This window comes from Rhinopithecus roxellana, chromosome 11 (assembly GCF_007565055.1).
Source record: "Rhinopithecus roxellana isolate Shanxi Qingling chromosome 11, ASM756505v1, whole genome shotgun sequence".
In the NCBI taxonomy this organism is placed as follows: Eukaryota; Metazoa; Chordata; class Mammalia; order Primates; family Cercopithecidae; genus Rhinopithecus; species Rhinopithecus roxellana.
The window spans coordinates 140,310,664-140,452,979 of NC_044559.1; the positions used below are offsets into that span (position 1 = coordinate 140,310,664).

At 47.3% G+C, this 142,316-nt stretch overlaps 5 protein-coding genes and 1 long non-coding RNA gene across 8 annotated transcripts; 3 read left to right on the plus strand and 3 right to left on the minus strand.

Moving 5' to 3' along the window:
- Positions 1–24,541: 24,541 nt before the first annotated feature.
- On the plus strand, positions 24,542–50,093 carry TMEM72 (transmembrane protein 72). Of its 2 annotated transcripts, XM_010365794.2 has the most exons (5): positions 24,542–24,810; positions 41,009–41,075; positions 45,085–45,156; positions 46,726–46,865; positions 47,738–50,093. In XM_010365794.2, the coding sequence occupies exons 1-5, from the start codon at positions 24,741–24,743 to the stop codon at positions 48,217–48,219; spliced, it is 831 nt and encodes a 276-aa protein (XP_010364096.1). In that variant the 5' UTR covers positions 24,542–24,740; the 3' UTR covers positions 48,220–50,093. The 2 variants fall into 2 exon arrangements, with proteins under 2 accessions (XP_010364096.1, XP_030795901.1); XM_030940041.1 differs by lacking the exons at positions 24,542–24,810; positions 41,009–41,075; positions 45,085–45,156; positions 46,726–46,865 and adding an exon at positions 47,110–47,167 and having other exon boundaries at positions 47,738–49,379.
- Positions 50,094–58,236: 8,143 nt separating this feature from the next.
- LOC115900277 lies at positions 58,237–67,929 on the minus strand. The gene is made up of 3 exons (XR_004059928.1): positions 67,673–67,929; positions 62,660–62,711; positions 58,237–58,601 (listed from the first exon to the last, which is right to left on the minus strand). It is a non-coding gene; the product is annotated as an uncharacterized LOC115900277 (long non-coding RNA).
- Positions 67,930–70,716: 2,787 nt separating this feature from the next.
- On the plus strand, positions 70,717–106,064 carry RASSF4 (Ras association domain family member 4). Of its 2 annotated transcripts, none has more exons than XM_010365796.2 (11): positions 70,717–70,827; positions 81,452–81,547; positions 83,056–83,131; positions 93,847–93,989; positions 95,353–95,444; positions 96,136–96,293; positions 100,623–100,724; positions 101,012–101,063; positions 102,281–102,402; positions 103,242–103,339; positions 104,609–106,064. In XM_010365796.2, the coding sequence occupies exons 2-11, from the start codon at positions 81,486–81,488 to the stop codon at positions 104,667–104,669; spliced, it is 966 nt and encodes a 321-aa protein (XP_010364098.1). In that variant the 5' UTR covers positions 70,717–70,827; positions 81,452–81,485; the 3' UTR covers positions 104,670–106,064. The 2 variants fall into 2 exon arrangements, with proteins under 2 accessions (XP_010364098.1, XP_010364099.1); XM_010365797.2 differs by lacking the exon at positions 70,717–70,827 and adding an exon at positions 70,882–71,064.
- LOC115900283 lies at positions 85,581–88,189 on the minus strand. The gene is made up of 2 exons (XM_030940053.1): positions 87,932–88,189; positions 85,581–86,115 (listed from the first exon to the last, which is right to left on the minus strand). Exons 1-2 carry the CDS (start codon positions 88,175–88,177, stop codon positions 85,834–85,836), a joined length of 528 nt encoding a protein of 175 aa, XP_030795913.1. The 5' UTR covers positions 88,178–88,189; the 3' UTR covers positions 85,581–85,833.
- DEPP1 (DEPP1 autophagy regulator) lies at positions 88,750–90,291 on the minus strand. The gene is made up of 2 exons (XM_010365795.2): positions 90,002–90,291; positions 88,750–89,445 (listed from the first exon to the last, which is right to left on the minus strand). Exon 2 carries the CDS (start codon positions 89,418–89,420, stop codon positions 88,782–88,784), a length of 639 nt encoding a protein of 212 aa, XP_010364097.1. The 5' UTR covers positions 89,421–89,445; positions 90,002–90,291; the 3' UTR covers positions 88,750–88,781.
- Positions 106,065–111,889: 5,825 nt separating the features above from the next.
- ZNF22 (zinc finger protein 22) lies at positions 111,890–116,709 on the plus strand. The gene is made up of 2 exons (XM_010365798.2): positions 111,890–112,400; positions 114,680–116,709. Exon 2 carries the CDS (start codon positions 114,769–114,771, stop codon positions 115,441–115,443), a length of 675 nt encoding a protein of 224 aa, XP_010364100.1. The 5' UTR covers positions 111,890–112,400; positions 114,680–114,768; the 3' UTR covers positions 115,444–116,709.
- The last annotated feature ends 25,607 nt before the right edge of the window (positions 116,710–142,316 follow it).

Here is a 142,316-nt window from a genome sequence, read left to right on the forward strand (position 1 = left end):
ACCAGACCCTCACCTGCCACTGCCTTGAGCTTTGCCTTCCCAGTCTCGAAGAGCTGTGAGAAATAAGTTTCTGTTCTTTATAAATTACGCAGTATAAGGTATTTTGTTATAACAGTAGGAACAAAGACATCCCCCTATCATGGGGTACATATATTGAACTTTGATTTTCCGAGTGTACCACCCTAGGCATGTGAGTGAGACCCCAGCTGGGCAGCAGAAGCACCCACACCCCATGGCACGCCCCGTGGCAGCAGGAGCAAGATCAGCACTGGGGCCGCTCCACTAGGAAACAGCTTCTGGCCCCAGCCATGGAGTCCTCCAGTCTCAGCCCATCAGAAAGGGAGAAGAAACTGCGCTGAGCTTGCAGGCCTAAGTAAGCGTCCTGTGAGTACACTACATTTATTAACACGGCCCTTGAGAGGAGAGACGGGCCTTCTTGCAAGACAAAGGACTAAAGCCGTCATTCAAGTAGTAAATAGAAATGAGATTGATTTTATAAAACACATGGTTACAAATCAATTGATGCAAGTTCCTTTAACAAATATATATAGGGGCACCTACTGTAACTCAAGCATTGTGGTAGCCACCAGATAAAGGGGACTGAGTTGTATTAAACATGGCCTCCCAGGAATTCACAGAAGCAGGGGCGGAGGGAGTCAGGCAAACAAACAGCTGAAACTGCTCAGCCCTGTGCTTAGCATCTTGTGAGTATTCAGAAATATTAGCGGCACATGTAATCCCAGCACTTTGGGAGGCTGAGGCAGGCAGATCACCCGAGGTCAGGAGTTTGAGACCATCCTGGCCAACATAGTGAAACCCCATCTCTACAAAAATACAAAAAAAAAAAAAAAATAGCCAGGCGTGGTGGTGGGCACTTGTAGTCCCAGCTACTCGGGAGGCTGAGGCAGGAGAATTGCGTGAACCCGGGAGGCAGAGCTTGCAGTGAGCCAAGACCACACCACTGCACTCCAGCCTGGGCAACAGAGCAAGACTCCATCTCAAAAGGAAAATACAAAAATTAGCCGGATTTGGTGGTGAGTGCCTGTAATCTCAGCTACTCAGAAGGCTGAGGCAGGAGAATTGCTTGAACCCAGGAGGCAGAGGTTGCAGTGAGCCGAGATCGTGCCACTGCACTGCACTCCAGCCTGGGGGACTGTCTCAAAAAAAAGAAAAGAAAAGAAAAAGAAATATTAGTGGTTACAATGAGATAATGATGATGATTCCAATGAGATAAGGGCAACCATAGCAAATGGATGAGATTTTCTGGCAACATAGAAGATAAATGGCCACATCTATTGGGGTGGTCAGGGAAGGGCTCATAGGTGCTGGGATGCTCACGCTGGTAGGCAGACAAAGAGATAAGATACAGAGGGCCAGGAGAATGTCTGGGCAGATTGCAAAGGGCCTACCAGTTCTCCTGGGTAGTCAGAAGCCCTTCTGGAGGACTGAGGAATACAACAAAGACCCAGAATCCTGGCCCAAGGACCAAGTCAGTTCACATTAAAGCTTGTGCTGGCACCATTGCTATAAACAATCTTCAAGAAAAGCTATGTTGTTGCTTTTGCCCAAGCAAGGGTCCCTTCCCATTTTATCATCACATATTTGAAGTGAATATCAGAGATGAAGATTAATTAATTGCAAAGAAAAATTATTATGTAATGATCTGTACAGTGTCCACCATAAGTCTTACCAATTCCTTGAACTTCTCCTAATGGAAAACCATATAACAATTTCAAATGGCATTTTACCCGAGTCCAGGGGCTTTTCCAATTCATCTGCACTGTGGTTCCTCAAAAGAAAAGGGTGCACGAATTAGAGATGAAGTGTTGGGTGCGTGATGCTTTGTATTTCGATTCCACAGATAGCTGACTCCATGCTGGTGTCCAGGATGGCCTGTCCTCCAGGTTCTCAGGCTCTGGAGTGTGACTCTAGTACTCACTTCAGTGTGGATCCAAATCTGAGGATGGCTTTCCCAAGCGTGCACAAGCCCCTCCTTGGGAGAAAAAGAAGTGATCTCGATTCAGAGGGTGGATCCTTCTTGAGCTCCTTAGGCAGGTGTGAAGGTCGCTGGGGCCTATTCTGACTCCATAAACAAAAGCAGCAGTTCTCTGACAGCCTGACCTCATAAAAGGATGGGCATGGTGGGAGACAGGCCTCTCCTTCCCTCTTCCTTCTCTTCCACTCATTAATCTTCCTGGCCTTTCCCAACTTCCTGCATTTCCAGAAGACAATACACCTGATGTGCAAGCTCAGAGCTTCTTTTGTTTGATTGGGCTTTGGTTTTGTTTCTAATACACTTTCCTCTGCAGGCAGAAGTCTAACTCCACTAATTTCTTCTAGGGAGCCATCAAGTGACATCCAACAGTGTTCATTCAGCATAGCAAGAGGGCTGCAGACACAGAGCCCAGGCCACAGGTGGTCTAGCCCGCCCCACCACACTGGTTACAGGACAGAGCTTCTGCCTTCCAGCTCTGTGAGAATGATGGTGCCAAGGAGATGGGTGGTCAGGCAAAGCACAGCCACATGGAGGGCATGGCCTGTGTACCCTGCAGAGGTCATGGCAGGGCCTAGCTCCAGCTGCTGCAACTATATCACAAACACACACAGGAGTAGACAGACTCTTGAATTTGAAAGAACCTGAGAACTGCAAGACAGGACCACCTTATGGAGGACCTGAGATTCCGCTCAAGAAACTAGAGTAGGACAAGACCTACCATGCTGCACTTGATCACTGGAAACCAGAGAAGAGTCCAGGTGCAAGTTAACTCGACTGGACTCCCAAACCCATGGCCCTTCGCTATACCCTCAGTCAAAACGGAGACAAGCTTGGTCACAGGCAGTTATGCACTGTAGCTGACTTGTGCTAGCTTGTGAGAGCTAATGGTTAAATTTTCAGCTATTTTTAGAGCTGGATGTTAAACAAAGCCATCAAGTTATTTTCAATTAAATACATTAGATAAAGTGTAATAAGTACCCCAAACTCATTACATCCTAATTATTTGACTACATTTTCTTTCCTCTTATCTCTGCTCTTGGTCATTTAGCGTCCATTGTACTGCACAGGGGAGATGATGCCTAACATTGTGATTCTAGGCATCTCTTCCCAGCCCTTCACTCAGTGACACCATGTGGATGACTTGAAATCAGCCACAGTGGGGGTATTTATACCACAGAAATTGGCAAATGCTACATATATGTAAGGGCTTTTTCCCCAGACAGTTTTTGTTAAATGTATACCAGCCAACACACTATTGTCCCAGAGCCTGGTGAGGGCTGCCTACATGACCCGCAGGAACTAGAAAGCTGTTGAAATCTTACACTGGGGAATAATATGGTGGTTCTGTGATTTTTGAGCCACCCCCTGGCTGTCGTGTGGCAGAGAGTCAGTCAGCGGTCGATGGCACCGCATCAGAGGATAAATAGGCAGACCCTGGGGCCCCAGCAGCCACTAGGGTGGTAGCAAGGGAGGTGGAAAGGGCAGGGCTTCGGTTGAACTGGGAAGCACTAAAGGAGAACTAGCAGCAAATGCTGGCCCTGAGATTTTAAGCCTGAGGTATTGGCAGATGCCAATGTTATCAGCCAAGTTAGAAGCCTCAGAAGGCTTAAACCAAGGACCAGGACTGAGAAGAGATGAGCTACTTTAGGCTCTTTTGAAGCAGAAGAAACTGATGGTGCCATGACCTTGAACACAGGGTGCAGGCTAAGAAGAGACTGGAGGACAGATGCTCACATGCTTAGCTAGCAAATCATGTCTGTGCCCAGTAGTTTTTACAATTTTACAAGCCTGTCACTCCCTGTCACTCTCAGAGCCTGACTTCATAAAAGGATGGGCGTGGTGGGAGACAGGCCTTTCCTTCCCTCTTCCTTCTCTTCCACTCTTTACCCTTCCTGGACTTTTCCACACCACACCCAAAAAGCAGGGGTGTAACTGGGTTCACTAGGGCAGCAATTGCAGGCTCAGCCAGGAGCCTCTGGATCTGTGGCCAGTACAGACCAGACAGGCAAACTGTGCCAGGGTGGGGAGAAGTGGAGTTGCAATGATAACTCCAGGCACAGGCCCCCCTGGGAGGAGGATGTGGGAGGAGAAGTTTGCACAGGTGAGGGGTGAGCCTGGGGTCAGGCTCCACCTCCTCATAAAGTGTGCCTGGCCAGCCACTGGCTCTTGGCCACCCTGGGAGGGATGAGGTCAGCTTCCCACTCTGGCCCAAGACTGCGGAAGCACAATATGCCTGGGTCCAGAGGTCGGGAGACAGGAGAAGAGGCCACACCTTTGTGGGCACACCTGCCAGCACTGGGACAGGGTCTAAGTAGGATAGAGTGGGAGGCTGGGAGGAGTTCCAGCCGAGAAAATGGGGTGACCCCAAAGCAGAGGCCTGTTGTCCAAGCGCAGCTATTCAGAGATCATTTGCCCTGGTTTGGGGTAGGAAGGTGCTTCATGTGTATGGTGTTCCCGCTCACCCTCTAGGCAGCCTGAGGCATTGGAGAATACAGGGCCAGAGCAGGAGGACAGGGCAGTGTTCTGGGCCTGCTCCTTACTAGCTCCAGGGCCAGCCTCACATGAAGTGTGCCATTCACTTCTTCATTCAGTGCAAATATCTTCTATGTGCCAGGCCCTGAGAACACTGGGGTGAGCGGCCCCACAAGGTCCCTGCCCTGAGAGAATGCATACCCCCATGTAGGGAGGCAGACAATGAACAGGAGTGTGAATGAGAACACACAGGTATGTCCCTGTGACTTGTTTAGTCATCTATAAAATGGGACCAGCGATGCCACCAGCCCTACCCACGCAACAGGACTGTGGGACATCACAGATGGGACCTGCTGGAACTCAAGAGAAACACCATGAACTCACCCACAGCTGCCTTTGCTCTCCTTTTTTTCTTATAATAAAATATACATAACATAAAATTTATAATTCTAACCATTTTTAAGTGGCACTGGGGACATCTACAATGTTGTGCAATCACACCGTCGTCTACCCCGGGAACTGTCTTATCTTCCCCAGCAGAAACTCTGTCCCCATTAAACGATAACTCCACATCCTCCCCTGCCACAGGTCCCAGCAGCCTTTATCTGACTTTCTGTCCCTAAGAATCTGCTTATTCCAGGTAGCTTCATATCAGTGTAAACACATCATACTACATTTGTCCTTTTGTGTATGACTTATTTCAGTGAGCTTCACCTAGAAGTGGGATTGCTGGATCCCATGGTGATTCCGTTTATTGTTTAACTTATTATTTTTAACTTTTATGGATACATCAGGGTCGTACATATTTATGTGGTACATGTACTATTTTGATATATGCATACAATGTGTAATGTTCAAATCTGGGTAACTGGGATATCCATTACCCTAAACATTTGTGTTGGGAATGTTACACATCTTCTCTGCTCGCTATTTTGAAATACAAAATAAATTATGGTTCACTAAAGTCACCCTACTGTGCTATGAAACTCTAGAACTTATTCCTTCCACCTATCTGTACTTTTTTAACCATTGACCGATCCCTCTTCATCTCTCCTCCCCGCTACCTTCCACAGTCTCTGGTGTCTATCATTCTTTACCTCCACGAGATCAATGTTTTTAGCTCCCACATATGAGCAAGAATGTGCAATATTTGTGTTTCTGTGTCAGGATTATTTCGCTTATGTGTTTGCCTTCTGAATAACTGCTGCACTGTTTTCCACAATGGATACGCCATTTTCCATTTCCACCAGCAAAGTTCAGGGCTCCAGTTTCTCCCTGTCCTCACCCACTCTTGCCTTTCCCATTCTTCTGATAGCAGCCATCCTAATGCATGTGGACTGGCCTTTTTCTGTCTTCTATGTGTATTGTCAGATGGCATCCCACATGCATCCATCTCACACCTACATTGCTCTACAGTGTTCATTTATGGTATGCTATTTCTGGACTATGCACTGCTTCTGTACTGTACACCAGCCTGTGTACCGTATACTTTAAGGGCAATGTAAGGCATTGTCAAAGGTAATCTCAATGAATTTGTAACTGTCTCTATGTTTCTTTCCTTAGAAATAGAGGTGACAGGGGCTACCAACCTGTCTGGAAAGCTTGACAATATGTCACTCTCAGACTAGGGATTCTGAGGGTCAGTCCCAGCGCTGTCATACTGCCAATCTCCCCAGGCCCCAATCTGCCTCTCCTGTGCACCCCAGAAGAGGGGGCACAAACCAGTACCAGGGAGGACAGCAAGGCTCAGGGCAATGCACCCAGGCTTTGCTCTCATATTTATGGACCATTGTTCATTTTCAAAATAATTGGCACCAACGTGGATGGGTAAAGAACAAGAGAAAATAACCCAGGGCCCTGTAATCTGTCCCCGGCCAGACTCACCTGGTCCACATCCAATCCTCCACATGTATTAACCTCAAATAAAAAGTAACCTAAGCCCTAGAGCAGGACACAATCACAAATATAATTCATATCTCAAAATCCAAGCAAGTGCCAAACAGCGGCCAACATTATGAATATAAATTCCAGCTTGTTCATATGCTGACATTCTAAAGTCTGACAAGAGTGAGCAAGAAGGTGTTTTTCCTGGCTAACAAGTTGCAGGCCTTCAGATCTAGAACTTTTATAGAGGTACACTCTTGGGAGCCTCGACAAGAGCTAAGAGTCTGGGAGAGGATGTCCATGTCCTTGCTGATGGATCATTTCCCTTGCCCAGCAAGTTTCACCTCATTTTACAATCTCAGGGTGTCCGAGCTGGAAGAATGTTTGTGATGCTCATTGTACAGATGTGATCACCAAGGCCCAGAGGGTTGATCCGAGGTGAGCAGGCCCCACACCTGTCACTCCCAGGCCTGCAAGATGTATTAAGGGCAGCACCTGCCATTTCTCAAATGGGAGAGTTTAATTTGAGGTCATTGACAAATCTGTTCAAAGAAACTGACGTTTGAGTCCAAGCTTACTTGGCAAAAAAAAAAAAAAAAATATATATATATATATATATGTGTGCGTGTGTGCTAGTGTGGGGGCTGAGACATGACACCCCTTCCATAGAAATATGAAATATATCATTGTGCTGTGGAGGACCCAGAAGGAGGGGAGTCAGGAGGGACTGGAAACTGGGAGGCATGAGAAACGGCCCTAGAAGATGGCACCACGGCCAGCTCCCAGGAGCACACAGCCTCACGCCTCAAGCACAGGCACCCCAAGCTCCTAGGACAAGAGAGAGGGAATGACCCCCAGGGAGGGCACACAGTCACCCTGAGTGGCTGTTCCACCTCCGCTCCATGAGTCATGTGTTCCTGTCACTCCAGGTCCCGCTCAGTGTCCTGGGCACCTAGACCAAAAGAGGCCCTGAGAGGACGAAGAGCTGAGTCCCATGGGCTCAGGTAGCACCAGGGCTGCCACTTTATGCAAGCTGTGCCTCATGAGGAGCAGGGTCAGAGGGGCAAAAGTCCCCCACATCTGATGGGCTTGGACTGGGATGTAGCAAGACTCCCCCAGGCCCCCACTCTCCCTTTGACAGGACAAGTGGGAGAGCAGCTGGCATGGGGGCAATAAATATTTTGAGCCAGGTGCCAGTTGCTTAGGCAAGGACAGAACTTAGGACACCCTCCTGAAGGAGGTGGGGTAGGACACAGCCCCTCAAGCTGGTGGTGAGGAGTCCCTGGCCTGAGTGCATTCCTTGCCCTGGAGAGAGATTATCCTGCCTGTTCTGCAACAGCAAGAGAGGGCAGGCCCCAGGCAACAGGAAGGCCAGAGCAAACCTAGTGTGGACAGGACAGCAGTGAGGTAGAAACAGCCCCACCCCACCACTTCACAGTGACAGCAGGCCTAGCACCCGCATGTTCCATCTTCATTTAGCAGTGACCACAGGCCCAGCACTGTGCCCAGCACCCACATATTCCATCTTCATTTAGTAGTGACCATGGGCCCAGCACCATGCCCAGCACCCACATTCCATCTTCATTTAATAGTGACTATGGGCTCCACGCTGTGCCCAGCACCCGCACATTCCATCTTCATTTAACAGTGACCACAGGTCCAGCACCGTGCCCAGCACCGGCATATTCCATCTTCATTTAGTAGTGACAACGGGCCTAGCGCCGTGCCTAGCACACACATTCCATCTTCATTTAGCAGTGACCACAGGCCTACCGCTGTGCCCGGCACCCACATAGTCCGTCTTCATTTAGCAGTGACTGCAGACCCAGCACCCGCACATTCCAACTTCCTTTAGAAGATACTGGCAGGCGCTCCTCCTGCTTTGCCTGCAGAGATGATCCTTTGCTTTCCGGGCTCTAGGGACTACAGAGAGAACAAGAATGAATGGTATGATGCTGTCTCATCTAGAGAGAGGACCCACTGTGTGTTCTGACATCAGAGTCCCCTCCCAAGGGAGCTGCAACTGGCATTCGTGTTTCAGGAACAACACCTCAAGTCAAGAGGTGCCCAGGAGAAGGATGCACCTGCTGCACAGGCTTTAGTTTGCTGAAAGCAGCCAAGGCTGAGAGGGAATTAGCAACACTAGGAAGGAGAGAGGCTGGGGATGGTTGGGGTTCCTTTCTATAAGTAGCAGCAGCTTGGTCTCCCTCCTTGCAGAGAACCCAGAGAGGATAAAGACTGCTCTGTCGGAGTAATAAATCTTCTAAAGCTAATGACTTAAAATGCAGCTACTTATTATCTCCCAATACTGCAGATTGGCAATTTGAGGCAGACTCAGCTACATGGTTCTTTTTGTGCCTCTGCTGCTGGGTGGGCAGGGGCTGACTGGTCTCGGGTGTGCCTTGCAGTTGGGCCACCTCCCACAGTCTCCTCCCCGCTCCTCCAGCCAGCTAGCCAGACTTGCTCCAGAGGCAACTGGGTGGGGTTCAGGGAGAGAGAGAATGCAGGGCATGGAGGCCTTGCAGCCAGATGCAGGTCCAGAGCCAGCCCCTCATCACTCCCACAGCATGCTATTGGCCAGAGCCAGACACAGTCCAGCCCAGATTCAGAGGGGAGAGAAGCTGCTGCAAAGTCACGTTATAAAGGGTGTGGACGTGGGAAGGAGAGGACTGTGGCCACTTGTGCACTCTGCTGCCATAGGCCTATGAAGTGACCCAGTCACCTGTCTTCAAGAAACCTCTGTATTTGCAAAGAGGATTTCAGAATTTCAGTGAGGAATGAATGCCAGAGAGCCTCTTCTGAATGTTTGGGCCTTTTTTTCTTCCTTTCTTTCTTTTTTTTTCGTTTTTTTTTTTTGTTTGTTTGTTTTTGTTTTTCTGAGACGTCTTTCTCTGTTGCCCAGGCTGGAGTGCAGTGGTGCGATCACAGCTTTCTGCAGTCTCAAGCTCCTGGGCTCAAGTGATCCTCCTGCCTCAGCCTCCAAAGTAGCTGAGACCACAGGCACATGCCTCCATGCCCAGCTAATGTTTTAAAGCTTTTTGTAGAGATGGCATCTATGTTGCCCAGGCTAGTCTTGAACTCCTGAACTCAAGCAATCCTCCTGCCTCAGCCTCCCAAAGTACCGGGATTATACAGGTGTGAGCTACTATGCCCAGCCATGCTTGAACCATTTAAAACTCTTGATACTTGCTCAGCTGGACAGAGTACATTGTCTTCCACCAACTCAGTGATTGGAAACTAGAGCAGTTATCTGATTTGGAGAATGGGACAATTTTTATACTCCAGTGTTTACAAACTAAAATGCATACCTACTAAAAACAGATAACCTGACCTAGGCTAAGAGAAGCTGAGTGACTTGACCAAGGTCATGCAGCTGGTAAATAGCTGAAACTGACCAGCCCACCCACCCTGCCTTTTTTTTTTTTTTTTTTGAGACGGAGTCTTGCTCTGTTGCCTAGGCTGGAGTGCAGTGGCACGGTCTTGGCTCACTGCAACCTCTGCCTCCTGGGTTCACTCCATTCTCCTGCCTCAGCCTCCTGAGTAGCTGGGACTACAGGAGCCTGCCACCACACTTGGCTAATTTTTTGTATTTTTAGTAGAGATGGGGTTTCACCATGTTAGCCAGGATGGTCTCAATCTCCTGACCTTGTGATCCGCCCACCTCGGCCTCCCAAAGTGCTGGGATTACAGGCAAGAGCCACAGCGCCCGACCCCACCCTGCTTTTAACAATCACATGACATGATACTACGGGTGCCTGGATCTCAGGAAGAGTGGCCCACTGACATTGGAAGCCACAAAGAGAACCTCAGGGGCTGAGACCTGCAGAGGAGGTATCTTGTGAGAAGTACTGGCTGCCCATCAGGAAGAGCGGCGTTCAGGAGCAGAGCCTTCAGTTTCTGCACTGGGGAGCTGCTGCTGCTACCTCACCTTCCTTCCCAACTAGGGACCTGGAAGGCACATGTGGCCACTGTGTTGTCATACCTGTGTTAAAAACAAAAATTAATCGGGAGGCCATTGGGCTGAGGCCACTGCAGTGCCCCCCGATTCCTACGTTAGGAATCCACAAGCCGACTCAACATAAACAGTCATATTCTAGGCCTATCAGAAACTGCTGACTAACCCCTAACTGGTGACTTTCTACTAGTTAAGCTTAACCAATCAGAAACCACCAACTACTCTAACTAGGGACTTTCCATTGGAATGATCTGAATGAAATTACTGCTTCACTGTAAACAATCATGTATTTCCTTTGCTTACTCCCACCTCTGCCTTGTAAAAGCCTTCCTCTTGCATGCCTTCCTTGGGGTCCCTAACTGCTTTCAATCTGGAACTGCCCAATTCATGAGTTGCTCATGAAAATCTCTTTGATATTTTAATATGTGCCTCAGTTTATCTTTGAGCAACAGCAAGTGCTGAGGCGTGGTCCCTTCTTTTTTCCTTTGTCTGGTTTTTCTCTGTGGGTTATACAGAACTGTAAGAGCAAAAAGACAAACTAGGAAAATCACTCTGTAAGCTATCAAAATATGTGTCCTAGATCTTTGTTTTTAAAAATAATCTCTAACGCTAACCCAGACCTACACAGGCCACCTCTAGGGTGACTCTCAGGTCTCATGTGTGGGGCTCAAGCCTTCCTTCTGCCACAGGTTTCCTTGAGGCTCACAAATAAGAGCCAGTTTGCAAACAACAAAGGATGCAAAGGAAGGCTTACTGAGCACTGTCATGCCTTGGAGTTTAAAAATGGCAATCCTACCCTAGAGATGGTGGGGCTGAGCCCAGGGACCATACACAGCCAGCAAGAGATAGCACCACAGCCCATGGTGCCATGGTTTCAACCCTGCTGTGCTTTAGTACAATCATCTGGGGACTTTTACCACCTGCAATGCTCAGGCCCCCTCCCCAGAGACTCTGGTTTATGGCATGGGGGCAGCCTGCTTTATTATTTTTTTAATGTTTCCCAGTTGATTTTAATGTGCAGCCAGGACTAAGAGCCACTTTTAGACAAGTAGCTTTCAACTCAACATGCCTGCATATTGTGTACACATTGAAATTACCTGGGGAGCCTTAAAAAAGGTACTAAGCCTGGGTCCCACCTCACTCATTCTGATGGAATTGGTTTGAGGTGTGACCTGGGCATCAGGACTTTTGAAAGCTCCCAGGTGATTCCTATGGGCAGTCAAGTGTGAGGCCCAATGTCTTAGGTGACACTTAGGTGAAGAATGAATCTGGGATTCTCAGAAAAGTTTTTGTTTGGTTTTTTTTTGTTTGTTTTGAGACAGAGTCTCGCTCTGTTGCCCAGGCTGAAGTAGAGTGGCATAATCTCAGCTCACTATAACTTCCACCTCCTGGGTTCAAGCTCCTGCCTCAGCCTCCCCAGTAGCTGGGACTACAGGCACACATCACCACGCCCAGCTAATTTTTGTATTTTTAGTAGAGGCAGGGTTTCACCATGTTGGCCAGGCTGGTCTTGAACTCCTTACCTCAAGTGATCTGCCTGCCTTGGCCTTGCAAAGTGCTGGGACTACAGCGGTGAGCCACTGCACAAGTTGAAAGCCTCCTGCTCCGCCGTTCCCCTCGCCCGCCTGGGTGCTTGCTAACCCCAAGGAGTTCCATGCACATCATCCTCCAAGGTTAAGATCTCTGGCCATGGAGACAGCCCCACATGCAGAGAAGCCCTGCAGCTGGCACCACAAAGCTCAGGTCACCCAGGTCCTTCTTGCAGCTGTCTTGAGGCTCCTCCCCTGCAGTCCTGCCTTCCTGCATCCCTGTCTGAGCCAGGAGCCAGGCAGGCTTCCCTGGAGACCCTGCCAAAGACTTTTCAGTTCCTGCTGGTCGATTTTCTGGGTCATGTTACCTTTTCAGGGCATTAGTAGCCTGGCTTCTGAGGAAATTGAGCTCCCAGTCCTCTGGGGGTGGCACAAAGTGGCTGGGAGGCACCAGCGGTCTAAAAAGAACTACTTGGGCCAAGCACGATGCAGAGGGCCCTACCTGCAGTTTCCCTGATGGGCCCACCAGAACCAAAGCAAGAGAAGCAGGGTGGTTGTTCCGGAGCAAAGGATCTCATCAGAATCTCCTAGAGGGCTTGTGAAACCAAGACTGCTGGGCCCCACCCTAGAGTTTGTGATTCAGTGGGTCTGGGTGGGGCCATAATTTGTCTTTCTAACAGGTTCCTGGGAGTCTCCTCGGAGAACCGCAGGCCTGGGCTGCTGCTTTCTGCTTTCCCACAGTGTAGCTTTTTCTCTGGCATGAGCATTCTCTGCAAGGCTAACTAAAGCACTCTGACTTCTTGTGCTGAAGTTCCCCACCCCAGTCTTCAGCAGAGGCAGAGTGTGTGGAGGAAGGATGGAGAGTGGATGGGGCAGAATAGGGTCAAGGTCCTAATCCCTGGCACCTGTGAGTGTTGTGTTGCTGGAGAAAGGGAATTCAGGCTGCGGACAGAATTAAGGCTGCTAACCAGCTGACCTGAAGATATGGCAACTGACTAGCCTGGGTCATCCAGGTGGGCCCATTGTAATTACAATGGCGCTCCCTTCCCAGCTGGAAGAAAGAGGCGCAAAGAGGCAGAGACTCACAGGTGAGAGGGACTGGGTCACATTTGCTGGTTTGAAGACAGAGAAAGGAGGCCACTAACAAAGGAATGTGGGTCCCTCTAGAAGCTGGGAACAGCCCTACCCTGACAGACAGCAAGGAAACAGGGACCTCGGTCCTACAGGTACAAGGAACTGACTCTACCCACAGCCTGAATCAGCAAGGAAACATGAAAAGCAAAAAGGCAGAGGAAAAGTGAGAGCCTGGCTTTTAAAGTTGGGAACATACAGACAGGAGCTGACTCGGTAGGGTCAGAGCTGGGGGCATCAGCCCACATGGAAGGTCATGGGGGCATGCCCTCCACCCCAAACTCAGAATCACTCGCCAGCAGCTCAGAGAGGCAGCCTGGCCTCTCCCAAAACCTCCAGCAGCAGGGACCTCACCATGCTCCAGGTCGTTCAGGTCATCAGTTCCTGGCTCACACTGATGGAACTGCTGGAAACTTCTCAGCAGAGAAAGCTTTGAGTCTGCTACTGCAAGGCACATAATCACTAACATGGGCCCATGTTTCCAGCAAGACTCAGACAAGTGCTTCAGTGACTGTGGACAGCAAGGGCTGGAATGATCCTGCGCTGATTTCATCCTCTTGGGTGCTGAGGCCTCCCATTTGTGACTTGGGGTGATTCCCAAAAACACCTCCTCTGAGAAGCCTCCCTGGGTCAGCTCAGCCTGCTTATTTCTCCCTCGTAGCACTCAATTCACGTAGCCTTTATTGCTGTGAACTGTACAGGGCCTCATTCTTTTCTACAGTATCTGTAGTGAGACTTCCATGTATAAGCACTCTGAATATTTCTATTGGCACACAGATGATTTCAGTATTTACGTTAAATAAATCACTTAGCAACATGCATGTTAACTTTTTATGGTAAGAAAATGTTTTTCTGTATATGCATAAAAATATATCTAGAAGGATGTATTTTAGTATATTAAAATCTGGATGTGGAGGCAGTATTTTCTTAATGTTTATGCCTGTTCCTTTTCTTAAATACTTTTTTTATTTTTTTAAAGTAATACTGAGTTTAAAAAGTCAAGAAATAGTAAGTCTTAAAAAGACAAACAACAGTAATACAGAGCAGTCCCATTTCACCCTTTCCACCCCCAGTTCTCCCCAAAGACAAACATTGTCATTAACACTTCTAGGAAATTCTTCTCACCTTCACCTTCATATTTTTGGTACTATATTCGTGTTGCAATTTTTAATTGATTAGCTGTAGGCATTAACTTTTGAATTTCCCTTCACTAACCCTCTTCCCATCTTCCTAAGACATAATCACGTTGAAGACCCCTTTTCTTCAGTTTTGGGAAATTTTCTTGCATTACATCTTTGAAGCTTTCCTCCCCCCATTCTGTTTCTGGAACTCTTATAGGTCAGCAGACTGGCCTTGAGAATAAATCCTATCATTTGTTTTATGGTTTCTCTTCTATTTCCCTTTGCCTTTTTGTTCTACTTGATTTAGCTTCTAACCATTCTGTTGTTTTCTGGTTTTATTTTATTTGGTTTTTTTTGTTTGTTTGTTTTTTGCCTGCCTTTAATTTTGAGATTCTTGTGGTCTGGTTACTTTCCATGGTATTCTGTCCTTGTTTTATAGATGTAACATCTTCTCATATATCACTCAGTATAGTAACTGTAGGGTATATTATTTTTTAAAGTTTTCTGTATGTGTCCTACATTGGCTGCACTGCCCTCTCTGGGTCCCCTTTTTCTGTTTGTCCTGGTTTCTGTGCTTCATGTTGAATCCTTTCCTCAAATGCCAGCTGACTTTGGGCTGTCCTCATACCTAAGACAATGCTCTGAAAAACTGATTGAAAGTATTACATGTGAGTGTTGAAGATTTCAAAGACTTGTTGGCTTCACAAGGGGGCCATAGAATTTTTGGTCCCCCAAATGTTAGTATCCCTGTATTCGTCCATTTTCTGCTGCTGATAAAGACATACCCAAGACTGGGCAATTTACAAAAGAAAGAAGTTTACTGGACTTACAGTTCCACATGGCTGAGGAGGCCTCACAATCATGGCAGAAGGCAAGAGGGGCAAGTCACATCTTATGTGGATGGCAGCACAAGCAAAGAGAGAGCTTGTGCAGGGAAACTCCCATTTTGAAAACCACCAGATCTCATGAGACTCATTCACTATCATAAGAACAGCACAGGAAAGACCCACCCCCATAATTCCATCACCTCCCACCGGGTTCCTCTCACAATGTGTGGGAATTGTGGGAGTTACAATTCAAGATGCGATTTGGGTGGGGACACAGCCAAACCATATCCCTGTCTTTTCTGGGGTTACTGACACTCTCCAAGAAGAGTTCTCTAACTGCCTGGGATAGAGGTGCCCTGCTGCTGTTCTGGGGATGTGGACTGAAGAGCCACTGATTGGCACAAGTCTGGCTTCAATCCCTGTCTCCATTCTCTGTGTCACCCAGCCTGCCAAGGCCTGGCCCATCACCACTCAGTTCATCTGGAGAATAAACCTCTGGTCTGCATTGGATGAGGAAGCAGAAGGGCAAGGAGGAGGCAGGGAGGAAAGGAGGGATGGGGGTCCCCAGATTGGGTGGAGTGGGAGAAGGAGATTGGGGTCCGACTGCTCTAGAGGTAGACGTTCAGCTATCCCCTCATTTTCAGCCCCAAGCCCAATCTCTCCTTAATTCCTGGTGTCTCTGGGTGCAAAGCCCTTCAAGTGGGATCAGGTGAAGCACTCATTGCTCACAGGAACAGCCTACTGCAGGCAGAACCCTCCCGTGTTCTGCAAAATCAGTTATCCCCCCATCCTTAACCAGAATTCCTATCTGCTCTTATCTGTGTCCTCAGAATGAATGTTTTTAAAATTCTCACATTCTTTTTCAGTGGGGAAGAGCCAAATGCCGATCACTGAGCAACTATATGTGTCTGGAAGTCCCTCAGTTTTCAAAAATAAGCCTGTTTTTGGTTTTGTTTTTCAGTTATGCCAGGAAGTATATATTTTTACTATGTGGATTGGCAATTGGTTGATGGCAGGTGAATGAACAGAGCCAAATAAATAAAACACAATTTTAACACTTAGGGAAGTTACAAATGACTTTTACTGACTAAATTCTCATTTTTCCTGATAGAACTTTAGCCATCTTTTGAGAATTATTTTAAACTGAAAAAATCAAATGTTCAGAGACATTATCATAAAAAGCACTGACACAGATGGGAGGTTGTAACTTCCCTCCAGAGTCTACTCAGTCCTACACCCCTTGAAGAGCACAGCCCAGCCCTCACAGAGCCCTCACAGAGCCCTCACAGAGGATCCTTTGTGCTTTCTCCTGGGCCAGGCCCTTGCCCCTAGAGGCTGTGATTAATGAGGAAACCCCTTCCTCACAGCAACAGCAGAGGGGGACCCTGTCCACAGACCCTCGGTGCCTTCGCCTGAAATATTGCTTCCTCTGCATGTTAGAATCTGTTCCTGGAGGCACTGGGGACTTAACCTCTTGAATGCTGTGTACTTAATCTCCTGGGTCTCTGGGGAGGACTGACGTCAGACACCAATTTACAGAAATCTGCCTTCATCTAGAAGGCCAGGCCCGGGAAAGTTCAGACTCTTCCGTGGCCAGACATTGTAAATCTGCCTCGCAACATCTCATTCCAGGAGACAGAGCTACCCGGCAGGGCCAGGAGACATTGAAGGATGTCCAACGAGCTTGCGCAGCAAAGAGGCAATCCCTGGCCTGACCCCGGCTGGCACAGCAATCCCTCACTCTGTCAGTGCCCTCTTTCAAGGAGGCTTAGTTGAAATGGAGCTCATGGTGATAAAGACCTCAGCTTCAGTGACTCACGAGGATCTGAAGGGTTCAACTACCTCTTTGTGAACAGAAAAACCAGTGCTCAAATAGTGTGGCTGCACAAGCTCACACTGACCTTTAGCTCCAATCAGGATACACCTCCAGGTAATCTGGCTGGAAAACCACTGCACCATCCCCCTACCAGAAACCAGGTGGCAAATGACAGCTGCTAAGTCCCCCATATGAGCTGCAGGGGGAGCAGAGCCAGCTGTTACACAGCCCCATTGTGGAGCAGGTATCTCACCCCACCCCACACAGACCAATGCCCAGTGGACTAGGCAGTTCTAATGCCCTGGAAGCTAAAGATTGACTTGCTGAGCAATGGTCAGGAGAATCATGCACAATCACAGGGCCTTTCTGCTTTGCTGGGGACACAGGCTCTGCACGTACTCTAGATACTGCCCACAGTGTGAGGCAGAAAACGGGGACTGCATCTAATTCAGAGAAAGAGGGAGAGGTGAGGGACAAAGGTGACCCTGAAAATGTATCCACTGCACCTTGTTCCACGGTTGGCTGTGTGGCTTTACCTGCTTCATGGATGTTGGCCAACTGATTCTACAGAAATGAATCTAAATAAAAGGGCCCCCTTGGATAAGTCTCCTTCATTCATTCCATCATCTACCAGCTCTGATTTTACGAATCTTCCCATCTGGTGGGAGATCCCAGCATTAATTTAGGAAATTCAGATACAAAGGGGCTAGTCACGGTGGCTCATGCCTGTAATCCCAGCACTTTGTGAGGTCAAGGAGGGAGGATCGTTTGAGCCCAGGAGTTCAAGACCAGTCTGGGCAACATGGCAAAACCCCGTCTCCACTAAAAATTTAAAAAATGTCAGGTGTGGCAGCACACACCTGTAGTCCCAGCTACTTGGGAGGCTGAGGTGGGAGAATCGCTTGAACCCAGGAGGCAGGGGCTGAAGTTAGCCACTGCACTCCAGCCTGGGTGACAGAGAGAGACTCCATCTCAAAAACAGAAACAAAACAAAACAAACAAAGGGATGAGTGCTGGGGACTAGAGGGCAGGTAACTTACTCTGCCTGTGGGGATCAACAACTCTGGGGGGTAACTTACTCTGACTGTGGGGATCAGTCGGGGGGCAACTGATCTGGACTTCGAATAATGTGTGTGATGATGATAAGAAGAAGAGAATGTTGAGGGGGAAAAAGGAGAAAGAAGTAACAAAAGAATAAGGAGAACATGACAAAAGTAACAGGAAAGCATTTGTCTGTGTGGCCTGGGAGTCAGTCTGGAAGGGAAGGAGAAGGAGAAGGATGGATGCTGGAAGATAGAGAGGTGGTATGGGGGAAGCTTGCAGAAAGCCTGGGATATGAATGAAGGAATTCAGACTTTAGGCAATGGAAAATGTCTGGGAGTCTTAAGCAGGGATGTAATGTGTGAAGATCTGCTTTTCCAAAGTGAATTCCCGCAGTTGGAGGACAGATTGGAGAGGGATGATGCTGGAGGCTAGGAGGCTCATTAGGAGATTGGGGCAGCATCTGTACAAGAAATGAGAGGGATGGGAGCCGCAGATGAAAGATGGCAGATGTGGAGCAATGAGGATGAGGATTGGCAGAACGGAAGAGGAAGAGATATTGTCAGAACTTATTTTGTTTCCAGATTTGGTGTCAAGGGTAATAATGAAACCAGTAGCCAAGATGTAAAGTCCAGGAAGTGGAAAGGAATTGAGGTGGAAAGACGGTTTGATTTGGAATACACTGAATGTGACACAGAGGTGACCAATAGGTAGGTGAAAATGGAGCTCATGGCCGAGGAGAAATGCTGGTATTAAATCCCTACTAGGAACAGTCCTTGTGTTTATGGTGCTCAGGCCACAGAGCTTCTTAGCAATAACCAGGAAGAGAGCAGAGAATGGATGGGAGAGAGAGGGTTGCAAATGATGCCTTGGTGTATTGCTGAGTAACAGATTACCCTGACACCTGGCAACTTGAAATAACAAGCATCTATTATCTCACAGTTTCTGAGGGTACCTGGGAGCAGCTTAGCTGGGTGACTCTGGCTCAAGGCCTCTCATGAGGTTGTAGCCACATGGTCAGCTGGGGCTGCTAACATCTGAAGGCTCAACTGGGGCTGAGTCATCAGCCTTTAAGCTCCCTAACATAGCAGCTGCTGGCAAGAGCCCTCAGTTCCTCATTGCATGGGCCTCTCTGCAGGGCTCCTCATTGAGGCAACTGGCTTCCCCCTAAGAGAGCAACCTATGAGTGAGAGAGTGACCAAGGTCATATCTTTTATAACTCAATATTGGGACTATGGCTACCACTTCTGCTGTGCTCAGTCCTATAGGCAAACCCAGGTATAATGTGGGAGGGGACCACATAAGGATGTGAATAACAGGAGGGTGGTTCATTGGAGGCTGCCAACCATAGATCACCAACCCAGGAAACAGCACAGAAAGAGGACTCTGTAAAGGATGCACAGAAAAAAGAAAGAATGCAAGCCCCAGTGCATGTAGGATGACTACCAGAGAATAATATATAAGGGAGATTGTCCAGAAGGACAGGGTGGTTTCAAATGCTAAAAAGTCCAGGCAGTGGGAACTGAATGAGCATGGAAATTAGGCCACTGGACCTGGTGACCAGCTTCCAGGCTGGCATGGCCAGCCACAATGCTACAAAAGCAGGTAAAAGTCGCCTCTTAGCAGATGGAGAAGTGGGTGGAAAATGAAGACATAATGGCAGGTCGTGGTAAAAGTAAACCACTTTCCAGAGTATTGGTGGTGATGTGAGGAGAGGCTGAGAGTGGTTTGCAGGGGAAAGCTGTTCTGTACACAAAAGCTTTGGCTGGTGGGAAGAGGAGGAGGGGAAAATTGGAAGACATGGGACAGAGACTTAATTGATGATCTAGAGTCCCAGAGGACATATGAGGACAGTGACTGGAAGCACAAGCTGAGAGAATTAACTCCCCTTCCTCTAGTGGAAGGAAAGGACAGGTGAGGGATGGTTGCAAGGGATGCGAGAGGTATGCAGGGTGCTCATCTGAGGGTCTCTATTTTCTTCTGCTGACATTGAGTTGAGGGATGAGGTGGTGGAGGGGGTTCAGAAGAGATCAAAGGCTTAGGTTAGCTCTGGTGACTTGTCTCTAGGGACAGGCACTGGCGTTGAGTAATGCCCATGACCTTCCTGCTGTGTTGTGGAAAATTCCTCACCCCACAGCTGAAGAGTAGCACACACCCCTGTTTCATCCTCCCCCGACTTCTCATGCTCCCCAGAGCCACCCAGGCATCTAGAATTTGTGTGCTGCTATCAATGGTGCATAATTTATGTCCATCCCCTATGGCTTGGAATGTCTACAAAGCATGTATTTATAGTAACAGAAGCTCCAGGCAAGGCTGGGGGACCTGTGGTCTTGACTGCTGGGGGAGTTTATTCACCTGGACCACCTGGAAGGAAGATGATGCGAGCCTTCCCCAAATCTACCATCAGCTCTGCAGATCTAGGAGCAGTGAGATCAGCACCTCTGCCTCTAGTCCTCCCAAATCTTCTGCCCTGAGGCTGTGGAGACTCTCTCTTCTCACTAGGCAGCTCTATGCCTGAGGCACCTATGAAACTGAGTGTCAGCAGAGGGTCAAGCCTTGGACAAGTCCACTTAACCTCCCATGACTCTGCTCCCTCATCTGTAAAACGGGAAGAATAGGGTTATTCATATATCATTTAGCACAGTACCTGGAGTGCATTTAATGTTAAGCAAACATGAGCTATTTTTCACAAGCCCTGGAGGCCAGACATTGACTGCCAAGGGACTCGATTATAGTTTTATTGAGTCAGTCTGTCCTTCTATTGCTCCCGCACACAGACACTCTGTTTAGTGTACAGTGAAATGAAACAATATGGTGAATATGGGCTTTGGATGAGCCCATCCTTCCAAAGAAAAGCTACTCCCTTTAGCCCAATTTTCCATGGCTAGGGGTCCAGGCTGTGTCCCCAGTTTAGAGTGTTGGTTCAGTAGGTGGAATCCTATAACAAAACCTATGCAGGATTGGTCAGGGTGGCCAGTTTTCTTTGTTCTCTTATATTAGCTCCCATTTCCTGGCACCCTCTCTAGACACAGTACATCTGACCCAGTAAGACAACTTCTAGACCCATTTTATAGATGAGGAAATTAGGACTGAGAGAGTAAGGAATGACTCAGGCCACACAGCTGCTAACTGCGAAGCTGGGCTTTGCTCCCCTCCCCTCCTCCCTCTTCCGGCCTCTTTCCCTTCATACATAGTTGCTCTGCCTGACCAAATACCCAAGGACCATGGACAAGAAAGAACTGGCAGCGAGGAAGCCCCAGCTGTGGTCTTTTGCATGCTGGGGTCCAGCAGAGATTGCCTTCCAGAAGTCTTTTTCAACTTCTCAGAGCTCTTCTCAGAGTTCTCAGGGTTTTTCAGGAATTGCAGATGCCCAGAATCACAGACTCCTGGGTCTGAATGGTTGAGTCAGTGTGTAAGAACTGTCCAGGGCATCCTGCCCCACCCAGCACCAAAACAGGTTACAGGGCGTCACTACCTGCCACAGCAGCTCAGCCTAACACCAAGTGGCGGGTTGCGGAGCGTCTTCCCCTACGTTAAGCTAAAACTCCCCTACCCCAGCCTCCCCTCACTAGCCCAGATTTGGACTCCTTAGGATGCAATGGCAATTGTGCTTTCTTTGTATAATATCCACATTGCACCATTTTCCCCTGGCAGCCGGGCCCCTGTCCACTCTGCTTCATGAATGCTGTAACTTGAGACTCCCTTCTCATAGTACTTTTCCGCACTTGGCAGGTTTCCACCTCCCTCACTGCCTTGGGGCTCTCTGTTCTTCCCTCTGTCCTTCCCCCTCCTCTGCCTCTCACAAGCCTGTTAGAAGCAGAGCTTCCCGGGCGTGTGCTGATTTCTCCAGGAAATGCCCCTTCTCTTTTTCCTCTGGGTCCATTAGCAACTGCTAGGTCAGACATGGATGTCTGGGGCTTCACCACCATCTCTTCCAAGTTCTATTTTAGGCTGTGGCCTTTTGTTCCCGGCAACCTCTTCTCTAACTCCGGAGAGGTCTAAGGAGCACACCCGTCCATCCAGACCTCCCCCTTCTCCGGGGGCTCCACAGATGGGCTTAGATGGTAGTAAAGGAGTCAGAAGTTCCACAAGAGCCCTCTTTGTGGGTTCTTCAAGAGGGGCCTTCTCTGAGGTTCCTCCATATTTTGCTTTTTGCCACAGGCCCTACTTTCTTTCCACCATCACCCAACACCCGCCTCTTCCCTCCCTCTTATGGGGGCAGTCCCAGGATAACCCTCAACCTTGTTAGTTTCCAGTTCCCCTAACCTGAGCCCAGTGCACAGGAAAAAAGCCTCCTGTGAGAAAGGCTGTGGGGAGAGCACAGCTCAGACACAGTCCACCGTCAGCAAAATGCTCTTAGCTCTAACTGGAAGCCTACATCACCCATTTGACAATTAGGAACAGGTAAGCTTAGCAGCTCCAAAACATCCTCCGCTGCCCAGTGCTGCTGCTGTCTCATGGGCCAGGCCCTGAGCTGGTGATGGCCTTGGCTGAGCCCCGCCACAATAGGAGACAGCTGGCCACCCTGAGCAGGTGCATCCAAAGGGAGGGCGTGCAGCTAGTCCTCTCCCTCTTGTTAAAAGTGAGGGAGGCTTTCCCAGAAGCTCCTCAGCACACACCCTGTCTGGGCTATTTGACCAGAGCTGGGTCACACCCTCTCATTCCTAAAGCAGTCTCTGGGAAGGGGAGACAGTGGACTAACCTGTGGACTGAACCAGGACTGAATTCGGAAGGAATTCATATCTTCTGAGTAGGTGGCCGTCAGATACAAAACAAAAATAAATGACTGTTAGCCAGCAAGAAGCAAGTGAGCACTGTGGGCTGGCCAGAGCTTCCCGACCCATGCAGATCAAGGGTTCCTAAAGGACAGGGAGCTGCCAGCACTGCTGAAGCCTGGCCCCCGCAGCTCCATCTGTGCAATTCAGTGCGTGCCACAGAGACCGGAACACCTGCATTTGGGGGAGTGGGTGTGCGTGGGTGTTTAAAAAGACTGAAGTTGATAGAGTCTGCTAATAGACAACAACAAACCCAGGAAATAAATATGTAAATCATACACTTATAAACTTGATCTTGAAGATCACATGAGCACAGAGATTCCTAAACTCATTCAATGCGGAAAAATTTTTTAAAAAGGTAATCTTTATGGAATGCCAAGATTCTTGATCAAATTAATCAATCAAATTAAAATAATTTTAATAGCAAAAATATCTGTTCATTATATATGTTGAGGATGTATCATCCTCAACAAAGAAAAATGCAAGCCAGGTATGGTGTGCACCTGTAATCCCAGCTACTTGGGAGGCTGAGGTGGAAGGATTGCCTGAGCCTGGGAGGTTGAGGCCACAGTGATTGCGCGACTGCACTCCATCCTGGGCGACAGACAAGACCTTATCTCAAAAAAAAAAAAAGAAAGAAAGAAAGAAAAGAGGAAAGGAAGGGGCAGGGACAGGGGCAGGGGGAGGGGCAGGGCAGGGTAGGGAAGGGAAAGGAAGGACCCAAACTAACTGTCCTTGAGTTTTCCATTATTATTGGCAGTCCCCAGCTTTCCATGGTTCGACTTAGGATGGTGTGAAAATGATGTACATTCAGTAGAAATTGTACTTTAAATTTTGAATTTTGATGTTTTCCTGGGCTAGCGACATGTAGTACAATATATTCTTACATGAGATATTCCACACTTTATTACAACATAAACCTTGTGTTAGATGATTTTGCCCAACCACAAACTGAGTGTTCTGAGCACGCTGAAGTAGGCCAGGCTAAGCTCTGATGTTCAGTAGGTGGGGTGGATTAAGTGCATTTTTAACTTAAAACATTTTCAATGTCTGATGGGTTTTTTGGGACATAACCCCATCGTAAGTTGAGGAGTATGTGTATTGGGTTTGCTTGGAGTTGTTTTTCCTTATTTGGTTGTTTTGTTTTCTATCTTATATGAGCAAAGGGGTAAAAGATTTCAGAAAAACACCTGAGAGGTAAATCTTAATACCATTCAATCCAGCATATCCATTAGTAAATTAAGAATGAGCGAAAGCCCCCCACTGGCCAAGTGTAAAGGCTGGGCTCCCTGAAACAGCTACAGGGACACTCCGAGTACTTTGAAAAACACCAATTCAGCCAAAACCTCACATTTATTTTCTCCAAAAGTTACCAAGGCTCACAGATGCCTTTGGGTTTCCCCAAGGTCACCCAGTTAATTATTGACATAGCAACTCCCCTCGCAAAGCAAAGAACCAAAATGATTTCCCACATCCCATGTTGCGATGCATGTTAATGAGGAAGGGAGGCCTCTGCATGGGGGGGGCCTGAGCTAAGTATGTCTAGTCAGAGTCCAAATCTGGGACAAACTTGAAAAGCTTCCTAATCCACCTATATGCAGAAGAATGAAGCTTGGAACTCATTTCAAAAGTTGTTTCTACTGGTGATTTAAAGACACACTCCTCTCTCCCTCATGCACACAAGCACAGACCTGCAAGAGCACTGTCCCCTCCAGAGCCTGACACTCCAGACCCCCAGCAAGTGTGAAATCCAGGTGTGACTTTCTAGGCATGGCCTGGTAAGAAAGGGCCTGGCACTCCTTGGCTCCCTCCTCCCAGGCAGAAATGGTTAATTGCCAGCTCCAGGCTGCCTCCAGCCCAGCCCTAATCACCGATCTCAGACGGCTGGGCTGCGCTGGGGCTGAGCGGCTCCAGCCCAGGCTGGGGTTGTGTGAGCAGCAGGAGCATTCTTCCAAGGTAATGATTAAGCTGAGTCCCCGGCAAGGGCACGAGCTGAGCCGGGAAGGTGAGCCCTATTCACACCTCGGCCAGGCTGCGGTGGCCAGGACTGGTTTGGGAAGGCAGGGCCTCGGTGTGCAGGGGCCCCAAGCCAGCAGCCACAGCCTCCTACCTGCACAAGGGTGTTCGGGAGCATCTCAGGCCCAGAGACTTTGCTGCCCGCCCTGCCGGGACTTTGTCCTCACCCCCGGCACCATGAAGCTCCAGGTGTTCTGGACTGGGCTGGAATACACCTGCCGGCTCCTGGGCATTACCACTGCTGCAGGTAAGACCCCACCTCCTGGCTGCTGCTCCTTGCACACTGGCACGGCAGATAGGGCTGCCTGAGGGGTGGGAGGTGCCGGGAGACAGCAGGCACATCTGGCCACTTCTGTGCTTCAATTTTTTTCCCAAGACCCCCAGAAACACTGCTCTGTAGAGCAGTAGCAGGTGCAGTGGGGTGAGCCTCAGGCCGGGGGCCAGAGGGCTGGGTGCTGGATCTTTGCTTAGCAACTCACCCTCCCTGTGACCTTGGGAAGCCTCAAGATCCTCATCTGCAAAATGATTCCAGGGGTCTACCCCACCTACTCAGAGAGTTGTCATGAGATGGAGGTGGAGACAGAAGGTGAAGGTAGAAAGGGCTGGGCCTCGCTGTGCAGCTACAAAAGGTCACCTGAGCTCATCCTGCTTTACTCAAACCATAGCCCTACCTCATGGAGAGAGATTTCCCAGTCATGAGCAGTTCTGCCCAGTGGGGACAGCCTGAGCTAGGCTGGACATGGAGATCACAGGCTTCCCTCGGGCCCATGCTGGACCCTGTTAACAGAATATCCTGTAGGAACCCAGACCCCCGTCTGAGGTCTGGCTGCAGGAGTGAACTGTGGTCTTAGCAGCAGAGATGCTTCCCAGAGATGCTGGGCTCCCCTCCCTCACCCAGCAGAAGCACAGGGCTGCTCAACTGGCCAGGAGGGCAGACTGTTAGAGCAGAGCCCACAGCCACCATCCTGAGCCCTGCCTGCTCACTTCCCCAGGGCAGGCCCTACCCTTAGCCCCATGCCCCCTACAGGGCCAGGATCTGTATTGGGGAAGTGAACGGGCAGCACTCTGAGCCCTTAACTCTGAGCCACATTGTCCCTTGGGGACAGAGAGGAGACACATCCCCTATCAAAGCCCTTCCCCACCACTGAGCAAAAGCTTACCCACGGATCTTGCCAAATGGGGAAGTTCTCTCAGGTCAAAATCACGCAGTGCTGGTTCCTGCCCCAGCCCAGTCACTTGCCTGACCTTGGGAGCCCCTGCCCCCTCTGCAGCTGCACTTTCTGATCTGTATGACGGAGATGCTGGACCTGCTGGCCAGGTGTTCAGACAGATTAAGGATGCAGGAACTGAGCATGGCTAAGTGGAACTGAAGATGAAAACCTCTCAGCAGAAGCCCCCATGACACACTCCAGAGCTCAACGGGAAGCTGGGTCATTTCAGGAGCACTGGGCTGGGTTCAGCCATGAGCTGGCCAGTAGACTCTTCCAGCATCTAGGCCGTGAGTTAGATCACGAAGGGCTGCTGGATGGTTTAACCCCACCCCTCCTGCTACAGGATGGAGCACCAGAGCTCAAATGCGAGTGGTGACCTTGCCCAAGGTCATGCTGCATGTCAGAGAGACAGCCAGCCCGGAACCCTGGTCCTTCAACTTTCACAAAGGCCAGAGCTCTGGCCAAAACCTTCCCTGCCTTGCGGAGTAGGAAGCCCTGCCCAGCAGGCAGCAGGAGGAGGCTCAGAATTGCTCTGCTGAGGCTCTGAGTGGAGGCGCTGATGGAGGAGCCAGATCCAGCCACTTTCAGAATCACGTTGTCATCTACACAGAAGGGAATGAAGGCCAAGATCCCCAACAAGCAAACAAGCCATCCTGGGGAAAGGAAGGCCACCCTAAATAGGTTTCAATGTCTGTTGATCTGAGTCCATCCTGGTCCCTCTAGACTTTGGTTTCGAAATCTGTAAAATGCCAAGAATCCCACGGTTTTCCTAGCCACACTTCACCCAGAGCAGAGGCCCACCTCCTGTCGAGAGGCTGTTCTAAGATGTATGTACCTATCCTTCTAATGGATTAGCTAGAGACAGTTTAACAGTCTGATTTATCTCAGTCAATGGAAGAGTCTGCGGCCCTTGACACTCCCATGTGCACGCGCGTGCGCACACACACACCCACACAGACACACACATACACACACACACGTGCACGCGCACATAGTGCTCGTCTTAACCACAGCCTTTATCTCCGTACAAGGGACTGCCGTTATGCTGAGAATGGGCCTCCCTCTTGGTTTTGATAGGAGATTCAGACTAAAAATAGGCCATGAGTTCCCTTCTAATGCCCAGGCTTTCAAATGATCTTGCTTGGGCTTTCTAGAGTGCTGGGAGTGAATGGGAAACTAGAGAGAGGGGTTTGGTGTTCTTGGGCAAATCTCGAGTTTCTTCCAGCATCACTGAACTCCTGGTCTATTTCCAGTACACAAGATTTGCAAATTCCTTATTCTCCTAAGCCTCTTTTTTGTTGAAATCCTCTGTTGAGAAATCCAGGCTTCATTTACAAGGCCACTGCTGCTGGAGAGGAAATAAGACTGAAAATAGAGGGCCTCACTTTGCAGAAACCCTAGGGAGGTAGGGAGTGTGGATTTCTTAAAAGCTAGGAAGACATGTGACTCAAGGGTACTCAGAGTGTCACCTGCAGGGACCAGGCAGCTGCTAAGAGGCTACAACCTCTCATTAGCAGCCTCCTCCCTGGACCCCCTCCAGACAGGATCAGGGCTGTCAAAAGCACTGAGGGTACCTGGTGGGTGCTTCTGCCAACATGTCAAGGCCCTATGACTGTGGATGAAGCCACAGCCTTCGGATGATGCCTCCTTAGGATTCCTTGAAGTCCCGCAGGCCATTCTTGCCCCACCTCAGTGTCCAGCCCCACATCATGAGGGGTCCTAGAGCACAGACGGATCATTGCCGCCACCAAATGGGGATAAACAGGCCTCAGGTAGTAGCACCTGGGTGGAAGTGTTTCTAAAATTAGAAAATTCCTTCCCTCTGAAAATTCCTTCCATGTGGTTTCCAGGACATCACAGACCACTCTCACATTGTTTACACCAGGCTCATTTGCATCACCTCCCTGGCTCGGGATGCGGGGGTCGGGGGCAGGCACACGTGGGTCCTTGTGCACGCATGCACCAGTGTGATGTCTAAGTGCCTCAGTTGCTGAGACGCAGCATCCACTGCTGCCCATGGAAGCAGACCCAGCTGGGAAATGGCACACAGGCTGTGAGCACTCCACATCCCCCGTGCGGATGCCAGGGCCCCTGCCTGTCCATCCCTCAAAGCAAATTCTCCCTGTGTCCACTGCAGACAGGGTAAAGGTGTCCTGAGTGCGAGACTCAGGCCCCAAAGTAGGCTTAGCCCTGTGACAGGTTCTCAGCACAGACCAAATGGCAGGAAAGGGGACCTGGGAAATGGGTTTAACTGAGCCTGGAGCACAGTGGTCCAGGGCGCTCCTCCTCTGTGAGATGAGAAAGGACCAGTCCCACAGCATCGGTCCCGATTGCAGGCTAGGAAGGCAGGGTTGGCTCCCCTTAGAACTTCCGCCATCCTCTTACCCTTTAACCTCAGGGGAATCGCGAATAACTCCCTCACCACTCCCCAGCCCCTGCCAAGGTGGCCAGGACAAGAATGGGAAGAGCCCCCTGTTTGGGCAGAGGGTGCACCTCTCAGGCTGTCCAGGCTGGGCATGGAGGGAAGGGGAGGCATGTCCCTGGGCCCCGCCTCGTAGAGAAAGCCCTCCCCTCCAGGCTGTGTCCTCACACACAGATGCGCCTGGGCTTCCCCAAAACAGGCTTGCTCAGAAAATGTCTCTGCACGCTTGAGCAAGGTCTCCCAATTTCCCTCAGAGCAAAGAGGCTCCAGCTTGAGGCCCCACTGCTCCATCTCCAGGGCTGAATTTCACTCTTCCAGCCTCTGCCCAGAGCAGGGATTGCTGAGAATGAACATGATTATTTGAGTATGTATTCACATAATACTCAAAGCCCAAGCTTTGCACTACATATTTTAAATGCAGTATCTCATTGCATCCTCCTGTCCTTGGAAACATCATCATGTTCATCCTCATACCCACTGTACAGGAAGGGAAACCGAGGCCTGATGGGGTGAAGAATCTTGCTCAGGGTCTCACACCAGGAAGTAAGAAGACAAAGTTCCACTTGATGATGGTCTACTCCTGAGACCCCACTCCTAATTGCTATTTCCTCCACCTAAATCAGGATTTAAAAGCATGTCTCATAGTATTTTGATGATCCCAAGATGCAGGATGAAAAACACACAGAGCAGAGCAAGAGAGGCCTGATCAGAACTGCCCGTCCTCTACCCTCATGCTCCTGCCCTTGGCCAGTTCTGATCAGGCAGGTGGGGTCATGGTGAGGACACACGTACACTGAAGCACATAGTCAAGGGTCACCAAACACTTCCTAAATCTCAAGACACCGATATTCATTGCACCTGTCCATTCTCTGTCTCAAGATGCTTTAACCAGCACCACCATGACCTTCTCTAGCCAAACCTGCTTCTGGACCCCATCTGGGGACAGAGAGATCTGCACACATTTCCAGAGGGAACTATCACAGTAGGGCTTGCCTTGATGGGTCCAGAGGTATAGGGTGACTGCATGCATTATGGTCATTGTGTCACTCCAGCCCCACAAATGCATGTGAGGCTGGAGTGCTGGGCTCAGTCCCATTTTACAAATGAGGAAACTGAAGCTCAGAACACTGAGGTAGCCTGGCAGAGCTCACATGGCCAGGAGACAGAGATCCGGTGTTGGAACTCCACTCTGCCCAAACACAGGACTGTGCTATGGCAGCTCCAAAGCAAAGGGCATAGCAGAGCCAGCAGGGACATGAGGGGGACGGAGGCAGAGCCATCCTGAGCGAACTCTGCTTGTCAGGCTGACATGCTGTTTCTCACAAATTGAGTGCTTGGGAACAGCCTGGGATCACTGAGGGGTTTTGTTTTGTTCCAGGTTTTGACCCATTAACCTGTTTCTCTATATAATGGATGTGGCCACATTTTCAACTGCTCCCATACTTTCCACACAGTTAGAGCATTGGCTTATTAAAATAGATTAAGAGAAAAGAAGTGTTTAAAACCCAGTTGTTCTCATTATATTTTAAAGGATATAGCAAATGCATAGTTGACCTTAGCCCTGTTCAAAGCCTTCAGGAAAACAAATGCTTCTGAAGTGACCATCTTGGGCCCTCCATGCTAATTTCACCCCTCTTACATGTATATCCCCATGACCACCTCCTGCCGTTGAAGAAAGCGTCACGCACTCCAATGTCTCGCAGGTGATTTATCACCCAAGCAAGCCCATATTGCGTTTTCAGACCTTCCAAGTGAATATTGACTGTTTTCCTCTTCTGTTACAATTGGCTCCACGAGTAAATGGAATCTGCCTCCCTCTGTTTCCCCCACCTACCACCGACACGCAATAGGATTTGGTTCAAACATTTCTTTCTTCACAACTTTGTGCCTGTGCCTTGCTTCTAGCTTTATAACAAGAAATCTGAAACTTCAGTTAGGTTTCATTTACTCGGCAAACTTTGCTGAGTGCTCAGTCATGCAGTGTTGACACATAGATTAGGATGGCAAGACCTCGCCCTGTGGGAGCACATAGGCCAGACAGAAAAACAAACTAGTAAATGCACATCCGAGCACCAAGCACCGCAGCATAGTGTTTGGGAGGTGGGTCTGTGTCTTGGGACAACCACTGTATCTACCCTCTGGAGTTGTGAGGACTCAATGAAACAATGGCTAAAGTAGCAAGCTGCCTGGCACATAGATTCTCACTCAGCATAGGCTAATTTTAGAGGAACGTGCAGGGCATGGAACTGTGTAGCATGAGTTACCGGCTCCTTTTGTAGGATGGAAGAAGTAGGAAGGTCTGAGGAAAGGAGCAAAGCAGTATGTGACCCATGAGGCTGGAAAGAGGAAGGGGTTACACTGTAAAGGGCATTATACTGTGAAACATTTCTCATCACATTCTGAGCTTGGGTTGTGAAGATCAGCCCACAGGAACTTGGCTATTTCTACACTACATATAGTAAGCCAACCAGAGGAAAGATGGCAGCCCTGTTTTATTTTTCATGGGATGACAACTCTTTCAAGATTGTCCTGGGTTCTATTCCACCTTCTGAAGAGGGCTGTGAACAAAAAGAAATGTTGTCTGACATAAGTGGCTGACACTGTGGAGAAGGGGCTCAGGAAGCCCCCCAGGAGGCCAGGTAATGGTCAGATGAAGAAGCCTGGTGTGTATGGAATGGACAGAGAACAAGGGGGACATAGGCAATGCTTTCTGGAAACCTGTCATGTGGATGAGTGAGCAGATGTATTCTCCCTAAACACTGAGAAGGAATAGGAAGTGAATACCTCGGTTCTCCCTGACATTGAGACCTAGAAGAAATTTATCCTGTGGGCCTGTATAAGTTTGTTTTCACGCTGCTGATAAAGACACGCCCAAGACTGAGGAATTTGCAAAAGAAAAAGGTTTAATTGGACTTAGAGTTCCGTGTGACTGGGGAAGCCTCACAATCATGGTGGAAGGCCAGGAGGAGCAAGTCACGTCTTACATGGATGGCAGCAGGCAAAGAGAGAGAGCTTGTGCAGGGGAATTCCTCTTTTTAAAACCATCAACTCTCTTGAGACTTATTCACTATCATGAGAATAGCATGTGAAAAATTTGCCCACATGATTTGATTACCTCCCACTGGTCCCTCCCACAACAGATGGGAATTCAAAATGAGATTTGGGTGGGAACACAGCCAAACCATATCAGAGTCCTTACAAGGCAGATGCTATTCTACGTGAGAGACTCTATCCTCAATACTGACAATGAACCACGTGGGTATGCAGAGTCCTTCCTCATCACCAAAGAGTGGGGTATCAACCCAGATGGCCTCACAGGTGGATTCTACCAACACCTAAGGAATAAATAATATCTATTCCATACAAACTCTTCCAGAAATTTGAAAGGAGGGAATATTTCTCAGTTCTTTCTATAAAATCAGTATTTATGTGAATACCAAAACTAGACAAAGATATTACAAGAAAATTATAGATTAATATTATTCATCAACATAGATGCAAAAATTCTAAGCAAAGTTTTAACAAATACAAATATATTGAAAGAATAATATATCATAACCAAGTGAAGTTCATCTCTGAAATGCAAGGTTGTTTTAACATTTGAAAAATCAATCAATGCAACTTACCATGTGATATGGACTAAATGTTTGTGTCCCCCCACCCCCAGCCAAATTCATATGTGGAAATCTTAACACTCAAGATGATTGTATTGGGAGGTGGGGGCCTTCTCTGAATGGAAATAATACCCTTATAAAAGAGACCCAAGAGAGTTCCCTAGGCCCTTCTACCATACAATATGCGGTAATAGTGAGAAGACAGTTTTCTACAAGAAAGGGGTCCCTCAGACACCAAATCTGCCAGCACCTTGATCTTGCACGTCCCAGCCTCCAAAACTGTAGGAAATAAATTTCTGTTATCTATAAGTCACCCAGTATATAGGATTTGGTTATAGCAGCCGAAATGGACTAAGACATCATATTTAAAAACTAAAAAAGAAAAGCCATATTATCATCTACATAAACACAAAGTTTTAAATAAAATACAACTTTTTTATGATTAAAATAAAACTATCATCAGCAAACTAGTAACAGAAGGAAACTCCTTCAACCTTAAAAGGTCATTACAGAAAACATACATCTACTTAAATGTAAAAGGCCAGGTGCTTCCTCCTAAGATTAGGAACAAGGCAAGTGTGTCCACTCTACCACATCCAACCAGCATTGTACTGGAGATTGTAGCCAGTGCCAGAAACAGAAACAAAATGCATACAGGTTGTCGAGGAAAAAGAAAAATTGTATTCGCAGATGACATTATCATCTATAGAAAATCTAATAGAAGCTACCCCAAAAGCTACTTGAGCTAATGGAGGGAATAGCACATTGCAGCAGATAAGCTTAATATATAATAATCAACTGTATTTCCATACATTAGCAACAAACAATTAGAAAATGAGATCTTTAAAAATACAATTTATAATAGCATCAAAAATCTGAAATATTTAGGGATAAATGTGACAAAAGACGTAAAACTAACTACACCAGAAACTAGAAAACATTGCTGAGAGATAATAAAGAAAATCTAAATGAATGGAGATTTATCTTGTTGATGGGTCAGAAGGCTCAATATCGTTAAGACATCAGTCCTCCCCCAAATTGCTGTACGGTTTCAATACGAGCTCAATCTGAGGTCTCTTCCAACTGAATGTCCAGAAATATCTACCATGAAATCCTTCTCTTTTCCCACACTGTCTCCGAACCCTGGCTCATGTATGTCAGCTGAACTGATCTCCACACGTTGGTAAACCTCCCCACCATGCTTACCGTTTACCACAACTTCTGAGCTAAGAAGCCTGTGGCTACTACTTACTGTCCCAGTGAATTCACAGCAACTGGCTCCAGCAACTCAACCTTGGAAATGGTACAAATCTAGCTTTTCATCTCTACCCTGGCGGTGACCACCTCTCCTGCCCATTGTCATCAGCCTGGTGCATCTTTCCCTGAGATGTCCTTGGAGATCCTGAGTCCAGCAGGAGATGAGAATGAAGGGAAGCAATAAATATACATAGTGGGCTCTGAGGCTGCCCTCAGCAATGGTGAGTACAAAATTCTCATCCAATGCCCAGGGCATCCGGTGCCCAGGTCACTGCCTGATATAAAAACCCAGTTAGTGTGGCCTCTGATGACTGTGAAGCATCCCATGTTGCCACCAAGGGCATCACAATGAATGCAAGACATATGTCACAATTCAACCCATGGAGTCAGAACGGATAAGCAACAGTGGACCATGAGGTCTGCCCTATGACAAGAGCAGCAGCAGCCTGAGGCCAGGAGAATATCCCCTCAGTAGGCAGCTCCACAGATGGCCCCAGCCTCAGGAACATGCTGGCCTGAGCCCCGTGGGAACCCTAGCAGGGTTATGGAGGGCTAACACAAGAGATATGGAGATAGATGGGAGTCTGGGTCACTTATATCCCAACTGGGCTTTGAGAAGGGACCTCAAAGCAAATTAGTGAACAACAAACAACATTGGTGCACAGGGAAGAGCTTTTTGGATGCACACAAAAAAACTACAAGTGTGTTAATGGAAGCAAAGGATGAGAATAAACCCTCTCTTTTCCCTGGAGAATACTGATGGGCACCGCCTGCCTCTTATAATAGCTTTCCTAACCATCGTCTGCATTTGTGCAGCACTCTCATTTACTTAGACTGAGCAGTGGTGGACACCGTTTTGCATGTTTTTATTTTCCCCATTTTTCAGAAGAAGATGCAGACCAGAGAGTTAATCACTTTCCTGAGGATGCAGGACTCGGCTTTTCTGATGCAGGCCCCGTATTCTTTCTGCTCCGGTGAAACCCCCTCCTAGCTTTCATCCACCCATGCTGAGACCAGAGCTCCAGGATGACAAGGATATTCACACAGTGGCTGCCCTGCCCAGGGTTGCACCACAGGTTCTTGGCCCAGGATCTCTGATCTCTGCCAAGCCTGAACTACAGTAAACAGCTCAGGAAAGCAACACAGAAGCAAGCCCTGGCCCCTGAGAGAAGAAAATTCTTTACCAAGGTTGGATCTGGCCCAGACAGGAGGGACAGAGACTGGAGGGAAGGAGCTAACGAAATGAGAGAGGCCAGGCTTGTCCATGAATGGCTCCATCGAGGTGCAATGCAAGGCACCTCCTGGGATCATGCAGGGAGTGAGACAGAGGTGTGGGGTGAGCTGTGCTGGAGTGGGCGTAAGGTACCTCTGTTGGGCTGGGGTGAGAGTATCTGGGGAGCCTGAGGTGGGATAACAGGGAGGGATGGAAGGAGTCAAATGCCACTAATGGCCCTGTCAAGCAGTGCTGTTCAGTGTTCCCGTGCCCCTCCATCTGGGCAGGAAAAACAGCACAGCCAGATTGAAGCAAGTCTCAGGGTGATTCTTTCTTGCAGAGAATTTGGTGTCATGAGGCTCTGATTCTGGGGGTAGCAGGGCCTTTGTGCCATTGTTTATCTCCATTGATTAGCTCCTGATCATTGATCTGCTAATCCAAAGATCAGATTTTCAGTCCCTGGTCCCAGATCCGGTCAATGCCCCAGGGATATCTTTTCCAGTGAATTGCTAATTCAGGCCAACCACTTCCACATTGGACTAGCATCCTGTGAAGGCAGAGTTTCCAAGACACAAGCCTCACTGCCCTATGAGAAGGATGGAAGGCCAGAGCACAGGCTAAATTCCACAAGGAGCTAGAAGCCCTCAGACCCTCGGCCACCCAAATCTTTGGATGCCAGGGCCAGGGAAGGATACCACTGTCAGGGCCAGGGAAGGACCTACACTGCTCCTGAGGGAGGGAGTGCCGCCTCGGGCTTAGAGTGAGGGCCACGTTAAATTACAATGAGGGCCTCCTTAATTTTACAGTAAGTACCCCCTTTATTTTAGAGGAGCACCTCCTTCATTTTAGAATACCTCCTTAATTTAACGACAAATACCGTCTTAGTTTTAGGGAGAACACTACTTAATGAACGAGCACCTCTGTAATTTTAGGAGGCGTGACTCCTTAATTTTGAGCCCTGGTGTCTTTCTGGGCCCACCCTGGTCCTGGTTCTCTGGGTGCCACAATTTCTTTGTGCTTCACAGAAATCCCCGCCTAAATCTGGAAACCTGGCAGAAACCTAAGGTGCAATTCCACAAAACAAGGAGTGGGCCACCCTCATCCATGGGTTGAAGTGAGGTCTTTGAGAGGGCGGGGGCCCACCTATGCAGCCTCTGGGAACAGACGCTCAGAAGACTGGAGAGGAGTTCCTTCTTACTTGTGCCAATCCCATCCTTCATTCAAGCCCACACTAAATTTCAGGCCACATTTCATGTTCACCTCCTGCCAATTCTGGAGACTAGTCCCCTGGAAAAAAAAACTTTGGGGAAACTCCAGGCCCCGAGTGAAAACACTTTGGAGTCCTATATTTGTGTCATGTGGAACTGTGATACCTTCCAAAATATTATGTTTCCAGTACAGTCCAGTCAGCACACCAGGCTAGGGGCTTCCACAGCCAGGCCCAATGTGGCTGTCTGGGGTGAGTGTTGGATACAGTTCACAAAATTCCTACAGCAAGGAATCTCACTTCTTGCTTTCTTCACTTTTTCTACTGGGAATGTTTGCAAAATGCAACTGTGGAAGGGACCTGCTTTGGATGATACAGTGTTCTCCTCCACAGATCCTCTATGAAGTCTTAAAATATAAAACCACCAATAGGATTCCATGACCCAGTGGAAGTCCCCAGACGCCACCCCTATTCCTCGGAGTCTGAATCTCCAAGGCTATGGGGCAGGTGCTGCAGGACCCAGAAATGCTTACTCCTGAGGAGTCAGAATATAATGTTTACTCCTAAGAAGTCAGACCAGACACAGAGACTTCCATGCCAAAAACCTCAGGTGACTAGATGACAGAATAAACTGCTTTTCCAGTTACCTGTGTGTGGCTGCATAACAACCCACTCTAAAACGTAGTGACATAAGACTACAATCATTTGATTATGCTCAAAACATTGTGGTTTGGGAATTCTGGTAGAACGCGGTGGAGGCGGCTCACCTCTGCTCCATGATGACTGGGGCCACAGGTGGAGTCACAGATAGGGTGGCTGGCATGGCTCACGTGGCTGAGGTGGCTCATCTGGTGCTTTGGTTCTGATTGTTGTCTGGGTCCATCACTTCCAGTCTGTGTCACACCTGCCGGTGCCAGAATGTCAAAGATAACTTCTTCCATCATTTGTTCCACATCCCACAACAAGCTGGGGCTGTTGTGCCCCTCTCTCTCTCTCTCTCTCTCTCTCTCTCTCTCTCTCTTTCTCTCTCTCTCTCTTTCTCTCTCTTGCTTCCTTTCTCTATTTCTCTCTCTCGCTGTCATTTCTCCCTCTCTCTTGTTAGAAGTCTCTCTACAAGGCTGGCTTAGGCTTCCTCACAATGTCAGTCTCACTCCTCAGGGATTAGCAGGCGCGTCTTCACAGCAAAAAAAAGTTCTTAGCCAACTTTCCTGAGAGATGGCAGCCAGCACATCACTGAGAAAAGGGGGAGACTTTAGGGTTGACAGTTCCCACTTGGGAGATGTGCAGATGAAACAAGACGTACGGAGAGGGCCTACTGTCTACCTGGCATGTGGTGGCACCTGGGTGAGAGGCAACAGGGCTGACATGCCCAGGAAGCTTCCAATCCCAGACACCTCCTGGCCAGCCCACACCTCTGTCCCCCACTGCCCAGATAGAGCCCAAACATTGACATGCAAGGGCAGGGCATGCCTTCTGCTTTATGCCTGGGAAACCTCCTTCTCTGAGTCCCCAGACAGAACAGACCCTCCACTCTCCTGAGCCGCTATGCCAAGCACCCTGCTGTGCCACTGGACAAGAAAGCCACCTGCACCACACCATCAGGAGCCACAGCCAGAACAGTGCTTCAAGCCCAAGTCAACAAAGAAACTAGCAGATACCCTGTGCTGGGAGAGGAGGTGACCAGGAGCACCTGGAGCTTGTCTCTGTCCCTCAGCCACCACCAAATATCACTGAAGCCTCGCACCATCTGCACGGGGTCAGGGAGCTTTCTGAAATACCAGTCTAAACATGAGTCCCTTCTGCTCACGCTGTACAGCCCAATATTTAAGAACCCTGCAGTCACCTTGATCCACATACACTGCCCATTGTCCCCGACTGTGTCCCTGCTTCTGCTGTTAGGGGCTCCCACCCCCTGCAATGCCTGGCCCCTCCATCTACACAGGTCCATTCCTGCTGCTTTTCTAGTCCACTCTGCCTTCATCTTTATTCATCTTCCCTGATAGTCCCATGAGCGGCCCCTCCTGTCTGGCCCCAGAGCTCCTGGGTGAGTCCCTCGTCCAGCCTGGGTCACTGCCCTCGCTGAATGCACTTTTCTCAGTCCACATCACATCTCTCCTGCTGGACTAAGCCTACGCCAGACATGAGCCTGGTGCCTGGCCCAACCAGTAACCACAGAAGACCAAGTAGGCCTAGGAGAAGTGGCCAGGAGCCGCCCCCCAAGGAGGGTGGGCCTGTCGCTCCCAGCAGAGCCGCCTGAACATCAAGACCAGAGGCAAACAGAGTGGAGGACAGAGGAAGGACCCATGTTGTCTCAACCTGGCATGCTCTGCATCCAGGAACATGAACCCCAAAAGTGGGAGGATTGAGCAGAAAGCAGTGACCCTTTGGCCTAGATATCAAAGGTCTTTACAGCCTCCCATGAGCGCCCCACTGATCCCCTTCCACCTTGCGTAAATTGAGGAGCCATACTCCTGGCTCCCCACACTCTCCTCCTCCCACCAACTGGCATCCCTCAGTCTTAACACGCAGAATCCAGCCGACTATGGTTGGGAGGGAGCTTGTGGGAGTGACCCCATGCTCCTTAGTACAAAGTGACTGACTGGACACTGGGAAAGCTGCCAGGGCCAAGTTGGGGGGAAGGAGTCGCCTCTTTGCATTGATCATCTGACATCTATCAAGCACTAAGCCGTGCATTTCAGACTCCAATCCAAGCAATTTTCTCCAATCCAAGCAATTACTCTGAGTTATAACTCATTCTGCTCCTTCCACAGATGAGAAAACACAGCTTGGATGAATTAAGTACTTATCATTTGTGTATAATAACACACAGAACTGGAATTTCCATCCAGCTCTCATTTCTCTGTTGCCATTTTTTGATTTTTTTTAATGCAAACCAGCACTGTTTCTACAGTGTTCCTCAAATGCCCCTGTGACCGCTGACCCTTTGTTTGTCTAAAGAGTACAAAACAAAAGTATCAAAATAGCTCTCCACATGCCAAATGGGTGCAGGTCAGGGAAGAAGCTGAGTTCCCAAGACCCTTTCCTGCCATCTGCTGGTCGTCTGCCACTAGCCCCTGCAAATTGGCCAACATGACATGCCACGTGAGTGGAGCCCACGCCTGCCCTCCCGAGTGCTCAACGCAGACGTCAGCCCTGAGTCGAACACCCTTTCCCAGGCCCAGGGCAGCAAGCACTTCTTCCCCAGCCAGTGATTCACTGAGCACCCGTGACATGCTTGCTATCAGTTAGCTCACTGCAGTCCTCATGACCACTGTGTGCAGGAGGTATGATGAGGAAACAGACTCAGAGAGATTGGGTGACTGTGCTATGAACTGGAAAATGAGAGACCGAAACTCAGGATCTGACCTGGGCCTCCATCCGTAGTTGGTTGGTTGGTTTGACTTACATTCTGTGTGCCTCAGTTTCCTCTATGTAAAGTGGGAATAACAAGAGTATCTTCTCATAGGACTGCTGCAATGATTAAAAAAGCAAATGAATGCTGGGTGCTGAGAACAGGACATGGTGAAAACCATATAAGTGGCCATTTGCCTGCACGACACACGTATACTCTCATATTCACATGCACATTCACATGCATACACTCACATACACTCACACACATTCACACACACACACTCACACACATGCACGTATATACTCACATACACTCACATTCACACATACTTTCACACACATGCACTCACACACACACACGTACACACACACACTCACACAGTCACATAAATACTCACATATACACATACACTCACACACTCACACACTCACACACTCACACATACGTGCGCTCAAAAGCCTACCCACACACATACACATGTGTCCACACACGCACAAGCACATGCTGGCAGGCAGTGGATAGCAGGAAACTGTGCACCACCTAGAGCTGGCTGCCTCCATCTGGTCTCTAGGCCCTCACTTTCCAGCATGTATCCTTGAGTGAACTATAGAGGCCACTGAGCCTCACTGTCCTCCTCTGTAAAACGAAGAGAGTGGGACTCCTGTGCCACGGGCCTGCTGGAAGGGCCGGGATGTGTATACCATGGTGTGGAAGCTCTGAAGTGCTCTGTAAGTTTGGACCCTTCAGTTAGGCTGACACTGCAGGCGTATGTGGCCCGCTAGCATCATCCGTCCTTGCCCCAGGTGAGCCAGCAGGGTAGCTGGAACCTGGAGAGGGTGGGAGACTCAGTGTCCGCCTCCTGTGAACCAAGGGGCTGGTGGCACGTTAGTGTGGGCAGTCGCCCATGAAGCACGGCGGAGCCCCAGAGCCCTCCATCCATCACTCAGAAAATATAACCGCCTCTTCTCGCCTGCCTAGATCCAAGTGCTCTGTCCCCTTTCCCCCGCCCCATATCTCCACGATCACCCCTCCCATCCCCCACCCCCGGAATCGAGGAGTGGAGGAGTGCTGGTCGCTTCAGTGCAAGGCTCTTCCCTGCTCTCTGGGAGGGGCGTTTCAGCATTGGATGAAGTCCCCTTCAGCTTGAAACACCAGGGGATGGAAGCCCACACAATGTCTCTGCCAGGGAAGAGAGGAAGCATCAGAAGCCAGGAAGCAGCCCCATGAGCAGCAGGGAGGAGGGGCCACCCCCAGGTTGTCAGGGACTGACAACCCAGCCCACCATCTTTGACTGGGAGGAAGAGAGGATGAAGCCACACTCCAGCACACAGCAGGGCCATCATCAGAGCCCAGAGAGAAACAGGGTGCCCAACAGTGTAATCAGTTAGGGACAGAAAGATGTCTGCTCAGCAGGCCAATGCACTGCCCCTGGAATGTTTCTATCAGGGACTCCAAGGGTCAGTGCTGTGCTGGTTGTGGGAAGCCATGGGAGCCAGCAAATCCCTGTGAGGAGAGCACCCAGAGATAGCAAGTCTGGAAAGGCAGGTCCGAGATGAAATTCACCCAGGACAAATGGAAGGTCATCACCAACTGCCACGAAAGGGGAGGAGGAGAGCTGAGGCTGAGCAACATTTCCTTGTCAGGGCGAAAACCCAGGGGTTTAGTCAGCACGGGGTCCAAAGAAATGAGCAATGAGTGTGACCTTCAGCCACCCCTCAGCAAGCAAGACCAAGGCCACACAACAGCAACCAGTGACCCAAGCAAGAGAACAGGGCTGGGGCAGGGCCCATCCACGGCCAAGCACTGAAGCCAGACACACAGCACACACTGGGGTGGGCCCCAGCACGTGGCAGAGAAGAGCTGTGAACCAAAGGGCTGGTGGCACATTAGTGTGGGCAGTCGCTGGGGGCACTAAGGGTGGCTGCTCTGGGGAAGCTTAATCAGAAGACCTCTGGGCCTCTGCCTGGAGTTCCAGGGACCAATCCAAGAGGCTTCCTGCTCTCTTGCACCTTGCTAGTCACAGTTGCCTGTGTCATGAAGAGAAGAACCTACCTTGGCTCTCAGTCCCCAGGAAGAAGACTCACTCCACAGCCAAGGTATCCCCAACAGGGCAGTGCTGTAGTGTAGAGCTCTAGGCCCACTCTTCCTTCTTCTCTTGCCCCTTAGTGTTGATCGGCGTGGGCACTGAGACCTTCCTCCAGGGCCAGTTCAAAAGCCTGGCTTTCTATCTACTGTGAGTATGTGTGCACGTGCCACTTTTGACCTGTAAGTTCTGCTCAACTCACCATACATCTATCTACTCAGAATAACTCAGAGCAGTCCCCTTCCCATGCTAATTCCATCCTATCTCAGGGGTGAAGGGAGTCGAGGGGGGCTTTAGAATAGCTCCTGGTTTGTGCAGACCATCCCATAAATCAATGAATTATCCTTTCTACCTACCTATCCATCCACCAATTCATCCAGCCAGCCACCCATCTATCCATCTATCTGCCCATCCATTCATCAACCCACCCATCCATCCATTCACCCACCAATCTATTCATCCATCCACCCATCCATTCATCCATCTATCCAGCCATCTACCCATCTATCCAGCTACCTATCCATCTATGCTCCCACCTCTTCATCCACTTGCCCATCCATCCATCCATCCATTCCTCCATCCATCCACCCACCCATCTATCCATCTATCTACCCATCCACTCACCTATCCACCTATTCACCCACCCATCTATTTATCCATCCACCCATCCATCCATCTACCCATACATGCATACATACATATACACACCCATTTACCCATCCACCCACCCATTTATCCATCCATCTTCCAATTCATCCAGCCAGCCACCCATCTATCCATCCACCTGCCTATCCATCCATTTATGCACCTACACATTTATCAAGCCATCCAACTACCCATACACCCAACCATCCATCAATCCACCCACCTATCCATTTATTCACCCATCCATCTATTCATCCATTCACACACCCATCCATCCATGCACCCACCCATTATCTGTCTACCCATCTATCCATTTACCCATCCATACATCTATCCATCCATCCATCCACCCGCGTATCTATCCATCTGTCCACCTACTCATCCATACACCCACCCACCCACCCATGCATCTCATCAATCATGTATTTATTCAGCAAATATTAATTGAATTCTTGTTTTAGATAAAGGGGGATCAGGTCAAAGGAATATATATTTGAGCTTCTCTACATGTCAAACACAGTTAAATGTCTTAGTTGCATTATGTTCTTTAGCTTTCACAGCACTGTAGGAGAAGTGCATATTGGCCTAGTTTTACAGATGAGAAAATTCAGGAGTAAGCAGGTTAGCCCACATCACCAAGCTCATGAGCAGCAGGATCCAGATTCGAACCCAAGACCCTTTTGTTTCCCAGGCAATGTCCTTTCTTCTCCACCACCAGTTACCTCTGTAAATGTGCCCTGACAAGAAGGTGACCCCTGTGCAGTGGTGTCCTGGGGGTTAGAAGAACCTGGGTCTCTGCCACAGCATCTCTGCAGCCCCATTCTGAGGGGCTTCCAGCAGTTTCTTCCTAATGAGATAGGAAGGCTGTGTATTCTAGCCCCACAAATCCTGAAGAACTTACTGAGCTGAGAAGCAATAGATAACAATTTGCCAGGCTGCCCCACAAATGTCCAGTTCTGCCTACAGGGTCCACCAGGCTGTGACCTCCACTCCCCTCCCTTCTCAGGATCTGCCTCCACCTTCAGGTGGCAGCTGACCTGTGTACTTAGCAGTCTCCACCCTCCTGCCTGAGAGCAGGCCCCTTGCTGTGTTTGGGGGCTCACACCTGCCATCTCCTAGATGCAGGCCACCCTCCAAGCCCATTTCCACACTGTCTTCTAGACACACAAATCTCTCTGACAGCCTTCAAGGGCTCTCACCACCTCTGGTCCACACCCTGTGCCATCTTTTGGCCTCTGCCTCACTTCTTGCCACTCATGTACAGCCTGGAGCTTCTGACTCTTTTTCAAACTCACCAGCATGGCCTCGCCTCTAAGCTTCACTCATTCCATTGGGTGCCCAAGTACCTTCCACCCATTTCCACCTGCCCAATACCTGACACTCCTTCCTGGCATTCCGCCCTGGCCATTGTGCCCTGAGCCTGTAGCCCCTGCTGGCTGACAGTGACTTCTCCTCGTTCTGAACACCCTCCATGTCTAACTGACCGTGTCCCTGGCCGCTGTGCACCATTGCCCTGGGATCCAGAAGCAGGCGGGCCTTCCTCCTCTCCAGTGGGTACCTAACTCTCGGGTCAGGCCATGGCACGTGAATGTAGGCTGCCTTCTGCCCAGAAACCTGTTCTGTCTCTGTTTTGAAGGGACCCTATACCCATGTGGTCTCTGGGTGGTCCAGTCTAGCCTGGGGTCCCCTGCCCCTCGCTGTGTCCTGCTCTCTAACACCTGCAGGATCAGCACACACTGCCTGCCCTCTCTGTCCCTCCCTGCCACTCAGTGGCACCAGACAGGAAGTCTGAATGGGTCCCTTTATTCCCCAAGCCTTGATATATCCCTTTGTCCCAGGGTGTAGGAAAAGTCAGTGGAAATTATTTTGCGTAGCACGTGTATTGATGGGCCTGCTAGGCACACAAGCTCTGGAGCCTGAGTGCTGGGTTCTGATCTTTCCCCTGCTACTGATAAGGGGCTGTCGGTGATGAGGCAAACTTCTCTGTGCCTTACTTTCCTAATTTGTAAACTGACAGTAATTGTAGTGTTTATTATAAAATTGTTGCAAGGACTAAATGAGTTGATATTTGTAAGGCCTTTAGAACTATGCCTGACCCATAGCAATCATTACATAAATGTTAGTGATTATCATTTTAAAACCAAGGGGTAACTTGGGAGGCATAGAGAGTGAGAGGAGTAGAGATTACTAAATGATGTAAATAATCACATGGAGAGAGAAATGATAATGAGAATTGATATAATTACTGTGTGCCAAGCATGGTCCTAAGTGCTTTACAAATATCATTTAATTCTTAGAACAGTTTTACTGTTGATGCACTATAATAACCCCAGTTTACAGCTGAGGAAACTGAGACACAGAAACGTCACACCTCTCACCTGTGATCATACAATCTAGAATCACAGAGTGTTTCTAGATTGGTAGAAACACCCATGGCTCTGAGGAAACCCTGGCCCCAAGCCACCTTCTGCACCACACTATCTACTTTCATTCCTTCATTCATTGCAATGCCCATTAATGGAGCCCAGTAAACCCAACCCACTGTGAGCCTGGGCTGCACAGAATTAGACAGGGAACACCCTGTGGGAGTTCACAGACTGGTGGCTCTGGTCATATGGTATCACATGGAGAAGTAAGAGGAGGTCACCAGACAGACTGGAGAGGGAAGGGGAAGGCCTTCCAGGAAGTGCTCACTTGTGCAAAAGCCCTGTGGCACGCTTCTTGAGTTGTCAAGAGAACATGGAGGATAGGCAGTGAGACCCTCTGCAAGTACATATTCCAATTCCAATGATGCTAATGTGAGTCCAGGAGCAGCCTGGGAGCCATGAATTCTACACATTCTTCAGGAGATGCTGATTGCAGGATCCCTGGACCACACTGGGAGCACGAGTAGCCTTTGAGGCATTCTGTATCAGGAGGAACATGATCAGATTCAGGTGTCACGCAGCCCAGAGTGACATAGTGGAGGAGCAGGAGACAGGGCTGGGGTAAGTGAGGAAGTGGAGCTGGTGCGGGGGTCCAGGGGGCAGGGCCTAAACCCAGGCAATGCCCATGAGGTCAGAGAATAGAAGCGATTTGGAAGGTATTGAAGGAATGTAATCAACAGCTCCTGGTTACTGTTTGGGCAATATGGAAAGGAAGAAGGAAAGGGTTAGGAACAGGTCCAGCTTTAAGGTTGGAACACAGGCAGTGGGTGTCCATCCTGGTGACCAGCAGGTAGAAGAACATGCCTGCCAGTGTCACACAGAGTACCAGGTGAAGGTCATGTCACCTGCTGGCCACGGTGCCCTCCCCACTCATCTCTGAACCCCAGACCCCACCTCTCCCCAAAATGGCCCAGTACGGAACAGGCCATGGCCTGGAGACAGCCCCTGGTGAATGTTGTTTGGGGGAATCCAGGTCAGTCCACTGGCTGTAGATGTGATATCAAGAGGCCACGTGTGAGAAGACAGCCCTCAGGAAAGCGAAGGAGGACAGAGGCGCCAGCCTGCCTCTCACCTGTCTTCACCCGCAGGTTTACAGGAGCCGCTGTCTCCATATGCGAAGGGGCCTACTTTGTGGCTCAGCTGTTGGCCATCTGCTTCCAGTAAGTAGTCTCCAGAAAGACCCCTCCACTGTTCACCCCAGCCCCAGACACCACAGATGTCTCCACCCAAGAACCCACAACCAGGGAATGTTCTGCTCCTGAAGCCACCTTGGACAGGATCCCCCCACCGAAGTACAGCCAGCCTGACCTGGAGGTGGGCGCAGGCCCATGAGCTCCATTGCCTTCTTTGCCATGGTTCCAACCAAGAAAACCAACCAACACATTCATTCAGGGCCTGTCCTTGCTCAGAATCCCCAGAAAAGTCCAGCTCCCCCTCACCAGGAGCAGCCAGTCACTGGGCCCCAGTGTCTGAGCCATCTGCCACGGGATGAGGACCCTTCAGAAGGCCCAGCTGGGAGTGAGCAAACCTGGGTTTGGGAACTGGCTCTGTCTCTTCCTAGGGCCTGGGGGCAAGTCAGGGGCGGTACGTCTGTACACCCCTCCGTGGGGCAGGAGTGCAGACCCTGCAGGATCTCGGGAGGCCCTTGCTGCTTCCCAGCCTACACTCAGTATGTGGAAGCTGTCATCGGTGAGACCAAGGACTGCGGCTCTCAGAACCTAGACACTGGTCTCTGGGTGGTCAGTGAGAGAGCCAGTCTTCAGATCCAGCTGTCCCAGCACCTTACAAGGCCACTGGCTGCCTCTCAGGCTCACCAGCCCTAAGGCAGAAAGCTTTCCCCCTTTCTGCTGAATTCCATTGCCAAGATGTACTTGAAACTTCAGCTGGGGGGAAGGCTGGGGAGGAATGGACCCTGGATGGACTCCACCGCACCCCCCCACCATACACACACAGGAATGGGCACCAGGGGGCACCAGTGAGCCATGGCAGTCCAGCCTGCTGAGTATAAGAAAGCAGTGCTTTGGGCCACCTGGACAGCCTGAGCACTCCCTCAAAGCTAGAGAGGCAGGATGCGCCTGTGTAGAGCCTCAGCTCTAGGCCAATTCAGAGGATGAAGGCTCTGGGTCTACAGGCAGGCACTTGCCGCCTGTGAAACCTGAAGGCAGCGTCCCTGAAGGAAGCTGCTCAACATCAGACTTCTGCCAGGGCTATGTGTGGTCCCTGTGTATACAGTTAGGAAAGAAGCCCTTTTGGGCTGACACTGTCCTGTGCCTAGGCAAGGCTGGGTGAATAAGGCACAGTTGGATTCCAGCCTGCTCACTCACCTGGCCAGGCCTCTTGTACAGTGCACTACAGGCATAACTGTCCCAGCCAGGTGGCTCCTGAACTGCATACTTTCTCTGCATTGGTGCAGACTTCCCAGTGAGCCCTGAGCCTCCAGCTCTCTTCCTCACTAACTCATGCAGCATCCTGAGAGCATTTAACTTGCTTCCCCCTCGACCAGAAAGACAGGGCTGGGCAGCTTTTCAAAAACTTGTGGACCCTCTAGAATGGACTCAGGCAAGTCCACTCATTGTGGAACCCACACCAAGGACTGCTAGGGCCTCCTGTTCAACCAGGGCCCACTGCAGAGCATGCCCACAGCAGGGCCCGGCCCAGACTCCATGGCATCCAGTCTTGCTGAAGTTTTCCTGGGACACATTCTGCTAACCTGGGCTCCCTCTCACCAGGTGTCAACCAGGGTCCCCGGCAGACAGAGTAAGGGAGAAGGCTCACTGGCTAGGCTGCTTCCAGAAGTTCCTGGCCTACCTGCTGCTGTCGGTGGCCTGCTTCCTCCACCCCGTCCTGGTCTGGCACGTGACCATCCCAGGTAAGAACATGGGGGTAGAGATATGCAGCCCCAGAATAGGTGGGCTCTGAGCAGGAGGGGCTGAACCCCTCAAAGTCTAGCTCCAGTGGTGGCTCCAGGGCCCTTACCTGCCCCACTGTCCTCTCTAACCTAGAGAGTGGGCATGAGGAATCACAGGAGTGCCAGACATCCTCCATGCTGACCAAATGATAGGAATGTCCTGAGAAGTGCATCCTTCCTTCACAGAGCCGTCCAGAAGTGGAACTGCAAAGGGGACCTCGCCTTTCCTCCCACTGACCTTGTGTGGTCTGAGTTTCCCAGAGGTGTGACATGGCCACTTCCCTGCCCAAACCCTTCCAAATCTCCTCAGTGCCTACCCATTCAGGTCCAAACTCCTCAGCCTGGGTTGAAAGGCACTTCAGGGTGGGATCCCAGAAAATCTTCACAGCCTCATCTACTTCCACTTCTCCAGGTGCACACCACTGGCCAGCCTGCTTTCTGATCGCAGAACCCAGAATTTCTTGCTCCCACCTCTTCAGTTTCATCCACGACTTTTTCTGCTAGTGTCCTTCTCTCTGCTCCCTATCTGTGAAAACTGTGCCCTCTCCTCATGAACCCATCTACAATACAGGGAAGTCAGCCCTCCAGGGAGACCATGTTGAAAAGCAGAATCCCCATCCTTCCTGCCATTTAGCATCCCCGTCCCAGCCTCCAGGTGGACCTCCAAATCTGATGTGGGGTGTGAGGACAAGCCAGGCAAGAAAGCCAGGGCCACAGGGGTCTGTGTATGGCCACACAGCGCAGGGTCACAGGAGCCCTGCTGCACATGCTCGCAAGGGCTCTGGATTTTCTCCGCGACTCATCTAATGTCCTGATCTCTGGCTCTTTTCCAGGCTCCATGCTCATCGTCACTGGCCTGGCCTACTTCCTTCTGAGCAAGCGGAAGAAGAGGAAAGCTGTCCCTGAGGTGCTGGCCTCCCCAGAGCAGTACACAGACCCCTCCAGCAGCGCCGTGAGCACTACCGGCTCTGGGGACACAGAGCAAACCTACACCTTCCATGGGGCCCTCAAGGAGGGGCCCAGCTCCCTCTTCATCCACATGAAGAGTATCCTAAAGGGGACCAAGAAGCCCAGTGCTCTCCAGCCCCCCAACACGCTGATGGAGCTGAGCCTGGAGCCAGCTGACTCCCTGGCCAAAAAGAAGCAGGTGCATTTTGAAGACAATGTGGTCCGCATCGTCCCCTCCCTTGCCAAAGGTCTGGATGATGGGGACAGTGAGCCAGAAGAGGAGACCACCTCTGACACGACACCTATCATTCCCCCTCCCCAGGCCCCAGTCTTCCTGTCATCTCTTACAGCCACTGGCCTGTTCTGAGCGCCTGTTCTTGCTCCAGCCTGAAGGACACTCAGTGAGGGGTCTACCTAGCTCAATGGCCCTCCCTGGAGTTTCAGGGTCTTCTCAGGTCAGCTTTTCAAGGGGTAAACAGACACCCCCACGCTGGCTGGGCCCCTGAGGCCATCAGGAAGTGTGACTGGCCAGCATTTCTGCAGAGGCCTCGAGGGAGGCACAAACAAGGCTCATGCCACCTCAAGCCAGCACAAGCTCCCTCCTCCTGGCCACAGGTGGGGAAACCCTTATGCTTCCGCAACGAGACCATCACTCCCACTGCACACAAGGCTGCAGGTGCCATTGCCTCAGCCCAGAAAGGACAGAGGATGTCTGCCCAGCAAAAACCTCTGGCCTTTTCTTACTCCTGATCCAGGGCCCAGCACTCAGTGAGGAACCTATGATCTACCCATCTCTGAAGGCCCAGGGAAGTGTCAGCAACTTAAGCATCTCCAAGGCAGGAGAAGGTGGCCGTGGGTCTTGACCAACCAAGACTGCTCAGGGTTGGGAGGGGAGACTGCAGGACTCTGGTGGGAGCAGTCAGGCCGTGGGCCGCATTCTCTGCATGCTCCAGGGCTGGGGCTGAGCTGCTCAGAGAAACAATGCCACGCTGTGCTCACTGTGGGAAAGCCAGGCCAGATGAGCAAAGCTCATTCCAGAAACATGGCTAGGGGTTTCCAGCCTCCTTACCACATGGCCTTTCCAAGATTCCAAGCTGATGATGCAAACTGAAAGCAGTGAATGCCAGGGCCCAGAAGGCAGTACCTGCTGTGTGCAGGACCACAGAGGCTGCCCGGGGGTGAGAAGTGGCAGTGCCATGTTTAGGCGCCTGGTAGCAGATTAGGTGATAAATATAAATTTCTTCAAAATGGAAGGAAGTGAGGGGGGAGGAAAAGGAGGGAAAATGGGAGGACAGGAGGAAGGTGGACAAGCAGGCAAGTTCTCTGCCATGGGACCGTGGAAGTGACAGTTAACCCAGAAGGAACAAAGACATCTGAATCAGATATTCCTTTGTAAATCTGTAAAGGATTGGCAATAGAGGCTTTACTTCTAAAAATTGCTGTCGGGTCCATGAAGCTGTTGCCAGGAAGAGCAGACACACCATTCTTCGTGGCAACTGCAGTGAGGGAGCAGTCAGGAGGAAGAGTCCCGTGGCTTCCCAGTCCCTGTGGGGACTAACGCCAAGCTCTGTAGAATGAACCTTAGAGCACATGCTCTATGGTCTAATGAGAAACTTGTGTTTGTGCTTTCACACATTTCAATGTTCCCTACGGGTTATTTTACAAAGGTATGAAAATAATGGCCAACAAGAAGCTAGTATCAGTTTGGGGCCTAAATGTAGCAGGTGTTCCTGATAAGCAGATAAGCAGAACTCTTCCTGCAGTAGCCCAGGTCTTGCCAGTCAAATGACAAATGGCTAATCAAGACATTCCTGCAAGCCCTTGATGGTGAGAGCTGCAGAGCTGCTTCTTCAGCTGCCATCAAGGCAGGACCTCAGGACCTGACTGTCCACAGTCAGGGAAGAGTGAACAATATGGGATATGGGTATAGGTAGGTGGTAGGCAAGGATGGTACCCCATGGTTGATGGGCCGGGTGTCTCAGGCAGGCCCCTGTGCATGGAAAGAGCCTAAATGCAGAGGTGCCAGGCGTCTTTCCCATCATCCATGGAAGGGGAATGCGATGGCCACAGACACCCTCATGGCACAGACATGGCCAGCCTCTGACGTTCTTGTGCATCGGAATAGCTCTGTCCTCAGAGCCCCAGTCAGCAAAGCTGGATGGCCAGGTCGCAAGAAGCAAACCACAAAATGTGATGTCAGAGCTGTCAGATCTCGTTTGATAAACACTTCAGTAAACCCAAGTGCAGAGTGTTGTTTTGGGTGTGTCTTAGAGATGTGTGTTGGGAGCACCCTTTTGGAGGTATCCTAGAGTGTGCGCTGGGAGTTCCAGTGACAATGCAATGGAATTCTGAGGCACCTAGTCTTCCTGGAGATTGCCATCAGTTAAGAGAGTGCCTGCTGGTGTGCAGCATTACAGGACAATTATGACCTTACCTAGGTTAGTAAAGTTCTCAAACACTCCTATGGCTACAAAACAAAAAACAAAAAGCTGGAGTGAGATCATTAAATAGGTCAGAACTTTCAACCATCAGTGGACCAAGCAAAAAAGTGACATCTTTCTCATAAGTAGATGAGCACCACGTGTCTCCATTGATTCTCAGCCTGTGACCTCTATGACCACATCCTTGTCCAGTAGGATCCCTGCAAAGCAGATGTTGTAATGATCTGCATCCTTGCAAAGAAGCAAAGACTAGAAGGGCTGGCCCTGTTGTGATCCCCTCCCTGTCTCAGCAGAGAGGGGAGCATTTTGTAGATGAAGAACAGAGTGACAGGTAGAAGAAACAGCACCAGGCTGAGCACCATTCGACCTCCACTAATACATGTCTAACCTTTCTCAAGCCCCTTTGCATCTCTGGCTCAGGTTCCCCTAGTATGTGGGAATCACAGCAGTAACTCAACAAGACAGGGGCCAGTGCTTTTCAGAACTACAAACAAGTCACTGTGACTGCACCACATCCCTATCCCCTATGGGAGACTCGCTGTGAGGGGGCACTGAGGAAGCACCACCCTGACTTGCGTCTGTGGCAAGGACAGTTCAGGTCCAAGAGCTCCTGTCTCCACTCCAGTTTCCAGGGCTAGAGCCTGGGGAGGGTACAGCCCCCAATGCCTACCTCAGAGGAATGCCATAGTGGACCCCACATTTGTTAGCAGCTGCACCCTGGGGGTCACACATGGGTCCTCTGTCTCCCTCTCCCATCAGCCCTAAGGTGGTTTTTTGTTTTTAGTTTTCCGAAATATCTTTATTGAGATATGATTCATATAACATAAAATTCATCAATTTAAAGTGTACAGCCAGGCCAGGCGCAGTGGCTCATGCCTGTAATCCAAGCACTTCAAGAGTCCAAGGCGGGTGGATCACTTGAACCCAGGAATTTGAGACCAGCCTGGGCAACATAGCAAAACCCCGTTCCTACCAAAAGTACAAACAATTAGCCAGGCATGGTGGCACACACCTGTAGTTCCAGCTACTCAAGAGGCAAAGATGGAAGAATGGTTTGAGCCCAGGAGGTCAAGGCTGCAGTGAGCTGAGATCATTCCACTGCACTCCAGCCTGGGCAACTGAGTCAGACCCTGTCTCAAAATAGTCTTTAAAAATTTTTTAAATTTAAAAAATGGTGTACAGCTAAACAGTTTCTAGTAGATTCTTTCTTTTTCTTTTTTCTTTCTTTTTTTTTTTTTTTTTGTAGATGGAGTCTCACTCTGTCAACAGGCAGGAGTGCAGTGGTATGATCTCAGCTCATTGCATCCTCTGCCTCCAGGGTTCAAGCAATTCTCCTGCCTCAGCCTCCTGAGTAACTGGGACTACAGGCATGCACCACCATGCCCAGACAATTTTTTTATTTTTAGTAGAGATGGGGTTTCACTATCTTGGCCAAGATGGCCTTGATCTCTTGACTTCATGATTCACCCGCCTCAGCCTCCCAAAGTGCTGGGATTACAGGCGTGACCCACCACACCAGGCCTCTAGTAGATTCTTAAACTATGTTCATCACAATGTAAATTCGCAATGTTTTCATCATCCCCCAAAGCAATCACAACCTAGCACCCATTCGTACTCACTCCCTACCTCCCATCACCTGCTCTAAGCAACCATTAATCTACTTTCTGTCGTATAAATTGAACCGTATAATAGTGGTTTTTTTGTGATTTTGTTCACTTAGCGTGACATTTCTGAGGTTCATCCATGTTGTAACATGTGTCTTTATTTTATATCGTTTCATGGCTGAATAACACTCCATTGTGTGGATATACTGCCTTCTGCTTTTCCATTCTTCTGTTAATGGACACTGGGGTTGTTCCCACTTTGTCCCTATAAAGAATAACACTGCTATGAACATTCATGTACGTGTTTTTGAGTGAACATCTGGTTTCATTTCTCTTGGATATAAATCTGGGAGTGGAATTGCTGGGTCATATAGTAACTCTGTGTTTAACTTCTTGAGGAAATGCCAAACTGTTTTCTAGAGGGGGTGCACCATTTTACTTTCCCGCCAGCAGTGTATGAGGGTTCTGATTTCTCCACCTCCTTGCCAACACTTGTCATCATCTTTTTATTATAGTCATGCATGCACGGTGGCTTTGTATTTCCTTAATGACGAATAGTGTTGAATATCTTTCATGCGATTATTGGCCTTTGAATATCATCTTTAAGAAAGTGTCTATTCAAATGCTTTGCCTTTTTTTTAATTGGGTTATTTGTCTTTTTATTTTTAGTTGTAAGAGTTTTTAATGTACTCTGAATACTATACCCTTTTCAGATACATGATTGGCAAATGTTTTCATCTATTCTGTAGGTTGTCATTCTACATTCTACTGGTTTTTTTTGTTTGTTTTTTTTTTTTTTGTTTTTTTTTTTTTTTTTTGGTCTGTCACCCAGACTGGAGTGCAGTGGCACAATCTCGGCTCACTGCAACCTCCACCCCCCAGGCTCAAGCGATCCTCTGGCCCCAGCCTCTCAATTAGCTGGGATTACAGGCGCATGCCACTACTGCCTGGTTATTTTTGTGTTTTTAGTAGAGACGAAATTTCGCCATGTTGGCCAGGCTGGTCTTGAACTCCTGACTTCAAATGATCCGCCCTCCTCAGCCTCCCAAAGTGCTGGGATTACAGGTGTGAGCCACTGTGCCAGCCCTTTTTACTTTCTTGATAGTGTCCTTTGAGGAAGAAACAATTGAATTTCAGTGAAATTCAATTTATCTTTTTTTCTTTGTTATTTATTCTTTTGTGGTCAAATCTGAGAAACCATTGCCTAACCAAAGGTTATGAAGATTTATTTCTATATTTTCTTCTAAGACTTTTATAGTTTTAGTTCTTACATTTAGATCTATGATTAATTTTGAGGTAATTGTTATACATGGTATGAGGTGGAATCTAACTTAATTATTTTACATGTGAATATACAATTGTTACAGCACCATTTGTTGACTTGAACTGTCTTGGCCTCTTTGTTAAACATTAATAGACTGTAAATGAGAGGGTTTATTTCTGAACTTGCAACTCTAGCCCATTGATCTACATGTCTATCCTGATGCCATTGCCACACCGTTTATTACTATAGCTTTTTGGTAAGTTCTGAAACCAAGAAGTCTGAGCCCCTCCAAGTTTGTTCTTATTTTTCAAAATAGTTTTGGCTATTTGGGGTCCCTGGCACTTCTATATGAATTTTAGGATCAGCTTGCCAACTTTCACAAAGAAAAAAGCTGGGATTTTAATAGGGATTTCTTTGACTCTGTAGATAAATTTGGGGAGTATTCCATTCCATCTGAACAATATTAAATATTCTGATCCAGGAATGTGGGGTGTCTTTCCATGTATTTAGATCTTTAATTTTTTCAACAGTGTTTTGTAGTTTCCAATTGCAAGTCTCACACTTCTTTTCTTAAAAGTATTCCTAAGTGTTTTCTTGTTTTCCAAGCTTTTGTGATTGGGATTGTTTTCTTAATTTCATTTTCAGATGCCAGAATGTAGAAATATGATTGGTTTTGTGTATGGATTTTGCATTTTGCAAACTTGCTGAACAAATTTAGTAGTTACAGTCTTTTAGTCTTGTATTTTGTTTTTGAGACGGTCTTTCTCTGTTGCCCAGGCTGAGTGCAGTGGCACAATCACGGCTCACTACAGCCCAGACTTCCCAGGCTCAAACAATCCTCCTACCTCAGCCTCAGAAGTAGCTGGGACTACAGGCGCACACCACCATGCCTAATATTTTACTTTTGATAGAAACAGGTTCTCACTATGTTACCTAGGTTGGTCTCAAACTCCTGAACTCAAGCAATCCTCCTGCCTCAGCCTGCCAAAATGCCAGGATTATAGGAGTGAGCCACCATGCAGAATTATACAATCTTTTTTTAATGGATACATTGTTATTATCTACATACAATATCACATCATCTGCATATATAGAAAGTTTTACTTCTTCCAATTTGGAAGCCTTTTCTTTCTTTTTCTTGCCTAATTTCTCTAGCTAGAACATCTAGTACAATGTTGAATAGAAGCAACAAGAGCCAACATCCTTGTCTTTATCCTGATGGTTGGGGAAAGCATTTCGTCTTTCACCACTGAGTATCATGTTAGTGGTGGATTTTTCACAGATGCCCTGTATAATCTGTGATAGATTGAGGACATTTCCTTCTACTTCCAGTTTGTTGGTGTTTTTATCATGAAATGGTACTGGATTTGTCAAATGGTCTTTCTGCACCTATTGAATTGATTATGTGTTTTTTTCCTTTATTGATAAGGTTCATTACATTAATTAACTTTCAGATATTTAATCAACCTTGTATTCATGTAATGCATCCCACTTGTTCATGGTATGTAATTCTTTTACATGGTGCTGGGTTATATTTTATATATTGATATATTTTGTTGAGGATTTTTGTGTTTCTCGATATAAGGGATACTGGTCTGTTTCTGTTCTTGTGATGTCTTTGTCTTATTCTGGAATCAGGGTAACACTGCTCTCATAAAATCAAGAAGTGTCCCCTTCTATTTTTTGAGAGTTTGTGAGAGACTGATATCCATTTTTTGTTGTATTTTGGTGGAATTCACCAGTGAGGCCATTTGGGCCTTGGCCTAAGTCAAACTCTTTACTTGATATAGAGCTTCAGATTTTTGGAAAATTTCACCTTTGAATAAGTTTCTACAGTTTGTGTCTTCCTAGAGTTTTGTCCATTTTATCTAAGTTATCTAATTTGTTGGCATAGAATTCCTTTATAATCGCTCTTGTTTTCATAAAATCAATAATTATGCCCCCTCTTTTTGTTTCCCATTTTAGTAATTTAAGCCTTCTCTTTTTCTCTTGGTCAATCTAGCAAAATTTTGTCCATTTTGTCAATCTTCTCAAAGAAACCACTTGTTTTCATTGATTTCTGTTTTGTTGTTATATTCTCTATTTCATTATTTCTTTTCTAATATTTATTTTTTCCTTTCTTCTACTTACTTTGCAGTTAGTTAACTCTTATTTTTCTAGTTTCTTAAGGTGGAAAGTAGGGTTATTGGTATGAGATATGTTTGGGTTTTGTTTTGTTTTGTTTTTTGTTTTTATTTAGTTTGTTTGTTTGTTTTTTGAGATGGAGTTTCGCTCTTGTTGCCCAGACTGGAGTGCAATGGCGTGACCTCAGCTCATTGCAAACTCTGCCTCCCAGGTTCAAGCAATTCTCCTGCCTCAGCCTCCTGAATAGCTGGGATTACAGGTGTGGACCACCATGCCCAGCTAATTTTTGTATTATTAGTAGAGACGGGTTTCACCATGTTGGCCAGGCTGGTCTCAAACTCCTGACCACAGGTGATCCACCTGCTTTGGCCTCCCAAAGTGCTAGAATTACAGGCGTGAGCCACCACACCTGGCCATGCATTTGTTAATATAGACATTTACAGCTATAAATTTCTCTCTGAGCACTGCTGTAACTGCATTTCATGTTTTAGTATATACTGTGTTTTTGTTTTCATTCATCTCAAAGTATTTTCTATTTTACCTTGTGATTTCTTCTTTTGATATGTTGGTTATTTAGGAGTGTGCTATTAATTAGTTTATACTTATTCTAACTCAATTCCATTGTGGTTGGCAAACACACTTGGTATGATTTCAATTTTTTTAAATGTATTGGATTTGTAGTATGGCCTACCATACTGTCTACCTTGAAGGGTGTTCTACATGCTCTTAAGTAGAATGTGTGTTCTCCTGTTGTTGGATGGTGTGCTTTGTAGAGTCTGTTAAGTCTAAGTGGTTTGTAGTGTTGTTCAAGTCTTCTATATCCTTGTTGATCATCTGATTCATTCCACTCATTATTCAAAGTGGGGTATTGAAGTCTTTATTATTATTAATGTGCCTGTTTCTCCCTTCAGTTCTGTTACGTTTTGCTTAATGTGTTCAAGGCTCTAATGTTAGATGCAAGCAAGCTAGTAATTTTATATCTTCTTATGCATTGACTTTTTATTATTATGGAATGTCTCTCTTTATCTTTAGTAACTTTTTTGTTTTAAAGTCAATTTTGTCTGATATTGCTGTAGCTACTCCAGTTCTCTTATGATTGCTATTTGTCCAGGAAATAGTTTTCATCTTTTACTTTCAACCTGTTAGTGTCTTTGAAACTAAAGTGTGTATCAGGTTTTCATCTTTTACTTTTGACCATTTGTGTCTTTGAAACTGAAGTGTGTATCCTGTAGACAACATATAGTTAAATCTTGTTTTTTAATCCAATACAGTAACCACCACCTTTTGATTTGATCATTGAATTCATTTACATTTTATGTTATTGATATGATAGGATTTATACATCCCATTTTGCTTTTTTATATTGATACACAAAATATTATATATTTATGGGATACATGAGAGTATTTGTTACATGCATAGAATGTATAATGATCAAGTCAGGGTACTTGGGCTACCCATCACCTTAGGTATTTATCATTTCTATATGTTGGGAACATTTCAATTCCTCTCTGCTAGCAGCATTGAAATATACAATACATTGCTGCTAATTATAGTCGCCCTACTCTGCTGTCAAACATTAGAACTTATATATATATAAGTTGCCCCACATTCTGCTCTGATTGCTTCTGAGTGGGTACAGCCTAGTATTTGCCCAGCCTTCCCAATTCCCAGAATTGACTGTGATGCCAAGAGGGCTCTTGGGATCTTGGCTGTCTCTTTTCCCAGTTATTTGTTAAATTTCTGGTTGTCCTGCCCTTTTGTTTTTTGCTACCAGTTTCATGGAGTTATGAGCACTCTTTTAATTGCTTTCCCCAAGATATTCATTGTTTTCAATAACAGTATGATGCACAGAATTATCCACATCCTGTTCTGAACAAAATCCTTCCTCTCAGGCAGAGCTATAAGCTCTTCATTCTTACTGTCTGTTTTCTCCCCGGGTAGAATGTCTGCAGCACTGCACAGGAGCTGGGAGTGGAAACAGCTACCTGCTTCCCTGGAGTGACACCTCTACTCTACAGGTAGGTACTAGAGGAAGTGACACTTCTGCTCTACAAGTAGGTAATAGGGAAGTGGCCCCTGGTATTCTCAGCTTGACCCTTTCATTATGGAATCTCTGCCCTAGGAGTGAGTTGGGGTGGAGTAATCGAGGCTCCAGTATTCTCAACCTGTTGCTCTTGCAATAGAGCTTCTGCTAAATGACTCGGTGCTCAGAAGAGAAAGTAAACTTTAGTCATCTAGGCCGTGCCTCCCTAGAATAAAGCTTCTGCAACACAGGGCCAAGTGGGATGAGAAACACCAGCCTCTTTCCCCTCCCAGAGTGAAATTATAGCCTAGACTGAGAGCTGTAGGGAGAGGAAGCCCCTGTGTTCTTGACCACACCTGCCCAGAGTAGAGCCCTTAGAGCAGAGTTTCCATAAGGCAGAGCTGAGAGAGAGTAGGGGAGTGGGTTATGGTTCAAATGCTATGGACTCTCCCTCACTGTTTTTACCAAAATTTAGCAGATTTTCTTAAATTAATGTTTTTCCATTTGCTGTGTGCCCTTAGGACATATTCCAGAGATTTAAATGAATTAATATTTATCATTTTCTCCAGTAAAATAGTTGTTTTGCTAGAAAATGGGGCATCTGAGCTACTGAGTCCTAAAGTACCACTCCTAATTTTTACTTTTTTACCATGACCATGAGGAAATGGAATTCACTGATGAGAACTTTGACCATCAAGTACACAAGACCTAGGCGTGAGCCCTATATCCACCCTTCACCAGCTGTGTGGCCAGCTGGTGGAACTCCTCTGAGCCTTTGTTTCTCCATTTATAAAGAAGCAATAATAATAGTACTGACCTCCACAAATGGCTGAGAATTAAATATGATGACATAAGTGAAGTATTGGCAGGATCCTCCCAGCCCCGGAATGCTTCTTTCCTGAGACATTGGTGCCTACAGCTGCTCTGGTGCCATTTGCTCCCTTCTTGCTGGGATGCAGCTCTCTCTGCAGGCTGGAAGTCATGCTCATCAAGCCCTATTTGCTGCTGTCAGCTCAGCCTAAAGCTCGTACCTTGCTGATGGCATGTTTGCCTGAGAAACAAATTTCATCTCCTTTTCCTGGAATTCAACCCCATCTCACTCCTCGCCAATTTCTCAAAGAGAACTTACTCTTTGGTATGTCCAAATGGGAAAATTTCTTGCTCCATTCCGTGTGTGCCCAAGATTTCAAGCTTTCTCTGCAAGCTGGTCAGCCATCCAGCTGTCATCTGTCCCTCAAAGCCCCGGGCTCAGCTGCTAGCCTGCTGGTGAACAGTCAGCTGTTTGACTACCTGAAAAGGGGAGCAAAAGGATAGTAGTATTCTCGGGAGATAAAAAGGAACTGTCTCTGTTGGCCAAAATGGGGATTTCCCATGGGACTTGCTTGACTGGTTGAATGTCTTGTCATTGTCCAGAGAAGAAGGAAGAACTGAGTCACGATCTTTGCACAGAAGAGAAGAGGTATTTTGAGAAGCCAAGTTGCAGTTAAGTGGAATGTTATTCCCTGAGTTTCCCATTATGACAAGGGTGAGAGAGCTGCATAGAAAGAATAGTGGCATCCAGGAAGTCAAGAGTCCAGGAGTATGGTCCCACTTGACTCTACTGGGATTTGGAGCCTTGGGTCATTCCTCACACGCAACCCAAGGGATGAGGCCATCCCAAAAGGTCCTGCCAGCTCTAAGCCTCAGGGATGCCCAGCTGTGTACATTACCAGGGAGCATTTGCACAAACTTAAGAGTAAGCCCAAGGAAAATCCAGCACTAAGTCTAAACAAATGCCATGCAATTCTTTTTACAGTATGAGCTCTGGAAAGCTTGCATAGTCTCAGGACAGGGATCTGGAGGAAGTGGGGAGCATCAGAACCAGAGAAGGTTGTACTGGGAATAACTGGGGCAGCAGCAAGAGCCCATCTAAGGAGATGTTTACCACCTCACTAATATGCAAGCCTCTGTGAGTTTCAAATCAAATTTCCCTTTAAAGAGCAGATAAAGACTAAAGCAAGTGGGCCATGCCTTTGATTATTCATTTGTCCCTAAATAGGTGCTTCTACCTGAGGCTGCACATGCTCCACCAGGGGTGAGGGTGCCACCAGCCCACTATAGCTTCAGTTTCCAACTTCCAGGAAACTGGGTGAGGTATTTCAGGCCCTAAGTCTTGAGTTCCTCTTTCCACATTGAAACATGTTCCTTTCTTTTAAACCAGCAGCACCAGCATAAACTTAGGAACAGGTTGCTAAGGGCAAAAGTCAGTTTAACCCAGCAAACATTTATTAAGCACCTACTGTGTGGACCAGGCATCACACAAGGTGCTAGACTGAAGGGGTGAGTCTGGCATGCTGTGTGCTCTCTAGACAAGCCAAATGTGTGACTGACATGAGGCAGATATGACACTACAGTAAAATCACAAACAGTGTGCTATGTGAGAGGAAGTCAGGCAGAGGGAAGTCTGGGAAGGTAGATTTGAGTTGAGTTTCAGAAGCAGAGCTAGAATCTTATCATGCACATCATTGTCTATCTCGGGACAAAGGAAGCATGGCCAAGTCCATCAGAGTCTGAAGCAGGTGGATTTATTTTCCATATATAACAAGAAGGTGTTTGTGCAGTACAAAGAATATAAGACAAGCAGGTGTATCAACAATGATGATAACCAGAGAGCACTGAGACCTCAGTGGATTCAGCGCTTTGCTTGCTCCATCTCCTCCAATCCCCAGAGCCTGTGAGGCCAGGTCTCTTAAGCTCCATTCCATAGATGGGAAACCATAGTGCATGGTAATTTGCACACAGCTAAAAACAGTTAGAGCCTGTATTCATTCCAGGCTCAGAGCAGAGATTCTTAATGCCGTCAGGAAGCCAAAGTCTGAGGCTGGCCACAGACCTCACCTGCCCTATGACCTGGGCCTCTCTCCTCTCATCATCTGAACAAAGGGGGTTTTGACCAGGTGACCCCAAATGTTCTGTTTCACTCAGTTCGGGCTGCCATAACAAATACCATACACTAGGTAGCTCAAACAACAAACATTTCTTCCTCACAGTTCTGGAGGGGAGGCTAGAAGTCCAAGATCAGGGTGACAGCGTGGTCAGGTTCTAGGGAGTGCTGGCTTCCTGGGTCATGGACAGCTGCCTGTTTGCTATAGTCTCACTTGGGGGAAAGAAGACATCTCTTGTGTCTCTGCTTACAGAAGCACTAATCCTATGCAGGAGAGTTCCATGCAAATGATCCAATCACCCTGCAAAGGCCCTACCTCCTAACACCAACACACTGGGGATTAGAGCTTCTACATATGAATTTAGGGGAACACAATTCAGTCCATAGCAGGTTCCCTCCAGCTAAGTCACCTGGGATGCTAAGTGTTCAGGGTGGGGTGTGGCAGTGCAGAGGAAGAGGAGGAAAAAGTGGCTGATTGATGCAGGGGATAAAGGAAGCACAAGAAAGGGGAGCACTAGCTCAGGTGGAGAAGGCAAACAGAGCCACTCCCCACTTTGGTTGTGACTGCTGCTGACTTCATTCTCGCCTTTGTGCAACCTTTACTCAGAGGCCATTTCCAATATGAGCACTAAGCAACCTGCACCCAGACATACAGTGCCAGGTGGAGTGGGCTCTTCCTGCCCTTGGCATGGCCCACACTGTGCTGCTCACACTGCTGGAGGCCTAGTGCCCTTTGGGTTTTCCCTGAGTGGCTGATAGTTCCTGAGTGGAGCTGGGCCCCAGCAGAGCCTGGGAGCTGTGCCAAGCTCTCCCACCAGGCCCCACTCCTGCCACCTCCAAGACCAGAACAAGAATCCTAGCCTCAGCAGGGTCTCTCCAACACCATGCAAGTAAGAAGTGGCCAAGAAAATGTCACCTTAATATTCAGGAACACAACATGGACATCCAGGCTGCTCCTCAGTTTTCTTCTAAGGGCCCAGGTCTCCTGTTATTCTTGCTTGCTGTGCTCCAATTCCTGGGACTTACAAGGAAGGCTGGCAAACAGAGTCCACCAGCACTCAGCCTCCAAAAGCCTCTTGTGCCCTGAGCCCACTGCTCACTGCCACCTCCCCAAACCTCCAGCAGCCCATGGGGGCTTTTCTGGCCTCAGGCCCAGCTGCTGCTCTCCCCTTCACCAGAGCATTTTCAGTTCCCATTTCTCTAGCCTGAGTGGCCCCCTGTGCTCCTGGCCATACTCCCTCTATCTCTCCCCATCTCTGGGTCCTCTCCCAGCTGCCTCAAACCTCACTCCTCATGCACGGTGGTCTCCAGAGGAGCTGCTCTCCCGGACTTTCATCTCTCCAGCCTGTTCCCTCTCTCCCTCTTGAGACCTAGCTCACACATTGCAGGCCGTGATCTTGCCCCTGGAATAGACCCCCTCAGCTGCTGGGACTCTGCAGAGTTGTGGCAGGCATTGTAGGGCTTCTTCCAGGGGACACTATTGACCCCCTGCTTTCTGATGGAGCTTGAATTGTCCTGGCTCATGTACCTTCCTCCTCCTGGCCAGCTATGTCCTGCACTGGGTCAGTCACAGTGGTCTACGCTCCCCAAGGTGCCTGCACCCTAGCCCTGGCCAATGGGAAGAAAGGGAAGGTGACTGGGAAGCTTCTGGGAAAGGTTTCCTTCCCTCAGTACTAAAAGGATCACCAGGTGGGGCACCGTGGCTCACACTTGTAAACCCAGCACTTTGGGAGGTCAAGTCAGGAGGATTGCTTGAGCCCAGGAGTTTGAAACCAGCCTGGACAACAAAGTGAGACCCCATTTCTACAAAAAATTAGCCAGGTGTGGTGGTGTGTACCTGTGATCCCAGCTACTTAGGAAGCTGAGGTGGGAGGATCACCTGATCCTGGGAGGTCAAGGCTGCAGTGAGTTGTGATCGTGCCACTCACTCCAGCCTGGGCAACAGAGCGAGACCATTTCTCAAAAAATAAAAAAATAAAAGGAGCCTCACTGGAACACACTCTTCCTCTTCTTCCCCTGAATGTGTGCGTGTCTGAAGGAAAGCACAGAAGTCATTTGCAAATATCAGGGAGAATTAAACCAATATGCTGAAGATGGCAATGAGCAAAGACGGAAAGAACTTGGGTCCTTCGAGATGACTTTGAGACATTGAATAAACTAAGTCTGGAGCTACCCATTGCTGGGGATTTTTATTATGTGAGGGCATAAAATCCCCATTGTTTGGGTTTTTTATTCCTCACAACTAAAAGTATCCCAGTCCATGGTGTCACTTATCCATCCCCTTCACCATGTTTGGCAGGGAGAAAAGATCCCTGCCAAAGGGAGATGTCATACAAACTCTTCTTCACCTGTGGCCCAAATGGGGCCCTCTGCTTATTTTTGTAAATAAGGTTTTATTAGAACACAGCCACACTCATTCACTTACATATTTCCTATGGTTGCTTTTGCTTGAGCAGTTGCAAGAGAGATAGTGCGACCTGCAAATAAGAAAATATTCATTATCTGGCCCTTTACCGAAGATGTTTGCCAATCCCTAAGTTTGATTCATTAGACCAATGGAGTAGCAAAAATTTCTCAAAAATTGCCACAGGTTGCACAGATAGATGAAATCCCAGGAAAAAGAGGCACCATTACATGCTAAGGAGCCTCGGAATGCCCTGACATCAGGCCATGCTCTGCCACAGAGTCTATCCTGATAAAACATGAGTATAAGCTGTGGGTCAAACTCTCCACGCTTACTGGTTGTGACGGTTAATTCTAGGTGTCCACTTGGTTAGCCTATTGTGTGTTTGATCAAACACCAGTCTCAATGTCACTGTGAAAGTATTTTTTTCAGATGACACATACATATAAATCAGCAGACTTTGAGTAATGAAGACTTCCCTTCGTAATGTGGGTGGGCTTCATCCAATCAACTAAAGGCTTTAAGAGCCAAGATTGAAGTGCCTGAAAAAGAGGCGATTGTGCCTCAAGACTGCAACATGGAAACCCTGATTCAGTTTCCACCTTGCTGGCCTGCAGATTTCAGACTCAACACTGCAATATCAACTAACCTAAATCTCCAGCCTGCTGGGATCAGCCCGGCAGATTCTGAAGTTGGCAGCCCCACAATCACACCAGCCAAATATTCCTTATAATCTATCTATCTAGCTATATAGTGAGCTACCCAGCTAGCTACACCCATCTCTTTCTTGAACTCAATGGGAGATATATATAAACACATATACTGTTTCTCTGGAATAACCCTGATTAATCCACTAATCATTCTAATCCTGTCTCAGCTGTAAGGTCGACAGCTTATTCATTATTTTGAGAGCATTAGTTTTCAAGGTGAAAAGCCAGAGATGATCTCCAAATGAGACAAAACTTAAGACAATTTGCAATTACATGGCTCTATCCTTTCTCAAACACTAGTCCTTAGTTCACAGTTAGGAAGACTGGGAAGGCAGCTTGGGCATGGGCAGCCCCCATTAAATGGGAGGCTTAACAGAGGTGGCTTTGATGGCAGGCTGGGAGGTGAGGTCAACTCAACTGAACACAGGGTTAACAGGTCAAGTCTGCTAGCTGTGGGCCAGCTTGGCCCTTCCCCCTTGGGGAATGTTTTACATTCCTTGGAAGCTGCATACTTGAAAGAGATGGAGAGGACAGAGCTTCCCTCCAGGACATGGGAGCAGCCACACTGTCTGGCTGGTGGATTTTCCCAGAATGCCCTGAGGATGGTGTGTTTTAAAACATGCAGTCCCGGAGCTGGACAGATCGCCCTTGTTTGTGCATCTGTGCTGTGCCCTCTCAAGGTTCCTTTCCTTTTCCATCTGGGAGGTCTCCACTTCCTTTGGCTGTTTCACATCCTGGCTTGAGGGAAGGTCCTGATCACTTACTAGTTCACAGCCTTGCATCTCAGTCATATCTCACTATTCATAGGAATTCTGGAGCCTAAGCTGCAACATCGGGCTCTTTGTGGAGGAAAATTCATTTTTAAGACATTCTCCTTTGAGAAGCGCTGTCCTTCTGTAAACCTCCTACACTGAACTGTTTTGTGCCTACTTTCCTTTCACAATGCTGCTGTTTGTTAAATGATCAAAATATTGAACAACATAAAGTCGCTTTCTGATGTTGTTAAAATTAGAGTTATATTGAAAATGCAGTTTGTTCAGGAGTCTTGCATCACCGTAATTATTTTTGTCTTTTTTTAAGATGTTATCAACTCACAGCAGTTACAACGTCCATTAATAACAATCAGCTTACCAGCAGCCCTACACTGTCTGGGCCCCACAGGAGAACAGCCCAAGGCAATGTTGGAGGGTGGTGAAGTGTGGATGGCTGGGGAGGTGACACAGTCCTGGGGAGGCAGGGGCAGCCTAGGAAGGTGGAGAGATGTCCTTCTCCAGCCTTCCAGCTTGTTCTGTTGGATAAATCTGTATCTATATCTAGATGGATAGATACATAGATAGATAGATAGATAGATAGATAGATAGATAGATAGATAATAGATAGATAGATATTTCCAGTAGCCGGAAGATAGGGAGGTGAGGATAAAGGGAAAAAGCTATTGGCTCATCAAAAAACCAGGCCTAGTTATGTTCTCTGCATGTGGGCTTTCAGACCATCCTTGTCCTCATAGATGTATTTGGAGTAGACATGGGTCAGATAGCTCACCCTTTTCTCAGAGACCAAGTAGAGAAAGTGATTGAGCCAAGCACTTATTTTTTCCCCAAAAGGAAGTTTCAGCAGCAATTTTTAAGGATATTATCTTTTAAAACAAGCTCCCTCCCTCCTACAGAAACCCTGTGCTCACACACTTATTAGTTCTGCAGGGTAGGATGCAAAGGGTTTTCTAAAGCATAATCATAATGGAAAAATAATACATAAAATCTTGCATTTGTGTGTGTGTGTGTTTAACAAGGACGCACTTATGCAGCATATATCATTAAACTTTATGTGCACTTGGAGAATAAATTATCATTTCTAGTCTGCCTCTGGTATGGGTAAAATATATTTACCTAAAGTTATTATTTATATGCTAACAAATGGAGTTAATCAAAACTATTTCATGTAGAAAGAAAAGATAAGTGGTATGCAGATTTTTTGAGAATTCACCTGAAAATTGATGGTAAATACAAAGTCTTCTGTATATTAAGATCATGCAATGGGATGGCCTCATTGCTCAAGGATTTCACCAAAGCAAACAGAGCAAGAAACGTTCTGTACGTGGTCTCTTCCTGCCAAGCACACACAAACATCAACTGTTTTCTAAAGAATACACATTTGGAATCACACAGACTTTTTGAAAAATTGATTGAAAAGGTCATTTGTGGTGGGGCATCGTGGCTCATGCCTGAATTCCCAGCACTTTGGGAGGCCGAGGCAGGAGGATCATTTGAGTCCAGGAGTTAGAGACCAGCTGGGCAACATAGAGAGACCCCATCTCTATAAAAAAAAAACTTAAAAATTAGCTGGGTGTAGTGACACATGGCTATAGTCCCAGCTACTCAGGAGGCTAAGATGGGAGGATAGCTGGAGCATAGGAGGTCGAGGTTGCAGTGAGCTGTGATTGTCACTGCACTCCAGCCTAGGGGACAGAGCAAGCAAGACCTGCCAAAAAAGAAGAAGAGAGAGAGCGAGAGAAAGAAAGGAAAGGAAAGGAAAGGAAAGGAAAGGAAAGGAAAGGAAAGGAAAGGAAAGGAAAGGAAAGGAAAGGAAATAGAAAGAAGGAGGAAGGAAGGAAGGAAGGAAGGAAGGAAGGAAGGAAGGAAGGAAGGAAGGAAGGAAGGAAGGAAGGAGAGAGAAAGAGAAAGAGAAAGAGAGGTAGAGAGAAAGAGAAAGAAAGAAAGAGAGAAGGAAAGAAAGAGGAAGGAAGGAAAGAAGGAATGAAGGAGGGAGGGAAGGAAAGAAGGAAGGAAGGAAGGAAGGAAGGAAGGAAGGAAGGAAGGAAAGAAAGGTAGAAGTCATTTGTTTTTAATGTAATGTTGGATACAATGAAGGGGAAAAAATCACATAAAGTCATCCATAAAAGACCTTAAGGAATCAATCAGATCGATTAGAAATTAATTCAAAATCCTATTTACTGTCTTAAGAGAATGGCTTGAAAATGGTTCTCATTATTAATATCATTTACATCAAGATATATAAACCTATTTTTCAGGCCTCAAAAACCTAAATTACATCTCAACAACACGTGATTGTACCCAGCCTTTTCATCCTGGGAGCACCAAAGGGAAGAAGGTAATTTTTCGGTCTTTTGGAAGCTGAGCCCTGGTGCCAAGATGCCTCAAGCCAAAACCACACAGAGCAGCCTTTCTGACAGATGGGCCCGGTAGGCTTTATCAGGATTTTAGGTTCTTATGAGCTTCCCTACTTGCAAATCAAACCTAAATTTGCCCTTTGTGGCTCTTTCATAAAAACATTGGCTTGTGAGTGTTTCCATTTGTCTTTTTATGGATCTTACAAGCCAGTCCGAACTGTTTGCAGAATAACAGCATTTCCTAAGTCTTTCTGAGGTAGGAAGGCCAAAAAGAATGCAATTGCCCACGATAAACAGGATGCCCTGCTCACTTAATGGACTCCCAAAGGCCTCCTTTACTGGGTGGCGCCCTGGAGCAAGAAGTCTTGCAGGAACTTCCGTGTGGCCTTGGCTCCCCTGAGACCCAGTATGTTCCATTACAGGTAGATGTTGTTTTTCCCTCACTCCTGGGTGGTACAGACACCACCACATGGGGCCACCAGGCACAAACCTGGACTCTACCGCTATCTGTACGTGTCATTTGGAGGGGGATCTCGGCCTCCCTGAGTCTGTTTTCTTACCTGAATCTGGCAAAAAGAAAAAAAAATCAATCATATATCAAATATTGATTAAACACTGTGACAATTCAGACAGAATCAGCGTTTCAGGAAGCATAGTGTCCCTTCCTCTAGGAGCTCATGATAAAGAGCTGGAATATACAGCACGCCAGAGTGGTACGCGTGGGTCAGGGAGGGGCATTTTACAGAGGGCCCAGGGAAGGCCTTAAAAAGGAGGTGATTTGTGATTAAAGACCTGAAGGAGGGGAAGGAGGGGAAGGAGGGGAAGGAGGGAGCATGCGGACATCTGGGGAAAGAGTCCTCCATGGGAAGGCATGACCCTGACAGGAACAGGCTGGGTGTCTGGGAGAAACAGTGTGATCAGAGCAGGAAGAAGAAGAGGCAGTAGGAGCAGATGAGGTCAGAGAGACAATTAGGGAACAAGATCATCTAAGAAAGGGGTTGGCACACTATATATAGCCCTGCCATCCATTTTTTAGAATAGTTTTATGAGAAGCACAACCATGTCCTTTGGTTTACATATTGTCTATGGCTACTTTCAAACTACCCCAATAGTGGTGAGTAGGTGTGACACGGACCATTTAGCCCACAAAGCCTAAAATATTTACTATCCAGCACTGTACAGAAAAGGTTTACCAACCTCTGCCTTGAAGAAATAGGCGCTAATTTTTCTCCATGGTAGGGAGTCTGGAGTAGGCAGTGCAGGGATGGTGCAGAAGCTTCATGATGTTAAGAAGGATCCAGACACCTTTGATCTTTATGCTCTGCCAGCCTCAGCATGTGGACATGTTGCATTATGATCTCAACGTGGCTGCCAATGCTCCAGATATTACACATCATGTACTCATTTGAGACAGGCAGGCAGGAGAGACATCTGTTCTTTCTACCAGGAAAGCAGAAGTTATCTTCATCATCCCTCAGATCTCTCCTCCCCCAGCACACTTTCCCCTGTCTCTGTGTCCAGAAGTAGGTCTCATGGTCACCTCTAGCTTCACTGAAAAAAACTATGAAAAGGATTGTCAAGACTTAGACAGCTGTTTTTTTTTTTTTTTAACTGTAACCCACAGTAAGAAAGCAAACAAAAAGTTCCACAAAACACAACTTATATTTACTGTTTGTGCTGTACACTGATATTTTCCCTTGCATTTGTTTAAGTACTAGTCACATCATCAACTAAGTTAATTTCATGACCCACTGTTGGGTTGTAAGTAGAGTATGAAAAATACAAGTGGGCATGAGCCACAACTAGGGGCTGGCATGTTGCTGCTACAGACAAGTTGGTTTTTCTCTCTCCTTTCCCTCCCTCTTTCCCTCCCTCCCTCCTTCTCTCTTTCCTCTCTTCCCCTTTCCCTCTTTCCTCCCTCCCTCCTTCCTTCCTTTCTTCCTCCCTCCCTCCCTCCTCCCTCTTTCCCTCCCTCCGTCCCTCCCTCCCTCCCTCCTTTCCTTCCTTCCTTCCTTCCTTCCTTCCTTCCTTCCTTCCTTCCTTCCTTCCTTCCTTCCTTCCTTCCTTCCTTCCTTCCTTTCCTTTTCCTTCTTTCCTATCTCTCTTTCTTTTTGCAAAGAAGGAAGTGGATATTGGCTGGCAACCGACAGGATCAGCAGCCTCCACCATAAGTGAGCTGGAGAACACACCCAGTTCTATTGAACCCTGAAAGAAAAGGTGAACCCTCCTTCTGAGGGAACTGAGGATGCTGACAATGGACACTTGTGTCTGATGTAAAATTCTAGCACTCGTAGCCATAAAAGAAAATAACAATGTGTCCTTTGCTGCAGCATGGATGCAGCTGGACACCATTATCCTAAGCGAACTAACACAGAAATAGAAAATCAAACACCACATGTTCTCACTTACAAGCAAGAGCTAAATATCGGGTTCACCGAGACATAAAGATAAAAACAATAGACACTGGGGACTCCAAAAGTAGAAGGGAGACAACGGGGCAAGGGGTGAAAAACTTCCTACTGGGTACTACGCTCACTATTTGGGTGACAGGATCAATAGAAGCCCAAACCTCAGTACCACACAATATACAATTGTAACAAACCTGCACATGTATCTCCTAAATCTAAAATAAAAATGGAAATTTAAAGAAATGCAAGGAGTAATACCAACTGCCCAGGAGTGCTGAGGGAATTGCATGGGATCCCCAATGTAAAGCACTAGCATAGTGTCTGAGCCGCAATAGGTGCACAGGACACATGGGCTTGCTGTCCCAAACCCAGTCCTCACTCAGAGCCAGTCATGGCCCTGTGAACAGCATTAACTAAGTCAGAGAGAATGATTCACACTTGAGCTCCGGAGAGCCCAAGGAAACTGTTATATCACCCCGTGTTATGTTTACTTCTCCTATCAGGAGTGATTAAATTCTTAGGATCTCATGCTCAGAGGTTGACAGCTATATTGAATTTTACCCACTGTTTTAAAAAACCTTTGGAAGCACCCAATTATTTGTCTCAGCTTTGATGAGGGTTGCGGAACAGCAAATGTGTCATGACAAGTCATCAACCACAGGGACCCTCAGAGCTGTCAAAGGATGGGCCATTCTCCAAAAATTCAAGCAAACGCAGAAATGGGAGAGCCCCTGAACTGGGTATCTTCAGTCCTGTCACTTTTTGCAGGTGGGGGTTGCAACATAAGTCATACAGCAGCCATGCAAGCATTAGCAAAGCCCCTCTAAGTCGGGGTTCAGGGACCCATGAGACTCAAATTCCAGGCTGACTTTGGTGCATGTGGTCACCTGCGTTTTCTAGAAGATATATATCAGATTCTAAAATGGCCATGAAACCCTAAAAATATTAGGAAACGCATGTTGAATGAAACTGAAATGATTTATGTTAGGGGTGGGAGAGAACAGGTCCAGGGGTCAGAGCTGGGAATGGTGAGATAAAGCAGAAATTACAAATGTTTTCCATCAACCCCATGCCCCGCCTTGCCACCCCCACGCCCCAGAAACACTGAACTGTTTCCAGTTCCCCAAATGGCCTGTGGTTTTCTGTCCTCTCTGCTGGCAAACCTCCGTCCAGGAGGCAGTGACTGGTAGAGAAAAACTAACTTCTTATTCACCAGATCGGATTTCTTAAACGATAAGAAGTTCTAAGAGGCCATGCCAAGCAAACAGCCAGGCTGTACAAAGGTGCCCCTAGAGCAATAAACAGCAAATGCTTCGGGCTTTACTAACAAGCCTCCCCAGACCCCAAACCCCACCAGGCATGCAGACAAGTGACTGCAGTGATTGCAGCGCCTGCGCAGCGGCCTTTGTTGGAAGTCCAGGAGTCCGCGTTACCCCGCAAAGTCCCTGGCCGCCGCCCGCACACCGAACCCCTCGGGGCTGAGTCGGACTGCTTTCTCTTGCGCGTCCCGGGGCGCCCTCGGGAACTCAGGAACGCGCCGCGCGCTGAGCAATGGCCTGGGGACACCTATCAGGTCACAAGCCCCTAACCCTCCCCGCAGCACCTCCGGCACCGCCCGGCTCCCAGACCCTACCGGTGTTCCCGGGGCGGGGCTAGGCGTGGCGTACGGGGCTGTGCCATTGGCCGGTGCGAAGCGAGGGGCGTGCCCGGGGCGGGACGAAGAAGCCGGGGCGGCACCATTGGCCGTGCAGGGCAAGAGGCGGGGCGGCACCATTGGCCGTGCAGGGCAAGAGCGGGGCGGGGCGAGGGGCGAGGGGCGGGGTGCTGGGCGGGCCTAGTCCCGAGGAGCTGAAGCCGGGGGTCGGCAGGCGCTGCGGGGGCAGCTCCGGTGCAAGCGAGGGCACGACACATGCAGTGGCTTCTGGACTGCGCGATGACTGAACGGTGAGTGACGAACGAGTAGGAGAGTGCTTGGGCGTCCATGGACCATCCCCTCCGACCCAGGACTGCCACCAGGCAGGGACGCTGAAGCCTGGGCACTTGTGCCCTTCGACCGCAGCGCACAGGGTCCCTCCCCCTGCCAGCCTGGCGCATTGCGGGCCTCGGGCTCATTGCTGAGAGTGGGCACTGCGCCTGGCACCTCTGTTAAGCACTTGAGGGGCTACAACCTGAGCACGACAGGTGAGTGCGGTCACTGGCTACACCTTTTTTGCTCACCTTGTCCTTAGCTAGTTTCCTAGAAGTACTGATCCTAGAGTTGGGGAGACAGCCTAGAGGCCTCTGGCACAACTCCGACTTCACTGATGGAAATCGAACGCCTAGATGATAGCAGGCAGGGGTCTGTCTCACAATCGCTGTCTGTAGAGGGCTTGCCTTGCTCTGGGCCAAGTGCTTTAACACGATATGCCTCTTACTCCTCACAGCAAGTGAGAGTCCTACTTTCGTTATCCTGTTTTCAGATGAGAAAACTGAGGCTTAAAGAGTTACAAAATTGTCCACCTTTACCGGGTGAGTTGGTGATGTAGCCAAGATTTGAACCCAGGGCTTGCTGTGCCGCTGGGTCTCTTATTCTTCACCCCTAGTCTCCCAAGCTCAGCCTGCCTGCTGCCCTGCTCTTCTGGGCTCCTGACTCCGGACCCGTCCTGCACTTCCCACTTCCAAAAGATGCCTCAGTGTTTTCATTAACCTGGCACAGCGGAGGGAGGGAGGTTCATCTCACACCAGAGTCAGTGCCCAGGCCAGGGCCAGCACTTTCTTAAAACACAGTAAGGAGAGCTTTAGGAGCCCCATTTCACAGAGGAATTAAATAAGGTCGCACAGCAAATAAGGACTGGGCTTCTGGAATTTGAACCCAAGCAGGTTAGACTACAAAGCTATGCTGTGCACTCACAGAAGAGCCCCTCGCTGGCTTTGCTGTAGTTTAACTGCCTACAGTACTAAGGTGTCAATCAGGATTTGTTGCCAAAAACTATTTTTTTAAAAAAAGTTAGAAATGAATTGGTGAAGTAACAGGTAAATGTAGACCTTCCTGCCTTCTGTTCCTCTGTGTGGTTCCTTAGCTACTGCTGCCAGGACAGCAGGTTAGGGGAGAAGACAGGGAGGGAGAGGGTCAGAGGAGAAAGAGGAAAGGAGAGAAGAGGAGAGATGAAACTCATTAAACTTAGGTTTAAAAAAACGCTCCCGGAAATTGTCATGGGCTGTTTCAGCACTTTGTCAGTGTATGTGAAGGCTGTTGTCGTTAGTTCTAGCCATAATTCTTTCTATGTGTAGTGCTGGTGATTTGACAATAAAAATGTTGATGCCACAGATTAAAGTGTCTATCTGAAACTCAGGAGACGGGGCTGTATTTCCACCATGAAGCTCCAGTGGGTGGCCTGGAGGTCGAGAACAGAATCAATGTCCAGGGTCCCCCTGGGTCAGGACCAAGTGGACTATGACAGATAACAAAGAACATGAACGAAACTTGGGTGTGTGTCAGAGTTCAGATTCTGGAAGTGCAAAGCCTCAAAGGGGAGACCCTAACTAGGAGGACTACCAGAAAGCCCTCTGCCCTGGGACCCTGGGGTCTGGGGCCTGGTTTCAGTGGTCAACTCAGACTCTCTCCTCACTCATGGCCACTCCTGCAGGGAGGCCTCACATTCCCATGTCTGGGGCCCCACTGTCTCTCCAGAGTCCCTGACTCCCAGTGTCAGTAAGAATAGTAATGGGAGCCTCTTTTCATTATGGGAGAGCCCCACACAAGGCCCATCGTACAGGTCTCCTCATTCGTCTTCACAGAAGTCATCGAGAATTATAGTTATTTAATTGATGAGGTGCCCAAGGTTCAGAGAGGGAACTGGACTTGCCTAAGGTCACAAAGCCAGGCAGTCACAGAGCAGAGCTTTCAACCCAGAGCCTTGCAAAGGCCAGGTGGTTATTCTCTCTCAGAGGACCTTTGGGGAAACTGTTTTAAAATAAAGAAAATCAAATAGAAAGTGGCTGCACTTCCTAAAGCTTCTACAGTTTTTTATTTTTGTTAAAGAGAAACTTGTTCCCAGGGTCTCCTTTTCTGGCTATCCCACCTTCTTCCCTAGGATATACTGTGGAGGAAGAGGCCCAGAACCCACTCCCTTTGCCCTGCCTGACCTTGGGAAGCAGGGGTGGGATGTCATTGAGCCCCATAACTGCAGAGCTGGGAAGAGCCCTGAAAACTCTGTATCAGCTGCCACAACAGCTCTGGCTAAACTGAGCCCCAAGAGATGGCACAACATGCTAGGATCACAGGCCAAGTTAATGCCACAGCAAAATTCACATGCAAGGCTCTACGATGTTCCTTTGCCTCCTCTTTCTTGCTGTGACAGGTTTCAGCAGAGACTCTAAACCTGGGATCTGGGGATCTGGGAGCACGTGGACAAGAACTGTCTCATCCCCCTGCAGTAGTATGCAAATTGTGTGTGTGTGTGTGTGTGTGCATGTGCATGCAGATTGCAGCAACATGCACATACATGCATTTTCTGGGGAGAGTGCACTAAGCTTTCAAGAGACTCCAAAGGACTCTATGACCCAAAAGATTCTGAGACCCTTGTGTCTCACAGGGCCCTTGTGTCTCCAGCAGTGGCATGTGGCACATAGGCCTGGGGTAGTGGACAGCATAGATGAGGGCAGCCGTAGAGAACCTCCAGAGCAGCCCTGCAGCAGCAGGCACCCAGAGGGGTCTGCCCCTCTGCATTGCACTCCCAGCCCCAGGCAATCGGGATATTGGCCAGTGCCCATTTTGGGCACCTGTTTGGCCCGAAAACCATAGCTAAGAAGATCTTTGTTCCTGTGGATCCTCTCTCTCTCTCTCTCTTTTTTCTTTTCTTTTTTCCACTCTTGTTGCCCAGGTTGGAGTGCAATGGCACGATCTCGGCTCACCACAACCTCTGCCGCCCAGATTCAAGCGATTCTCCTGCCTCAGGCTCCATAGTAGCTGGGATTACAGGCATGTGCCAACACGCCCGGCTAATTTTTTGTATTTTTAGTAGAGACGGGGTTTCTCCATGTTGGTCAGGCTGGTCTCGAACTCCCAACCTCAGGTGATCCACCCGCCTCGGCCTCCCAAAGTGCTAGGATTACAGGCGTGAGCCACTGCACTCGGCCAGATCTTCTCTTCCATAGGCAGGAGGTGAGCCTGGTTGGTGGGGAAGTTGAGGAGTGGTTCAGGGGGTTCCAGGGCCAGGGATTGTATGTTTAAGGTGTAAGGGGGAGCAGGAGAATTGGAAATGGTTTTCTTGTCCCAAATTGCTTTGCCTTGAAACAAGGGCAGAAGCCAGAAGTCTTGCCCACTGGGAAGGCTGGTCTGTGATCTACATGGGTGCTCAGGGCCAGGCTTTCAGAGGAAGGGGAACTGTATCAGGGAGGCCTGGATGCTGGATTGGACTCAGAGAGACCTGTCAGTGAGAGTCCAGGACCACAGCGGGGAGTAAAGATGAGCCAGGCCTGTGTGGTCAGCCCAGGGCAAGTCGGGAGCGGAGGTGGAGGGGAGCTCTGTGCCCGCCTCTTCTGGACTCCCCTGGTCTCCACCGTCTCTACCCGGACAGTGCAGAATCTTCCGGGGCAGGGAGGAGTGAATTGAGTCAGAGGGATGGTGGTGGGAGTGGAGAGGAGGGGTCTGGTAATTGGAACTAGGCAGCAGGAGGGGATAGCAGTGTGGAAGGAGGTGGGAGCGGCAGCTGCTGAGGCACTGCCTGCCATCTACAACCAGACAGCCGGCTCTTGCCACAAAAATGCTTGGCTGAGGGCACCCCCTCAGAGGCACCTGGTGCTGGCAGACACTGCAACTTCTTCCCCGGCCAGGCTCTTGTCATTTGCTGGCTAACAGGTGCTGGGAGGGGCCTTTTAAAGGTTCATTGTCCTCTGTGCCCTGTTGCCATTGTGGCTGGCATTTGAATGTGGTAGCCATGGACTGCAGCCAGGAACTTAGTCCCCCCGGAATGCCGGCAGCATGGCCTGCACCTGCTCTGTGGCCTGCACTTGCTGTCCTCCTCCAGCAGGAGCAGCTCAGGCCCCCAGCTGTGCCCCACACCCTTGTCCTCCTTTCTTTTGCTTTCCAAGTCACTTTCTATATAACCTATTTAATTTAAATCATGCTGAAATAAGCAAATGAAAATCACAATTTCAGGAAATGTTAAAACAGAGGTAACCAAGCTCTCAGCCTTCACAGACATGCTTAGAACATTTTAATTTGGATGCCCGTACATTTTCCCTTTTGCCAAGCAAGGACACCACATCTGTGTTGGCCATGTTTTATGTAAGAAGGGTCATTGTCAGACGGAAAAGCAGGCAGCACAGTCTTAAAATAAAAGGCTTTCAAGTGGACTCAATTTCGTGTCACGAAAGCCTCACTTCACTCGGCATCTTCTGTTCCTTTTGCCACTGGCCTGTAGGAATTGGGCCCCGGGAGTGACTGGAAGAATCACAGTCATCTTCTTCTGTAATAACTGTCCCCACAAACACAAAAAAGGAAAGACGGCCCATGCCTAGCAGCTGTAAAGTCCTCGGCGGCCTTTGTCCCTCAGTAGTGACAGCAGGCTGTCTGTCTGCACGGCTGGCAGAACAGCTGCTGAAGTGGAAAGGAAGAACAACTCACTGCTTGTTCACTGGGACAGGTAGCCATGGCTGGCATGCCGCCCAGGGGGCCTCCTCTGGTTTACAGAGAGCCCTGGCTGCAGTTGATCACTCTGATTGGGGACAGAGTGTCCTCCAGCCTGGGAAACAGGCGTGGAGGCCTGAGCTGTGTCCTGGGACCTGGGGAAGGGGAGCAGGCCCAGACAAAGAACGCTGAACTTTCCCAGAAGAATGGCACGGCTGGGGGGAGGGGAGGGCCCGCTGGCCGACTTGGCCTGTCCAACTGCATCTGTCACTCTGTGGTTTTGAGCCTGAGCCTGGGTGGCAGGCCAGCCCCAGCCCATCCTCTCCTGACTCCTGCTGCATGCAACCTCGCTTTAATCCATTTGTGTATTAGGCTTCTACCTAGGATCTAGTTTCAAGATAAGGTTGTGCTGTTTATAAGACTGGAAAATACGCTGGCAGAGATTCTCAAAGGCCCCACCTAGTGCACTTGGAGATTCAATGCAAAAGGCTGTTCCAGGAAAATGTTCCAAATAGAGACATGGCTCCCTTTCCTCTCCTGTTTTGTGTATGTGTGTGTGTTCCCCCTTGTAGCTCGCTCCTGCCACAGCTGTCTTTTGGACATCCCTTATGTACTCATGCAGCTTCCTGTAGGACTCGCCCAGTGATGTCAAAACGAATGAAATTCATCAAAATGAATGAAAGTCTGGTTAAGGGGATAGGGCGCAAGCTCAGTGTTGAGTTCTGCAGTGGGATTCTATGAGTGATACTGGAGCTCAAGGAAAACACGGTCTTCTTGCGGTGTTGGGTGTGAGAACCAGAGAGACCAAGTGACTTTTGTGGGAGCCATAGGCTCTTGGCCCCTGAAAGTTTCACTAAAAATCAGACATGAGGTGAATTGATTAATAGGAGAAAAGGCATACACATTTACTTAAGGTGCATGCATGGGAGCCTTCAGAATGATGGTCCAGTTTCCCAGTGAGTTACAGAGACTTATATACCATTTTGAGGTTACAGGAAGAATAGGGGCTTAGATTCTGGTGAAACAGGCTATGGGAGGAGGAGAGGCTTGGCTAGTGAAAGTGACTTTGTTATGTAGATAAAGCCTCCCTCAGAGAGACTTTTAAAGGTGTGGATTCTCAATCTCTCCTGGATGTGGGGAAAGACCTGGAAAGGGGAGGGGGCCTGGTTACATTAATGGAGATTCCCTGCAGATGCAAATTTTCCCACTGAAGACACTCTGCCAGCCACTTTTTTCAGGATGGGCAAGTGGCAGCCGTTTAAGAATATGTCAAAGAAATGTATGTTGGGGATAAAATATTTTCATCTCCTTCCCTTGCTTAGGGCCATGAAGCTAATGAGTGCTGGAGGACACAGAAATGTGTGCCTCTCTCAAAGGAGAGACTGTCTTTGTGTGGAGCCGAGGTTCCTACCCTGTAAGGTTCAGCACCCAGCCCAGCAAGCTGGAAGAGCCTCCCTTTGCTGCAGTGGGCCCTGAGCCACCTCCCTCAGCCTTGTTTGCTGACCCCCCTGCCCTCCTCTGGGATGCCATGCCCCATTCTCTGCCCCAGCTGTTCACCCTACAAGCCCATCTTCCCCTTTACCCCTTCACTTTGCCATCTGCAGTCTAGGACTCTTCTTTACTTTCCTCCTGGTTTGTCTCCTCTGAGCAGCCGCCCCCAGCTGATGCTATTCAATCATGGCTGGAGACACTCAACCATGGTTGTGTCCTATAAATAAGTAGGCATGCAGGGGAAAAGCACTCATGAAGGCCAGTGAGGGAGAACCATGCTTTTCAAGTAGTATTACCCAGAGTCCTAGGAGATGAGGCTCTCTGCCACCATCTCACTGTTAACCACAGCAATCCCCTTTAATCTGTTTTGCGTACATTTTCTATTTGAGCAAAGAGTTCCACAGTTAAGAAAATTTCCAACCCATTGGAGGTCAATATTCTTGTTATACAGATGGGAAAATTAAGGCCCAGAGAGGAGAAGGCATGCAACTAAGCACCCCAGAGCTCTTTAGGAAGCATCTTCTATGAATAAGTAACCACTGCCTGACTTACGGGAAATTACACTTCTAAGTATTCCTACTACGTATGGCAAAATGAACTTCTTCCCCACATGCTATAGGAGACTAGAAGTAAATGTAAATCATGCCGTGTCATGAATCAGAAGTCACAAACTGGAGCCTCACTGTCTAGTGGACTAGGAGGGGTCCCCAAACACTGGTGGGACTTTGACCCCAGCTGATGTCCAGGCTCTTGACTCCTTGAATTCCTTCTCATACAAGTCAGAAAATAGTGAAAGTACACACTCAAGAAGGGAGAGTGTGCAAGGGAGTTGGGAGCTGCTGCCTTGATGGGTTTCTTTAACCAAGGGGTGGAATATCCAAGAAGATTCCTGGAAAAATGTGGAACTTTCTTGAAACTGTGGTGCCACCCTTTTACGTCACATATTGGTGTTCTGGAACTGTCATGGTGCCGTGGGTGTGTGACTTAGCATACCAGAGAGTTGCCTGGTTAATGAGTGTATAGTGTGGAGAAACCTGGGTCGAATCCAGCACTATGTTGGGTTCAGTTGGTCTTAGCCAGTTTGGCCACGCTCTGATTTTTTAGAGTCTTATGACCCCTAGCTTCTTATAACTCCTATTTCAACAGTTTCCTTTTGATGGTCATGTGAAACGGCTGCCTGGAATTTTCTATTCTCCTGCAACCATCTGTATTATTCCTGTATCACCACTAGGTGTATCTGTCTTACAAAGGTGTTTGGTTTATTTATAAATATATTTAAATATAAAATATTACATTAAATATATGTTGTTTTAATTGGATTATGTATTTCATGAGACTTGGTCTGGGTTATGCTGCAGTAACAAATCCCTGATACACCAGTGGCTTGTCATGGCAGAGGTTTATTTCTCTTTCTCAGTCTATATCCAGTGTGGGTTGGCAGATGGTTCTGGTCCACAGTTACTCAGGGACCCAGGCTGACCATCGAGTAGCTGCACAGTTGAAACATGTGGCTTTCTGGGCCATCATGGCGGAGACAGGAGAACTGCAGGGTTGTGCACTGGCATAAAGCTGCTGGCCTGGAAGGGACCCACACATTGTTCGCAGCTCAGTGGTCAGAATGAGGCCCATGGCCCCAGCCAGCTGCAGAGGGCCAGGGTGGTGAGCGACCACATGGGCATTCCAGGGACAATGCATGCCTCTGCCAGCCATCCACCTTTCAGTAGTGAAATATAGCCCGAACAAATCCAGATTCCTGGCTTCTTATGAAACGCCAAAAGAGTTGCCACGTCGCAAAAGGAATGTGCCCCCCATTCCCCATGGACCCCGTGACGAGTGTCCCTCAGCAGAGTCACCTCCGTGGCCATTGGAGACTTTTATATTATTTATTCCTGCTGTATGTGCACAGCTCTGGAAGAGTAGACTTGGAGGGAGTCTAGAAGCTTCTTGTATTTATTCAGCAATTTAACAACCATGTATGGACTTCCTGCGATGTGCCAGGCTTATACTTGGGGCTGGAAACTAGTGGTAAAGCACCCCGCCCCCGTGCTCCTGTTCTCTTGGGAGGGAAGTCTAAACAAGAGCTGGGTTCTGCAGGGCCCAGTGGGGAAATGGGAAGAGGTGATGTGGCAGAGATGGGCTGCCCCGACATGGACTGGGGCTTTTCTGGCAAGGGTTTCCAGGAGGAGCTAACATCAGAAGAAGGAGTAGTTCTGGATTCTGAACAGAGAACAGCACTATAAAAGCCCCAAGGGAAGAAAAAGCATAGAGCCCCTTATGGGAGCCGTGAACTATTCAGTGAGCCCAGGGCTTAGAGCAGGTAGTTGGGGTGGAAGCTGGATACAGAGGAAAGCAAGAGAAAAAAACACCGCCTGTTATGTGGGGGTAAATCCAGCCCTTCCTGTAATGAGTTTGCTGAAAGCAAGATTTCGTTATGCTGAAGACCCACAGAAGCAGTGTGGGCTGAGAAACCCAGTCCCATGGCTCACCCTGGGCTGCACTAGGCTTCTGCCTTGCAAATATATGAGGAACTACCCAGAGAAGGGGGCAGATCACTTTTTCCACAGGCAAGCGGAGGTGCTGAGGAACTGAAACTTTATTTTGAAATCCCTGTTGCCTGGCCAAGAAAAATGCAGCAAGAAGTCCCGGCTCCAGGCCTTGCTGCTGGGGGCCTGATATCCTTCCAGGCCCTGAGGTGCCTCACTCTGGAGCAAGGCAGAGGGGAGGAGGTATGGATAGGATGATCCTGAGGTGATCAGGAAGCCCACTCCCTCAAATCCTTCCCCTTCTCCAGGTCAACTGTATTTCCCTGCCTCTGGCATCACAGGCTCATGCAGGGCTGATGCTAGCACAGAGGGCAGTCTCATCACATTTGTGGGTGTCAAGCAAGGAGGGAGAGAGCAAATTGGACCTGTCCGAATGAGTGCCCGAGGGGATGGGCATTCTGCAGGGACGGGCTCTGAGGACATTAATAAATACGACAGCAGGTGGAACTGAGCTTGAGCTCCCCGCTCCCCGTGGCATTAGAACACACTCAGGTCGGGAAGACATGATGGGTTTGTGTGAACAGATGTGGGGGAGTTGTGAATTAGTGGAGCTCTGCTGTGGGAAGGATGTGGTGTGGCCCCAGGCTGTGCCCCCTCCCAATGTGTCCTAACACCCCCAGCCCTGTGCTGCAACTTGGGAGATGGAAGGTGGAGGCAAGGTCAGCACTGCAGTGTGTGTGTGTGTGTGTGAGTGTGTGTGTGGATGAGATTGTGTGTATGTGTGTGTGGTGTGTTTGTGTGTGTGAGCATGTGTGTATGTGTTGAGTGTATGTGTGTGTTTTTGTGTGCACGTGTGTGTGTGTGCATGTGATTGTGTACGTGTGTGCATTTTTGTGTATGTGTGTGTATGAGTGTATGTCTGAGAGAGAGAGAGAGAGAGTGTGTGTGTGTGTGTGTGTGTGTGTGTGTGTGTGAAGCTTTACCTCCCTGCTCAGCATGTAGGAGGCCTTGATAAGAGTCCTTGGCCACACTCACATGGGGGAGTGAGAGGAACAGGAAGCTGTGCAGATGCCAACAGGATCGAGAAAGCTCTGGTGGATTTACCGCCCGTGAAAGAAACCTGGGGAGGGCAGGAGCGGCTCCTCAAACCAGTCAAGGCTGTGTGTGGAAAGAGGGAACAGTATGTGTGTGGAACAGTGTGTGTGAACAGTGTGTGTGTGGATCCACTAGTGATCCTGTGGGCTTGAAATTACCTTGTTGCACAGATGAGGAAAGGAAGGTTTAGGGGTTTAAATCACTGCCCGTGATCAATATAGAGAAGGTGCTAAGAGACCAGAATCAGGGGTCTGAATGCTGGAACAGTGGCTTTGCTGCTTACTTGCTGGTAATCTTAGGCAAAGTGCTTAAACTCCTGTCCCTGTCTTCTCATCTGTAAAATGGGAATATGGTGATACTCACCTCACAGTATTGTTGTAGGGACTGGATGAGATAACTCAGAGAAGATGCCAACCATCTACAGCACATAGGGAACACAGGCCGACTAACCCACTGCCAGGAGAGCCAGTGATGGGCCACTGCCTGGCTCAGTGGGAAGGCAGGAGAGAGGCCCAGGGTAGCTCTGGAGGATTGCAGGAGCAACCAAGGCAGAATCCATCAGTCAGGCTGTCCCAGCCAAGGGAAGGGAGCATGTGGTCTAAAATGCTTAGGAGACGGATCTGGATTCCTGGGGATTATGGAGAGTCTTCCGAGGTGGGCGGCTGAAAGGACCAGTGTCACTGGCTCAGCATGACCTTGCCCAACCAAGGGCAGCTTGGCTGACATGTGGCCATGTGGGTCTGGGCCAGACCCTTTCAGCTGCAGCCACCTTGTGCCCAGGCAGTGTGATGCCAAGGCCGATGGTGTCTGTGCCAGGGCTGCAGGTGTTGGGTGCTGCACTGGCCAGCACTCCTCTGGCTCACCTGTTCGTCCTTGTCTTCCCAACAAGTAACTTCTAGGTCTGCAGACAAGAGGAAGAGAAGATGAAGGAAGACTGTCTGCTGAGTTCTCACGTGCCCATCAGCGACAGCAAGTCCATTCAGAAGTAAGCCTTGATGTGCAGGCTGGGTGGGGGAGTCTTCACATTTGCCATTCCCCTCATCCTGGGCAGCCTTTAGGTGGAGGGGTTCTGAGCACTTGTTCAGATATCTGATGGGGTGCCCTGGGAGACAGTGATGGGGTGCTTCTTTTTGAGCCTGTCCAATAGGGGATCCCCAAGCCACACATGTCCATGGCTGGGAGGCATGGGCAATAGAAAAGAGGCTCCAGATGGCAGGCACTTTATACTAAATAAGTGTGTATGAGGCCTCATTATAACTTTTACATTGATTACATGTTGACAAATAGTAATTTAGATATATTGAGTTCAATAAAATGTGTTATTAATGCTAATTTCACCTGTTTCATTTTCCCTTCTGTATTAGGCCATTCTTCTGTTGCTATAAAGAAATACCTGAAGCTGGGTAATTTATAAAGAAAAGAGGTTTAGTTGGCTCACGGTTCTGGAGGCTTTACAGGAAGTGTGGTGCTGGCATTTGCTCGGCTTCCAGGGAGGCCTCAGGGAGCCTCCAGCCATGGTGGAAGGCGAATGGGGAGCAGGCACTTCACATGGCGAAAGCAGGAGCAAGAGAGAGGGAATGGAGGGTGGTGCCACACACTTTTAAATGACCAGATCTCGTGTGAACTCAGAGAGAGAGCTCACTCATCATCACAGGGATGGCCCAAGCCACTCATAAGGGATCTGCTCCCATGATCCAAACACCTCCCACCTGGCCCCGCCTCCAACCCTGGGAATTACAGTTCCACATGAGATTTGGGTGGGGATACAGATCCAAACCGTATCACCTCCTAACATGTACTAGAAGATTGAAATTACCAGTGTGGCTCACATCCCACGTCTGTTGGCCCCACTGCCCCACAGAGCCCAGCTTGGGTTCAGGCAGCTGTCCAGGCCTCCCCTCCCTCCAACATTAGCCAGGGCTGTGGCTTTCCCATCAGGAAGGGAGACAGCATTGAGGGAAAGTGACTTACTGCAGACTTCAGGGCCTTACTCAAAGGACCATCACCTTCTGCTGCGCCTTCAGAAAGTCAGGGTGGGGAAGAGGCAGGCACCCCTCAGGGTGGCCCACAGCAGCAACAGCAGGCCTTGTAGGAAGTGATATGGGGAAAGCAATAGGCTGTACAATGCCACAAGCAAGTCCAGGGCATTTACTGTGAGGAAGTGACGCAGGTGGAGGACAAGGAGGCTGCCAGGGCCTTACCTGTGATAGTGAAAATGTTGGCACCCAGGACATCCTGGACCAGATGCAGGCCTGTCCTGTGAGTCTCACCTCCTCCTCAGCCCCACCCCCATGCCTCCCACCAGGGCCAAGTGCAAAACCATCCGGGTGCATTGCGATGGCACAGTCTGGTCTCCTCTGGTTATGCCTGGCCTGTGAGAAGGGTGCTGTCACACTCCTGTTACAAATGAGGAAAAAGAGGCCAGGGAAGCCAAAGACCAGAAGCTGAGGCCCTGCCACACCCCGAAGTACATGTATGTCTTTCCCTTTCTAGGTCGGAGCTCTTAGGCCTGCTGAAAACCTACAACTGCTACCATGAGGGCAAGAGCTTCCAGCTGAGACACCGCGAGGTGAGCCTGTTGCTCTTGTTCATAGAGGTCACCATGTACCCTGGGAGGCCCTGCCTGACAGGTGTTGTTTCAGGGTAATGATGAAGACCGTTCCCTTCACGCTCAGCAGTGACCCAGTTTGGACAATAAATTATATGGTCACTCTCATCACTCACCTCTGACCCTAAGCCAGGGATCAGGTTATCAGCAGCCAGGTCATCTCCTTGCAGAGGAGCACATCCCTTCCAGAGTTCCTAGTGGCAGAAATCACCTTGGGGGTCTTCCCCCTTCCCCATTCCCCTGAGACCTTTGTCCAGGTGAACTGCTGCTGAGAGCAGGTCCTTCCTCCGCCCATCACACCACTCAGCGGACGAGAGGAGTTGGTCCCTCTCTGTTCCCTGCCGCCCCTGCCACGTATCTGCATGGTCTCACCTGTGGCCCCTGGTCCCCAGTACTTTCATTTGTAAAGTGGGGTGTGGGGCTACACAGGGGCTTACAGGCTCAGGGGCTCACAGCAGGCAGCGCAGGTGTGCGGAGTGGGTCCCCACTCAAGGAGTCAGCCACCCATCAGATCAAACCATCCCTGCTGTGCAGGACCGTAGGCCTAGTGCAGCCAGACTGTTTCTGATTTTTCAAAAGAGGATAGATTATCTGGAATTTCATGAGGAATTTCCCAAATCTTGAAACATCTTGTGGGCTAAATACATGTCTGATGCCAAACACAGCCCTCAGGCACTGGCTGGACTCTGCAGGGCCTAGGCTTGGGGGACCACCCACCGGGCAGGGCAAGTGGAGCCCTAGTCTTGTGGTCATTCACATCCTTCGATGTTTCACGCGGGAATCTTGGTTGGGCTTTGTGGCCCTATCTTGGTCTAATTGAACATATGTGTACTGCCTGGTGGCAAGTCTTATTGTGGTAAGGCTGTTTTTTGGTGGGGGGGAGGTTCTGCAGTTGAGATTGGGTTGGCTCCTGGACTTTCCCCCATCCATCAGCATCTGACCAGGGCCGACGGATTCCAAGTGCCCCTCTGTTGTTGAACACAGGAATGGGCAGGGCAGCCCCAGGAAACCCAAGACCTCCTCACTAGTCCTGGCTCACTAATCCTAGTCCTCCCTCTTCAGTAATTTAGACACCCTTCTACAGCTCCCAGGCCAGAGCTAGCCCAGGCATCCAGGCAGCTCTGGGCAGCCGGGGGTTGCCAGTCAGTGGCAGGTCAGAGGGCCGGCCAGAATCTGCTGCCAGACAGCCTCAGCCAGCCCCTGAGGTGTCCCGCTTCGGGAGCTTCTGGCTCCTGGTCCAGGCTCTGCTGGGCTGCCTGTGACCACCAAGCATGGTACAAATCTCACACTCCACCTCCTTGACCTGCCCAGGCCACAGGGCCCGAGAGCTTGCTCCCCTCCCTCTCCTGCCATCTCACCTCCTCACGCTTGCTTCTGTGACACCTGTCTCACCCTGCCTGCCACCATCCTGCCCTCCCCAGGCCAGACACCCTGTGGGTCCCTGTGTAGAGTTGGTGGGTGACTTAAACAGCAGGTGTAGGCCTGGAGAGAGCTGGGGTGAGTTCTCAGTCCTGAGCTCCAGTGTGCTGGGCAGAGGGAGGCACTGGGGAGAGGGTGATGGGGCCACAGGGATTTCCACCTGTGCTGTTAACACACGCCACTTCATATCTCCTGTTGGAGGCCTGGGGTGTGGTCGCTGCTGTTGAACTGGCGAGATATGCAAATTCCTACCATGCCCCTCCCCCGGCCTGCTGAACCGAAAACACTTAGTCCTCCTGTCCATGTTTTAACGAGCCCTCCAGGGCATTCTGGTGGAAGGTCAAGTTTGAAAACCACTAGTAAGAGCTTAGTTTTGGCACTCGGGATTCCCCAGGATAATCCCCTCTGTAGGAATGGTTGTCGGGGGCAGGAGCGGTGGGGCAGGAAGCCCCAAGAGCCTCCACCCTGCGTTTGTGGTTTGTGTATGCTGCGGGACAGCCCACATAGAGAAGTAGGGGACTCTAAGGCTGGGAAGAGGTGTTCTTGACAGCCCTTAAGGATAGAAAGTCAACCCACCAAGGGGATTTTCCTGTCCCTAACTCTGAAGAAAGTGTGAGGTTTGACCTGGTCTCCATGGAGCCAGAAAGTACCTTTCAGGAAACTTCTGTAGCCTTAACAGCCCAGGGGGTACCGGCCTGAAGAAGTGTGCATTTTTGCTGAGTCACAATCACCACATAAGACAAGGCTTCAGGCTGTGACGCTGATAGGCACAACTGGTCCTTGGGGCACCAAGCCCCTCCAGATCTCACTGCGGCCCTGTGATGCACCCGGCACCACGACCTCCTGGACCTCTGGGCACTTGCTACAGGGGCAGGGCCATCCCAGGCCAGTCTCTCCTCAGGCACCACAGGCCCCAAGGGCTGGGCAGACAAGAGGAACGGACACTTCCCCGGGGAACCTCCAAGGCACCAGGCACTTTGCCTCTCCTTTATTTAGTATAAGGTGATATAGGAATGATTATTTGCCAGGCAAAGAGATCGAGGCTCCCACAGTTTAAGTCTCTAGACAAGGTCACATTGCAGTAAATGAAAGGTGCTGGCCATGGCCCCAAGATCACAGCCACTCACAAAACGGCAATACCATTTCCAGCATTAGGCTTTGGAGGTCTCCACCCAGTATCAGTGAACAGGTCTCAGGGACACAGGGAGCTGTTTGTTGCCCTTGAGCCCCAAGCCAAGGGGCTCTCAGGCTGGCGAGGGTCTCACCACCCGGGGTGCGCTCCCAGAGCCGACTGAAAGAGACCCCCGTGTTCTCACTGCCCCTCCCCGCTGCAGCACCGGCAGCCTGAGCAGTACGGTTTGGGGTGCCTTCTCCTCTACTGTCTCATCCCACTTCTCCGAAGGTGGGCAGGGCCACGCCCTGGGGCCAGCGTCTCCTTGTGAGCTTTCTCCCCGCTTCCGAGGGGCCAGAGGAGGGACGCCTTGTCTGGAGGCTGAGGCGCCGACTTCCTCTATCATGAACCTCGCCTTTGGGATAATTTTGCTTGTATTACAACAAAAAGCTTGAACAACGGGGAACAGCCTGTGCCTTTTGAACATGGCAAAGGGCTTTAACCAGGCTGGCTGGTATCTCAAAAGAAAAAGGGACTGCCGCGAAATGTCCTTGTGTAAACCCACCGCTCTCGGCTCTCGGCAAGCGAGTGAGCCCCAGGCGGCGGAACCCTCTCCGAGGACTGCGTGCCGGCCCCGCCCGCCTGGGGCGCAGTGCAGAGGCTCGGGGGCGCCCCCTGGTGCCCGCGGACGCGCTCCACACCCAGTCCCGCTCCTCGGCCCTGGGACCCCCTCAGCAATGCGAGAAACGGAAGGGGCTTCCCCTGGTCCGGGGGCTCTCTCTCTCCCAGGGGTGCGGAAAACCAACATCCCGCCTTGAGAGAGTTGCCCCGTCCCCTCTCCGAAGACCTGGCAGACCACTGGCCCCCGGAGTGACTGACAAGCTCCAAGAACATCTGTTTTCTGGGAGCCGCAAAGCGCTTCCCAGCCTGCCCGCTCTGGGCAGGTCCTTGTGTCCCAATCCCTCCCTTCTTCACCTCCCACCAACACCTGCCACCACCCACCCCCACCCCCACCCCCCTCTCCACCTCCCACCCCCACCCCCACTTCCCTCTCCATTCCTCTCTCCACCCCCAGCCCCACTCCCCTCTCCACTCCCACCCCCACCTTCCTCCCTCACTCCTTTCTCCACCTCCCACCCCTGCCCCCACTTCCCTCTCCATTCCCACTCCACCCCCAGCCCCACTTCCCTCTCCACTCCCACCCCCATCCCCACCTCCCACCCCTGCCCCCACTTCCCTCTCCATTCCCCTCTCCACCCCCAGCCCCACTCCCCTCTCCACTCCCACCCCCACCTCCACTCCCCTCTCTACTCCCCTTTCCACTCTCCCCACCCCCACTCCAGTGGCAAGTAGGAAGGAGAACGCAACTGCTCTACAAGGGCCCACCAGGAGGCTTAGCTTGAAGGGAAAGGAATTCCCCTGGGGCTCTCTGCAGGAGCTTGGGACACTGCCAGAAGCCCCCACCACAAACCTGTATTCGACTGGGAGGGAGCGCCTTTCAAAGGTGCCATTGACCTCTTTCACAAAGCTGGGTATTAGTGGGGAAGCACGGGATGGTGGGTCTCCTCAAACTGCCTGACCTCCCCAGATACAGCGAGGCAGCTTCTGAGCATGGAGGAGTCTACTGACCTCATCCTAGTTGCTGGACTCTCCCCTCTGACCCAATTTCATGATGCTTTGCAGAAGGGGCTGTAGTGAGGCTGGACCCAGCAAGCCTGGACCTCGGCCCCTCTGCTTTGGTCGGGGGCCCTCCGGATCTCTCCTGAGGGTGATGGTTGGCTAAAGGCTGCCCTGGCTAAAAGCTGCCCCACACGTTTGCCCAAAGTCGGGAACCTGCAGGTTTGAGACCACCACAGAGACACAGTGGGCTGTGACAGATACAAACATTTGTCTACAGTGCTCATAATTGCAGCTCCAAGTTCATATGAGCAGGTTCCCAGCCCTTGCAGGGTGTGAAGGACACCGTTGATGTCCCCATTTTATAGATAAGGAAACTGGGTAATTGCTTGTCTGAACGTAACAGAAGGCAAACATTCAACAAATCCAAAGCAATTAAAAATAGCCACAAAAAAAGAGAATGACCTAGGTTGCCAACTCGCAGAGCAAGGAGGTGGCAGAGACCCGCCCAGGTGAGCTTGGCTGTCGCCCCCAGCTCAATCTTCCTCCTCTCCTCTCTCTGTCCCTTTGCCACTGACCAGAGGCAGCCCGATTCCCATTCCCTGATGCCTCACCTTCTTGCTGCCAGATGCCTGTAGGAATTGGGGTCCTTCAGACTCCAGATGCCCTGGCCTGGGCCTTAGAACATCTGACTTCCCGGCGAAGGACAGCTGGACAGTGCCCTGCTTCTCACCCACAGCTGGGACCCTGACCATGCCATGAGGACCCTGGGTGGAGGTGATGTGGGGGTGGGGATGGTAGGACTGAGTGGTGCAGATTCTGTCTTGGCCCTCGTCATGGGGGAACTCTTCCAGTGCCATGAAAGGATGTATGAGTTGTAGCCAGCAGAGTGCCCCAGTGGTGCCAGGTGACAGTCCCCCTGGAATACATCAGTGCATTTGCTAAGACTCCATGTGTTCCCTTGGGCCTCACACAACATGGACTTTGAGAGTGGAGGCCAAGAGGCGGACTTGGGAGTGCCTGAGGCCTTGTTCTGAAACACCTGGGGGGCTGACACCCCACTACCCTCATACCCTTACCACCAGTTTCCCCACCAGCGATGACGATAGCTACTCAGCGAATGGGCTCCTACATGCCTTTACGCGTCAGAATGGCCTGGGAGGCAGGTGCCAGTAATTAGTCCCCTATTACCCACGAGAAACTGAGAACACAGAAGTTAAGTAACTTGCTCAAGGTGATCAGTCAGCAAGGATCAGAGCAAATGGGATCAGTAACATCTCCTCATGTGAGACAGGCTGTTATCATCTTCAGAGGGGGTCGGTCTCACTGTGAACTGCCCCAGCAGGGGCCTCTGCAGAAAAGCATTTCCCTTCCAGAGACCTGTCAGGGACAGTGACCACCATGGGGGAAGACGGGAGATGTAGACCCACCGAGCTCTTTACAGAAGCCTTTATTGGGCAGGGGTCAGAGTTCATGGATCACCGGGAGGTGCGAATAGAGAGTTCTGAGGACACTGCTGGGGCGGGGGCTGCCGGGGGAGGCCATGGCTTGGGCAGGCTGCCCAAAAGTCCAGCTTCTTAGGTCAGAGCTCTGCTGCCCATCCCGAGATGGTCTTGCTAGGGAGTGCCCAGGCATCCTGGCTTCACAGAGCCTCCCTCTGGGGGCCCCCCTGGCCTTGCTGCTGTCCATCTGTCTGTGCGGACCCCAGAGGCCAGCAGAGGGGCCAGTCCTCCTCGGCAGGTCCCTCCGGCTTGGCTGCTTTTCCTGGGACTCCCCAAAAAGCCGGTCCAGGGGGTCCACAGCATCAGCCATGGGCAGTGTGGGCTGCTGGCCACTGAAACGTGCGGTAATGTCCCGCAGGGACACAGCAGGGCGGCCCTTCCGGCAGGCCTGGACTGGCCTGTGGGGTGGCCTGGGTTGGCCCTGGGCCGTGGCCTTGTTCAGCACAGAAGTGGGCTGTGCCAGTCGAGATATGGATCTCACGTAGTCATCCAGGCTAGGAGAGGGCGGGGGCTCCTGCCCAGGACCCCCAAGCAGCATCTCCTCCGTGGTCTCCCGAATTGTGGGCAGATGGGCCACGGAGAGCAGAAGCCGGGACCTCATCACTCTGGCGAGAGGAGGTGGCAACCTGTGGGGAAACAGAGGCCAGGTGGTAAGGGCCTGCCATGCGTCCCACCGCCCCTCAGTGTCCCCACACTCCTCTGGGGCTGCCTGTAGTAATCTGGTGCCCTGAGAGCAGTTCGAAGTCTACAGAGCCCAGACCAGAGCTCAGACTCCTGGGCTCTTTCTTCCTGTTTAAGTTTAAAACCCAAAGGCTTAAGATTTTATCCTTATTGTTTCAGAATGTACACAGATAAGAGAAACCAATCTAACAAACACTGGTCAGAGGAAAGCTGGGTTTAAAACCAGGATCGGCCACATACCTTGGGACCTTTGGCAAGGCCACCTCTCCAGGCCTCCACTTACCCATCCATAAAACAGGGTTATAAATATCCCTGGCAGGGATGTTGTAGGAAACACATGAAATAACCCCTGAATCCCTTTGTAAATGCAAAGCCCTCTACAGACAGCCCTCGTCTCTAACCCATAGGGAGGCTGTGCAAGTTCAGGCTGGGAATTGCCCTCAAACATAAACAAAGCCCCTGTGTTTTGTCTCAAACCCAAGGGCAGCTGCTCCCTCTTACCTGGAGCTGAGAAGGTCTGGGGGTGGCAGCAGAATGGATGAGCAGGGACAGTCCAGTCCAAAGGAAGCCCCTGGGAAGCTTGGAGGCCAAAGGGTGGAGGGTCCAGCAGGGGGTCCAGGGTGGGGTCGCGGGGAGGAGGACGGTGCACTGACTCTCACAGTAAACCGTTCCAGACTCTTCTCTGAGCTGTCTGAAGAGCTTCGGCAGGCAGCTGCTTTTATACCTTCCCACCAGCTATCAATCACTGTCACGAGGACCAAAAATAGCCTGCTCAGGAAGGCTCTCTTAGGAAAACAGCTTGGTGGGCGGGGCCTGGCCCAGCTGCCCGCTTGGAGGTGTTTTTCTGCCAGTAGGAGGCTGGGGAATGTTTACACTGCAGGGCAGGAAAGGGGTGGGTGCACTGCTGGTCACCTAGGGGCACTGGGAGAGGGAGGGGTTCCACTGGGCCCTCACAGGTAGCCCCAGGGCCACCCCTGCCCCAAAGCTTGTTTCCCACTCTGTATTACACCAGCCCATCATGACTCCTGTGAAGTTGGGCCAGGTCCTCGGCAACTTTGATGAAAAATCAGCAGCACAGGACCCCAGCCTGGAGGCAGCTGAGGCTAGGTCCCTAGGCCTGCTCTTAGGAGAGACACACCCTGCTCCCAAGGGACCAAGGGCAGTCTGCGGGGTCTGACCTTGGTCTTCTTACACTCCAGATGGGGTGCTTTCTGAGGATTTGTTTGTTTACTTGTTCACCAGATGTGTGTGCTGTGACTGCACACAAAGGTGTGGCCCCCGGAGCTCATATTCTAGTAATGGAGGAGATCAAGCCAGAGATGAATGGGTGCTGTGATTCAGGCAACAGCAAGAGCTGCCTGAAGGAAAAGCACAGCAGCACAGTGGGATGCTGTGGTAGGCTGCCGCCACAGGAACAGTGGTCAGGGGTGTCTTCCCTCAGAGCAGATACTGGAGCAGAAACTTGAAAAAAATGGGAAAATGCACATTCCAGGTGGCGGGGGCAGCACGTGCAAAGTCCCTGTGGTGAGGGTGCGCCAGACGGACATGCTCAGGGCACAGTAAGGGGCCTGCAGACTGGCCCATGTAGGAGGGGGTCAGTGAACCTTGGCGTGGATGCTGTGTTTTCCTCCAAGAGGGAGGGAAGGACACTGCAGGGTTTGAACAAGGGCACTGCAGTCTGGCTTCTGCTTCAGAGGATCGCTCCAGTTGCTGGGCCTGGGCTGGGGCTGGAGGGCTGCCAAGGAGCACCTGGGCAGCATTAGAAAGCCACCGCCTCTGTCCAGGAGTGACCATGCCAGCAAAGGAGGCTGCCGAGGATGAGGGAGGCAGTCCCTGGGAAGCTCCTGCACTTCCCCGACAGGCCACAGGTCCTCTGCCCCAGCCACAGTCCCACCTGGAACACGCCTGCCTGTGCTACAGGTTGGGGAGAAAGAGGAGTCCTCCAGAGGTAACCCAAGCCTGAGCTCTGAGTACTGGGCAGACCCCAGACCCCCTAGGCAAGCAAGAGGAACTGGCAGTCCCGAGTTCTTGAATTCTAGGTGGGAACTCCATGTGCACAAAGGCATCGGGGCAGGGAGTGCCTGAGACAGTGAACAGGATTTCAGTGGCACATGGCACTTCTCACCTTGCCCAAACTCTTATGTCTTTTGTAGACCCTTTGTCTAGTTCTCTGGCTCTTCTTTGAATTTATTGGCAATGAGCAGATTAGTCAAGAGACTAAAAGGAGGGAGACGGAGAATTTGCTGCTGGCTGATAGGACTTTCCCTCCATTCAGATGCGGCCAAGCTGGGGGAGGGTGAATGGTGGTGGGTGGCAATGCTGGGGGCACACACGTCACCTGTGCAGGGGTGGCTGGCCTGAGTCATGGCTAGCCAGCTTGTCCCCAGTACAACCAAGCCCCCGACCTTGTCCAGGCAGGTCCTGCTCAGCTTTCCTCCCTGTCCTCCCTCACTGATCTTCCAGAGTGCAGTGCACAAGCACCCTCTCCAGGAAGCTCCATTGCATCTCCTTCTGCGTCCTGAGCCCCTCATGGCCGGGGCTGTGTCTCCTCCATTTCCCTCTGCCTGGGGTCCAGGGTGGGGCTGGAGGGCAGTGGGTCTCCATGAGTGAGCCATCCCCACAAGCTGTCTCCACTGAGAGGCACCCGAGACCAAGAGGCAAGAACAGAACCTGCCATAGACCTTTGAACTCCATAGATCCATGCTGGCCTCTCCTTCATAGGGAGCTCACTGACACATCTGTGCTTGTAGAGCACCAGCGAGTATCAAAAACAGCTCTGGTTTCTGCTGGTTTTCCTTGTTAGCGGATAATGCAAGGTCATATCTGGAAGCCGTGTGTATTTTTGATAACCTTTGGATACACTGTTTTCTCTGTGGATGGCAGGATGTTTGAACCCAGAAACCCCATTGCTAACTTACCATGAAATCCACATTGTGCAGGGTCTTCCTGAGTACCGCCAGGGATACGAAGAAGTTTCCATGGCATCCCTTTTCTCACGGGGCTTTTAGTGCCAACGAGGAGAGAGAAATGGGATTTGTGAATCTAAAATATGGGTCAGAAATACTGCATGATTCCTTTATATAAGGAATCTAAAATAGGCTCATAGAGGCAGAGAGTAAAAATGGTGGTTGCAGGGACTGGGGCAGGGGAGGAGGAAGTGGGGAGTTGCTGTGCAGCTGATATAACGTTTCAGCTATGCAAGATGAGTAAGTCCTGGACATGGGCTGGGCAACATTGTGCCTACAGTGAACAATACAGTGTTGCGCACTTAACAGTTTGTTTAGAGGGTAGTTCTTATGTTATATGTCCTTACCACAATAAAACATAAATAAATAAGAAAATGAAATGTTAATTGAGATGGCAATGGGAGAACGATATTCCACGTTAATTGTGAAAAGACTAGTGTCAGAGCACATTAGGAGTATGTAGCTTCAAGACCGTGGCTCTGGGTAGCGGGCAGCCGAGGTTGCTGGCAAGTATTCTGGCAAATGACTCAGCTTGGCCAGGCTTACGCACAGAGTGATTGAGATTGGCACAGAGGCCTGGCGTGGTCTCGCAGAGACAGAGGCCTGGAATAGGTCAGAGGCACTGAATCAAGGGCCCAAGGGGTGCCAACCAGCACCAACAAGGTGCCTGCAGAGGACTCTGTTGATTAGGGCCCCAGATTGGCAGCAGGAGAGGAGCCATGTCACCTGCAGACCTAGGGAAACTGAGGCAGGTTGGGGACATGGGATGAAGGCTGTTGTAGAAATTCTGGCATGGGATATAAGGTTAGTGATGTCTAAGCAGTGGTGAGAAAAGCAAGACCCTCTGTCAGCCCTGGCAAGTCGATGCTGCTGCTGTCGGGAGGCACCAGGAGAAGGGTGAGGCTGAGACACAGCTAGGACAGAGAGCCCACTTCTGCTTTGGTGGGCGTGGGACCCTGCAGGGCCTGCTGGCACAGGAACTGGTGGCACAGGACCCCCCTCCCAGGTGCACTGTGGGCAGAGAGGTCCCCTGCTTGGCACGAGCAGACAGGCTGTGCGTTCCTGGAACTAGTTCCTCACTGCAGTGTGGACGTGTCTGCCGGCCAGCAGCTGGGTTCCTGTGGGACACCTGACTCAGCCCACTGTGTTCCGGGCTGTGTCCCTGGCCAGGCATGAGCTGAGCACATCTCAGGCTTCCTCCCACAGGGCCTGGTCACACACCTCAGGACACGTAGTGGCTGATAGTCTTTCCCGAGGGGATGGGGCCACTCAGGAGGAGGGATGTGCAAGGCCTAACTGTCCAGAGCATCCCATCCCTAGGGGGCACAGGGAAGGTGGGCAGCTACTTTGGGGGAAGGGCTGATGTGTGGACCCCCACAGGAAGAAGGGACTCTGATCATCGAGGGGCTCCTCAACATTGCCTGGGGGCTGAGGCGGCCCATCCGGCTGCAGATGCAGGATGACCGGGAGCAGGTGCACCTCCCCTCCACCTCATGGATGCCTGGACGGCCCAACTGCCCTCCGTGAGTACCCGGTGGCTTCTGTGACAGCTGCTCAGCTCGAGCTCCCTGTATGGGGTGTGGGTTGGGGATATCCTGAGCCTCAGGGTGGGAGCCCTGTTCCCTTATGGGACACTGGCACGGGAGGATGACCCAGCCTCATCCCCATGCCCCGTGACTGCCTCAGTCCACAGCCTCACCTAGAGTGGCTCTCCCTTCCTCCTGGAGAATGTTCCAGGCCCTCATGACCTCCATTTCTATTTCTCAAACTTCCTCCAAGCCACCTTGCTGGCAAGAAGGGACGACTACAGCCAGCAGGGCTCCCAGCACCTGTGTAAGCTGAACATGTCTTGCCGTCTCTTGTTCTATCTTAAAAATGCACACAAATTTAGCCTCTTACTACTCTGTTTTCATTTTAATGTCAAAATTTTTAAAATAAATTTATCAGAATTTCACATTAGATTTGTTTAATATCAGAAAAATGTTTCCGTCATGAGGAAATGGTCTCCTGCCTGTCTTACTGTTTAATGCACATTTATGTCCTCCTCAGCCCACTCCCAAAAGACGCAGTTAGTAGCTGGGCCTTGCCTGCTTCTCCAGTAATAACTCCTGTAGAGGGCACACATTCAGAGCTTTGCCCCCTTCAGATTTCACATAAAACCCATGCTGTGACAGCACTCACCACCCTGACAGCCCTGGCACATCCCTAGGTGTCCCGTCACTCAGCGAATTCTGAGCCACACAGAATTAGATCACAAAGTCAGACTCCTTAGGAAGGCTGCAAGTGTGACTCACATGTGCCCCTCCTTGAGGTACAAGAAGTCACAGACAGCAGTCGTGGCTGTGCCCATGTGTTCTCCAGGATCCCGTCTGTCTTCTCCTCCCCGGGCTTCAGGTGCCCTGGGCTGCAGGGCTCTGTCTCATCATACTCACTCCTTCTCCAGCCCAGCACTGGCTGCCCTGGCCTGGGGTTCATCCTGCTAAGAGGCCTGGAGGTTGGGCCCTTCTAGGTGGCCCCTGCCTGACACCCCACCGGGCCGTTGGGAAGCCCAGTGAGCCCGTTTGGCACACAGCTGCCGGCCTGGCTAAGCCTGGTGCCTAGGAATGTGCAGGCCCTGACTGCGTTCATGCATCCATGTGTCTGTGTGATGCAGTCCAGCACAAGCCCTCAGGCCAGGCTCACTTCCATCCAGCAGATGCTGGGGGAGGCCTCTACTTTTCTTTTATTGTTTCAGACTGACTCTCTCGGTTTGAAATCCAGGCCTCACCTCAGCCTGCCTTGCTTCCTGCCTGTGTCCTGCCCCAGGGGCTGCTGGTCTCTTCTCCTTGGCCTGAGCTCCCTTTCTCTGCCAGCAGCCATCTCAGCATCGCAGTTGTCTCTTTTCAGAAAGGAGCCATCACCCCAGGATGGGAACATCACAGCCCAGGGGCCAAGCACTCAGCCAGTGCACAAGGCTGAGAGTTCCACAGACAGCTCGGGTAAGCGGAGCCCGCGAGCTGCCCAGACCCCTGCCTCATCCAGGGTAGGAGCAGAGGGGCTTGGCTCACAACCACAATCTCCGAAGGACAGCTTTGTGCCCCAGCAAAAGAGGGGCTTCACCTGCTGGACCCCTACCCAGGTGCCTGCCTGTGAGGCGCTCTGCCCTCATTCTCGCTCCTCTTTATGGAAAAGTGAGCAGAGGTTTGGGAGGTGGCAATGTAGGGGTGGCCTGAGTCCCCTGCCCTATGTGTGCTATGGGAAAGGAGCATCCACAGAGGGCACTGCGCCCTCCTGGCCCCTCGCCTCCTTCTGGGACCTCATCCTCATCCTCTGTACCTGCTCATGCATCCTCTTTGTGCCCCTTCCCTTAGCACTCAGTGAAGGGCCTGTTTCAGAGCAGGGGCTCAGAAGACAGGGCTGGGGCCACCAGAGACCTCCGTGGGCACCCTAAGATAGAGACCAAGAGGGGTATGGCCATGTGACATTGTGACCCAGGATACCCTGTCTGGGTCTCACCTTCTTATCTGCAAGCTGGAAGTATCCAGCCTCCAGTCCAGGAATGGCCCTTACGTCCCCATCTGCCCCAATGCACATGACCACAGAGCTCTAGGGAGCCAGACCTCCTGACAGCAGGCAGTTGCTCTGTCAGCATCACCCACCCTGCCATTCTCTCATCCATTTCTCATGCAGGGCCCCTGGAGGAGGCAGAGGAGGCCCCCCAGCTGATGCGGACCAAGAGTGATGCCAGCTGTATAAGCCAGAGGAGGCCCAAATGCCGTGCCCCCGGTGAGGCCCAGCGCATCCGGCGACACCGGTTCTCTATCAACGGCCACTTCTACAATCATAAGGTGATGCCCCAGCCTGGCCTGTCCCCTGGGTACATGGGGAGCCAGCCCTGAGCACAGGCACAGCAAGCACCATGACCTGTGTGGGGGCTGCTGGCATTCCTGTGCCCTCAGAAGGAAAAACCTCCTGCCAGGTTGCATCCACATAACAGCCCCGTTTATGACCTATGCATTTTCCAGCACATTCTCACTGTCAGTCCATCCTCACAAGTCACACAGATTTCTGGCAAGTAAGCGAGGATGCCCTGGGCAGACAGTAACGCTGAACGTATCTTCAACAAGGGCGCTTTCTAGGAGGCTTCCCCCCAAACGCGATTGGTTGATCCCTGGGAACACTGTATATCGAGCCATCACTCACACTGAATAATTAAGCAGGGGTGTGCCCAGGGCACGTGTGTCTGTGCCCCAGAGAACCTGGACGACCCCAGATTCCCAGCATGCAGCCTCTTGTCTAAGGATGCATTGTACTGACCTCAGGAAAAGCTTTCCTTCCCCAAATTACATCATTCTATAAACAAACTGAACTGTAACAGGATAAGTTGATTGTTACTATAAATAGAATGGTTGGCTGCCTGCGCAAGGCCCTGGACGGAGCGTCCTGTGACAAGCCACATACTACCCGCATCACTGGGAAATGCAAACTGAGATTTCCAATTGAAGCAGCTGCCCTTCTTGATAGAGGATGACTTATGGCAGGGAGGGGGCCCAGGGGAGGGTCTCAGGGTCCGATCTGAAGGAGCAGGTGTCCCAGGTTAGGCTATCCAGGGGCCATTCAAGCCACACTTGGGGTGCCCTGGACTTTGGAATGAAGCCGAATTCTGCTGGGCAAGCTGAAGGGACCCTGCTTTAATCTCAGGATCTCCCTTCCACCCCCTGCTAGGCTTGTGGTAAGTGAATGAATGACAATAGGGTTGCCTTTGCTAAGTCCAGAAAAATCCAGGACTATTCCAAAGTAGAGTTTCCCGAGAGAGTAAAGGGGACCCAGGGTTGAAGTTAAGCAAAGATTAACATTAACAACGGTGTAGATTAGCCCAAGGACACATAACATGACTTGAGTATTCTTTAAATCTTGTTCCAAAAGGGGTTTAGTGTGTAATGTGTTGAGTACCCATTGTTAGCATTCAAATAAAGATTGATATGCTGGTTTAAGGAATTACTCAAAAATTTTCCAAAATATATACATGAGTTTAGGTATTTTCCAGTTCTATGTTCCTTACCAAACAAAAGCCTGGCAGGGGGGATTCTTTTGCTCCATGATTCAAAGTACTGAATGGTGGGGTTTAGCATTGGTACATTCGCTTCTCCTCGAAGGGTCTCATTCATCACTAAGAAGTGTGTCTGGCACAGTAAACCTTATTGTAGTGATTGCCAGTGTCATAGGAACACCATGTCCCAAGCACTCTGCAGCCTCTGAAATGAACAGTGAGGGTTTTCATCACAGCCTCCCATTTCCGTCTGAACCACAGTATCAGGAAGAGCTACTCAGCCAGACGACACGGGGTCTCAGCCTGTCACCCAGTGAGGGCAGCTTTTCCTCCTGGTGACAGATTTGCTTATGGAATGTGAATCCATTCTTCCAGAAAAAAGTACTGCTTTCAAGGACAGGGAATAATGTCTTAAGCATTTGGAACAGCAGCTCCCCCATCTTCTGGGTGAGTAAGGGGAGTCCCAAAGAAAAGCACTATACAAAAAGCCCTTTGTCACCACGCTCAACATCCATACAGAACTAATGTCCTTAGAAATTAGGACACAGATTCCTTGAGTCAGAGGCAACAATTGAAAAATAAATAATTCCCAGCATTGAATTTCTGAGATAGTTCCAGGCTTTGTTTCTTAGAACTGTTCACTATTACTTCACTCAGTCATTTTCCAAAACTGTTGCGATTCCCAGAAATGTTGGTTTTATTTCCAGACTGGGTAAAACTTTGTAGCTGTTTCTACTGCCTGACCTGTTGGATTCAAATGCATTCCGTTAGAGAGAAACCATTTGTGGTTAGAGATGAGAAAGTAGCCACGGGGCCTTTTTTCCTGCTTGGAGTTGGTTGATATCACCTTGAGAAAAGGCTTCATGCAGAAGAAACACAGTGTCTTATTAACAAGAATTTTTGTCTCTTTGAAATAGCCTAACTCCTGTCTTCCATATTTCTTTCTTTTCTTTCTTTCTTTTTTTTTTTTTTTTTTTTTTTTTGAGATGGAGTGTCACTCTGTAGCCCAGGCTGGTGCAGTGGCATGATCTCAGCTCACTGCAACCTCCACCTCCCGGATTCAAGCGATTCTTCTGCCTCCTGAGTAGCTGGGACTACAGGTGTGCACCACCATGCCTGGCCAATTTTTGTATTTTTTGTAGAGATGGGGTTTCTCCATATTGGCCAGGCTGGTCTCGAACTCCTGACCTCGTGATCCTCCCGCCTTGGCCTCCCAAAGTGCTGGGATTATAGGCATGAACCACTGTAATCCCAGCCCTCTTTTCCATATTTCTTTGGACAAGAAAGCCTAATCCCAGTCCTGGCTTTCTGTGTAACTGAGTCACTCTGCACCTCAACTAGAATCAAGCCGGGGGAAGCAGATCAAAGTTGAGTCTCACTCTGGCACAGCATGCTTCATTTTATTGTGCTTCTTGTTACTGTACCTCGCAGATTGTTACAGATGGAAGGTGTAAACATCTGCAATTTTTTTTTTTTTTTTTACTGCACCCGCGTTTTCTTCAAATTGAAGGTATGCAGCAACCCTGTGTTGAACAAGTCTGTCGGTGCCGTTTTCCAGCAGTGTGTGTTCACTTTGTGTCTCTGTGTCAGATTTTTTAGCAATAAAGTAGTTTTAATTAAGGCATGCATATTTTTGAGATGTAATACTATCTCACCCTTAAGAAACTACAGTATAGTATAAACATATCTTGTATATGCCCTGGGAAACCAAAACATTTGTGTGACTCACTTTATTGAGATGTTCACTTCATTGTGATGGTCTGAACCTGAACTCACAATGGCTCTCAGATGTGCCCGTACTTATCAGAGCAGGGACCAGTGGGGGATACTGAATAGGTCCTTGAGCTCTCTGAGCCTCAGCTACCTCCTTGGGAAAACAGAGCTAGGATCTCAGAGGAGGAATATGTGAATCTAAACTTGAGTTTGAAAAGCAAAGGGAGGTTCACCTGCAGAGAAGTCACATTTGCTGGGAGGCACCAGCACCAAGGGGGTAACATGTAGGGTTTCAGAAATCATGGAATCCTTTGAGTCAGGGCTCTGTCTTTTCTAGATGGGTGGCCCCATCTAGAAAAGCTGGGTAGCCCCCTAAAGCCTGTGATTCCTTTCTAAGAAAAGGGGACTGGTTATAGGTGCCTCAAAGGGTTATTATGAATATTAAATCAATGATTGTATGTAAAATCTTAGCGGGTTCAGTACACAGCTAGTGTTTATTGAGGACCAACCTATTTCCTTATGTGTCAGGCAGAGTCCTGGTTGATTTCATATATGGTGTCTCTTAGGCAAAGGCAAGATACCTGCAAAAATATAATGTGCCCCCACCACCCCCCAGCCAGATTGTGAAGAAGCTCTATGACTGGAGCACAGGGTGCTTGTTAGGCAACCATAGTGTCATACGTGCATGGCAATGAGTAGAACTACAGATGATATTGCACAGGCCCCAGGAAGCCTTCAGATACTTTTAGATCCATGCTTTCAAACAATGCTTCTCACATTGAACTGCACAGATTGCTTGGCCTTGTGTTCTACAAACGCGGACTCCGATTCAGGTGGTGTGGAGCAGGGTAGGGAAGGGAGCCGAGACTGTATGGATGCAGCTGGGCTAGACCTCACTTGGAGGTGCATGGGTTTTAGAAGTCTGTGCCTGTAGGCAAGTGGTGCAGAGTACAGATTAGAGGGACTGAGACCAGAAGGGAACAAATTGGGAAGCTGATGGGGTGTGACCAGTGCCTCTACTAGGCACTGCTGGGAGAATGAAGAGGAGGGTACAGACTGGGGAACTTTCAACCTTAGAATCAACAGACACCTGGTGACTTGATCAATAGAAAGAGTGAAGGAGAGACTGGTTCCCCCACCCTTGTGAATGACTTCCATGGTCCTGGTTCCTTGGGTCCAGAGAGCTGGCCCTTCTGGATGTGTAGACATTTTCCTTAGGCCTCTGGAAGGTGTGCACTACTACAGCTTCCCGGAGTGTCCCCCAGGTCTGGGAACAGCTTGTGTGTGCATCAGTGTGAATGGACAGGCACAGGTGTTCCCAGCGTCACCTGCTGCCTGGGTCTGTTCACCATCGTGATGTCAGCCCCTTGTCCCCTCGGGGCCTGCCCTGAACTTCTCTCCCTTCCTGGTACAGACCTCCGTGTTTACTCCAGCCTATGGGTCCGTGACCAATGTGAGGGTCAACAGCACCATGACAACCCTGCAGGTGCTCACCCTGCTGCTGAACAAATTTAGGGTAAGCCTGGCCAGGAGCGGCCTTGCCCCAGGATGCCAGTGATTTGCTGTTCTGTTGGGGGTGGGGTTCTGGGGAAAGTTGCCCGTGGCTCCTGGGCAGAAGGTTTAGCAGGGGTCCTTCTGCTGAGCTTTTGTCTCTCAGATTTCAAGCAAGAGGGGGTTGGGAGAGGGCAGGTTCGTTGTGGCTTGTGTGTGTGTTACTGGGGGTGTAGTTACCGTCAGGGGACCCTCTAGGTTCTCTCCCATCTCAAAGCACTGTGATCTGACTTCCTGTGACTGCCTGTGCAGGTGGAAGACGGCCCCAGTGAGTTCGCACTCTACATCGTTCATGAGTCTGGGGGTAAGTACCTGCCCCACTTCTGGATCATAAAAGCAAAAGGTCTTTGCCTGTTCAGCAAGCCCCCTCCCCACCAACCACCGACTGTACTCCTCCCAGATGGGCTCTGGGCTGGCTTGCCTAGTGGGCTGGGGCACACTGTGCCTCCCAGCATGAATATTTCTCCCCCACCCAAAGCCGGGCACACTATGGAAGCCTTGAGAAAAAGAAAACATACTTTTGGCTTCAAATTTAAAGCACATTAAAATGTTCTTGGATTTTCTAGGTCGCTCAGTACATTAAGTTTAATTCTTTCAGGATTCTGAAAGAGAATCCCACCAAACTGTGGGAAGCCTCCCTTCTCCGCCTCTTCCAGTAAATGGATGGGTCCCTAGCTTATTGGCGCTGAGTCAGGAAGGGTGGGGTGCGTGTCTGCATCAGGCCCTGGCCCTCCCATCTCAGCTTTTCTTTCTCCCACCCCCTCAGATCTTGTTTCTCTTCAAGCTACACCTTTGTGGAATGACACCATAGGGGAGGAAAAATATCTTTTCCTTCTACCCATTTAGGTTCATTGGCTGAGGCCCTGTATTTAGATTAACAAAAGACAGATTAAGGAGAAGAACAGACAGAAGTTTGTTAACACTTGCATCATGCATGCCCTTTGGAATATTCAGGGATGAGTGGTTAGAATTTGGGCTTAAATAGCATATTCACAAAAGAGCAGTAAGTTTTTAGGGAAGTGGCAGGACAGAGCAGAAGGGCCTGAGTTTCTGGGGAGGCGAAGGGCGGGAAGGCCACTGCATGGGGAGCTGTCGTCCGCATGGAAGGGCTTCACTGGGACATGCTGTGCAGGTTCCTCTGGTGCCCTCTCCAGACTGAGGAGGGGCTCAGGTTGTCTCTGGTGATTAACTCCATCCTTCCCTGGAGAGGAGTAGGACCACACCTTGACAAATTTATGTCCTGCTTTTCGGCAAATGGGGAGGGCAGAGAGCCTCACTTGCATCTTCTTCTTCTCAATTGCCAGCTGCTCCACTTAATCCTTATGCCAAAGTAGCAGATTTGGGGGCCCTGTTCTGCCTTCCTTCAGCATGAGCACGGATCTCTCAGGGCAGCACTATTAGCAAGGTCTGTGTTCTTAGGGTTCCCTTCGCCCCTAGACGCGCATTTTCTATCAGTTCCTAATCTGGAACAGAGAGAGATGATCCTAATCTGCCGTGATTTTTGTAAACCATCTTTTTCAGAGCGGACAAAATTAAAAGACTGCGAGTACCCACTGATTTCCAGAATCCTGCATGGGCCATGTGAGAAGATCGCCAGGATGTTCCTGATGGAAGCTGACTTGGGCGTGGAAGTCCCCCATGACGTGAGTGGGGGCTGAGGTTGGGGAGGCCTGCTCTAGGGTGAGGGGTTCTTGGGTGCCGGGGCCTACCAAGGACTCCTGGCCAGAGCCCTCTCAGGTGATGTCTCCAGGAGCTCCACACCCTCCCGAAGGGCTCCCAGCCCAGCACAGGGAGGCACCAGCCCTCCCTCTCCCATCAGTGACCGCCAGCGCCAGCAGCTTAGGGGAAAGAAGAATTTGGGTCCTATAAAACCATGGCCCTGTCCTTTTCCTTTCAGGGAAGTAAAGTCTTTTCCTTCATTGGAATGTATTTTGTTGTCATTATGTGAGAGACCTATGCAAAGGGTTTTTAACTAGGCCCTACCTCGCACCTGTGGAAGACAGGCAGCTATTTAAGTCTTACCAATAGCCTGAGTTCTGACCAGACAGTGAGTGCATTTCCAAACTCCTCTGCTTAGAAGACGCTTACAGGGTTTGAACCTCAGGTAGGAGGCCTAGTGACCCCATATCCCTCAGGCTGCTGCAGTTGCATTCCATAGTTAGAAACAATGGTGCTCCCACCTCCCTACCCCCCAGCCCAGAGGGCACCCAATGTGACAAGGCTGCTGTACTGAATGCTCTTCCTAATATTCAGTTTAATATTTCCTCCCAGGGATAACAGTTGCCTTTGAGATAATAATAGGCTCCTGTCCTGGCATCTGTACACAACCCAGCAGTGTGGGGGTGGGGTGGGAAAAGCGGCAGCTCCTTCCGTGGATACAAGATGTTGGCTGGCTGGGCCACTGTGGAAGCCTTGAGGAAAAAAAAAAACATACTTTTGGCTTCGAATTTAAAGCACATTAAAATGTTCTTGGATTTTCTAGGTCGCTCAGTACATTAAGTTTGAAATGCCGGTGCTGGACAGTTTTGTTGAAAAATTAAAAGAAGAGGAAGAAAGAGAAATAATCAAACTGACCATGAAGTAAGCAGCACTGAAACAGCCAGTCATGAGTCCTGAACATCAGGGCAGGTCTGCAAGGCACAGCACCAGTGCCAGCTGGGAGGTCTCTCTCCTTCATGGGCACCGGTGCCCTGGCATGGGAAGGCCTGCTAACCCTGGCTCTCTGGCATCACCCTCTGGCCCCCTGCTTGGTATTGCCACCACGCTGGGGTGACAGCTTGCCAAAACGGTGGGACACAGCCCTGATCACCCATCCAGCCTTGGCATCCTCACCAGCATAGGCATGAGCTGCAGAACACCTGGCAGGAGACTCAGGCAGGAACCCAGGTGGGCGCTGGGTCAAGCTTCTGAGGTCTGCTAGTGATGCAGCTCCAAGGAGCAGGCATGCTGAGGCAGACTTGGCTTGGTCGGGGCCTTTCATCCTAGTGGGAATTCTGAGCCTTCTCCAAAGTGGCAGATGTTGGAACTCCCAGCCTCAGCTGATGTTTTCAGGTGCAGAGGGCTAGTTCAATGAAAAGGTGAGCAGGTGTCACCTGCCAACTCCTGGGGACACCACGCCAGGGTCCGGCTGCATGAGGTTAGCCAGGCTGTAGTCCCAATGACGTCTCCCCCTCAGCAAAGTGAACTGTGGTGCAGGACTTGTGGAGGGCACCCCACCCAGGGCTGGCAGGGAGGCAGCTAGGAAGCAAAGGGCAGGAGCTCACTGAGAGGGCCTGGGGTGGGTAGGAAAAGGACGGTTATTAGCTTCTGGTTGAATGGCCCACGGAAAGCCACAACCTCCAAAGGCTCCTGTCTGTGCAGCCAGACCCCACACAGACAGAGGAGACCAAAGTCAGAGAGAATCTTCCACTCTGCAGTCGGTCTTGACCCTGTAGGGTTTGAGAGCTGAAAGGGATCTGGGGTCAACTAGTGGGTCCACTTAACATACAGAGTGGACACTGAGGCCCAGCACAAGGAAGGTTGCCGCATAGCTTATGGCATAATCTGGGCTGAAACATGGGCTTCCTGATTTCTGCCCTACCGCCTTGTCCACTCCACTGTGCTATTGTCTGTATTAGAGTCTTTGCAATAGAAATGGCAACACTCTGCTTTGATGCTCTGTGCAGTCCGCAGCCCGGTTTGACTGCTCCTCATGAGATGCAGGCCACAGCCTTCTCTCTCTTTGGCAGAGGAGAGATGAGGCTGCTGCAGGGATCTCCTGAGCTGGCCATCTGCAGGTCCCTCACTCTGCTGCCCACCTCCCTGCCCTGTCCAGCCTCAGTGAGTCCTCTTGGTGATGTCTCCCTCCAGATTCCAAGCCCTACGTCTGACGATGCTGCAGCGCCTGGAGCAGCTGGTGGAGGCCAAGTAACTGACCAACACCTGCCTCTTCCAAAGTCCCCAGCAGTGGCAGGTGCACACTGAGCCCTGGTCGCTGGTCCCGGCCGGTCACATTGACTGATGGCCACCGCCTGAGGAATCTAGTGCCTGTGCGTCTACCTGTCTGAAGCCTGAGCCCCATGATTCCCACAGCCAGCTCTTGGTTCCGAGATGAGCACCCACAGGAAGCCGACTGAGGCCTGAGGGGCTAGGAACTTGCTGGGTCAGATCTGTGTGGCCAGCCCTGTCCACACCATGCCTCTCCTGCACCGGAGAGCAGTGCTGGCCCAACCCCTGCAGCTTTAGCTTCATCCGCTTGCTCAGTGCCTGTCCCGGAGACCCTGTGGATCCACAAGCCCCTATCCTCTTCCTTCATATGAGATTCTTGCCTGCCCTCATATCATGCTGCCCCACAGGAACACTGCTGGGAAAAGCAGGGCCTGCCAGCAGGTATGAGATCTAGCCTGCTTTCAGCCGTCACCTCACCACAGTGTCCCCGGCTTCTAAGCCTCCAATGTCACCCTGTGAGTCTGGCGCAGCTCAGCCCCAGCACAGAGGTGAGATCAGGAATAAGGCCACAAGTATCTCACTTTCTCTGCAGAAATCAGTCTTTACTTCATCAGAGAGACCTAAAGGGATTCTTACAAGGAGCTTGCTGCAAGAAACACGGCCATTCAGTCACATTGATGAGGGTCCACATGGCATTGAGAGGGTGCTGCCCTGTGTGGATGAGAGCCCACGGCTGCCCAGCAGCAGCTCCGGAAGTCTGTGCTCAGCCCCATCACCACTGTCCGGTGGATGCCTGTGTACCTCTTGCCTTTTCTGGGCTTGTGTTTCTCTCTTCTAGTGGGTGGGGATGACTTTCAACACTTCCCTGGAAGGAAGAATGATAAGGAGAAATGTCTGTTTTGAGGAAAGGGCTTTGAATTCCCTAGGGCCGGATACTGAACAATTTGTGTTTGTGACTGATGGAGAATTTCAGGAATGAATGAGACAGCCTTTGCGAAACTATGCAATAGTTTACATCAGTCATGTGAAGTATTTGTCTAAAACAGAGCAAACTGAAGACCAAATTATTCTCCTGTTGAGGTCCATGGATGGCAGATTTAAAGGGAAGAACCATAAAGGCTTGCAAAGATAGGAGAAGCTCCATCTCTAAAGCATGCAGAAGCTCCTCACGGGTGCCCATCAAGAGCAGAGCTTGGAAGCCGCCATGCTGTGCGGAACTGCTCGTCAGGGCAAATGTCACAGCAGGATTTCCCCAACCCAGCTCCATCATCACAGACACAGCTGCAAGGGAGGCCTGTTCACTGTTTTGGCGACTCTGCCCTCCTTTGGCAGCATAGATCCTTAGGTGCTCAATAAAGGCGTGCTGTATTGAACTGAAGAAGTGAGAACCAAGCTTTCTTTTTTTTTTCTTTCTCTGCGTCCACCCTGACTCCCTGCTCTAACTTCTGAAACTCTTATCCTAAAGGATGTGTGGCAGAAGAGCCACAACTCGCTGCTCTAGGAGCCGACATGACTCCTTCATTTCTGTGCATGCCCTGAGGACTAGGGTGGTGCCTGTGGAGAAGCTGCCATGGAACATGCAGGCGTCACTGGTGGGAGCCTAGAGGTGACCTGGATGATGAGCAATAGAGTCACCCTGAGCCACAGAATCTTAGCATCAGGAGGGCCCCAAGAATCTTCCAGGCCAGGGGCTCAGGTGGGATGGAAGCAGGGCCTAGGAGAGGATACAAAACAAATCAAACAGGAGCTCCCAGGTAACTGCACTCCCAAGCTATTATTTACAACCTCAGGTGTAGGACAGCTCCTGTCCCATTGTTCAGCTGTAACTGAGTGACGGCCTTGTGCCAGGCCTGTGCTCAGCCCTGGAGGCACAAAGATGGAGCCAGTCTGTCCTGTGCCTAGGGGTCTCCTCATCAGGAGAAGAAGGCCAGACACTGGGAGGGTCAGGAGATAGCTGAGCAGTGAGCCGGCAAAGCTTCTGGGAGTGAGGTGAGGCCGAGGCAGAGTTGGCTAAGGAGTGCATGTGGTGTCACAGGTCAAGATGCACCTGCCAGCCAGGAGCAGGCCAGGTCCTGGCACACAGGAAACCAGTGGAGCAGGAGACCCTCTCTAAGCACCAGCCTGTTTGGTTGGTTGGTTTGGTTTTGCAAGTTATTACAATATTACTTAAGACCTTTTTGGATAAGTGTCACTTTTAAGGTAGGTGTTATCAATCTAATTTCTGAACATTATGGGTCAGAAAAATCACTAGCAAGTGGCTCAGAAAAAGGGAAAAGGTACACTTCTGCAATCAGCTGAGGAGTTCACACCTTTTTTTTTTTTTTTTAATCAACATGATATTTGGCAATCTGAAAAGCTGCAAATTCAGCTCACCTCAACCCCATAATTTCAAAGGTTAGAGGCTGGTCTCTGTGGTTTCATACTGGTTCCTGTGGGGAGCTCCCGCTTTCTTTCTCCATAGAGCTTAGGGTATTTCTCATATGCCCCGTTGGCTACCTAGTGTCTCAGGTTATAAACATATTCGAAGGTAAAGCAAAGATCCCTAAGGGAGAGTGTTGTCTCCTAAAATAGGACTGTCTTGCCAGCACAGGCCTCAAGAACCAGAGAGAATAATAAACAGCACAGGATGAAATCAGCATGATTGCAAAAGGACTGGACTCAGGAAAAACAAGTTTGTTTGCCCAGAACAAATTACCAGAAGGGATCAAAAACATCTTGTTTTTCCTCAGTGATAACCATATGCTACCTGCTTGGAATGTTTACCAGAAAATGGAATAAGGGCTTCCCACTGGCAAAATAGAGCCAGGGTTCACCCAGGATACATCTGGCCCCTTAGTCCCATGGAAACAAGGCCCAAAGCATATCCAGTCTGACCAGACGATTTGTGGAGGAACCAGCAGTGCAAAATGTGTCCCTGGTGTGTAGGACGCAGGTGCCTTGCAGCTGCAGAGGGGCAGCGGGATATCCTTGCCAGGTGCAGTGGTGGGCAGCAGCCCCCTGCCCTCACTTCCTCAGTGGAGATCAGACAGGAAGCTTGGTCGATCAGAGCCAAGCAACTGAGTATAAAAACAACCAGATGCATGGGCTATATTTAGGCCCTGAGAGCTGCGATTGTTTGGGGTCAGGCTAGCTGCTCACATGCCCTGCCCGAGACTCATGTTGTGCAGGGTGGGGCCCTGTGCCCTCCTGGTCAACTTTTAACAGAGATGTTTTCTCAGACCTAGAAATGGGAATTCCCAGGATTTTCTTTCCCAGAGAGTCCAAAGGAAACAGAAAGCCAAGTCTCCAGCTTGGTGGAAAGAACCATTGTTCAGGATCCCTGGGCTGAGAGTTCTTGGTGGGAGACGGACCACTCTAATTACTGCACATGAGCCACACCTATAACTGCCTTTCTGGCACTTGGGCTGGGGATCCATGTTGCCAAACACAGACCCAAGGCAGCGTGTGTGTGTGTGTGTGTGTGTGTGTAAGCCAGTGGGGTGCAGGGGACAAAGACATAGGAAAATGAAACTGTCTTGCCAGGACTTTGCTCACCCCAGAAGACTCTTCTTCCTAGAATGAACCCTTCAAATACCACTGGGCTCAGGGGCACACTGGCCCCTGCTGGGTAGTTTCCCAGAGACACCCCAGCCACTAAGGGATCTAGCCTCTCTTGGGCCAGAATCCCCAGAAATATGTGCAGAACAATTCCCAGACTGTGTCCACCCCGTGGCTCCCACACCCTTGTTTCCCTTTCTCCCTTGTGTTTTGTAAATATCATGTGTGACCATTTTCAATAATTTGCATACAAATTGCCTAGAATTCCATTTGGAAGATACACTGTTATAGAAAGGTTAATAGGCTCTGGAGCCAGACTTTCTGATTTCAAAGTCTGTCTTTGCCACTTATAATGTGCATGACCTTGGGCGAGTTTCTTGCCTCAGTTTTCTCATCTGTGAAATGGGGATTCTGTGTGGAAGAAAACAAACTCAAAGTGCTTTCTACTATTCTTTCACTCAGCAGCAATAATCACAAAAGACTTCTGTGATCAAATGGGGTGGGAGGTTCTCCCCACACACCAACCAAGCAATCATTCTGCAGGGACACCAGCTGGGTGTCCTCTAATTCAATTTTGACACCATCTACTTGGAGATAGCATCACTTCTCATAGGTTGAGGGCTCAGTCCCATAAGGTGGTCTCCACCCTTCCCATTAGTTACAAGCCCTGGCCTCTGGAACTTGTGAACTACCCACTTTAAGTTGGGATTCCCATGACCCCCTCCTTGGGTTAATTTGCAAGAGTGTTCACAGAACTCAGTGAAACACATTTTCTGGTTTATTACAAATGATATTCCAAAGGATACAGAAAAAGAAATGCGTAGAGTAAGGTATGAAGAAAAGGGTGCAAAGGGTGCAGAGCTTCCATCCCCTTCCCCTTTGCATCCCCCAACCCCAGGTGCCACCCTCCAGTAACATCCATGTGTTCAAGTATCCAGAAGCTCTCTGAACCCAATCCTTTTGGGGCTTTTATGGAGACTTTGTAACATACGCATGAATGATTAATTCATCAGCCATTGGCGATCCACTTCACCTTCAGTTGCCCTCCTCCCCAGATGTTGATAGGGTGGAGCTGAAATTGCCATCCTTTAATTCCTGCCATGGTCTTTATAGTGACCAGCCCCATCCTGAAGCTACCCAGGGGCTGCCAGGCATCAGTCAACTCATTAGCATATAAAACGACATCACTTTGGAGATTCTAAGGATTTTAGAAGTTGTATGTCAGGAAACGGGTAGAAGACCAAGTATGTATTTCACAATATCACAGGATAATAACAATTCCTATCTCTTAAGGTTGGTGGAGGTACATTAGTCAACTTTAATGCAATAACAACACCAAGAATCTCAGTGTTACAAGAGCATTTGTTTCTCTAATGTTATGTGGGACTGTTGTAGCTACATGTGAGCTTCTGTGGCTCTGCTCCATGTGTCTTATCATCCTGGGTCCTAGACTAAAGGAACAGCCCCGACTTGGGACATGCTATTCTCAAGGCAGAGGGAAAGAGCAGAGTCCTGGCAGAAACACAATGACTCGAAGCTTCTTCTGGGATGTGGTGTACCCCTTGCATCCAGTCACATGCAGTTGGCCAGTTGAAATCAGTGGTCAAGTCAACATCAGCGGGACGGGCATGTGGTTCACAAGGAGGCACCAGAGTCACACCACAAAGTGCAGGGACCAAAACCAGAGAAGGTGGAGCAAACTCTCAGGAACAATCATGCCTCAGGAATCTCACGTGAGATCCTCAAATGCTGCAAACAGTGTGCGGCACACAATAAGCACTCAGTAAGTGTTAACTATTATTATATTAATAGCTAAGCTGAAGGCATAAAACCCTACCTGCTTTCTCTCCTTGTCTTTTTCCCATTCTCCTTTACCCTCCTCTCTCTCTCGTATCTTTCTCCGGCTCTCCCTCCTCTCCATCCTTACTGCCTAGGACTCTGTTTACACTTAGAGACACACACCCCTTTATTTCCTGACCTTCATCTCTCTCTTTTTAAAAAATCCATCCTTGTTTACCCGATGCTTTAGTTGACATACCTCTGGGCCTTCTATGGCTGGCCCAGTTGTTTTCAGGTATAGGAAAAAGGGATAATCCACCTTTATGTAGACATGAAAAGAGTTAGTTTTAATTAGTAACTACCTTACTAACAAAAAGGTTTTTTAAAATTATCTTTTTATTTTAGTGTACATAGGTCACGTTTCTAGGCAATTTTTATGCAAATTGTTGAAAATGGTCACATATGATATTTACAAAACACAAGGGAGAAAGGGAACAAGGGTGTGGGAGCCAGGGGGTGGACACAGTCTGGGAATCGTTCTGCACATCTCCCAACAGGTCACGTTTGCTCCTGACACTTTTCTTAAACCATTTCTACATATCTGGCCATTGCTCTTTACCCCCAAACCCTCCAACCACCAGCATCAACCAACTTATAATAATTTAATAATAAAAGTAACAGCAATGACTGTCATTTCTTCTGTGTTATACATTGTGCTAAGTGCCTTACATTATCTCATTTAATCACTGCAATAGTCCAGATACTCTCTAGATTGTGAGTGGAGCTTCTTTGTCCAGACCTCATTCAGCTTTGTGCTTTGCCATATGCAGAGACAGCTCCCTACAGAGCAGAAAGCCTCAGCTTAACAGAATGAACCTGTGACTTAGTTTAGCCTCCACCAACAACCCACTGTATTACTTCAGGCAGGTCAGCCTCTCTTGCCTCAGTTTACGGATTTGCAAGACAGATATGATAATCTGTGCTTCATGACACTGTGGTGAAGATGAATAACCAGAAGACAAGATGTAAAAGCACTTTGTAAACAAAAAGGCATCTTATAAATTCATTCATTCAGCAAATATTTACTGAGTGCCTGTTCCCTGCTGAGCACTTATTACCACTGCAGACACAATAAAGAACTAAAGAGACAGATCATGACAGGCATCGTGTGCCACTGCAAGGCCCTTGAGTTTGCCATAATAAGTTGGGAAGTCTTTGAAGGTTTTGAACAAATGAATGACATGATCTGACTTAGGTTTAAGAGGATTACTCTGGGGTTGTGAAGAGACTGTACGGCAACCAGTCAGGAAGCCAGTATAATAATCCAGAAGGTGGATGAAGGTGGCTTGATGGTTATAGCAGTGGAAGTGTTGAAAGTGGCTCGATAATGAATATATTTTAAAGATGAAGCCAACAGAATTTGCGGATAAATCACAGGTGAGTTTTGGATGAAAAAAAGAGGCGACAACAATGACATCAAGGTTTTTGGCCTGAGCAACTGGAAAGATGATGGGATCTTCATCCATCCCTGGGAAGAAGACTGTTGCAAGAACAGGTTAGGTAGATATCAGGAATTCATTTTGGGGTATGTTAAGTTTGGGATGTCCATTACACATGCAAATGCAGCTTTTGAGTAATCAGTTCGATATACAAGTCTAAAGTTCAATAACATTCACGTCCCACGGTCAGACTGGAGTTACCAATGTGGGAGTCTTCAGCATGCAGCATTAGAAGCCAAGAGGTGGAGGAGTTCCCCACGGAGTGGGGGAACTCGGAGGTCAGCTGGTCAGATGATTGAGCACGGCCGGGATGGCTGAGGAGGAGCCTGGAAGGAAGAAGAACCAAGAGAGATCATTACTAATGAGCAACAAAAGGGGTGTGTTGAAATCAGACTTTGGAACCAAAAAGAACCTCTCCAATTCTGGGTCGTCCGCTTACACACGGTGAACGGAGCAAATTTCTTCTCTGAGCCTTGGTTCCTTTCCTGTAAATGGAATATAACCGCTCCCATCTTACAGGTGCTTTTCGGTGATAATTAAATAAGGTGACTTCGTGAAAAGTACCAGGCTCTCAAAAAGCTCAGTATTTGTAGAAAGTATGCAGTTTCTAGGTTGGAGAAGCCAGAGTTTGTTTTCAAAAGCCTCGACTACACACAAGGGCGGTTACAGCTCTTGAGGTCCTAGGGGGGTCACAGGACGCCTTCCGAGTGGGGGCGGGGGGAGGAGAAAACAAACCCACAAGAAAAAAGGAACAACGCTTTCGGGTGGGCCCGGGACCATAGAGGGTCGCTCCGCCTCATTCCTAGAGCGACCGCGGCGGCGCCAGAGCGCGGCGAGGCCCTCACTTCCGGCGGCGCGGGAGGCGCCCAGCGAGCCAGGATGGTGGCTGGTCCCGCGCGGTGAGTGGGCCTGTGGCAAGTGCGGCGCTTGGGGCCCGCGTCGGATACTCGGGTCCGCTTGGGAGCGCGCTGGCCGTAACGAGGGCTGCGCGGGCCGGGGCGATGGCGTGGCTGGCGTCTCCGGCCTCCGGGCTGTGCCTGGCCGCCGGGCGGGGGCGGGAGGGCCACGCGGGCTCAGGGTGGGGCCGCGGCCTGCGCGGCGGGCGGGCCGGGTCAATGAGGAGCGGCCGGCGGAGTGCTGGGGACCGGGGAGGCTTGGACTGGGGGTCCCCTGGCAAGGCGCGGCCCGCGAACCGGTCGGGTGAGCAGCAGCCCCGGCCCCTTCCGTCGCTCAGAGTGTTCGAGGACTAGATAACGTGGAACAAATGCTTAGGCGGCACAGGGCTGCTCTGGGCAGTTTTCAGATTCAGACTCATTGCAACTTCTAACATCCTGATGGTGTTGCCACTTTATCATTGCCCTCCCCATTTTACGAGGAAACTGAGGCACATTCCAGGTAGCTGGGTGTGCAGGAACAGCAGCTTATGTCACTCAGGTTTAACTTGGTGCTTGCCCCTGCTGCGGAGCTATGCAAAGCACGGGTCGCCGGGCTGCCACTAAGACTACAGGCTCTGGGGTCAAACTGCTAGGATCTGGGAACCCGGCCAGTGCCTTCTAGCATTGTGCCCTCGTTTCCTTAACTTCAAACGGAAATAACTGTATAAAGGTGCCGGGAGAATTAAAGAGCTAGTACAGAATCAAGTTACACAGTGTCTGGCACATACTACCTATTAGAGTATGATTGCCTCATCCGTAGGTGGATTTGACAGTCCGAGTTTCTGACTACATCTGACTTCCATCGTATTAAATGCATGTACTTTTAAAAATATGTATAATGACTATTATAGTTACTAAAAAAAAAAAACCCAACAACACCAACACCATGTACCAAACTAACACAGTGTCTCCTGTGTGGTAGATGTTCTGTAAATATTTGCTTAAGTTAAGGACTGGGTAGTGCTAACTGTAATCTTGTGTTATATGCAGCTTGCTCTTATGCTAACCATAATTACAGCTGATGTAATTATTAAATATCCAGATAAAGTCCTGGGCCTAAAGTCTCAATTATACAATAAGATGAAAGGAAGGCAAGAAAAATGATGTTTTTGTTTTCATTTATTTGCTTTACATGCTTGTATGCAAAGAAATCCAGAGTAATTGTTTCTGTTTTAAATTCCACATTCTGACAAGAGATAATGAAAAATAGTTCCAATAATTGTATTGCTTTTGAAGTTCTAGATTTTCCCACACTGCCAGCTATGTGGGGTTTGTAGGGATTTTTGTTGGTTTGTTTTGGCTGTTATTGTAAATAGCCACAAATCAGCCTTATAAATAAATAAAATTATTTCAGATTTTGAATTTTGCAGCATTTGGGTATTCTAAAAATTCCATCCTACTTTTAACATGTAAACTCATTTTCTCCCCACTCTCCTTTTCTTGTGTCCTACCTACCATGCTCTTTTCTACTCAGTTTCATTCCACTATCTGGTAAAAGTTCTTTTGCAGTTTTCCTCTCTCCGAAAACAATACTTTTGTTTTGGATTTTCAACAGATTGCTTTCTTGGATCATTAGGATCTATAAAAACCAATAATAAAGCGTGTCTTCATAGACTAAGTAAACCTACCACTCCCTCTAGAGAAGTTTCAATTTTCAAAACACTTTATGCTACAGAATTAGAGCTAAGCTGTCATCTAGAGCTATGGAAATCGAATGCTAAATACAGATAAACAAGAATATATCATAAAGTAGTATAATGTGTCATTTCTTATTCATTTGGATACTTTAGGCAGTTACTAGTGAGTAGTTTAACACGGAACTAAATATTAAAACATAGTGATATTCTATTACACAAATTTTGATTGTCTTTTGGAGTCATTCCATTCCCATTAAGATTTACCATATCTCCATTTATTAGTCCTTCAAAATTATGTACTCATTTGGTAATGCCTAGAAAATTTATATTTCACCTCATCACTTTTTTTTTGTCCTGTCCCAATAGACAAACTGCAGTGGTAAACTCAGTCAAAATTTGGTGATATTTGTTAAGCTTAAACTCTGGAATTGTTAGAATTACTTTGCAAGTATTTCCCCCCATATTATCTTTGTTTGCATTTATACTTTTTAAATTTAAACATGAATGCAATTTTGGTGGGTTGAAGAGATATTAAAATTGAATAATTAACAGATATCTATATTTTTTTCTGATCATCTATACTTTTTTTTCCCCTTCTACACACAGAAAATTCTGAGCTGTGCACCGCTAGGAAATGAAACACTAGTTCAGAAGAAGCCTGTAAACTCTCTTACAAATACATTTGGTTATTCACCATGAGGTTAGCAAAGCCTAAAGCGGGTATTTCTCGGAGCTCAAGCCAAGGAAAGGCCTATGAGAACAAGCGCAAAACAGGCCGGCCGCGGCAGAAGTGGGGCATGACTATTCGATTTGACTCAAGCTTGAGTAGACTCAGAAGAAGCTTGGATGACAAACCCTATAAATGTACTGAATGTGAAAAGAGTTTCAGTCAGAGTTCAACTCTTTTTCAACACCAGAAGATCCATACTGGAAAGAAATCCCATAAATGTGCTGATTGTGGGAAAAGTTTCTTTCAGAGTTCTAATCTCATTCAGCATCGACGGATCCATACTGGGGAAAAGCCCTACAAATGTGATGAGTGTGGAGAAAGCTTTAAACAGAGCTCAAATCTCATTCAGCACCAGAGAATTCATACTGGAGAAAAACCCTATCAGTGTGATGAGTGTGGCCGGTGTTTCAGCCAGAGCTCCCACCTTATTCAACATCAGAGAACCCACACCGGGGAGAAACCCTACCAGTGCAGTGAATGTGGCAAATGTTTCAGTCAGAGCTCTCATCTGAGGCAGCACATGAAGGTGCATAAAGAAGAGAAGCCTCGTAAAACCCGGGGCAAAAATATCAGGGTGAAGACTCACTTACCCTCTTGGAAAGCTGGTACAGGAAGGAAGTCTGTGGCTGGTCTCCGTTAAGTATAGGGCTTTTTGACAGCTTTTTGAGCCCTCTTGAGAAAAAATAAAAAATGAAAGGAATCTTTTTTAGAAATAGAGATGTTTTATAGTAGATCACTTAATACTGGATCTTTTGCTAGTGTGAAAACATTGGGAATTTAATGACATTGAGCTGAAAGAAATTACGTGAGTCCAGCTACCCTCATTTCTGTTTTATGTGACATGGAGCACAAAGAACTGAAAATACGTTTTGAGGGAGCATGACATTGTTGACCTCATTTGAAATTACTTCCATTTTCAAAAACCATCATGATTTGCAGATACATTTTGAGAAAAAACATCATGTTTTGAGGATACATTTGTGAAAGTGCAGGCGTGCCAATGATTACTCAGTTTTAGGACTTTCTGTGGAAGAAAAAATTAAAAGGGAGAAGAAATTAATTCCACTAGTTTTGAAGTTCTGCAACAGATGAGATTTTGTTTGTAAAGTTTTGTAGTATATTAACCATTGGTTTATGACTCTAGATTCAACATATTAAAATGTATTCAAGCTCACAGATTTTTAATCAGTAAGGCCCATCTATATTATTCTTTTATTTCTTCTCCTTGTGGACAGCTGTTTTTTAAAGGAGTAAGGATTTCCCTGTTTGTTTTTGTTTGTTTGTTTTTTAACCAAATTCTTAGAGATGCTATAGAATCTAAATGAGAACTGAATTGAACCTTAAGTCTCGTATTCCTACTAATAGCGTTCTTTGTGATGGTAACTGCTGTGTCATTTGTTTTCCACAAGTTGGGATGGATTCATGTCGATCCAACCCCATGTCCTTGACCTCTTCTGGCATTCTCTTGTGCTCTGACAAACTGAGCCAGCCTTTTAGATCTACATGAATAAACGAACTGTTTTACCAAGAAAAATCTCAGCTTGCTTTCTGCTAATTAAAAACCTACAATTTACACACCTCCCTGCCTTCAAGACTGTGAGCTTTAGATAGCCCTGCTTAAATGTTTGTCAACAACAAGAGTCATGTAATGTGTCAGTGCATTGTAGCTCCTTTGAAATTTAACTCTTTCTATGTTACATGAATTGTTTTAAGGAGTCCGACAAACATGTTTATTCACTTCCATGAGAATGGTGCCAAGTGTCAGACTCTGATGAGCCCTCAGCTCAGGTTTTAATTTCTATTGAATGCTAACATTCTTCTGATTTTTTGGTATCTTTTATATCGGTTTCTGCTGTATTAATGACAATTATTCATGAAAATAAAAAATGAAATATTTTGTATACTACTACCTTCTGTTTATTTTTCTCCTGGGGAATTGCTTTAATTATTTAGACACTAGATCTAAAATCACAGCTTTTGGATGGATCACTTGTTTTGCCTGTTTTTGATTTCCTCACACTTGAACTTTGCCTTCCTCCTGGCCTTGCATTTGAGCATAGGGCCATAGAAGTTGGCCTTGTGATGACCTTGTTGACAAGTGTCATTCAGCAGAATATTCACAAGGTGTTTTGTAAGCATGAGGTGATCACAGTATTTTACGAAAGAAGTGATCTTTGGCCGCCCTATTACATCCAAGTCACCCTTTGGCAGGACTGTGACTATGGGGCCCTTTTGAGGATTTATCAATGCTCTTCCCATTAGTTTTCTGTCTGGAATATTTTCAGGCCAGGGCCAACACTTCTTTCGTAAATTTCAGGAATTTGCCCATTCTGACAGCAAACGGCTGTGCACAGTAGTGACATTAAAAATAATTTAACAAGCAGTATGCCCTTCAGGACAGCAGAAGAACTGTCACAGACTAAGGTCTCTTGTGTGCTTTGAGCATGGGGATGCATTACTCTGTTCCTCCACTGTGTTGGGGAACGTGGAGAGGAGCACAGATAAGGGATATTTTTGGTTAATAGAGCTCTGGACCAGTGGGAGATAGATGGAGCCAGGCTTGATCTAGAGATGTCCTAGGGTTTTCAGAGTGTAGTGACTATATGGGATTTGGGATTATCTTCCTTGGGTAGAAGGTATATTGTGTGTGGAAGGAGGAAAGAGGGATATTTGTTGAGCAAATATCTAAATGTTCGCCCCATGTTTCCTGGCACCCTTACAGTGCTGTGAGAAACACTAGGTCAGGCCATTTGAGTTGGTGATGTTTTTAAAAGCTGTTGTGTGATTCTCTGTGCTCGTATTTCCCAAGCCAAAGTGGAGCTGACATTTAGGTAGTTCCTGAGCCTCTTGCCAACCTGCTTTGGGTATCACATGAGTGAGAAATAAACTGTTGAGATAGGCCACAGATTTCAGTGTAGATTTGGTACCTGTCGTGATTGATGCACCCATCCTGCTGTTTTTGTGCATCTCTGGACCCAATCATCCGTCTTAAAAGTTCTATCCTTTCAGTGGCCTGATGAGAAAAAACAGCTTTTTGAGGTTCATAGTTGAGAAACAGTGCCTCGCCTCCCCCACATTCTGTTTCTAGCCGATACCCTGTAATACTTCCTTTTTTTTTTTTTTTTTTGCCTGGGGACCCTTTTCTTTGTTCCTTACTGAGACTTAAAGGCAGCATTAAAGCTTGTTTGTGTGTTTTATTTGTATTCCGTGACTGTGGCCTGGGGTGAAAGTCCCCACACATAGAGTTGCCGGAATGTCCTGTGATATCAGCCCTGGAAGTTGAAAATTTGTCTTGAGACTAATATGCTGTCCTCAAACATGGGAGAAAGGGGTGCGTGTCCCTCCACCATGCACAGTCTGAGTGCAGCAGGACCCATGAGAGGATGCTGAGTGGGTGCCAGGAGGACTCACCTCCAAGAGCAAGAGCCTCCGGTCCCTGTTCCACATTGATTTCAAACAGACCAACCAGCTTGGAGAATTGAAATTCTCAATTGCAGTCATCATGAGCTGAAGACCAGAGGACCTTCCTCCAATTTCCTGGTCCACATGAAGCGCTAGATTGTAATGTAACCCTAGATATGTTGAGGGAACTCCAAAGTAGGATTTCTCACCACATTGGTAAAATAGGGGGACTGCCTGTTTTAATCTCATTTAGCGATAAGTATGATGGCTGTTTCCTAAATTCAGAGTTCTGTAGTAAACTGATAACAGATTCTTTTCTGTCATTTTTCAAATAAAGCATTGTGACATCTGGTAAAATAATTACTTTTGTTTTTCTTGTTTTATTGTTCAGAAGAAGCGCAAAAGAATCCAGACCAGTTTAAAATTGATACATTTTACTGCTGAGTGATGGAAAGAGACAAAAATGACAGAAACATTATTCATAGCTGCATTCCTTACAGTAAAACCAAGCACAAATAGCTGTATTGCTTAGAATCATTGCATTTAAATATAGCAATATCAAATCTTTCATATTCTTTATGGATGATATTTTTTTCCTTTGATCCACATGGTTGGTAATGTGTCAGAATAGATTCAGCAATTTAGTCCTACTAAGTAATGGCATTTTATAATTCTAGTGTTATAATATCTGACAGTATTTTACTTAGAACTTTTACATCAATATACATCAACTGACTTAGTTGTAAGTTTCTTTTTGTATGTTATCTTTGTCATAAATGTCAATTACATCGTAGAGCATTTCAAGAACTGTGTCAAGTTCATAATACTAGGTTACAAATGTGTTACGCTACATCCCAATTGTCAAGAGACCTCTCAGGCACAGATTTTTGAATTCAGGAATTCAGGATGGGTATGCCAATTTAAATGAAGCTTCTGAGATGAATAACCTTAAATCCCAGAGAGACCCTGGTTGTATCTTTATGTTCAGGGCAATCTAAATGGGTCCCCTAGGATACAAGAAGCCTCTCTATTCAGTGGGATTAAAAGGCTAAATATCGGAATTTAGGCAGGTGAGTCCAAGAGGGGACACTATAATGATTCGGGGGCAAACAGTCATGAAGAGAAGCTCAGGTTCAGTGAGAAAACTGAAGCCATTCAGTTTTCCACATAGTTTAATATAGCTAGTTAGACTTTCTGTTATGTCCATGTTTCTTCTTTGCCTGATAAGTTCACCAATTCGGTTTAACGCAGCACCTGCATTCCATTTTCTCTAGTAGAATAATTGGTCTGGTTTCTCTTTTTCTGGCTAGACTTTGGCTGAAAGGACAATAATAAGAGAAAGAAAACTACAAGGAGCTACTATTTCTTATGTACCAAAATGACCAATAGTGTAAAAGCTACTCTGTTGGTGAGGCTGTGGAGAGCTAGCCAAACTCAGACACTGACGGTGGGATACAAAATGTTACAACCCACACTGAGGAGGGATTTGGCAATACCTAGCAGACGTATATGTGCATTTACTCTCTGATCCAGAAATTATGTTTCCAGAGATTGTTTCCAAAGATACAGTACCAACAATATAAAACAATGTATACACTTGGCTGCACATTTTTATAGAAAAGACTCATTTCTCAGGCATCTGGCTCCAATGGAGTGTCATATATTTGTTCGATAATGGGCTTTTTATGATGCTCTCATGACCTTTCTTGTGTTGTAGCTGTACCATACGTCATTTTCAGAGGTCAGCTTGCCTCGTTTTGTACAGGACCCAGAGTGTAGTTTAATAAGTGCTCTCAAGGAGATTAAGTGTCACTGCTGATGCAAACCAGCAAATTAAATTCCCAGGCTCAGCTGGAAATACTTCAGCCCAGTGAGGGCGCTGCATAAGAGGAAATAGCCACATCAAGACTTCATTGTTAGAAAACAGACTTTTTCTATTTGACGTTACATAAAACTGTCACTAGATGGCAGCAAAGCAGAGATCATGGAAAACAGCCTGTCCTGTAGTTTCTCCACATTCAACTTGTGCAGGTTGAGTGTCCCTTATCCGAAATGCTGGCGACCGGAAATGTATCAGAATTCAGATTTTTTTTTTAATCATTATTTGGGAATATTTGTATATACATGATGAGATATTTTGGGAATGGGACTCAAGTCTAAACACGAAGTTCATGTGTTTATTATACCCCTTGTATACATAGCCTGAAGGTAATATTTTTAATAATTCTGCGCATGAAACCAAGTTTTCACTGTGACCTATCACATGAGGTCAGGTGAGGAATTTTCCACTTGTGGCGTCACATTGACATTCAAAAAGTTTCAAATACTAGATTTTCGTATTAGGGATGCTCAATCTGTGTTTTCCTTTGAAAATACCATGCTCAAAATGTAGAGACTACTCTTTACAATCAACTAGGGTTCAGTTAAATGTCTGAAAATACAAGCATAATTTAAAAAATTGAGCACATTTTAGTCAAATTACCTGAATGTCATTTCTATTTCCACTGTAACTTAGATGTTTAATAACTTACAAGACACAGGAGGATAGGCAAGCCCTTTTCTCATCCTGGTAGAAAAAGAAATTATCCAAAGTGTTTACTAAACAAATAATAGCTATTTTCTCAGTTTCTCTCTTTTGCTCTTTTCTACAGTCAGCTCCATGAAAGATTTGTCTACATTTATCTTCCCTGTTTCCTTACCTGGCAGTCTCCCCTTAGTCTATTTCCATCAAGCTTTCATCCATCACTCTGCTCAAAAGCACTCTCTTCAAGGAGTCTCCATGAAAATCTGTGTAGAACAGTGGCCCAGACTTTGAGACGATGGCTAGAATGCAAAGCCAGACACTTTGGGAATGAAATGCAGCTGTAGAGACTGATGCAGGAGCTGCAGAGTTGGGAGAACAGTGTACTTTTCATAGATAAGAAGCTGTTTGAACTTCTTATCGTGTGCAGACATTCTATTTACAGTTGAAATGTAAATTAAAAGTAAATTACATTCCAGTAGCAAAACAGAGATTGGGAACAGCCTAGGGAAACAGGAAATTGGGTCCCAGAACAACACTTAGGTCCTTTCTCGCCTTTGCCTGGTAGATGAGAAGTCACCACTGAGAAGCCAGTTGTGAGCACTGAATTCATAAAATGACCATCTCATCTAGTACGTATTCTAATCCTTCTCCTGGTGCTTTTCTTCTCCCTTCTTCCAAAAGGCTGAGCTGTACCACAGAGCCTACACATGTGACCTTCTTCGTGGTTAGCAGTTGAGTGCATCTGGGGTGGGATGTAGAATCTGAAAGGCAGTGTGATGTAAGAGAAAAATCTCTGAATTGGAGTCATTAGTCCTGAGTTCTAGATCCAGTTCTCCTATGGAAAATCTATGTGCCTTTAGGCAAGTCATTTTTTCTCTCTGGTCTTAAGACCAGATGAAGCCGAAGTTGGCAGGTAAACTTGTTTCAGTTATGATCCTATGGCTTCAAGGTGCTAAAACCAACATTCATTAACCAAAGCAAAACAAAGAGAAGTAAAGAAAGATGACTGAAGAAAGAGTTGAACCACCGGGACTTAGGAAGGGTTGCCAGGGCAGCCTCAGGTATCTCGAGGTTATGAATGGGTCTTCAGGGGACTACCATTAGAGTTCTGAGCTCTAGCTACAACCTGCCCATAGCTGTAATGACAGGGCTCCTTCCTGTCTTTAATGTGTGTGTTTTGTAGGGGAGGAGTAATGTTATTTCTAATGATAAGAAAGAAAGTAGAAAAGAAAGGAAAGAAAGGAGGGAGGAAGAAGAGTAAAGAGAAAACAGAAAAGAGATGGAATTTATATTCTTGAAACTTATTAGCTCTGGAGGCAATTTCTAAATTTACAAATTAGTATTCTAACAATATTTTGAGCAATCACAGCATTGCAATGAACATATAACTTTCACATATGACTACTTTGAAAAAACAATAATTTGTCAAATATGTAAGTCTTGGTAGTATGTTTTGTTATGTAAGTCTTGGTAGAGTATTTTATATCCATTCTTGCAAAAGCTAGTAACTTTTTATATTATTGAGTCAGGTCTTCTAAGGACTTCAGTAAGTGAATCCTATCTACTTAGAAACAATAAAACACAAATTTATAGGCATACCTCAGAGATAGTGCAAATTTGGTTCCGGACTACAGCAAAAAAGTGAATATCACAATAAAGTGAGTCAGACGAATTGTTTTATTTCCCAGTGAATACAAAAGTTATGTTTGCACTATACTGTAGTCAAGTGTGCAAGGGCAAGATGTCTAAAAAACAACGTGTGTAATTTAATTAAAAATACTTTATGGCTAAAAAAAAAATGCTGAAGATGATCTGAGTCTTCATAGACTCAATCTTTTTGCTAAAGGAGGGCCTTGCCTTGATGTTGATGGCTACTGACTGATCAGGATAGTGGTTGCTTAAGGTTGTGGTGGCTGTGGCAAATGCTTAGTGAAGTTTGCCACATGAATTGACTCTTTCATGAAAGATTTCTCTGTAGCATATGGTGCTGTTTGATAGCGTTTTACCCGCAGTATAACTGTTTTCAAAATTGGAGTCAGTCTTCTCAAACCTTGATGCTGCTTTACCAACTAAGTTTATGGCATATTCTAAATCCTTTGTGGTCATTTCCACTATGTTCACAGCATCTTCACCAGGAGTAGATTTCATCTCAAGAAACCACTTTCTTTGCTCATGTATAAAACACAACCCCTCACACATTCAAGTCTTATCATGTGATTGTAGCAATTTAGTCACATATTCAGGCTCCACTTCTCATTCTAGTTCTCTCGCTATTTTCACCACATCTGCAGTGCCATTCTCCACGGAAATCTTGAACTTCTCAAAGTCACCCATGAGGGTAGGAATCAACTTCTTCCAAAGTTGATATTTTGATCTTCTCTCATGAATAATAAATGTTTTTAATGCCATCTAGAATGACGAATACTTTCCAGAAGGTTTTCAATTTATATTGCCCTGATCTGTCAGAGGAATCAATATGGAAGCTACAGACAAAATGTATTTCTTACATAATAAGACTAGCAAATAAAAATTAGTCCTTAATCCATGAGCTACATAGTGGATGTTGTGATAGCAGCTGTGAAAACAACATTAATCTCCTTATACGTCTCCATTAGAGCTTTTGGGTGACCAGGTGCATTGCCAATGAATGGTAATATTTTAAAAGGAATCTTTTTTCTGAGCATGAGGTTTCAACAGTTGGCTTAAAATATTGAGTAAACCATACTTTAAACAGATGAACTGTCATCCAGATTTTGTTCAATTTACAGAACAGAGTCAGTAAGATTAGTATAATTCATAACGGCCTTGGAATTTTCAGAGTGGTAAATGGGCACTGGCTTTAACTTCAAGTCACCAGCTACATTAGCTCCTAATAAGAGAGTCAGCCTGTCCTTTGATGCTTTGAAGCCAGGCATTGACTTCTCCTGTCTAGGTATGAAAGTCCTAGCTAGATAGTCTGGCCACCTTCATGAGTGATCTTAGCTAGATCTTCTGGATAACTTGCTGCATCTTCTTCATCAGCACTTGCTGCTTCACCTTGCACTTTTATGTTATAGAGATGGCCTATTCCTTTAAACTTCATGAACCAACCTCTGCTGGCTTCCAACTTTTCTTCTGCAGCGTCTTCACCTCTCTCAGCCTTCATGGATTTGAAGAGAATTAGGCCGTTGTTCTGGATTAGGCTTTGGTTTAAGGAATGTTGTGGCTGTTTTGACCTTCTATTCAGACCACTAAAACTTTCTTCATATCAGCCATAAGGTTGTTTCAGTCTCCTGTCATTTATATGTTCACTGAATCCATGAATGGTGATTTTTCTAAAAAGCATTAATTTCTGGCCGGATGCAGTGGCTCGCGCCTGTAATCCCAGCACTTTGGGAGGCTGAGGCAGGTGGATCACCCAAAGTCAGGATTCGAGACCAGCCTGACCAATATGGTGAATCCCTGTCTCTACTGAAAACACAAACATTATCCAGGTGTGGTGGCAGGCACCTGCAGGAGGCTGAGACAGGAGAGTTGCTTGAACCCAGGAGGTGGAGGTTGCAGTGAGCCGAGATCACACCACTGCACTCCAGCCTGGGCAACAAAGTGAGACTCTGTCTCAGAAAAAAAAAAGAAAAAAGAAAAAAATTAATTTCCTCAAGAACATTTTCTTTGCATTTATAACTTGGCTCACTGAGTAGCTTTTGACATGCCTTCCTCACTAAGCTTAAACATTTCTAGCTTTTGATTTAAGATGAAAGACATGCAACTCTTCCTTTCACTTGAACACTTAGAGGCCATTATAGGATTATTGACTGGCCTAATTTCAGTATTGTTGTGTTTGAGATATTGTGAGAATTACCAAAACACAAATGAAGTGAGCACCTGCTGTTAGAAAAATGGTGCCAATAGACTTGCTGCATACAGAATTGCCACAAACCTTCCATTTGTAAGCAATGCAGTATCTGCAAAGTGCAATAAAGGGAAGGAGTAAAATGAGGTCTGCCTGCATTTAAATTGCTTTTTCCTTCACACTTACTTGAGAAAAGTTCCTCACAGGCAATTTTCCCTTTAAAAAAATCTTAATTTAACTCAAGTACTGGTTTTAAACTTTATACTTCGTTGCAGAATTTTTAAGCCATATTTTCTAACTTAGCTTTTCAGACTGCATATATCTACTATGACCACATTATTTTGTTCTCTATCTTGTGCTCCAATAAAAAGTGTATATTCTTACATAGATGTGTATCAACTTTTAATTAACATGTAATTAGGAGAAAAAGTTCTCATATTAATATTCTGATATTTATTGAAATATATATAAATTTCTTTTAATCCTACTATACACATCTTTTTAAATATTACAACTACTGTTTTATTACATAATATTAACTCTCCTCTTTTAAGTACCTTATGAACTCATTACCTTTCACTGGCTTAAGCTCTTCTAATTAAACATAATTATGATTCTGGTCTTTGAGTCTCACTAGTGGGAGCCTATCGCCCTGACATCTTGAGAGCATCCCATTTTCTGTTATTAGTAAGTCCAGGCCCGTGGTGACTTTTCCTGAGCCGTGGAATCAGTTGTCCTCCAAGAGGTACTGGTTCCTTTTCCTGGAAAATAATCTTGGAGGTGCAAATCTGGTTACTGTGCATGGGCACGAGAATCACAAAGTGGGAACAGTCATGTTTTTTAAGGTTGTGTGTTTGCACTGGCTTATCTTTTCTTTTTCATTCAAAAAGTTATGTAGCCACGTCCCACTCGACTCCAGGTTTTGTCTATCTCCACAACTTCATACTACGCAGACACCAGGCTGCTACTCAGCTCTGATGTGACTCTGGATGGGGGGCCAGCACTCTACTTTGTGTCTTTAATCAGCAAACACTGATAGGCTCCATGCCAATAGTGCCAGTGGGGGACTCATTGGGCCACAGCTACAGCAAAAAGTGAGTCACGAAACCAAATCATGCCTAAGATGGGGATACATGCAGAATGGAGACATGCACTGGGCCCAGCACAGCACCAAGGATGAGAGACCCTCCTCTGGTTGGGTGGGCCAGGAAGGATTTGCCAGTTCAGCCTGAGATGGTTGGAGGAAGAGAAGCCATGCCAGTGTAGGAACACATACTCAAACGCACGATGCATAAAGGAGCATGGAATAGTCAGGGGACTGTGCACAGCCCCCTGTGGCTGTTACTTAAAGTGTGTGTTGGGAGTGGAGGAGATGAGGGTGAGGAGGTAGAGAGGTCACCAATCATGGAGGGTGTGAATGACTAAGAAGTGTGACTGATGTTCCTGAAGTCATTCTGGTATTACCAGAGGGCTTTAAGTAGGGGCAATATAGAGTCAGATTTTTATTTTTATTTTATTTTATTTTAAATTCGAGATGGAGTCTCACTCTGTCACCCCGACTGGAGTACAGGGGTGCCATCTCGGCTCAGTGCAACCTCTGCCTCCCCGGTTCAAGCAATTCTCCTGTCTCTACCTCCCAAGTAACTAGGATTACAGGTGCCTGCCACCATGCCTAGCTAATTTTGTATTTTTAGTAGAGATGGGGTTTCACGTGGGCCAGGCTGGTCTCGAACTCCAGACCTCAATGATCCACCCATCTTGGGCCTCCCAAAGTGCTGGGATTACAGACCTGAGCCACTGCACCTGGCCAGATTTGCATTTTTAATGGACCTTTCTGGCAGCCATGTAGAAGAATGTCTCAAGTATATATGCTATTGCACATTACACAGATTCTTTTCAGTTTCCTCTTCTCCATTTTCTGATGCTGAGGGTATGTTATTCCAAATAATACCACTTGACAATCATATATTCTTTTATTTCCTTTCTGAAATTGAAGGGAAATTGACTGGCTTAGGCCTTTCTTTTCTGGACCTGGCCTTTTAAAACTCCAGAGCCCCAAAGCCGAGGCAAAGTTTATGTAGTGGATTGAAGGACTTTCTTATCTTCTGTCAACATTTATTATTTTGATAATTAATTAATGCCTCACATGGTCCTAGAAAAAAATTATAGTAAATTTCCAAAATGTGCAACAACAACATTCAGAATGGTCATGCTACACAGTGGTTGTGATGGTTAATTGTACTTGTTGATTTGACTGGGTTAAGTAATATGCATGTAGCTGGTAAATAATTATTTCTAGATGTGTATGTAGGGAAGGGATTGGCATTTGAATCTGTAGACAGAATAAAAAAGATATGCCCTCACCAATGTAGATGAGCATCATCCAATCCCTTGAGGGTTGGATTAAAACAAAAAAGAAAAGGAAAGGTGAATTCACTCTCTTCTGCAGCTGGGAAATCCATCTTCTCCTGCCCTTAGGCCCTGATACTACTCGTTCTTGAGCCTTCATATTTGGAGGCTGACACCAGCAGCCCGCTAGGTTCTCAGACCTTTGGACTCAAATGGAATTACACCACCTGCTTTTCTGGTTCTTGAGCTTGCAGATGGCAGATCATGGGACTTCTTGGCCTCCATAATCATGTGAGCCAATTTCCATGATTAATCTCCTTTTATAGGCTGGGTGTGGTGGTTCATGCCTGTAATCCCAGCACTTTGGGAGGCCGAGGCAGATGGATCACCTGAGGTCAGGAGTTCGAGACCAGCCTGACCAACATGGTGAAACCCCCATCTCTACTAAAAATACACAAATTAGCTAGGCATGGTAGCAGGCGCCTGTAATCTCAGCTTCTAGGGTGGCTGAGGCAGGAGAATTGCCTGAACCCAGGAGGTGGAGGTTGCAGTGAGCTGAAATTGTACCACTGCATTCCAGCCTAGGTGACAGAGTGAGACTCTGTCTCAAAAAACAAAATAAAATAAATATCCTTTTATGTATCTATATATATCTGACTGATTCTGCTTCTCTGGAGAGCCCTGACTACTACAGCAGTCTCTAAAAGAGCTTATTTCAAACACGTACAGATATCTTCCTGAACATACAGGTGAGAATACAAACCCATGCTCTCACTAAAACCTCAGAATGATAGACAACCTATTAACAAATAAGCCTAGATTAAGGAATGCAGTCCATACTTTGTTACATGGAAGGCTCAGACTTTGATTGATGAAACAAAGACCACATAAAAAGAGCAGAAAAACACTTAGGTCCTGTATTAGTTTTCTAGCCCTGCTATAGCAAAGTAACACAAACTGGGTGACTTTCAATAACAGAAATTTGTCTCCTTACAGTTCTGGGTTCTAGAAGTCTGAAATCAAAGTGTATACTGGGCCATGCACTCCCTGTGGGGTCTAGAGGAGACTAATCTGTTGCATGCCTTTCTTTTAGGTTTTGTTGCTGCTGGCTATCTTTAACATTCCTTGGCTTATAGACACATTGTTCCAATCTCTGCCTCCATCTTCACAAAGCCTTCTCTCTAGTGTGTCTCAGTGTCTGTACTTCTTTTCTTATAACAATATCCGTTAGAATGGATTAAGGGCCTACTTATTCCAATAAGACCTCATGTTAACTGTAAGTACATTTTCAATGGCCCTATTTCCAAATAAGGTCATATTCTGAAATTCAGGAAGGACATGAATTTTGGAGAGACACTATCTAAACCAGTGCAGGTTCTATCTCTTGGCCTGCTCCTATGATGCAAGATCAGTGAGAAAACAAGATACCGCCAACTAAGTAGCTTAAAACAACATAGGTCTAGTGGTCAAAAGTCTGGATGGGCTCAACAGAGTTTTCTGCTTAGCGTCTCACAAGACCAAAATCAAGGTTTAGGCTGGGCTCTCATCAGGAGGCTCTGGGCAAGAAGATGCTTCCAGGTCATCTAGGTTGCTGGCAAATACTACAGAATAGTATAAAGGAATTATCCTGGCATTAGAAAGGAAGAATATACTTGGCTGGCTTGGATGCTACCAAAAACAGTGAAAGCAAGAATATATATATAGGATAAATTATTTGGGGGAAAATCTGAGAGAATGGAAGGGAGGCCCCTGGGAAAGTGATAAAAGGAAGAAAGGCTGAGAGTGACTGGACTTAATTCCATCAGGACCTTCAAAGGAGCCAATAGAGCGTCTCTCGCATTTGTCTATCCAAGGACCCACAGGCAGCAGTCTTTATCCATTGGCTCTGATAGGGCTACTGCCCAGGACACTAAATCCTCCACATACTTCCAGACTGTGATGGTTCTTATGTGCTGGAGAGAGGGCTGCAGTCCATGATGACAAAGACATCCAAAAATAGAAAGTAAAGGATGTGCAGGGCATATTTGGAGCAAGACACTCATGGTGTGAGGTGAGTCAAAGCCCATGCTAAGTTGTTTGCCTCAGTCACTGCTGGAATCAGAAGCAAGACTGAGAGGATGGGAGTTTGGCACCAGACCTGGTACAATACTTCTGAAAACTATCTACTGAAACGCAGCAAAATGCTTCTCATCCTCACAAATATGAGAGAAGCCAAGTTCAGAAAGCAAAAAGACAAAATAAGAAAACAGTTGGATTAGGAAAGATTACAAGAAATCTAAAATTGAAATCCAGGCAATTGAAATCCACACTGAAAGCAGCAGAGACCAGCGCAGATATTTTAGACAACAGAGATGTAAAAGAGAGCTCAGGAGACATATCCAGAGTGTAGAGAAAAAGAACACAGAAATAAAAATGAGGCTGGGCACAGTGACTCACACCTGTAATCCCAACATTTTGGGAGGCCAAGGAGGGTGGATCACTTGAGGTCAGGAATCCCAGACCAGCCTGGCCAATATGACGAAACCCTGCCTCTACTAAAAACACAAAAAATTAGCCAGGTGTGGTGGCATGCAGCTGTAACCCCAGCTACTCTGGTGGCTGATGCTAGGAGAATTGCTTGAACCCAGAAGGTGGAGGTTGCAGTGAACTGAGTTGGCACCACTGCACTCCAGCCTGTGCAACAGAGCGAGACTCCATCTCAAAAAATAATAAACAAATAAATAAAGATGAGAATTACAATGGACAGAGTTCAGCTCTCAAGTCTCTGGCTAGCATGATGGGGAACGTACTTGGTGTATTGGAATCAAGAGGAAGGAGCATCCCAGCCTCTGATGACCAAGAGTTTTCTGAATTCAGGTGCTGTATTAGTTATCTATTGCTGCATAACGAATAACTACAAACTTAGCAGCTTAGAACAACACACGTTTATTATCTCATGGTTTCTGTGAGTCAAGAGTTCAGGCATAGCTTCTCAGGGTCCTATGCTTCTTGGCTTCCCACCAGGCTGCAATCAAGATGTTGGCTGGCATTGTGGAAAACCATGTGGAGGTTTCTCAAAAAACTAAAACTACCAAACGATCCAACAATCTCACTATTGAGTATTTTCCAAAGGAAACAAAATCAGTATATCAAAGGCATACTTGCACCCCCACAGCATTATTCACAATAACTAAGATATGGAATCAACATAAATGTCCATCAACAGATGAATGGATTTTAAAAATTTGGTATATATACACAATAGAATACTACTCAACCATAAAAAATGAAACCCTGTGCTGGGCATGGTGGCTCATGCTTGTAATCTCAGCACTTTGGGAAGCTGAGGTTAGAGGAGTGCATGGGAGTTCAAGACCAGCCTGGGCAACATAGTGAGACCCTGTCTCTAGGAAAAATACAAAAATCAACTGGGCGTGGTGGCACACACCTGTAATTCTAGCTACTCAAGGAGGCTGAGACAGGAGGATCACTTGAGCCCAGTAGTTTGAGACTGCAGTGAGCTATGATCATGTCATCATACTCCAGCCTAGGTGACAAGAGACCTTGTCTCAAAAAAATATGAAATAAAATCTTGTCATCCATGGCAACATGGATGGAGCTGGAGCATGTTATGTTAAGCAAAATAAGTCAGGCACAGAAAGATAAATACTGAACGTTTTCATACATATGTAGGAGCTAAATAAAAACCAAACTCATGGAAGTAGAGAGTAGCATCATGGGTATTAGAGGCTGGAAAGGGTAGAAGGGAGGGGAGATAAGGAGAGGGCTAACTGATACAAAGTTACAGCTAAATAGAAAGAATGAGTTCTAGTGTTCTGTAGCAGTGTGGCATGAATATGGTTAACTATAATTTATTGTGTATTTTCAGAAAACTAGAAGAGTGAATTTTGAATGTTCACAACACAAAGAAATGGTAAATGTTTGAGGTGATGGATATGCCAATTACCCTGATTTTGTAATTATACATTGTATACATATGTGAAAATATTATTCTGCATTTTATAAATATGTATGGTTTCTATGAGTCAACAAAAAGAAAAAGAAAACAATTGGGGAGAAAAAAGATGGTGGCTGGGGCTGCAATTTCATCTCAAGGCTTGACTGGAGAAGGATGTTCTTCCACAATTATGTGGTTATTGGCAGAATTCAGTTTCCTGTGTTCTATTGACTGAGGGCTTAATTTCCTTCTGACTGTTGGCTAGAAGTTTCTCATAGTTCTTTGCTATGTGGGCCTGCCTCCTCATACAGCAGCTCACTGAATAGCAATTTGTTTCATCAAAGCCAGCAAGAGACAGTCTGCTAGCAAGGTAGAAATTACAATCTTATGTAACATAATCACAGAAGTGATGTTCCATTATGCCTGCTATGTTCTATTGGTTAGAATTAACTTAGAGCCGCCACTCCATCAACACTCAAGGGAGGGAACCACACAGGATGTGAAAATTAGGAGGCAGAGATAACTGGGGACCATCTTGAAGCCCACACAGCACAGGAGCAGAGGAAGGGTATTCCAGAGATAGAGCAGTTTGTACAAAGATATGAAAGCTTGGGATAGAATGTCACATTTAGGGGCTCACCAGGGGTTAGCATAGCTGGAGAATAGACTACAAAGTAGAGATTAGTAAAATCTGAACTAAGCAGGGACCACATCTTTGTGGGCTTTTTATGCCAAGCAAGGCTCTAGATTATGTTACTAGATCATGTGTTGGGTGGATTATATTGGTAATCAGAACATTTCATGGGTTGTAGTTTGCTAAATGCAGGACCACCACTAGTTTCATTGTCTTTTATGAATCAGAAAGGAATCCTTTCCTCCAAGTTAATAGGACCCTGTTGCAGGACATATAACATGTAAAGTGGAGGAGAAGTGAGGTTTCAGCCCCCTTCATCCTTCCACTGATGAGTGCACAAGTAGAGTGCAGAGCAAACAACCTTGCAGGTGTCAATTGAAAGAGTGCAGCATTTTTTTTTTTTTTTTCCAGAGAGAAAAGATATGGGCCTGATTAATGAGGCCAGTGACTGCGACGATAGAAGAGGGGAGCAACAAAAGTGATTTTTTTTTTTTTTTTTTTTAAAAAAGCAAGAATCACACAGACTCAGCAATGGCTAGGTATGAGGGATGAGAGAAGGGAAGAGCACTAGGATGATTTTTTACACCTCTGGCTTGGACAACCTATTGAAATGTGACATTGCTAATTAAGATAAAGCAATATGTTACGAGAAGGACATTGGGGGCAAAGGAGCTAGCTATATCAGTGAAAGTCACAGCAGGAAACAGATGGTATGTTCCAATTAGGATTGTCTGTAGAGAGTTTATTAAAGAAACTATCTCTTATAGAGAAAATTATTAAAGGTATGGGCAAGATGTGGGAAAATCACAAGAAACAATGCAGTACCCTGGGGCTAGTAGCAGTGGGGCTGGAACCACCCTTAGGCTTAAAGAGGGGAGAAGAGGGGAAGGAATGATTGTCATAGTGGGAAGGATAACTGTATGGTGAGGGTGACCATCGAGAGGAGCAGGGGCACTTGATGGAGGCATCCAGCCTCCATTCCTCTGAAATGACACAGTAGGGAGGAAGCTGTTAGAATAAATACCCTGACTTCACTCTCCTTCTCACTTCCAATCTGTCAGGGTACCCCCAAATGGAAGAACAGAGAACAAAGAATTCCTATTGGTATAGTCCTCCCAGGGAAGAACCCAGAGAATGATATATATGAATTAAGCAAAAAATGGCCAAAATATCATTTTATTATTTTAAAAATATTTGTAGTATTTGGAATGATGTCCATTTTTTCATTCCTGTTATTTGTAATTTTTGTGTTTTTTCTTTTATCAGTCTTGCTATCATGTCAATTCTAACATCAATTCTATTAACATATCAAAAAAGTCTTACTTTGTTGAATTTGTTTTCTATTTTCATTTGATTTTTTAAAATTTCATGGAATTCTGCTATTTTCTTTATCTTTTTATTTGTCTTTAAAAAGTTTGATTTACTTTCTTTTTCTAGCTTATTTAGAGGAAAGTTAAAAAATAACATTTCAGATGTACTTTTTCCTCTAAATATGCATTTAAGGCCAGAAATTTTCCTATATGAACTATGCTTAGAGTATGTACTTTGAATAATTCTGATTATTTTGTATTGAGATTTACTTTGTACCCAAAATATGGCCAGTTTTGGTGAATGTTCCATGTACACTTGAAAGATTTTGTATTTTGATGTTGTTGGATTCTATACACATCAATTGGGTCACACTTCTCAGTTCAGTTTTTCAGAATGTTTATCTCTACTATATATCCGTTTTAGATTATACTATTGGTTATTGAGTGAGGTGTATTTTAGTCTCCTACTTTAATTGTATTTTTTTCTGTTTCTTCTTCTATTTTATCAATTTTTGTTTTACATATTTAGAAATTATATTATTTGGTGCACATAGATTGAAAATTGTTATATCTTCCTGGTAAATTGATTCCTTCCTAGTTATGAAATATTCCTTTTCTCTGGTGACTCTTCCTGCCTTAAAGCCTACTTTGCCATCAATTTCTATATCAGTTTCCCTTTTTCACTGTTTTCTTAATATCTTTTCCCACAATTTTGCTTTTAAAGTTTGTGTCCTTAACAAGTTGTTTACTTGTAATAGCATATAGGTGAATTAGTCTTCTACTTTTCTAATTCAGTTTGATTGTCTATTTATTGGTGTGATTACATTATTTATATTTAACATAGTTACAGAGATAAATGTGTTTATATATACTGTCTTTTTTCTTTATATGGTTAACTTTTTTCTATCTGATATATTTCTTTTCCTTCTCTTTTTTTGGGGGAGAAGGGTTTAATTTTATATATACTTTATATAAACATCTAATATGTATAATATTCAATATTTAATTATATAAATATATATATTAGATGTTTATATATAGTATATCTAATATTATATATTAGATATTTATATACTATATCTAATATTATATATTAGATGTTTTATAATCTATTCAAATGTACCATATATTATTTAATTATGTAATTTTTATATATAGTATATTTACATATACTATGTAATATATTTAAAAATATATGAATGTACCATACATTGTTTAATTATATAGTTATTATTTATAGTAATTATATAATTACTACATATTTACCATACATTAGTATATATTATTTACTATACATTATTTATTTTAATTGTATTATTATATGTTAATTATATTATATTAATACTAATTATTAATTACTAAATATTATTTAATTTTATAATTATTACATAAATATATGTATCTTAACTTGTTAGCCATACAATATTTTACCCTTTTAGTTGTTACCCTAATAATTATGTGTATTCTTAGGTATTTGCAGTCTAATATAATTACTTTTATTATTTCCCTGATAATACCAATGCCTTAGAACAATTTCACTTCTTTTGTCATCTGCATGCCTTTTAGCTTATGTTTGGCATGCATCTTAATTCTATATGTATTTTAAATTGCATAAGAAACTGTTATTACTGCTTTGTCCAGGCAATATTCAGTCACTTATGTTTCCTTATATGTTCCTTTATTCCCTCCTGCATTTCTACATTTCCATCTAGCATCACTTTTCTTCTGCCTAAACAACTCCCTTTAGTGTTTCTTTTAGTGAAGTTACTTGGCAATAGAGTTGCTCAATGTTTTTTGCAAAATATCTTATCAAAATATTTTATCTTTATTTTTGAAGAATATATTTCTTGGTATAAAATTCTAAGTTGACAGTTATTTTATTTCAACACTTTAAGTATTGTTTTCTTATAATATACCTTCTATTGTTTCTATTGAGAATTTGACTTCAGTTTTATTGCTACTCATTTAAATTATTTTCTCTGCTTGTTCTTAAAATTATCTGTCTTTGATTTTCAGAAGTGTTACTATGATATATATTTAGGTATGGTTTTGTTTGTATTTAATGTATTTGGCATTCACAGAGCTTCTTGAATCTGATGGTTGAAGTCTTTTTCTTAGTTCTGGATGGTTCTTGACCACTATTTTTCAAATATTTCTTCTGCCCCATTCTGTTTTCTTGTATGACTCCAGTTATATATGGATTTTTCACTGTGTACTTCATGACTCTTACACTCCTTTGTTCTTTTCATTTTTTTATCTCTGTGCTTTCATTCAGATATTTTCTATTGAGCTGTCTTCTAATTTACAAATAGTTTCTTCTGTTGTGTCTAATCTGCTTGTTAAATCTATTCTTTTCAGTTATTAATTTTGAATATTTTTCTACTGCAGAATTTCAACTAGATTCTTTTTATTAAATTCAAATTATCTGGTGAAATTTTCCTCCATTGTTTCCTCCACCTTCTCCTGTATGTCTTGGATATGTTAATCTTTATAAAAAACTCATTTTAAGCCCTTATCTGCTAACCTCAATATTTGAATCACCTGTAGGTCATTTTATTTTTAATTTTTATATTTTATATTTATATTCCCTTATACATTTCTCTATTTCCATCTAGCATAGTTTTTCTTTTTCTTTTTTTTTCTTTTTTTTTTGGGACAGGGTCTCGCTTTGTCACCCAGGCTGGAATGCAGTGGCACAATCACAGCCCACTGCAGCCTTGACCTCCCAAACTCAAGAAATCCTTCCATCTCAGCCTCCCAGGTAGCTAGGACCACAGGAACACATCACCAACCCTGTTTTTTTGTTTGTTTGTTTGTTTGTTTTAGTTTTGTTTTGTTTTGTTTTTTGGTAAAGACAGGATCTCGTTATGTTACCTAGTCTGGGAGTTGGCTGATCACTTTATTCTCATGAGGAATTGTGTTGTGTTGAGTCAAATGTGATTGCAGCTTCAGAAAGACTCCATCTGCCTCTGGTTAATCCATGTTCTTAGGGTAGAGTTTTTTAGTGATTCTAAGAGCCTAGCATATTCACCTGGGCCCCTTCTCTTGGAGGTTCCTGAACTGCCTTGTTTCCTCAACTAGTCATGCTTGCTAAATATGCTTCTCCACTATCCAGATGCTTTTCCCCCAACACTCCCACCCCCGAACCGTCCCCTACTCCCGCTTGCCTTCTTTCCTGTGAAGCTTCAGGACTCAGCAAATGTCTTAAAGGGAAACTTGTCCACGTATCTGGCTTAGGATTTTTTTTCTTTTCTTTTCATTAAGATCTTGTTTCTTCCAATCTCTAATTTCTCTTCTTCAACTCCAGAAGATTTCTAGAGTTTCCACTGGTTTCTCTGCTTCCCACTAATGATCCTCTACCTAACCAGAATCTTACCCTCCTTCCTCTGCACTAGGAATCCGCAAATGCTTCTAGGGAAAAATGTGACTGCAAAGCATCTTCTAATCAATCCATGATTTCTCTCCTCTGTGTAAAATATTGGTGCTTCTAGTCCTGGTTAATTCAACAACCCCCCAGTGCCTTTAAATTTTTCTTTTCTTTTTTTTTTTTTTTTTTTGAGACAGAGTCTCACTGTGTGGCCCAGGCTGGAATGCAGTGGTGTGATCTGGGCTCACTGCAAGCTCCGCCTCCTGGGTTCACACCCTTCTCCTGCCTCAGCCTCCCGAGTAGCTGGGACTACAGGTGCCCGCCACCACGCCCAGCTAATTGTTTTGTATTTTTAGTACAGATGGGGTTTCACCATATTAGCCAGGATGGTCTCTATCTCCTGACCTCGTGATCCACCCACCTCGGCCTCCCAAAGTGCTAGGATTACAGGCGTGAGCCACCGTGCCCAGCCAGTGCCTTTAAATTAAAAAAAAAAAAAAAAAAAAAAAAAAAATCTTACCTGGCTTTTCAAATTGGTCTCAAGATCTTTTTTATTTTTTCTACCATAACACATGTAGTAGTCCACTACACATAAGTGAAGCCCCTCATGTGGTATTTTTAACATTGAAATTAAAAGTAGGTCGATATCCTCCCAGTTGTAGAAGCTGTAAGACATAAAACCTGAGTGCTACCAGTAGCCATGTTTAACATTGCTGGAGAAATTTCACCACGATAAGAAACAATGAAGCTAACACACAAAGAGATGCATTTATGAGAGATGGAAAACATGTCCTGATAGCATTTAAAGTCCTAGAGTCCTAGTTTCAGCTTTTGTTAAGGCCCATTTTTACTTTTTTTTTTTTTTTAATAGAGTCTTGTGCTTTCACTCAGGCTGGAGTGCAGTGGCATGATCATAGCTTACTGCAGTCTCCAACTTCTGGGCTCAAGCAATCCTCCCATTTCAGCCTCTTGAGCAACTGGGAATACAGGTGTGTGCCAGCATGCCTGACTACTTTTTAAATTTTCTGTAGAGATGGGGGTCTCACTATATTGCCCAGGCTCGTCTTGAACTCCTGACTTCAGGTAGTCCTCCTGCCTCAGCCCTTTAAAGTACTGGGTTACAGACATGAGCCACCATTCTGGTCTCTTCTTACAGTTGGGATATTCTTTTATGTCTTGTATTTGTGAGTTAACACATTTAGCTTCTTCATAAACTAGTTTTGGTTTGGTGTATGTTATTTTAAAAACTGGCAGTCCTGATTAATATAGAAATATGTTACTTGGAATTGGAGTGTTATAAATGACAGATTATAAAATATGATGAGATGGGGGAACGAGGAATGTGAGCATTCCTTGATCTGTGGCCAGGTTGTCTGTGTTATGCAGTGTTGTGGTGGACAGACTCTAAGATTGTCCCTATGCTGCTCACCTCCTGGTGGTCAGACCCTGTGTGTGTACCCTTGAGTGGGAATGACCTCTGACTTTCCTCTAATCAATAGAGAATACGGCAAAGATGATGCGCTATCACTCTCATGATTACATTAGCTAAGACTTCATCTTGCCAGAATTTCACTCTCTTTCTCCCATGCTGGCTTTGAAGAACTAAATCGCTATGTTATGAGAGGGCCTCTGAAGAGGGTCATGTGTCAGGGAACTGCAGGCAACCTCTGGGAGTTTAGGATGGCCTCCAGTCAACAGCCAGCAAGAAGCTGACTCTCAATCTTACAGCAACAAGGAAGTGAATTCTCTCAACACCTTAGAAGTGGATTCATCACCATTTGAGCCTCCAGATGAGAACCAAGCTCTGACAGACACCTTGATTGAGCTTTGCAGAGCACCTGGTTAAAGCATGCCCAGACTCTTGGCCTGTAGAAACTGTGAGATAATAAATTTGTGTTGTTTTAAGCTGGTGTATTTGTGATAATTTGCTATTCAGCAATTGAAAAGTAATACAATTAATTAAACAGTTGAGGGCCAGGAGAAGATAATGGAATGCACTTGTCATTGGAAGGGGGGACTTCTTTCCAACTCCTAATGTTTCTTTTCATGCAGAGAGAGCTCCTCCAACTGTAAGACATTTGCTTTCGCCCAACCTCATTCACCGAGGAGATGTGAGTTGGAGGAAGACCTATGTTATTGGTGAATTTTGAGAGAAAAGCTGGGCAGGTATGTCCTCGTCCTTCCTTTTCCCTTCTTCCTGGAATCAGGCTGCCCCACAGTTGGCACATGCTCTTCCTGGTGTTTCCAGTGGCACATCCCTATGGAATTGCTTATGCCCCCACTTCCCAGCAGGGCCCATTTGTCTGCACCCATGCCAGCATTCAGTATTAATGCACACCTTGGCCTTTCCATTTTGTAGTCAACATCTAGATCTTGCTCTCTTAAGTGTTATAGTTTGTTGTATTTTTCACACATTTATTAGCACTTGAAATGATTTCGCTATTTTCTATTACTATCTTTTGACAATTTTAGAATGTGTATATTTTACTTAGTGACTTGGTTGAGCTGTTTTACATATTAAGAAACTAACTCTTTCTCCTATGTATTCCAGCTATTTTTACATTTAATACAAAAGTTTAGCATTTTATACAGTTAAATCTTACATGTTTATCCTTCTTTTTCTCTTCTATCCCTTTTCTCTTTCTCCTCCTCCTCCTACTTCTTCTCCTTCTTTTTCACTTTTGTGCTTAAGTTTTGTGATTAAGAGATGAGTTAAATACCCACTGTACTTTCTTATTGTTTCATTATTCATATTTAACTCTTTAATTCAACTAGAATTTAGTTTACCATATATTATAAAGTGAGTAGCTATTGTTGTAAATAATTCGTTGTTCAAACACCAGCATTTATTTGTGAAGCTATGTGCTAAGGTTTGTTTGGAGCCCATTTTTCTGTTCTGTTAAATTATGATGATTTTCTATAGTCAAGTGATAAAACCCATTTAACAAACTTTCAATTGCACAGCCTTAATTTCAAAGGTAAAGGGAACTAACATGCGCTGAGCTCTTCTGTGGTTTCAGGCCACTTTACACAAGAGAGATTTCAGAGGCAAAGTCACTGTGACAGGCACATGACAGGCAAGTGACAGGGTGGTGTCCTAACACTGTGTAACTCCACATTATCTACATATTCCTGCCTCTGCACAGACCAAGGATCTCATAGAATTAACTCCAGCCAAATTCTAGTTACCTCACTTATCAGACTAACAAAATAGCATTGTCTCCACGTTTTATTTTTTTAAAAAAAGAGTCATGCCACCCTAAAGCCAGTGAAGTTATGGTTGACAGGGTGGGAGATGGGGTAAGAGGGATAAATGTTGGGTGATGGTGGAGGAGAGGAAGCCCTATAAACACTACACATCTCTCATTACTCAAAGCAAGCATCCTAACCCTGCAGGCTTTTGGGAAAGCCCACTCACTAGCTTGGGATATCATTACTAGAAAGATATATGATTCCTAAAGCAAAGGGTCCTCTGCAGTCTCTCTTTTCTTGGCATACGTTTACTCCAGCCTGTAGAGTTTTCTCTTAGTCATAATAATTCCCCTGAATTTATCCATCCCTTATCTACTAGGGGAAATTTCCCAAAGGCTGTGAGTCACTTCAGTCTAGAATTGGCCTCTGAAAACACCCCGGAGCCTCCAAGCTGCCTGGAAGAGCCCACTGGGAGGACAGCCTCCTAGAGATAACAAAGTCCTCAGAGACAGGCAGATAATGACTGAACTCCAGGATCCCTGCAGACATGGCTGGAGCTGTCTCTGCTTCCGAGATCCAGAGGCTTCTTTTTGCAGTTGCCCCAAACTTTCTGGGAGTAATTAATACCAAAAGAAACCTCAGTAGACTAGTTAGTCAAAGTTCCAGAAAGTGGCCCTTTAGGGTGGCTCCATTCTGGGCTGAGGAAGCACAGGCTTCCCTCCTGCACTGTCACATTTATCTCTGCTATTTCCCATGTTACTTCCTCTGAATACTGCACTGTGGGAAACACAGAGCATGCTGTGTGAGGAGTCAGGGTAGGAAATCTGGGATCTTCTTTTGGAAATCCCACAGTATTTCCATGTTGCCATGTGTTTTGATAGTGATAACTAATTTTCAAAATACATTTCCTGTTTATTAGCTTTAACCTCAGTAATGGACTCATGAAGTATACACCACATTCAGCTATTTACCAGTGTGGAGGCTGAGACTGGGATACAAATTTTGCACATAGATCTTTATGTACTAGGGCTTTAAGTTCTGTGGGATAGACTTCCGTAAGTGTGATTGCTGTATCAAAATGTATGCCTGTCTCTGCATCCAACAAGCATATATATAAAAAAGCTCAACATCACCAATCATTAGAGAAATGCAAATCGAAACTACAGTGAGATTCCACCGCACACCAGTCAGAAAGGCTGTTATTAAAAAGTCAAAAAATAACAGCGGTTGGCATAATGTGGAGAAAAAAAGAATGCTTTTACATGGGTGGAAATGTAAATTAGTTCAACCATTGTGGACGACAGTGTGGCAATTTCTCAAAGACATACAGGCAGAAATACCATTTGACCCAGCAATCCCATTACTGGGTATATATAAGTTATTATAAAGACCCAGGCATGCATATGTTCACTGCTGCACTATTCACAATAGCAAAGACATGGAATCAATTGAAATGCCCATCAATGATAGACTGGATAAAAAAAGGTAGTACACATACACCATGGAATACTATGCAGCCATAAAAAAGAATGATATTATGTCCTCTGCAGGGACATGGATGGAGCTGGAGGCCATTATCCTTAGGAAATTAATGCAGGAACAGAAAACCAAATGCCATGTGTTTTCACTTATAAGTAGGAGCTAAATAATGAGAACATATGTACACAAAAAGGGGAACAATGCACACTGGGGCCTACCAGAGGGCAGAGGGTGAGAGGAGGGAGAGGATCAGGAAAAATAACTAATGGATACTAGGCTTAATACCTGAGTGATTAAATAATCTGTACAACAAACCCTCCATACCTGTTTACCTATGTAACAAACCTGCACATTCTGCCTATGTACCCTGGAACTTAAAAGTTAACAAACAAAAGTGTATGCTTGTCTCAGTGTCACTACGTACTGCACATTATGATCCACAAAGGCTGCAGCAGCTCACCCAAAGCAGAGGAATGGGCCCTTTTTCCTGAATCTTTTGTTTGCCCTGACTGTTGTACTTCTTTTAAGTGTGGGCCAATATCATGGATACATGTCGTTTTACTGTTACTTATTATTTTATTACTTATTATGTATTATTCTTTTGTTCTTTTTTGGTGACCAGCATGATTGACATGCACACTTCCTCTTCTGAGAGTTGTCTCTTTATGTTGTGTGTCAATTTTTCTATTGGATTATCTATTAGGAGAGATTTTTGTGTTAAGAAAACTAACCTTTGTCTGTCAAATATGACGTAAGGGAGGTTTGATGAAAATTGTGGATACAAGGCAAGACTAACTTGCAGCTCCCACTAAGGTGGACAGAACAGCATGTGGAGACCCACATCATGAACTTCTGCTCCAAGAACCACCACAGGAACATAGTCAGGAAAACTGAAAGAATTCACAGGTGCCTTGAAAGAAGCAGCTTGCCACTGCAAATGCTGTGAGACTGGAACAAGACAAGGATGCCCACTTTCACCACTTCTATCCAACATACTACTGGAAGTCCTAGCCAGAGCAATCAAACAAGAGAAAGAAATAAAGGTATCCAAATCGGTAAAGAAGAAGTCAAATTGTTCCTGTTTGCCGATGGTATGATTGTATGCCTAGAAAGCTCTAAAGCCTAATCCAAAAAGCTCCTAGATCTGATAAATGAATTCAGTGAAGTTTCAGGACACAAAATCTATGTACACAAATCAGTAGCACTGCTATACACCAACAGCAACCAAGCTGAGAATCAAACCAAGAACTCAACCCCTTTTACAATAGCTGTGAATAAAATAAAATGCTTAGGAGCATACCTAACCAAGCAGGTAAAGGACCTCTACAAGGACAACTACAAAACACTGCTGAAAGAAATCATAAACAACACAAACAAATGGAAACACATCCCATGCTCACAGAGGGGTAGAATCAATATTGCAAAATAACCATACTGCCAAAAGCAATCTACAAATTAAATGGAATTCCCCTCAAAATACCACCATC

Coding starts and splice junctions, on each gene's coding strand:
- ZNF22 (XM_010365798.2), top strand. CDS start 114,769: ATGAGGTTAGCAAAGCCTAAAGCGGGTATTTCTCGGAGCTCAAGCCAA.
- TMEM72 (XM_010365794.2), top strand. CDS start 24,741: ATGAAGCTCCAGGTGTTCTGGACTGGGCTGGAATACACCTGCCGGCTC. Junction 41,076..45,084: donor AGCCTGGCTTTCTATCTACT/GTGAGTATGTGT, acceptor CTTCACCCGCAG/GTTTACAGGAGCCGCTGTCT. Junction 45,157..46,725: donor CTGTTGGCCATCTGCTTCCA/GTAAGTAGTCTC, acceptor CCCTCTCACCAG/GTGTCAACCAGGGTCCCCGG.
- RASSF4 (XM_010365796.2), top strand. CDS start 81,486: ATGAAGGAAGACTGTCTGCTGAGTTCTCACGTGCCCATCAGCGACAGC. Junction 101,064..102,280: donor CATCGTTCATGAGTCTGGGG/GTAAGTACCTGC, acceptor CATCTTTTTCAG/AGCGGACAAAATTAAAAGAC. Junction 103,340..104,608: donor ATAATCAAACTGACCATGAA/GTAAGCAGCACT, acceptor GTCTCCCTCCAG/ATTCCAAGCCCTACGTCTGA.
- LOC115900283 (XM_030940053.1), bottom strand. CDS start 88,177: ATGGCACTGGAAGAGTTCCCCCATGACGAGGGCCAAGACAGAATCTGC. Junction 86,116..87,931: donor AGGCATCTGGCAGCAAGAAG/GTGAGGCATCAG, acceptor ATTATCCCAAAG/GCGAGGTTCATGATAGAGGA.
- DEPP1 (XM_010365795.2), bottom strand. CDS start 89,420: ATGAGGTCCCGGCTTCTGCTCTCCGTGGCCCATCTGCCCACAATTCGG.